Genomic DNA, 134,235 nt, shown 5'->3' with positions numbered 1-134,235 from the left:
GTATTTTCACGGACCGGCCTTTAAGGTGTCGCAGATAAATACAACAAAATAAAACTAGTACCGGTACCGAAAAAAGAAGATTTATTCATAACACACGTGAAAAGACCCAGGAAAACCGAGTTAACGATAAAAACGATAACAAAATAATGCTGAAAACCGATAAAAACCCCGAAAACCATACATTTCACACCTGAGCCTCAACTCTCGCGGCCTGGTACCAAACGACTCACGGACCGGTACTGGTCCGAGGCCCGGGGGTTGGGGACCGCTGCTGTACACTATGCCGGCCACTTGGTTATGGCGTTCCATGTATGCCCTGCCTGCTAGCATCTTGCACCCTGCTGTTATGTGCTGGATTGTCTCTGGAGCATCTTTACACATCCTGCACCTGGGGTCTTGCCTAGTGTGATAGACCCCAGCCTCAGTGGATCTTGTGCTTAGTGCTTGTTCCTGTGCTGCGTGCTTGTTCCTGTGCTGCCATGATTAGTGCCTCTGTGCTGTCTTTCAGTCCAGCTTTGTCCAGCCACTGGTAGGATTTCTGGTTATCAGCCACCTCCTCTATCTGCCGGTGGTACATACCGTGCAGGGACCTGTCCTTCCATGATGGTTCCTCGCCTTCCTCCACTTTCTTGGGTTTCTGCTGTCTGAGGTATTCACTGAGCACTCGGTCAGTTGGGGCCATCTTTGTGATGTATTCGTGGATGTTCCTTGTCTCATCCTGGACTGTGGTGCTGACACTCACCAGTCCCCGGCCCCCTTCCTTCCGCTTAGCATACAGCCTCAGGGTGCTGGACTTGGGGTGAAACCCTCCATGCATGGTAAGGAGCTTTCTTTTCTTGATGTCAGTGGCTTCTATCTCCTCCTTTGGCCAGCCTATTACCCCAGCAGGGGTAGCCCAGATCTTGTTCTTACCGTTCTGCTGACTCCTCAGGACTTGCCTGACCCTCTGCAGGTACTTGGTGGTTGCAGCTTTCCTAGCGGCCTCTTCATGGTTCCCATTCGCCTGCGGGATCCCCAGGTACTTGTGACTGTCCTCTATGTCTGCAATGTTGCCTTCTGGTAGCTCGATCCCCTCAGTTCTGACTACCTTCCCTCTCTTTGTTATCATCCGACTACACTTCTCCAGCCCGAATGACAGTTATTTTTGGACAGGTATTGAACAGGTATCATTGTTGTGTGTTCTAGTATTCATTAGCAAATGAATGAACTCAAACCTAAAGCTGAGGTATGACAAGTAGCAGCTGAAAGTAGCCAGTAGGAAAAGATCTTTTACAAAATACTAATTACAGAGGCTTTAAGGAATCAGTCATTCATGTGGCAGATTGAGCTACAGAGACTCCACGTTGCTTTTGATTGAGTATAGTAGTGTCTGTAATGTAACTATACATCAAAAATGAACAGATGATAGAACTTATCTTTTATTGATGTTGGCTGTTTATTTGAATTTTGTTATTTTAAACTTCTATCCTTCCTCTGTGGTACCAAAATGAAATCTCGGTGTATCTGCCTTTATAAGTCAATTACTGTAAGTGCAAATGGTGTTGGGTTCCAGTCTGTGGTGGGAAACAATAAAGCCAGCTCTTTTTTTTTCAATACTGACATCTCTGCCCATGCAGCTGTTAAGTCCAGAGTGCCGGTCTCACTGTGTGTAGAGACTCCATGGATACAAGCAGAAACAGTCCCCTGTTTATCCTTTTAAAAGACTCAAGCTTTGTGAGCGAGGAGAGGTGGATGCAAATGAGGGAACATGCGTGTGTGTGTGTGTGTTTAACTCTCTCAGGGCGGTGGATGTGTGAAAAAGTGCAGACCACAACACTAAAGTGCTTTTATTGTTCCACTTTGTGCCCAGTCCAGTCTTCTTCTACCTCTAGTATCACTGGAGCTTAACTGCTGTCAGGAGTCTGGACCTGAAAATGTTTGTGACTGTCTTGTTTGGAGGTTAGTAAAGTTGTTGGGCATGTTAATACTGTGCATGCAGGCTTAAAGGTTTGCAGGCATGCAGGTTTGGGTTTTTTTGCACTTTACAGCATTTGTTCCAATTTTTTTGTGAATGCATGTGCATGACTTCTTGGCAGAGGGCAGGATGGAAATGTTCAATCTCAACTGTAAGCTGATAAACTTCCTCCATCATTTGAAAGAGAGGGCCGGTGTGGACTCCAAAGGTACTGGGGACTGAAATGCTGGATCATTTTAAATTGTTCTTATACAAATTCTAAAAGCAAAAAAATTCTTCCTGCAGATTGTGTGGACCTGATGGACAGCAGTGGTAAAGTGATGAACCTGGCAGCCAAGGAGCACAGTTTGGCTCTGGCCAGCAGTGTGCTGGTAGCCAGACACTACTACGTCCTCCTGCGAGTCTGCCGTGAGTCTGTCTGGTCCATCCATCAGCAGGACTTCAGAGGAACAAACACCCAGATTATAAAAGCATTTTCAAAACCTAATCATGTTATCAGTGTCTGGTCTAAATAATTAGATTCCAAATATATTGATGTAATGATGATAAGTGGCAGGACGAACTAATTCTGGTGCTTTCAGGGGTATTGTGAATGAAATGCATGTTGCCATCCTAATTTTTTGAAAGCTGAATGTAAAGTATGATTTTACCTGTGTTTGAAAGCATGCCCGTGACTTCTTGTGCTCCCTCAGGAGACCATGAGGCTGGAGGTCAGAAATATGTCTCCCTTCAGAACAACAACAGTCAAAGTCATCCTGAATTAACAGGTAACAATAAAATAATATTAATGATAAGAATAACATTGGGGCTGTGGAAGTGGCTCTCTGAGGCCTCCTGCTGGACAAACCCATTCCTGCCATTGTGGAAATGCTACAAAACAAACATAAAGTTACCTCATGTGGTTTGTCATTGCTTGTGTTGTAGAACTGCTGAAGAGGCTGACTGACAAAGAGCCAGACAGAAAGACTAAAAAGAGACGGATGCCTCAGTCCAAAAACATTCCTGCAAACAGCAAGAGCCACTAAATTTAACACTGTCAATTTATATGTATAAATCTGAATACTTTGCTATATTTCTATTTTAACTGAGCTAAAGTGGATGATTTATTTTTAGTTAATAATAGTCAATATTGAAGAAGTTCAATAGAATAAGTTACATTTTGAGATTTTGTATTTCTGCATTAAATTGTTACTGTAACCAGAATGTCACAGAGAGGTAAATCAGAAGTATGAGCTGCTGTGTATCTTCCTAGTTTCTTGTGTTTCTAAGCATTTTCCTTTTCCTCATGCCTTTTGTGGCTTCCTGCCTGTCTGTGTGAGTTCCTTTTTGTCCGTCTTTCAGTGACTTTCTGATATATTTTGAGAGCTGTTTCCTTGTGTGGGTTGCTATTTTCTTGACTTCCTGCCTTTGTTCTCTTCCCGCCCTGCTTATTGTCAGATTTCGTTCACCTGCACCTTATATTCTCCATATTGTGTATTTAGTCTGAATCCTTTCCCACAGTTCTTCCTCCCTCTTTTTCTGCATTTTGCCTTTTGGATTTTTTGAAATTTGAACCACTTGGATTAAACTTTTGCTACTTTCTGCAAGTTGGTGTTAAACTTTTCTTTGCGCTAAATAAAATAAAAAAAATAATATAAAAATAAAAATGAAATCAAACAGAATAAACGCGCTTAATGAATTACTGATGGAAAAATTGTCTCAGGTTTTTCTTTACCAGAAATCTAACTGCGGTGTATTACAGTCTGCGCGCTCCCCGTTAATACTGCACTGCCAAAGAATTAATGATGATGTGATTGGATTTGCCTGCATTGAGGACTTGCTTGCTGTTTTCATTAGGAAAACTCAAGGGAACGAAAGAAATTGAACTACACTGATTTTCAGTCATGCACACAGCTGCGGGAACGTGTTAGATGGTGGGGTTGCTTCCACAGGATGTACGCTCTCAACATAAGTATAAAGATTGATATAAACATTTAAGCGTAAATCTACAATGCATGTTTTCATCTGTGATTATGGTCCTTAAAATAAGTATAGAACAATCTAATTAAAAACACATTTGTCCATGAAAGGAGGTCTTGCTAATTAAAAAACGTTGTACCCAGTTTTCCTGCTGTGCGTTCCCAGATAGCAAGGAAACATTGAAACAATGTTGAGTCAATATCAGGCAATGTCATTGAATCAACGTTGAGGTGTGACGTTGACCTAACGTCACTCTTGCACCCTTTAATGTTGAAACAACGTCAGGTTTTGATGTTGAATCGATGTTGAAACCTGACATTGATTCAACGTTATATTTTCTAATACTGTTGACAATGAAACAATGTCAGATTCTGATATTGAAACACTGTTGAGCTATGGTGTTGATTTTCCACCTCTTTCGCACAGTTGCTTTTTATTAAAACAACAGTTAAATCATGACTGGAAATCTACCTTTCTTTATAGGTATTTTAACCAATACTAAACTACTGCATGTTTCCATCAATACTTAAACCACCTAAACACATAATTGTACTTATTCCTCTAATTGGACACCCTTTATATATATAAAAAAAAATGTCTCACAATGTATCATGTCAATATTAATATCCTAAAATAAGAAAGCATTGCATGTGATGTAACAGAGAAAAAAAACTAAACAAAAAAAGGTCAATAGACATGTTTCGTTTGCTAAATACTTTATTAAAAGACAGTTTCCTATTTACATTTATATGTTTCACATAAGTTTGTAATTTTTACTCCGGGATGGGGATAGATGATGTGCGTCCTGCGCCACCCATACGATCTGGGGCGTATCGGAGCCATTTCTGCACTGCTTGTGCAAAGACAAACTCGGACATAGAGTTTGCCCCTAACTGCTGCGTCAGGCCATCTAGGACACACACACACACACACACACACACACACACACACACACACACACACACACACACACACACACACACACACACACACACACACAAAGTGAATTAGAGCACATAAATAAGCTCTTGTTAACTGTCTTCAGCGGGGAGAAAGTATGTAAACTCCTAGGCTGATAAACATGAAAGTCACCAGGCGTAAATCTGCAAACTGCCGCATTTGATTCCCAAAGAGCTATGAGCGGAAAAAGTGATAAGTCTTAGCATGGTGTGTCGTGTATCCTTTAAAACAAAAATAAACATGGGGTCCTCGGGCTGTACAAACTACAACCCGAGGACTAAACAAGCTGAAGACCAGACTCCATCTCCAGATTAACCCAACATGAAAGTCTTGTTATTAAGAAAGACAAAGTAATATAGCAAAAACCGGACATAGGAAATGTGAAACACACCCAGCAGATCAATTGATCCCTTTATTGTTCACTTTAGGCTCATAAAACTACAATAAACGGTAAAACTTACCAAATATGCATCTGCACAGCGCTGTATCTTTAAATGCCCTTTTTTGCTTTGTCTGGTCCTTGGTTTTTTTCCCTGCCCAGTTGAGTACCGAGGCCAGCTCGTTTGTAATGGCATAAGCCATTACATGGCGGACTCGCACCTCCAGTGTGGTCCCTCCAATCAAGGCAAAGCGTCTCACCTATAGACACATTTTAAGAGATGGAATTAGCGTGTCTCATGTCTTAAATGTGTATGCAAGTGCTTGTGTGTATAATCAACATGCCGTCGTTATGTATTTAAATCACATCTGACAGCTATTACACTTTATAGTTACAAAGTGTACATAACCTTTATATACTTACCATTGCCTTATTTGCCTCTTGTGATTGAAGAGCTGCCTCTGCATTGTTTAGCTCCTCAATGTTGCGCAAGGGCAAATCCAGAGGCAGTACCCCAGCATCTACCAATTCATTGCCACAGGGACGGCAGATGGCTCTGACCTCATCACGGAGTTCGTTAACTGCTCTGGTCAGGTCTGACAGCATCGTTAACATCTTTTGTGAGGTCGCATCTGTTTCAAAGAACAATTCTAGAAAGATTAATGGCTTAAGCAGTGAGAGGCGAAAAACTAATATATCCATAAGTGATGGTGTAACATTCTGCATTCAAGTATAAGTTGTTCTAACTGCTAAAAGTGTTTGCTAGTTTTTGCATGTCACATATATTTGATATTTGTATATGTAGCTTGCCATCACCAGTGTGTGAATTGTGTGTGAATGGGTGGATGACTGAATGTGTAAAGCGCTTTGGGGTCCTTAGGGACTAGTTAAAGCGCTGTACAAATATTTACACCATGTAAAATCTGAAATTCCAAGATTTTCGAACTTGCCTTGTAATAGTGGCCTCACAGAGTCTCTGGAATCTACAGGAAAAAAAAAAAAAAATCACAACAAGATGACATTCAGGAGTATAAACTAGTGTTTTGAAGATAAGAGCACAATGACATTGTGATTCAGCTTTAAAAGCATACCATCTACAGGGAAGTCCTCGACATCAGACTCTGCATGCTGGGGAGATCGCAAAGCTGTGTCGTTTTGTGTGTTCTGCCGGAGTGGCGAAAGGTGCCGGAAGCTGGGGGGGCATTATGATGCCTGCTGTCAGTGGGCTGGGGGGGGGAAGACTGCAGTCACAGTCATTATCCTTGTCGGGTGATACATAGGTCTCACATACTTCTGAAATCTGCTCATAGCAACTGGTAAATACTTGACTGTCTATACCTGGGTGACAACAGTGGGACACACCAGACTCTTCCGCAACCTGCGGTCACTTAACTTCAACTTGTGCATTGCCGTTTTGGTTATGTTTTTCAGCAACCATCTCTTTAAAGTGCCTGATTATATCTGACTCTGCTGCCTCAACCATTTTCCGTAATTTGCGCCTCCTTGACCAGCGTGATGTCATTGTCAGTGTATATCAGATTAAACAAATAGTGCTATATTTGGAAATAGCCAAATAAGCAAATTGTTTAACACTAGGAATTTATTTAAGGACGTGAGTTTCTTACTTATTGATGGTAGTTACCAAATCAGATCTGAAAAAAAGAGGAAAAATAGGGCACAATGTCAATAAAGAGGGAAAACTAGATACAAAGACGGCTCATAGAAGCTGAACCGAGTCCTATGTGTGAAGGAACAGTAACTGCGTGTGTATATGTAAGCATTTAAACACTGAAGATAATAAAATTAACAGTATTTTGTCTAAGTTTGCCATTGTAGGAATTCATGGCACCGAGACAAAAACGTGGGGCACAGTGTGACGTCAAAATAGGCGCACACCTTTGACGCTGCGTTTTCTCCGTTTTCCTCGTCCACACGTAAATGCTGAAACGGAGTTTTCGAAAATATCCACCCTGGCAGGCGTCTTTAAAAATCTCAGTTTTCAGTTAACGAAAACGCAGTTTACGTGTGGACAAAAGGTGCAAACGCAAGTTAGGTGAGCGTGCAACGTAAAGTTAGGTGAGCGTGCAACGTAAAGTTAGGTGAGCGTGCAACGTAAAGTTAGGTGAGCGTGCAACGTAAAGTTAGGTGAGCGTGCAACGTAAAGTTTGAATTGAGTGCGAATTGAAGCGGGTGCTCTCCAATCATTAAAAGTAACAAAGTCATTGAACACATTTATACAGTTACCTTTACGTTTATCAATCATATATCACAGATTTACAATTTTTTGTAGTACTATGCTAAAAAGCAACTACAGAGCGAAAGTCTGGGTCAAGCGCCGAGGCGACGGCAAGAACAAAGTCACCCTCGAAGCGTTAGAGCTAGCTGAATATAACGGAAAAGTATGAAACGAAATGTTTTCTTTGTTGATAGACTTTGTTCGCAGTGCAATTTATTTGTTGTCGGATTGTAAGATGAAAGTAGACACAATTTCGGGCTCCCACATTTTGTCCGAAACTGTACATTAACAAGTTTTTACTGTTATTCAAATGCAACCGTGGAAATAACGAATAGAAAAAAATTAATTCATTCTTACCTTATACTAATCGTGGTGCAGCCCAGTGCAGTGCATGAACTGATGCCTTCTCCGGTCAATTCCGCTGAGAGTAAATCTAATGTCCCGCTCTACTGTACAAGACAATGGTTACCTGGAGGGATGTACCACTGAGAGGGGTGCTGCGGAATAGTCCAAGTGATCGCTGCTCCCGGTCAACTATACATAAATTGCACGTCGACACGATTTTTTAAAGCTGGTGAACTAGACCAAAGTCATTGATAACAAAAGAACAATAAATCTACTTTCTCCGGTACTTTATACCCGCTCAGTTGCAATGCAATTTAACGCTCAACTACAAATCGATGGCTTTTTGATGGTGACCGGCGCCGAATGATGGTCAACTATAAATAGACGTTTTCTCGACGTTGTTGTTGTCACCTGGTCGACTACAAATAGATCAAATATCAATGACAAAAAAACAAAGGTAAATCAACATCATTACAACGTCCCCATAGTAAGACCGTCGGTTTACCACGGTATTTCAATGTTGTTACAACATTGGCATTTCAACCCTGACCATAACGACGGATCGGATGAAAAATCAACATCAATTCAATGTCGTCTTGCTATCTGGGTTGCCTTTACCATCCACCAGGGGGTGCTGTAGTTCTCTCAGCAGCCCTACTTCCCAAAGCCTTGCCCACATTACAACATGACTCTGATAAACCAGAAACATGTATTCTTTTCTTTGTTTTTAAATTTTTGTTACATTTAAAACAACTCATTCAATTTCAGTTTCCTTGAAATCTGTTGGCTATTGAGAACAAATGAACTAATGACAGCTATTACGATTTTTCTGAATTGCTAAAACACTAGACTCCATTCTCTAAAACAAATTCTTATAGTGGCCAAAACCTATTTTTCGTATCAAACACTTTTAGCCAAATCTTAAACACAGATTTCTTTCTTTGTCATAGAAGCTTTTTCTTTATTATGTAGAAAAACCGTTAACTATGTAACTTCTTTACACTGACAGCAAGGGGAGTTTCACTGGTCTGGCTCCACTTAAAGTCAAAGTGGACCGCAATGTTAAATGACTTTGACAGCTCTGGATTAGCACATGGATAGGACCAGTAGGAATGTAACTGAGTACCTTTAGCAGTTTACTTAAGTACGGGTTTAATATACTTGCACTTTAAGTATTTCAGTGTTATGCTACTTTTATAAATTTGGAGGTAAATATTTGTTCTTTAATATTCCAGTCCATTTATTTCGAATCTTTATTTTCTTATTATTTTCCAGATGATCTACATTAAAATCAGCAGACGCTGCAACATTAAAGAAACATATATATGTCAAAAGATCATTAGTCGCAATCTAAAATATATAATGTATATGATCCTGAAAAAAGCCATTTTACGATCAATATAATCTCTAGATATAATTTAGGTCCTTTGAATGTATTTTTTGATTATACGGATTGTGGACTGTTGAGCTATTTGGATGGGATTTTAACTTTTACTCACTCGTTTATTTAAACTCTTGTGCAGCATCAGCATCCAATAGAACACAGAGATGCACATGACAATCACGCCAAGTGTTTTAAAGCCATTTTCTACACCAATTTTTATTTGTGATTAATTATTTTGATTTGCTGTGCTGCAAGGAGAAAAATGAAAAAACTGATATTAAATATCAGTCAGCAAACTTAAATTTGTTCTCATTTTGCTGTTACAGAAGGATGTGGAAATATTGAAGAGTATAGCTACTGCTCAGCCTGCTCCTAAGTTTGGTAACACATTTATTATTCAAGCAAACTCTTCAGTTAATCTGCAGCTCAACACAAACGCCACAGCCAGCAGTGCCGTGTCTCAGGTCAATGACCGGCTTCCACAAACCACAGCTGGGGGCTCCTCTACTCTTTCGAAATCACTAAAGATTATATAACGAGAGTAACCCATTAAATACTGCTGCTTCTGCTGTCGAGCTGCAAAACCAACAGAAACCTGCAGAGATGTCCACATGTGAGTTTGAATCTCTGGAGAAATCTCTGGAGTCCCATCTGCCAGAGGCCGAGTTGGTGGAGGTGAAACGCATCTTATTTGGGAAGGAGACAAAGTGAGTTGTTGTACTTATACTGCATTTCTTTTAAATTTACTAAAGGAAGTATCGGGCTTTCCCGTTTCTCTTTCTTTATGTTTCCTTCTCTGTTGTTCTGGTTCCTGGTAAATTATTATTCTGCTCAGTGGACTTTGATCAAGCTGAAGGATAACTTACAGCCAGCACAGAGACAGGTTTGATAAATGTATAGACTAAAAAACCCTACAAACAGTTAGGTCCATAAATATTTGGACAGAGACAACTTTTTTCTAATTTTGGTTCGGTAAATTACCCACAATGAATTTTAAATGAAACAACTCAGACTTTCAGCTTTAATTCACTGGCTTGAATAAAACAATTGCATAAAAATGTGAGGAAGTAAAGCATTTTTTAAACACAAGCCCTTCATTTCAGGGGCTCAAAAGTAACTGGACAAATTCAATAACTGAAAATAAAATGCTCATTTCTAATACTTGGTTGATGGCAATGATGGCCTTAATTTCCGCTTTTTTTTTTAGTACACTTTAGATCAGGGGTGTCTAACTCCAATCCTCGAGAGCTACTGTCCTGCAGCTTTTAGACGCATCCTTGTTCTGACACATCTGAATCAAATGAATGACTTGTTATCAGGCCTTTCCCAAACTTGATGGCATGCTGAAGAGGTAATCCAACCATTTGATTCAGCTGTGGTGGAGTAGGGATGCATCTAAAAGCTGCAGGACAGCAGTGTTGTTCACTTGGTTGGCTGTTGTGAAGGGGTTTCTCATCACCATGAAAATGAATCTGCGATCATCCACCGCTGTTGTCTTCCATGGGTGTGCGGTGTTTTTGCATTGATGAGTTTACTGGTGCTTTCTTTCTTTCTCAGGATGGACCAAACTGTAGCTTTTTCTTCTCCTAATACTGTAGCAATTTCTCGGATGTTTTTTTTCCTGTTTTCACAGCTTAAGGTTGGCTTGTTTCATTTGCATGGAGAGCTACTTTGTCCACGTTGTCTGTTCACAGCAAAATCTTCCAAATGCAAGCACCACACCTCAAATCAACTCCTGGCCTTTTATCTGCTTTATTGATAATGATGTAGCCTTTGAGTCAAAAAAGGGTGGCACATGTTAAGGAGCTGAAACTCCTAAACCCTTCATTCAATTTATATCTGGCTACCCTAAAAATGAAAGCGGCGAGTCTACACATTATGCCCATGTCCATTATATAATATATATAACTATAAAAGTAAGATTTTTCAGTAAATGGGTAAAAAACAAAACTTGTGTCAGTGTCCAAATATATATGGACTTAACTGTATGTGCAGTTTCTGTGTCCAAGCAGGCCATGCAACTCTACAGTGTAAGTATGCTGATCTCTTCATCTTCTCCGCATTTGAAGACTTTATTGTGCATTTACAACATTAAATACTAAAAAACTAAACACGCGCATCAATAACTCCGAGTCTTCTTTTTCAGATCATCTAAAAGTATCATGTCATTTACATAAGAAGTACCTGATTTTTCACTAGTCTCCCTGTCACTGCCACTGAGAAACACCTAAAATGAGTCCAGACAGTTCAGTTTGTGATCTTGTCAGGCCAGAGAAGTACTCCCACTTGCTCTCAGAGTCCTCTCAAGCCTCTTTACCACGAATGCCTACTTGCTCAAGTGCCTGAAAAGATGGTTGCCCACATCTCTGCAGGGGACTTCAGGAGCTCTGTCATTGTGATCAAGGAGTTCTTGAAAAGCTGCCGCCAGCTAACGTACCCTTTCTTTCTCTGAATAAAAATACTTGATAATAATGTATTTATTCATTTATTTTGTTTCAAAGATTTATTTCATTTCTTTCTCAAAGCAAAGACCTGAAACACAAAAAGAACAATGCTTTATTTTCTGAACACTGTCTTACAGGAAGCTGGACCTCTCAGCCTGTGCTGTGGAAGCTGCTTCTGAGCGAGACTTTGAGCTTAAAGGATATAAGTTTGATGCGGCACAGGAACAACTCAGGCCACCCAGAAACATCCGAGTGGGACTCATTCAGCACCACATTGTTCTGCCCACTGATGCCCCCATCCTGGATCAGGTTACTAGTTACGCACTACAGTACTAACCAGAAGACCACATGTACCAAAACTGTTGAGGTACATTAGCAGAGAGATACAGACAGGAAGCTGTAAGGTGTTTGACTGAATGACTTTCTCTAAAACTCTTCATGTACATCATTGTTCAAGAGAAGTATTCAACATGTATCTGCTTAAATAATTTACCTGACCAAAAGCATCAATACCATGAATAAAACTGCTCCATTTCATTGGTAGAAGTGACTGGTGTTAATATTTTATCACTGCTCTCCCTTCACAGATCAGTGCCATGCACAGCCGAATTGGTGAAATGGTTGAGGTAGCAGCCATGTGTGGTGTAAACATTGTCTGCTTTCAGGAGACCTGGAGTGAGTGTCCATGTGCAAGAATTATAAACCTATCCAACAAACATACAGAATAGGTACCAACAGAGACTGGGGTTTTTGTTTCTTTCGTTATCAGCCATGCCCTTTGCGTTCTGCACCCGTGAGAAAGAACCATGGACAGAGTTTGCAGAGTCTGCTGAAGAAGGAAACACCACACGCTTCTGCCAAGAGGTGAGATTGTAGAGCTTTGCTGCAGCGCGGTTAACACGTTGGGGACTGCAAACCTAACAGTTCTGCAATTCTACAATTAGCTGGCCAAAAAGTACAACATGGTCATAGTTTCACCGATTCTGGAGAGAGAGGAGTTACACGGCACCCTGTGGAACACGGCGGTGGTCATCTCCAACTCTGGAAACGTGCTGGGAAAGAGCAGGAAGAACCACATTCCCAGGATCGGGGACTTTAATGAGGTGAGTGGGTGATCTAAACGATCCACTGTGGCTGTGCAGGAACTGAAAAACTGCTGTTGTCATTGTCTCGTGTTTTCTACTCAGTCTACATATTACATGGAGGGCAACACTGGCCACACAGTGTTCCAGACACAGTTTGGGAAGATTGCTGTGAATATTTGCTACGGCCGTCATCATCCACTCAATTGGTTCATGTACAGCATGAATGGAGCTGAGATCATCTTCAACCCCTCGGCTACCGTTGGAGCTCTGAGGTAAGGAAGCCCCCCCCCCATGTCCATGGTGTCCAGTATTGTTTTGCTGGCACATGGTACCAGTGGTAAGCTAAGAAAATGCAAAAATAATAGTGGAATAGTAAGCTTTCTATGGTGCAGACAGCCCTTGTGATCCAGGTATGGTGGTAACTGATAATGTGCTTTAGTCATCCATATTCCTACGTTCAGAAAAAGGTTAGATTAAATACTCAGATTGCCATACCTAGACCCTGAATTCAGGTTGAAGCAATGTTATCATTGAAATGCTGCTACCATTATTACATAGTATATCTAAATAATGTGATGATAATATTGTTTCTTCTCTGCAGTGAGCCCATGTGGCCTATAGAGGCCAGAAATGCAGCAATCGCTAACCACTGTTTTACATGTGCCATTAACCGTGTTGGGACAGTAAGTTTGCAGGAATCATTCCAACATATTTCTGATGAATGACAAAATATGAAATCATGCCAAAAATAATCTTTTCTACAGGAACATTTCAAAAGTGAATTCACGTCTGGTGATGGGAAAAAAGGTAATGTTTTATTTTTTAAGTCCCAAGATGTATTTACGTATCTCTTCATATGGTGTTATCAAAAAATGACTGTATGGTGAAGTGGATGAAGCTAATTCTGCCTGAGGGAGTTAATTCTTTAAGGTGTCCTTAATGAACAGAAGAGAAATGATTTGGTGTTCTTGCATGGAGCTAAATCAGGGTCAAAAATTTTATTGATTTGAAAAAGTGTTGGTTTTTTTTTGTGTGTGTGCAGTTTTTGGACTTGAATAAAAATATTTTTTTATGAAGAAATTTTTTTTTAATTTTTTAAATATCAAAACTTCAAATCACTTTTTCAAATAACTACATTTTGACTCTGATTTAGCTCAATTTTCTTGGCTTTTTCAGCTCACCACGACTTTGGACATTTTTATGGGTCCAGTTACGTGGCAGCTCCCGACGGCAGTCGCACGGCAGGCCTCTCTAGGACCCGGGATGGGCTACTTGTGGTAGAAATGGATCTCAACCTGAATAGACAAATCTGTGACAAGTGGAGTTTCAAGGTAAATTTAACAAATTGTAACCTTTTAAAATGTTAGAAATTTTGATTAGAAATAAAGTTTAATTTAAAATTTCTGATCGTATTATTCCAAAAACAAAGATGAGAAGAACAATATTCCCCTCAGAAATCCTTGAATGTAATGAATGAGTGGCACAAAAAGATTATATGTATGCAGAATTCAAACATGTCTGTATGTCCGCTGCTACCACACCTATATGTGCATCCTCCAATTCTCCAGGTAAATTATGCACAAGCTCTGAAGATGCTGTGTTTTTATTTATTCTTGCAATGACTAGATGGTTGTACATTCACTTCAGCTATTCTTTGCAACCTTGACTGACTTCTTCAGTGTCTTTTTCTTTGCAGATGACTGGACGGTATGCTGAGTACGCAGAACAACTTGCCAAAGCTGTTCAGCATGACTTCAAACCCAAAATAGTAAAAGAGTAGAACATATTCTACAAATAGTGCACATATATTATAGCCTATTTCAGCAGGAAACATGCTTAGTTCAGATTTAATTTGACACAAAGATCACGTCTGTCAGACTGACTGATTTCTATCATTTAATGTGATAAAAAACATTCAAGTCAAACCTTTGTCCTGTTCTCATTTGAACTGTTAAACTGAAACATTGCTGAATTAAAGATCACCTATGAACCTGGTGTTTCAAATCACCTTTTAAATCATTGGCTATAACAGACATTTTCCTACAGGCCACACTGGCTTTTGAACTGGTGTTGTAGCCCGCAGCTCTCCTGTGGCAGACAGCTAACAAGGGGAAAGGTACCACCAGGGTTGAAATGCAGCGGTACTAGAAGTATTAGAAGTACTTTTTAATGGTTTAGAAAAAGTGGTTCCCTGTTTCAAACTGATTCTTATCATTTCATTCAGAATGAACACATAAATCTTCTTAAGGAAGTTATCTGGGTGAGAAGTAGGCCTGAGATGGAAAATCACAGTAGACATAATTTATGGGGTTTATGGGTTGTGCACATTTTCACTTCCATATTTTTGCCATTGTACTCTACTGGAGCCACCAGTAGTATTTAATGGCTTGAAACAATACTTTTTTTTAGCTAATACTGGGTCTCAATTCAGTTCGTCCTCTGAAATAAATTGTTTTGGCCTCTGCCCTTTCAAGACCGCTACATTTAAAGCAGCCTTGAAAGGGGGTGGGGCTTCTGTTGTTTCAATTACCATATTGGGAATATATCCTCTTACTGACATCATACAAAGCAAAAGAGAAGTGACTGGAAATGGAGTGTGTAGACCTGTCTAGTTCAACTAGACATATGCTAACATCCTTATTTGAATACAATAAACATTCCTTTGAGATTTTGGTTCACATTGATTCAGTAGCCCCACTTGTTGTGAATCTCCAGTTCCACCACATCAAACAGGTGCTGTACTAGATTTAGGTCTGGTGATTGTGGAAGTGATCGGAATAAAGCAAACTGATGCTCAAGAAACCTGCTTGAGATGATCTGAGCTTTGTGAGCTGGCGCGTTATCTTGTTGGAAGCAGCTATCTGAAGATGGGTACACTGTGGTCACAGATGCCTGACCGTACTCATTTTTCTGTTTAGGTGTGGAGACGATGCTGGAGTGCAGGCAACAGCAAATCTTTTTAATTCCCTTTTAAACAGTGTCCCAACTACACAGCCCTTGATGTTGTTTATATAAGATTTGACCTATAACATGAGGTTTAAGGGATGAGTTCACTATTAAACCTATATAAAGCAGACGAAAATAACAAGGCTGTTCAAATGTTTTAATCACAACATATAATAAAAGTGCTATCTATACTGAATAAAAAAATAAAGCTTGTGGTTTTCACCCAGAAGCACAACCAGACAGAACCCACTTTTCCTTGATTCGGAAAAGCAATATAATTTAAATAACATAATCGTGTCTGGTATGAAAGTGTAGTGCAAAAACATGTAAGTTAAAAATAAAACTCCGTGACAATGAGGAAATGACCTCGTCTTCATTTGCAAACCAAAATGACTTATCCTAGTCCTAACGCATCCATGTATCCAGCACATTCCCCAAAGGCACAGGACACACGTGGAGCTGCTTTTCCAGTGAAGCAATTGAATCCGGTGAAGTCACGTTTCATCACGTCCGAGCTGAGTGTCCATGAGTTCCATACATCTATGGAGTATTGCATTGAACTTGCTTCATCATTTGAGTCACAATTTAGAGCATTAATTACCTGATACTCTCGTGACTTGCTTCCTGTATTTCCCTGTTTACAGAATCGTCTGATTAAAATGCGGTGAGTCGGGAGGATTTTTAAAAGGCAGGTAGAGGCGAGGCTGGAGGGGGGGGCGGATGAGCAGCTTCACATTAACACTGAGCAGAACAAAGAAATGAACACTCCAAGTATTATCAACATCGGCCCTGAATTATGTGCACACAATTTCCTGGTAAATTCTACTCTTGCTCATGTTTCCCGCAGTTCTGCCACAGTTGTGCAAGTCTGTACACTCAGTGTGAGATTCCAGTACAACTGCAGTCATTAAAAATTTCCACATTGACAATAACATGAATCTGAAATATCTGTTCATCACAAAAACAGAAATAAAAGGATCCATCCTGGATTCCTAATTCTTCCCAGGGTGAATCATTCAAAGGTTAAGTAGTGTTGGCATATACAGTACATGTATACATGTGAGCAGGCTTTTTGGCACCGGAGGAAAAAAGCCTGCAAAAGGGGGATCTGTGACAGCAGACAGGAGGAGGTGTCACTAGACAGGGGATCTGCAGCATTTTGATATTCCTATAATGACAAAAATCCAAATCCATCAACTCTCTTTTAACACGAACAGGATATCCTCGTCTGTCCCATAGCTGCGTCGAGCTTCCTCAAAGTTATTGACGCTGGTGCAGCACACCCCTAAAAATACACACACACACACACACACACACACACACACACACACACACACACCTGTCAGCTCCAAGTTAAATAAATAAAAACACATTTATAAATAAGCTGCTCAAAAAGTGTACTCTGGGTCTGCCTCCCACTGTTAGCTCTATAGATGGCAATGTTCATGGACTGCTATAAAACTCACTGGTGCCCATACAGTAAATACCACCAGCCATGGTGTTTATACGTAATGTCTCAACACCTGCTGGATTACCATGAAATTTGATCCACATCCTCGTGGCTCCCTCTGGATTCATTAGAATTACTTCGGATTAGTGCTGGGTCTGAATATATTATGTTGACTATGCTGAAGCAATACGAGAGTGGACCTTTAGTAAGTGTTCACCTTTCTCATGCATGACTCTGATCAACAGAGTCTTGCTTATGGAAAAAACAATGACTTGTGAAACATGAACCATTTCTAATTCCAGAAACTGCACAAATACACCACTGAACATCAAGCCAGGCAGCATAAACTTGTGCTACCAGCTTGAATTGACTCTGTCACTACTGAGGAGGAGAAAGAAACGAGAGCACAGCTGCCCCACAAATAAAGTCCGCCGTTTAGAGGTTTATCTGTTTGTTTGTTTTAAACATAGCTTTTTTTTCTGCATTTCTGTCATTCACCATGTGAGGGGTTCAGCTCATGCGGTGACATCGAAGCAAGCAAGGTTTGTTAATGTTAATGGAAACATTGACGTTCACGAATCACATGATGACTGAAAACAGCTGCAACAAAAAGTGGCATTACACCAAACCTGAAAGCAGAGCAGCTGCTGTTTGAGGGCCGACTCTATCGCTGTGTGCCAAAATTTAAGCTTTCCTAGTCTAAGCCTAACAGTAGGTTTTATTTTAATCTTATCATATATATTTTATTTCTGAGGATTCCTTAAAAAGAACAGCTCACAATTAAAACTCAAATTAAGAGGATTTTTCTTTAGTGCTATTCATCCATCCATCTATTTTCTTCTGCTTTCAAATTGGTCTCTTGACCATCTGCAACAGGGCAAAGTATACAGTAAACAGGTGGGGGTGGGGACCTTCTTGCTGTGGGGCAACAGCAGGATGATGGCCATCCTGATAATTCCAGTGTGACATGAAGACTTTTGGAGATACCGGCCTTTGAGATTTTTTCTTTTTAAGTGAATGGAATCAGGCAGCAGTTATTTGTGGTGCTCAAAACACCAGTGAGCACATTTTGTGCACCCAGTATGGATTTGTGTGGAATATTAAAATCTAGTTCAATCTAGAAGATCACCTGCAAACCTTGAGCCATCCACTTCTCTGGCAGCTTTTCTACAATAACTTCCACACAACGAGCAGTGTCATGACAGGTAAGGCTAAGAAGGAGGATTCACATTTACTAAGACGGTCTCTTACATACCACAGATTAATTTTACTTACAGTTATGGTAGAAGTAGAAATACAAGTATACTCACGGTCAGAATACGCTGGGTTATTGTAGAAGATTGAGCCAGTGGTTCTGTTGAAGCCACACACAACCACAAAGTGACCCTGATAGTCCGGCTTCCTGCAGAAACACTTCTGACCCACGGGCATGAAGCAGCAGTATTTGACAGGCTGGGAGCACAGTTCACATGTCAACACCACAGCATTGACCAGCACTATGGCAACGTGGCCCTGCTCCAGATGAGACTGGATTTCCTGAACTGACACAGAACTGTGAGAAGGCACACACAACTGAGGTCATATATTTATTTTAAGGTACTGAAAAAAGTAGGTGGGTAAATTAACATCAACAGGAAGCTCACCATTTCTTCACCACCACACCTTTGCTCTCCGCTTTAAGGAAGAGCTCATTCACTCTGTTTTCTTCAGTATCAAAATGCTTCTTGTAAAAGGACTGTAAACAACAACAAAACATCATCAAGACACAATCATAGGTAACTATCAAAATGTTCAAAACTGGTTAGAATTACACTGTTAGTTTGGACTACGTACCTGGTTTTTAAAGCCCTTATCTACACCCAGAGTCTGTGTACAAAAGCAGTGTTTGATTCCTAGATGGCACATGAGGTAGGCCAGGTCGATAGTCCACACACTTTCTGTCAGCTTCAGATCCCAGCAAGCCCTCTGAAACTCATCATCGCTGACAGGGTGGAGGTACCTACACATTCAGACAACCAGAGTGTGAATCCCTCACACAATGCCAAGGCACCTTTGATTTGCAATTCAGAAAAGAGCCTGCTGACAGGCAGTGCAGGAAGCACTGCAGTCTGTATGGCAGATACAGTACATAGTGCAATAAAAACATGACTTCTGAAGGTAAAAACCTTGATGTGCGCTTACTTGAGGACCATCCTGGAGCAGGCTAAGCCACAGTCCCAGTGGTACAGCTGCCGGATAACAGGAACATCCAGCAGGACATCATCTGAGTAAACCGAGGAGTTACTTTCACATTTCAACAAAACAAATACTAGCGCTGTCACAAGACTGCTTCACGGTTTCACTCACCTGTCATTCTGCTGGTTTCTTTCTCTCACAGACCGCCCGGTAACTAACTCAGTACCAGCTGGTCAGTCTTGTTTGCAGCACTAAGGGCGAGGCTGGGTGCCCTCATTGATGCTAACTAGTTAAAAAAAAACTAGCTCCCCGACTACAAGCGTCCAGGCTAGCACTATTTATCGCTCTGTTGCTGATAAAACGCGCACAGCTCTGTGACTCACGCCGCTGCGAGGCGCACACACATAACTAACAAGAAAAACAGTAACAAAAACTCATTTTCAGGACGGTTTTTCGTGCCGATACCTCGAAACGAGACGCTCCTCTACTCTATCCTGTGTTTACTCGCGTACCGAGACGCTTCTTGTGTTTGCTTGCGTTATACTGCCACCATGTGGTGTGGAGGAGACTTTAACGCTTCTTATGAGAACTGCATCCACGCACTTTTACTACTATCTATTTGAACCATAGATTTGAACTATTAGTAGACAAACTTTACTAAAGTATTTCAGGACTAATCCTACTATTCACTAACATTTTAAACGGACGATGTTTTTTTATGCATACTACTCACTATAAGTCATGTGATTAGAAGAATAGGGGGACAGGAAATTCAAGTGTTTGTCTGTTGTGTCTTCAAGTGTTAAAAAATGTATTCGTGGCAAAAGGAAAAAACAATTGGCTCATAAAATACACCATGCTCCGCAATCATTATTGCACATATGAATGATGATGATTCCATGTCCTAATACATTATACAAATAATCTGTAACGATACTTCCATTTATTTTCACATAACTACATGTTTTTGACTCAATTCATATTACTGAATACAATTACCTGGTAACTGATAATACATTATTTTAGGTGAAACTACTCAAAAGTGCAAATAAATCAAATCAAATAATTTTGCAAGCTGTAAAAGAACATATTAATGATCAGAAATTAGTAGCCCAGAACTGTATTTTATTCTGAAACCTTTCATTCTCCATCTTTGCTGCTGGTATTATAATTATATTTTGAAGATTACACATTTATACTTTTACTAGTGAGTGTTTTGTAGATGCTACTTAAATAAAAGCCAGAGTTCTTCCTCCATCACTGTTTATCCTCCTTTCTATTATCACATTTTAATGGTTTTAGTGAAATATTCAAATGATGTTTTAATATCTTGTTTCATGAGGGTTCCAATTTCTCTGTAGAAAAATGTTGTTCCTGCTACTGGGTTCCATAGGTGGTCCCCATTGACACCTGTGTTACAAAAAAACACAAACAAACAGACCGACATTTAAGATCTTAGTCAGTACTAACTAAGATCATCAGTGAAAGTGAAGGAGAAAAGTCAGTTACCGATGCACTGTCTGCATCTTCAGTGAGATGTGTTGTTTTGTGTCTGCTGTAAAGATCTCGTTTCCTTGAGCAAGTCACCAAAAACCAGTCAGCAACCACGGGCACCTGAACGAAAATAGTCAAAACATTTAAAATCTGGTGTTTCATCACTTATACGGATGCTAGTCTGAACATTTGTCTTCTCACCAAACTGAGGAACGACAAGGCTGCACCCAAGTTCACTATGGTTGGGACGATGGAAAATCTTCCTGCCTGTAAGAACCCCAAACTACCATAAGACTAAAGTAAAAACATGGACCGTTCTTAATAAAATCATTGCTGTTTCAAGATTTATTCAGGCCTCACAGTTCCAAACACAATGACGTCGAAGCGGATCCCGTAAGCTTTGATTAACGTTCTGGTTTCCTCTCCATCTGCTGTCTTGTAGTATTTAGCAAATCTAAAAGACAGAAGTTTTAGCAGTTCTTTTATTCAGCCTTATACATTCATCAGTACCTGTCTGTTTAAAAAAAAAAGTTTTTCACCTAAAGTTGTAACCAGGGGCCACATTGTTGACAGGATGTTTGTTGTCCAGCCTCCGGAAGCTGTATTTAGGTAAACACTCCCCTGCCCACCAGTCCAAATCACAGCTCCAGTCAATAAGAATACCAAGGACACCCCCCTGTAAAAACAATCACTCAGTTCAGGATTATTCAATTAGCACCTTTAAATTTAGGTTAGATCTGTACTGATGTAATTAAACACAACAATTAAAATATAATAGTCACTACAAAAAGTAGTGTTTGGACAAAAAACAATAACAAAGAATGGTATAAAACTAGTACACGCCTATGCCACAGTATTTTAATGACTGCTTGTGCTTTTGGCCATGAAACTGAAAAAGTAAAATGTGTTTTATTGTAGGAGCATAAATGCAAAAAAAAAAAAAAAAAGCTTCAATGGCCATTGCTAGGTGATTGCTAGGTAACCATGATCATAATATATATAAATAAGAACCTGTAAGGACCTAAAGTTTGGTTGAAAACACCAACTACAATTGAAAACAGTGTAAGACAATAATTATTAAGTTCAAATATGGCAATGCTGGATGAAATGTTAACTTATACCCGCTTTTCAGAATTTAAAGAGACAACCATGTAAAACAATGTATCCTACAATGAAGCCAATGAAGGTGAAACAGCTACATAAAATAAACCATAGTGCTCAACCACACTTAATGGAAAGCCAAAAAATGGCTTTAAGAGTTCAGCATTTCCAGCTGTTCTCAGCTCCCATGGTAGACTTTAACCGCAGCACAGAGCACAGAAGCTAGAAAGGTTTTTGCCTTGTGATCTGGAGTGACCACAGAGAACATAAAAAATGCATACATTACACTAACTGTGGGAGTGACTGTCAGACGGGAGCCAGGGAACCTGAGGGCTGTACTGGCTCACATCCTGCTTATGAGACATATATACTGGAGGAAGACCATACAGGAACTTGAACAATGAATTCCAGTACAGAAAGACAACGATCATTCGATTCACCTTCACAGCCATGTCTTGAAAATCCTCCCCAGCCTCTGAGACAATATGCTTGAGTCTGAATATGGGACAGTGTGGGTCTGTGAGACGGCTGAATTCACACCTCTTCAGGTATGAGGAGTTCACATGAGGCAGTATGTTTCTTCTGGAGGAAGGACAAGGCTCTGGTTTAATGGGGGAAACTGTGACTCTGTATGTTTGCTTAAGCATCTACAGATCTCCCTCTTACATTCAAATGCAGTTCACCGACCTGTGAAAGTTGAACTTTGGGTACGTGATGCTGTTTTTGATCAACACGGTGAAGTTTTCTGCTGCAACCAGCAGCGCATGCCTGCGGGACATGAAACAACACATCAAGCCTCCACAGTCCTGGAACTAGTAACAAATATTCTAACATGGTAAATATACTCTTACTCAGGCAGCTTAGTGTCTATTTCAAGTGGGCACCATGAGAGCACTTCACAGGTCCGTGCAGTGGTGGAGTAGTTCTCACACAGTCCCGTCTGTATACCTGGGTGGAAAATAAATTTCACGCTGAGTTTTTGCTGCGTGAGGCCACAAATATTAAAGGGGCTGTATCATCAGGGAGGAAGGCCTACCGTTGCCCCGGGGATCACTGCGTCCCTCGACACAGTTGCAGTCATCCACACAAGTAGTTGATGGGCTTGGAAGCTGCAGGAAAAATCTCAAGTGTTAATATGTATATTTGAAGGTGAAGTTAAAAATCCTAAATAAATTTCACAAAACATTTTTAAGCAATAATATGCAAAACAATTAAATAAATAAATACATTTTTAAATGCTGGATGTAGAAAATATGACACAAACGGATTAATTACATTTTTAAATTCATTAAAAATCTTTGTCAGAAGCTCCAAATTTTAAAAAAATTATCTAGAAACTGTTTCCTTTTTTCAGGCTTTAAAGGGTTAATGCAAGCATTAAAAAGTATTTAATACTTAACCCTTTAAAGCCTGAAGTTTCTTGAGTCTTCTAACAATTTTTAATTAGATAAGTATCCATTTGGCTATATGAGTTGTAATTTGTGCCATATTTCCTGCATCAGGTATTTTTGTGCAATTTACTTGCCGTGGGGGGAAAAAAATGACACAGAACACAAAACTCACAGAAAATATGATACACTTGACTTTAAAAGGGTTTATAATCATATTTACGGTTTCCCCGTAAACAATAGCCACAGAGAAATGTAGCTGTTAATACAGGACAATCACCATGTACTTGGCACTCTAATGGTCTTCATCAATGGTTGTGTGAGTTTGGCAAGACATGGCCGACCCTTGGCTCTGGTTATAGGATCTGTTTTGTAACAGCAGTGACTCACCTCGGGACAATGTGACTGCACTTGTTTTGGGGTCACAACCATATTCGTCAGCACAAAGAATGAATGATCACTCTGTCAGAAAGTAGAGCAGGGAAAAAGTTTCCAGGGAATGAAAAAAGCCAAAACCTGTTATGCTGTTCTCCCCCCTCACATATAAAATGACAGAAATGCTAAAATGCACGTTTGAGTACCTGAGGAGGGATAATGTAATCAGCCACATCCCAAAAACGAGGCTCCGTGTCAGATGTGTTGGTGAAAGCGAAACCTTTCACTTTCGTGGTGACGGTGCTGATGACAGTATCTGTATCCTGGTAGGCCTTCTGCACCACACACACATACCTACAGCAGGTTCGCAGAAATGTCTGAGTTTAACTGTGCAAGCAAAAACATCATTTCATAATCCACATATTACCACATCCCCAACCAATCAATCCCCTCCTCTGATTTTATTGGGTACTTACCCAACCACATACATCACCACCAAGAATTGGGTGAACCTGAACACAAATCCTACACCTAAGCTGGGAATAACCAGCGTTTTTGGTGTTTCGTAGTCAAAAGCATAGTGCAGGAATCTCTTGCAGCAGCCTGCTAACTTGCTCATGGCTACACCACGAAGATATGAGAAACAATGACGACTTGACAAAGCCGTCCTTATTCAAATTCAGTATATTCAAATCACATTTACTGCTTGGCAAATACAATTTTAAGCATAGTGTTTTTACACTAATTCCAGTTTAGACAACTTACATACTGTCATGGTAAACTTATTTTATGCTGACATTAGACTGTTGGACATGTTTAAGTACATTGCTGTAAATAAGATTATTTAACTAATTGTACTGGGTTATTTGATGTAGAAAGCCAAAACAAATATTGGGTCAAAACACAATGCACCAGCATAGGGCTGCCTCGAGTGCAATAACAGCCAGCCTTGGCTCAAGAAAACAGAAGGATTTATTCCTGCCACCTTTCTACTTCTGAAGAATAAATGTTGGGCCAACATCTAAGTAATATAAATACACATATACAAAGGCAGTAACTATAAGTAACTACACTGGAGAAAATATCAGTCCTGCTAAAGGTTTGCAAGCCTACCTAGTCTTGGGTACAGTAGGCCTATTCATTTTAACTGTAGTTGTGGAGGATGGCTGCCCATCCACGAGCCTGGTTCTGTCAGGAGAAGAAGTTTTCCTTCCCACTGTTGCCAATTGCTTGCTTATAAACGGTCAGCTTATGATTGGGGACTTCTCTCAGATGTTGAGGGGTCTTTCACCTTACCGTGCACCTTCACCTTTATGACGAATCATGTGGACCCATCTGTTAAATAAACCAGTTCCAAAGTGAGCAAGACGTGGCTGCAAACGAGGTCTAACAGGTTCTTACTGTCATCTCTGCTGTTCAACATCAGATACACACTGAAAGCATAGTATTAGACATAATATTTGATTTCATTTTGTGAAGAGGTGCGAAACCTCTCTTTAAAAGAGTACAGCACCTTCTTTCAAAATGTGGAAATACTGAAAGTGCAGGAAACACAGAACCCTTTGTTGAAACAACTCACCAGAAATTTCCATGCCACTTTCAGATACTGCCAACTCGATCTCATTAAAAATTGTAAAAACAAGCACACACTGAGAACGGCATTGGCTATTACTACAGACTGGACACTAACATGGGAATTTTCTGTTGTGCGTGAACGATGAAGCAATGAGTAACGGTAAGAAAACAAAAGCAACATTAGTTAAGAATATTTCTTTATTCGTAACTCACATTGACTTCCATGAACACAGGACAGATACAATGTCACTTTGGTCCAATAGTACCTCAGATATAAATTCTATTAAAAAAAGAAGACCCCTTAGGTTAACAGACACTTTGGCCACCAAGACAAAATGACATAGCTTGCCTTATGTAAAATATTGTTGCATCTCCACTCTTTCAAGTTTCTCCTAAGTCCACGTTGCCATAGTCATACAGTTTAAAAAGTAATCATACAGCAGATTGTGTACATAAACAACATAAAAATGGATACTGTTCATTGTGCAGTTTTTTAAAGGACAGGGTAGACACAAAGACATGGCAATGCATTAATAAAACTAATGATGTTCATGATGCGTTTCAGTGTTTTTCAGTTTTCAAGTATGAGATGAAGGCATCTACACTGTATTGTACAAAAGAAAGACAAATAGTCCACAGTAATGAAGCTACAGTGATGTGCCGATCAGAAAAACTTTGTTCATGTTTGTATCCTTTAGGTAACCCATCATCCATGTCAGTGAACGTCTCACTCACGTGGCCGCCTTTGTTACTGTGTTCTCAAACAGCACAGCCAGTAAGCCCAAAGTGATCTCATATTCGTCCGAATTCAAAGTCCACCCCGCCGTCGTGCAGGCTGCCTTCATTTGCATTATCGAAGCTGTTCTTCCCGTGGATCTGTTTGAGGTGCTTGCGGAGAACTGGCTTGTGAGCAAACACCATGTCACAGTAGTTACAGCGATGCGGCTTATCTCCGCTGTGCAGATTTAGATGATCCAACAACGAGCACTTCTGGGTGAAAGTCTTACCGCAGATCTTACACTGGAAGGGTTTGATGCCGGCGTGAACGCGCATGTGCCGGTGCAGGTTGCCCTTTTGCGTGAAGGTCTTGCCGCACAGCAGGCACATGAAGAGCTTGTGCATCTTGAGGTGGTTGGCGTAGTTCTCGAGTTGGCGGAAGACTCGGGCGCACTTGGGGCACTGGTGGTACCACTGGAGAGGCTTGTCGTAGTTCCTCTGGTGTCCGATGTGTTTCTCTGCAGGTGGAGATGAAGGAGGAGGGCTAAGTGGGTATCCCGCCACGCCAGGCGGAACCGCCATCTCACTGCTGCGGCTGTCAACGGTGGAATTAATGAGCGAGTGCTGGGGCTCAGGGGAGTGGAGCTCTGCAGGAGGGTTGGTGGAGAAGTGACCGGTGATGGAGTTCTCTGCAACATCAGACACAGACTCCACCTTTACTATAGTGATGTCACTCTCCACTATGCCTTGCCTTGGACGCCTGGTCAAGATCTGGACAGGGCTTTTGGGCTGTATAATCACATCATCATCTTCGCTTTCATCATCGTTATTATCCTGCTCCACCTGCTCCACTACCTCTTCCTCCTCCTCCTCCTCCTCCTCTTCCTCCTCCTCCTGATGGACAGTCTGCACCTGAGAGCGCTCTTGTTCTATCTTTGCCTGGGAGGATAAACTCTCCTCCCTCTTCTCCCTCCGCATTTTTACATCCACCTCCAGCTGGCGTGAAGCCTGTGGTTTGATGAACTTGCTGAGGGCCTGAGTGCACTGCTCTACAATGTGGCCCATCTGGAGGAAGCTGGCCACTGTCAGGTAATGCACCAGCTCCAGCTCAGGAAACTCCAGCTGGCCAGTGTAGCAGGACAGCAGTAGCTGTCGGCCAACTTCTGCCTCCTGGATCATAGAGATCTGGACCTCCCTGGAGTCCTGCTGAAGGATGAACTGGTCCCTTAAGAAAGAGGAGCCAGCAGCAAACACCACTTTGTGACCAGGGACCTCCAGCTGGTTGATGCGAACAGTAACATCGCAGAAGCGCCTCTGGTGTCGCAGAAGGTTCATCTTCTGTAGCATGGAGTCTCCAAATGTGGCGAAGCGGAACTGCAGAATCACTTGGTTCTGGGCCATAGTGAACCAGGGGACCACAGCAGCTGTAGTAGACCAACATGAAAATACAAAGACTGAATATCTCTCCTAGGAATAGGCTACTATAAATTTTGCGAATCAAGTCTAGTTCTAAGGCAGGGGTGGGGGACTCCAAGCCTCAAGGGCCAGTGTCCTGCAGGCCTTAGATATCACCCTGGGTCAACACACCTGAATCAAATGATTAGTTCATTTCCAGGCCTCTGGAGAAGGTGGAGGAGGTAATTCAGCCATTTAAATCAGCTGTGTTTGATGAAGGAAACATCAAAATCCTTCAGGACGCTGGCCCTTGAGGCCTGGAGTTCCCCCACCCTTGTTCTAAGGTCTCGCACTATCCGGACACCGATTAAAAACTTTTAACTTTAGGTGGCAGGTAGTTTAACCTGGATGTAAACATTTTAAAGATTTTGTTAAAAAATAAAAAAAAATAAAACAAATACACAGACACATGCATATATATATGTGTGTGTGTGTATGTACCCGCCCACTATATAGTTTATATAGTTAACATCACCTGTGTCAATTACAGCCATACCAATTATAACCACAACAATCAACCTTGCGTGTGCTGCCTGGATAGCGCGAGGCCAGACTCGATTCACAAACCGGTCAATTTAATCATTACAAGGCTATCGCTTTCAAAAGTTTCTTAGTTAGCGGTTATCTTTCAATGTCCTATTGAAAATGACTGTCCACGCTTTAATTCGGCGTTGACCAGTGTAACATAAGACAACAAAAAATGCTAATTTAAATCGACTGCTACTATAACTGCTTTTCACGGCGGTAACATCATTGACGAGCAATATTTAAATTAAATATGAAAGTGTTGAATAGCCATTACAGCCTTACTCAGAAACGCATTAAAGGGAAATGTGGGTGTATTAATGATACAATATTGCCAGAATGTACCGATAAACAAGACAATATGAAATTATCGGTCTGTTTTAAGCGAACACTGCAACTTGACTATCGTTGTCTGAGTATATTAGCGTAGCGCCCAGCTAACGCAAGGTTAAAGTCTGGCCTTTATTTAGAGTAAACCTGAGTAACCCCCCCCCCAAAAAAATACATTAATCTGGTATAACACGTCCATGGCTAACGTTAGCTGTACTGTTGCTAAATGGCATCAATCACACAGCTCTATGTGTCCCCTCGGCCTACTCCTTACTGTTCAGCCAGCCGCCCAGGCTGTCCTATAACATGCTTCACTGTTGCTTTATAACGAGCTCTAAAACGGCACTTTCACTTTTTCCTCGCAGTACTGAGTGTTGCGTACCTGCTTAAGCCCTTGTAAACAAACTGGTTTGTGATGCTGTAGGTGAGACGTTGGCCTGTCTGGGGGATATGAGGGAGCTGCTCCGGATGCAAAACACCTTTAAAGGCCCAGTACACACATCTTTCGGCTTGTCTCTGGAAACGCGTTCCACATTCAAATATGCCCCATAATACTGTTTAGTGGTAGTATTCCAGCCTCATCGTTAATACGCCATCTTTTTCTCCTTTCGAGATCATATAATTGGTGTGGACAGATTTTTTTAGCTTCCAGGCTCTATCAGATCTGTCATCAGGTTCAGTCTCTGCTGAAGGTCCCAAGTGTAACCTTTGTAAAATAACGTAATATTTCAGTATTTCTTGTGGCAGCATTTTTTTTAGGTCTCTGACAGATAATCGATTATTATCATAACTTAGTGGTTTGCAGGTGAACGATTTCAAGTGCTCACAGCCATAGAATAAGCTCAAGGTGGGAAGGTGATCTGAAAGGTTATACACTTCTTTTGCAAGTCTAGACTAAAGCGAGCTGGTAGTTGAATCTTGAATTGAAATCTATGGAAGAATTTTAACAGATTTGACTTGTGATCCTATACACACAAAGACCACTATGTCAAACAGGTGATTTATGGAGCCCTGTCAAATGATTTATGACTTGGGAAGTAATATGTGTCTATGACAGTCATAATTTTTCTGAATATCATAAAATTATGATACGTCATAACTCTTTAGTGATCAATAATGACATGCACAAAAAAATATGGACTAGGATGATGAATAGGATTTTTGAGATAGAAATGGACTATGGGATCATTCATAATGGTGTGCTGTTGTCATTTTAGTCCAAAAAGTAAACTTGTTAGACAAAAAGTTTCATAAATGGTAGTTTTGTTTTGGTTGATTTTTGATTGTATATGCGTTATATTCTAATAGTTTTATTTGTGATCCTCAGATTTGACTCTCCTGCAGCAACATCTGGAAGAGCCCTCCTCTCCAAGTCTAACAGATACATTGTCTGTGTCAACCACCAGCATTCAGAGCAGTGACACAAGCGATGCTGGATGTCAAATGGTTCAGCTTCTATTGGACAGCATACATGCAAGAAATGTAGATACATACATATTGCACTTACACTTACTGCAATAGCTACACCCTTTTTGCACATGCTCTTTCTTATTCAGCTATTTATCAATAAGTAACTTATATGTATATATATGCATGTATATATTGTATGTATTGTGCTATTCCTTACTTTTTGTATTGTCTGTCTTTGTTACTGTTTGAACTGGAGCACTGTAACCAAAATAATTTCCCCTAGGGATCAATAAAGTATTCTGATTCTGATACATTACTTAATAGGCTCACACTTGGCTCTTTAGTGGCCATTACTTGAAAAAGCTTGAACACGAAGATAAAACAGATTAGAGGAAAACAAATAGTTGTTTGGGTTAAAATTGTCTCCTTTTTTTGTCAGTTGTTTTGTGGTTTGTATCAAATTTATTTAGACAGTGGAGCAGATTCCAACTTCCAAACCAGCAGGGGTGACTGTCATCCATGAATGAATAAACTGGGAGTTTGAAAGATTCCACCAGGCGATTAATGGTGAAGATCATTGTAGCTCACATGCATGAAAAGGAAGGGTAAGAGGCATGATGTTTATTCCATTCATTTTTCAAACTGGTAAGAATCTCATCACAAACAACACTTCTGCTTTTGCAGGAGAACTCTAACTAAAGCGACAAAGGAGTTTCATGCACTTGGAATCGTGTCACTCTTCCCATCTTTGAAGGACCTATACATTCAGAGCAACAAAGGTTTTCTTGAGTGGTGTGTCAAAACCATGCAACGTTAATCCAAAACCACGACTGCATCACAGAACAGAGTAGAACTAAAAGGAGGGCCCACATCACCAAGGATGTTTGGTTTCACTGATGACCAGCAAACAACAGGTCAACGTGTGGAAGCCAAGTCTCTTCTTCATCACACCACTGACCAGGACATAGTCTTCCAGAAGTTGAGAGAGACATTCTGCTCACACAAATTTCCGTGTCCTGATGAGTGCTCTGACACATTTTAATGTGCTCTGCAGACAGGAAAGACTCGCTTCTTAAAGGACTTTAGTATCATAAACTGACCCTGAGATCCTGGAACAGAAGAGAGGACCTCTGCACACCCAATAATCACAATGTGAGTCTGTGTCAAAAAATGATTTTAATAAGTTTAATATGGTGATAATATTTAATATAAAATAATAACTATTTACAAAATGTACTGCTAGAAACTCAGGACAGTATTAGAGCACGTCAGCACTCAGGAGCATCATGTCTTCTTGAAACACCTGGAAACAAGGACAGAGGGACGTTACGCTCAAGTCCAATGCGGTGTTTAACTGAACTTGCTGTAAGCATGAAGTGGACACTGCTGACAACATTACTATTTAGTTTTCAGACTTTAATTATAATTGCTGTCTTTTGTAGTTTAATACAACGTAACTAAGACTGAAAGAGAAACATCAGGCGATAATATGTATGATAACTGAAAATCTAAAAGCACTGTAATAACTATAGATCATTATACTAATATACTGATGGATCAGTGTGTTTACTTACACATGAAATTATGTTAATAGTGTGAAAATGAAATGTAATGAAGTGTGTGCCATCTTCCATACCAGGGGATACTGTAGCCTCCCCAAATAACCACGGCAACCAGCCCTATAGTAGCTACAGCAGACAGCGATGAAACCCTCAGAGCGTACGATGTAGCTGGAATGAAGAAAGTCTCTGTGAGTAAGTGACACTTTGGAAACTGGGGTAAATTGAGAGTGTCATAATGGTGGATAAAATGATCTTGCTGACTGCTTCATAGTGCATTACCTGTTACTTTAGCCCACAGGACACAGGAACTTTTTAAGGCCTAGGAGAGAAGACATGCAGCTAAAGTCCGTCGAACATATTCAGTCATTACTTTTTAACCATAGAATAGCTGCACTCACCGATTTCCACTGACTGACAGCCCGTAAAATGATATAATAGTTCTTGCCACTCTCCAGTGGTGCATTATAAAAGCCACCATAGAGCAGCCCATCTCCTATAGTAAGATTCATCTCTGTTCCAACACGATGGACTTCAAACTGAGCAGTGATGTACTCCGCTGGTGACTTAAGTGTGCTCAAAGGCGGCGCGATTGCAGGAGAGGAACAGTTAAACATCATAAACCCCTCTACAGGAAGCACAAACACTTGGTACAAACTGGGAGAAAAAAAGACAAAAAAATTAACTCTAACATGCAACATTTCATGATTTTGTTTGGAAAGGATTCAGAGATATCAGATATCTTTCCCCTTGCCATGCTGATACCTTATTAAGTCCAGTGTGTTGGGTGATCTGCGTAGACTCAACGTTGGTAGAGGAGTGTCAAATTCCCTGTAGTAGACAACTGGTCCTGGAGGTACTATTGATTAAGATCATATTATAAAGTATTTTGCTTAGTTTAAAGGGAACAAAGGGAATAAAATGCACAATACTTTTATTTATTTATGAAATATATTTGGTACATTGATTGGAAATAATTTTATCAGACTACAGCAGAGTTTAGGTTAAATTGCTACCTGGTAGACTGGTGTTTGTGGTGACAGAGGCTGTGAACCTGACAGATGTTGCAGTGATGGTGATGCTATAGTTTGTGACTGGAAGCAAGCCAAGGCAGAGCTTCAGCTGGTCTGCTTTGGAGCTCAGAAATCTCTTCCTTTTGTCATAAAAGGATCTCTGGTAGTCCCTGGATCCAGTGTAAGTCACCTAGAAAGTTTAAACCAAATGTGTCATGGAGAAAAGTCCTGGTTGCTAAAGAAGGTAGGTGATGTTTTATCTGACCTTGTAAACCTCTGTGTCCTCCTCGTACTTTTCTGCTTTCCACTGCAGGCAACTTTCATTAAAAATAAGCAGGTGATTGATAGGTGGTTTGATTTCTGTGGATGAAAAAAAGAGCATTTTGTGGGATATAATGAACATGTCAACCACAGTATTTACCCACTACAGGCTGGTCATGGACAGTCATGCAGTTGTTGTACTGTATTATTATCGTTATGGTCCTGGGTTTCAGAACCAGTGTTTAATTTGTGGATGTAATTCTTGTTTATTATTTAATGTTCCATTTGGTTCTTAGTTGATTGTGGTTGATGATCACATTTCTTAGTATCCTGAGCCTCAATTATTTGTTTTGGTTAATGATTATTTCATTAATATTCTGCTTTAGGGTTATTTGGCACAGTCACTTATTTTCTTATTCTTTCTATTGTGTCGTATTATGTTAGTCTTTTGTCTCTGAGTAATTACTTCCTGTTTTATTTTACTTCCCTTTTCTCATCTTCCATCATTATTTTCAGCTGTGTTTCCTTTCCCCCATCAACTCTTGTATTTATTGTTTCAGACATTGTTTTTGTCAAGTCATCCCTCTAACTGTGGATCATCTAGTGCTGAGTTTGCTTGTGTTTGGAATTCTTAGTATTTCCTGATCTATGGATTCCTAGTTTTCTGTAAACTGCTCTGTGGACTCTGAACTTTGTTTATCACCTGGGAAATCAAAATCAAAGCTTACACTGAGTTTTCTCTCTGCCTCCTGTCTTTGATTCTGTAAATAACAACAATCCACAAAGCTTATGACAATTATACTGCACTCTTCCATCAGTTCTGTCTTCAGTTAATAAAAACCATGCTCCATTGGACTGAGATCAGCTGATTTACTTGGCCACTGAAGAATATCCCATTTCTTTGCAACATAAAGCTACGCTTTAGGTCATTATCCACGTGTACTGTGAAGCACGATCCAGTCTGTTGTGCAGCATGTGGCTGAATCTGAGTAGAGAGTAGCGCCTTGTACACTTTAGAATTCATCCTGCTACTTTTATCAACAGTCACGTCATCAATCATACACTAAAGACCTGATTCCACTGGCAGCCATCCCATGCTAAAGCATTGGCTCTGTCGTGTTTAACAGATGGTGTGCTGTGCTTTGGAACATGAGCAGTTCCTTTCATTCTCTTCCCTTCTTTTCTCTTGCCATCATTATGGTACAATTTAATCTATCGCTTTCTTGTATCAAAAGAATCTTTGCCAGAACCGATCAACCTCTAGTTTGTTTTTTCAGACAAGGACTAATCTGGCCTTCTTGTTCTTGAGTGTAACCAGTGGTTTGCACCTTGTTGTAAACACACTATATTTCCATCCATGAAGAAATTTCTTGGTTGCAGACTTTAACAATCATTCACCTACCTCATCAAGAATGTTCTTATGTTGGCTAGATGTAATGAAAATTATGCAGTCAGCCACTTTAGTTGTCTTCTGCAGTCTTTCAGGCCTTTTGGCCAGCACAGTCCTTCCTTTTAAGAATACTGAGTATTCTGAAGGCCAGTAATCTGTTTTACCAATACCGGTTGTTGATCTGGCTATTCTGAAAGGTTTTCCTTTTTGGGGGCTTTTCAGCCTTGTTAACTTGCATCAGAATCTCTTTGGGCCATAATGAAAGATGCACTGAAAAGCTACTAAATACAAGTTAAACATTTGGAATCTCCTCCAGATGCCTGTAATGAAACAATGAGAACTGTGGCTTTAACTGTATGCTGACACTTACCTATGCATCTCAGAGTAGCTTTCTGCCACTCCCCGGAGCTCCCGCACACAGAGACATTGCTTCCCCTCCAGCTGTGATATCCTGCCACGCAGCGGTGGATCACAACACTTCTATTATGCCACACGACCTCTGAGTTGGCAAGAAAAGGAGCTGGGCCACATTTAGCTGGAAAATAGCAAGAGTGAATTGTTTAATGACTCAGAAATAGTGCTATTCATTGTTTTTTCAGCATGCACCTAAAGGAAACCAAAATCCTAGAAATAAAGAAAAATATTAAGACCCACAGAGCATGCAGGGACAAACAAATTAATAAGCATGCAAACACATAAACAGCACGCTAATAATCAGAAATAATCATGCTCCCACTGCTGAACAGATACAGAGAGATCGTTACTCTACCTTTGCACTTTATAGATACTTCCCCCCACTCTCCTGATAGTGAACATGTTGACATATTATTCCCACTCTCCTGGTAAAATCCTTCCATACACTCATACAGCACAGTGCTGCCCGGTGTGCTGTTGTGGCCCCACAGGAAGTTAGCGTGGGGGAGGGCTACTGGGGGACCACAGCTTATTTCTGTCTGACACACAGACATGAATGAGCGAGACTGTGGGCTATAAAGAAATGCAACAAGACAGACACACTGTCCAATCCTCCATTAAACATGCCTTTTTTTTCCATAACAACGACAACAACAGCCCCTGAACATGCATTACGTAATAATCTGCACCTTCACACCACAGATCAATATCTTCCCATAGTCCGTTTTCTCCACATACTGAGTAGTTTCTCAGGCTCCTGGTGTAATATCCCTCTGTACACTGGTAATAAACCACACTACCAATGCGTGATGTGCCATCCCATAACATTTTAGCATTGGGTTTTAAAACAGGCTCCCAACAGTTGATTTCTACAACAAAAAGAAAGCTGGTCATTGTGGGTGATAATAGCTAGATGTATGTTGTCAGCAATGCTTCAATGAGTTTTGAATTGTGTATGGTTAAACTGGACAGTGGTTTAAAATGACTTTACAGTAATTAACACACAAGTTTATAGTTAATTGTCACCTTGACAAAGGATAGGTGCTCCATCCCATTTTCCACTGGCACTACAAACAGATACATTCCCTATTCCAGCATTGAGATATCCAGGTTTACACTGATAAATAACCTTTGAGCCCACAGTGGAAATTTTATCCCAGTGCATGACTGAATTAGGGATGAGTGGGGGCTTGCCACAGTCAACTTCTACAGATGAAAAAAAATCTATCATTTAACAGAAGAAAATAAACAGTTATTTGTGTCTCGAGAGCGCCAGAAGAAAGATGTTACCTTTGCATGAGATATCTGGTTTTGTCCAGTAACCATTAATTGTGCACACTGAAACATTGTTTCCGTCACTGTGATAAAATTCTTTTTTACAGTAGTAAATTACAGTGCTTCCTGGGGTGGAGCTACCTTTCCACACTTGTCCAGTGTGAGGCAGATTTGGGGGATTCCCACATAATATCTCTATGACGGGAAATGATACACAAGGGGAGTTATGGAGGATTATAAAAACAACTGAAAGCACAAGACATTTTAATTTACTTCGCAATAAGATATTGAACAATATAGTTTAGTTTGTCATAGCAAGAGAAACAGGTATAATCAAAGGGGACCAACCGGGTCTTAAAATCAAGTGACTTTTTAAAATTGGCAATTTACTGAGTGCCACCTTTAAAAAATCTCTTTAATCTTGAATTATCTCATTAAATCTCTACATTAAACCTTTATTTATTTATTTGTTTTTTTTTTTCAAAAGTCCTTATGATGTTTTCCCGTCTTCCTCCTCTTAGCCTGGTTCCATCAGAGGCTTCTACCTGTTGAAAGAGGGTTTTTCTTTCCCACTATCGCCAAGTGGTTAATATAAAGTGCCTTGAGGTGACAGTTGTTTTTTCGGCGCTATATAAAATTGAATTGAATTTAATAATTTAATGCTGTTTTTTTCATTAGAAAACAATCCATTGTTTGATTACCTTGGCATGACAAAGTTGGGGATGTCCACTGACCATTTTCCTGACAGGTGGATACATTATTTCCTCCTTTGTTATAAAAGCCATGTTTACAGAAATAGAGCACAGTGCTGCCAGGGGTGGAGTTATAACTCCACACCTGCCCAGTGAATTCAATTACAGGAGGATTTCCACACAAGATCTCTACAAGGAACGACAATCACCACAACAACGTAACACAAAGGATTCAGATTAATTCGGTCAGTCAATCATTTTCGATTAGAAATAGTCCTCATGAGCATGAAAGTACAGTGACAGTACCTCGGCAGAGCACAGATGGACCCGCCCACTGTCCAGCTGCAGTGCAGATAGAGACATTTCCCTTTCCAACATTATGATATCCAGAGTTACACTGATAAACCACCTCAGTGCCCATCCTTGTGCTTTTATTCCACAGCAAGCGTGAGTGAGGGACGGCAGGTGGAGAACCACAGTCAACCTCTGGGAGCCAAAGTAGTGACATGCTGCGTGAAAATGTTTTCACCTGAAAATCTCCAACAACTCAAACTGATCCATTTCATAAACAATCCTGTCACTGGCTAAAACTCTCTGGATGTTGGAAAAAAACATGCAAATATGTTATTATTATCATTATTATTAAGCAAGTTTTTACATTAGTAAAAATAATGCATTAATACTCATAACAAGTATTAGAGTAACTTGTTTCAGCAAAAAAAAACTAAACATTTTTTAGGTTTATAAGCATATCAGGAAGAAAATCAGCATTAATACACTCTCCATTCTGTCTATTATCTTCTTGCTGGTGTGACTGAACTGATGATAACAAATACTGCAGTATGTGAGTTTCATGTAAATACAAGCACAAAAATGTGACGCATGACTTTAAGGTTTTAGTCATTTCTGTTTATGGAATTTAACAAAACTTTCAGCACCAGGGGGCAGCATTTCACCAGTGGATGTGTTCAGATATTTTCTGATATGTGCTGCTGTTTCTAATCTCTCTATTTCCTCATCAGGCTTTGCTTTTGTGTCCCTTGAATGACTAGCCTGGAAAATAAAGGTTACATTCAAATGTATCTTGTGGTACCGATTGGTATCACGTGCGGCTCTCGTTCAGCTTCAGTTCATATCTCGCACATTTCATAGATGCTGTGGAAATAAAGTTATAGCGCTTGTTTCTTCACATCTGTTAAAAGTCATTGTTAATTTTGAGAGGGTTAACATATTTTTTAACACACAAATGTACAATAAGGACCTTTAATGATGAATTTTTAAATGGGTACCTCATCAAAAGTGACCCAAACAAAAGAGTAATGAGCTTAATGATCCTGAAATCCTCTGAATAAGTAAAAACTTGGCAGATAATCACCTTGAGATTCACAGTGTTGTCTCCAGTGTTAGCATGAAAATATCAGTGAATGCATTTTAAAACACATAATGTTAAGCAGAGCTGCACATCACAACAGCTACAAGAACCAAAGAGTTTCATTACCTTCACAGACCATGTTAGGTTTGCTCCACAGCCCCTCAGGACCACACACAGAGCTGTTGTCTCCCCTCCTCCACAAAAAGCCTTCATCGCAGATGAATGTGGCCACGCTGCTGTACGTAGTTCCTGTGACTCTCACTAGCACCGTGTCCTCCAGTAGTGCAGGTGGGCCACAGTTAACAACTGAGCAGGACAGGATTATACACAATTTAGGTTTACATCCAGCTTTTCTTTACAGCAACTGGTTGCATGGATTTAATTCAAGATTGACTGTCATTGTCTAAGGAGCTTGGTAAGAAAAGCGTCTGGACTTCTTTAAGTGTCCTGACGATGTTTCATCTCTCATCTGAGAGGCTTCTTCAGTTCTAAGAGCAATTGTTCTCCATCTTACCTCACAACACCTACAACATTTCCAAACACCTTGGGCCAGCAACTTCATAAACGCATGGCACAACATAGAGCAACCTCGACAGGTCAAGACTCAGCTGTACGTTTGCATCTAAAGGTCAAAGGTCACTCTTTCGAGGATGTCAGTGTTCACATTTTGGACAGAGAAGACAGATGGTTTGAAAGAGGAGTGAAAGAAGCCATCTATGTCCACTGTGAACAACCATCTTTGACAGAGGGCGGGGCTTACAACACCAACTGTCTGCCATCTATAATCCAGTTTTGAGATCCCTTCTCAGACGCCTTAACGCCCACTCACATCCTGAGTCATTTGTTCTCAATAAATCACATGACAGGGTGGGGTTAGGTTTCACAATGGGTTCACCGGAAACCTTGGCTGATTGTGACCCACACCCATTTTCACACCTTGGCTTGTGTGATTAGGGGCCCTGGGCCCTCTTTGGGACACTCCCAAAAGGGCTTAAAAATCTGGGAGTCTCCACCAATTGCTCTTAGAACTGAAGAAGCTTCTTGGATGAGATGTGAAATGTCTTCAAGAAACTTAAAGAAGTCCAGACACTTTTCTGTCCAAGCACCTTAGACTACCATGACCTGGATGACTGAGAACCTTCACATTGGCCTTCATTATAATATTAACCAGATAGTAGTGTGGCAGAGCCAAACCGAGAGCCATATATTTTTGACATTACACCAGAACTCTAGATGAGTGACAAAATGTCATATAAATAAATATGAGCGCACCTTTGCAGGAAGCTTTGTCTCTCAGTGGGTTAAAGGGTTCTACTCCATTGTGGATTTTGTATCCAACCTGGCAGCTGCAGTCAAAGCTGCCCTCAAGATTCCTGCATTGAGCTCCCTCTCCACACTGCCCTGTGATCCCGCACTCATCAATGTCTGCACAGCCAAAGAGAGATGATGAACATGTGGCTTAAAATTTGCTCATTTAATAATGTATTTCTAATATCATAGGTGTTGCTTAAAAAGCCCTGGGTACAGCGCAAACTCACCCTGGCAGTGGGTGCCATCATTTGGGATGAAAACAGCCATGTTGTTAGAAGGGCTGTAGCCGGCCAGACAAGTACAGTAGTAGCTGCCAAAAGTGTTGTGACAAGTGGTGTGCTGGCCACAAATCTTACTGGATCCTATCTGACACTCATCTTTGTCTGGAGAAACAAAGAAAACGATCAATAAGAATTTTTTTTCTGCAAGTCAAAGGTGTGGAAAAGGTCCATGGGAATAATTACCATTAGAGTTTATAGACATTTTCATAAACCCAAATAATGTGAGATAAGTAACTGCATGATAGAGTATTATGGTTAAACTATATACTTTTTAAAAGAATAAACTAAAAATACTTTTTTAAGAATTATTTTTAAAGTATTTTAATAAATAAGTTGTTGTTTCAAATCTCACTAATGAAATTAGTATTGACCCTCTACAAAATACTTCTGTCGAGGATTTTTAAGAGATGGTGCAGAAAACTACATCTGTTCAGAAGGAAAAACAATCTTGGCATCTTACTGCATCTGTGCAAAATGAAATAGCTGCAATGGACAGATGTGAGGATATCAGTGGTTACACCTCTGTGGAGCAAAGAGGATGCAGGCTGTATCAGAAGATCAGGTTGTCTGATACAACATAAATCCTCTTTATTGCATGAGGGTGTAACCATCAGTTTCCTTGTATCTGTCCACTGCCAGCCAGTTTATTTTTTGTACAAAATCCGGCCAACTCTTCCTAGTTTATATGACTCCACATTTCGACTTTTTTCTCAAAATAGTATTTGGACTTTAATCTATTTTTTTTTTAAAAAATGTTTTTTTTTTTAATCTGGCCCAAATACTCATTCCTTTTAGTGGTATGTATTAATACAACTCTGTAATTATTTTTTTATACTTCTTACTTATTTCACGGCTTTATTAAACTTGTTAAGCCATTTCCATACCCCTCAGCATTAGTTGCATTTTGTGTTTTTGCTAATTATTAAATGTAATATGATGCTAACATGCTAAATTAACATCACTGCGAGTATTAGTCAGTTCTAATTAGCATTTAGCTCAAATCACCTTTACCCAAGAACAACCCATATAGGTACAACCTCGTAGAGCTGTGGGTATGGATTTAGACTGTGTCTAGTTTTGGCCTCTTGGATAGTAACTAAACCATTTCCATACCCCTCAGCATTAGCAGCATTTTGTGTTTTTTTGCTAATAATCAAATGTAATATGATGCTAACATGCTAAATTAGGATCACTGCGAGTATTAGCCAGTTCAGATTAGCATTTAGCTCAAATCACCATTACCCAAGAATAACCCATAGAGGTACAACCTCATAAAGCTGTGAGTATGGATTAGACTCTGTCTAGTTTTGGCCTCTTGGATAGAAACTATAATAAGATATACCTTCAAGTGCCAGGAAGCAAGGGGTTGTTAACATACTGAGTAAAGCAACATGAGCATCATTTGGAGCTATATTTGTAGCTTGTGAGCTGCTAAATACTCCATCATGCTCACCAGCTTATTAACCTCGCCTGTGGCATAGCCAGCATAAAACATGGTTATAACTTCAGGCTAGGAAAATAAAGCCAATGAAACTTTGCCTTAACTCATGTTGACCTCTATAAACACGTTAAACTCTGTAAATACTAGTTTGGGGTCATATGGAATAAAAATGACATCTACTTTGTTAATTGTGGTCATACTCTGTTTTAAAATGATTGCCTGTGATATAAAACTTTGGCTAACACTTTGTCAATCAGACCGCCTCTTCTCCTCACATCCCTCATTTTACTGACAAGATGCTGACAGTGGAGATGCTCATGTTAAAACTGTACAACAGGTAGCTACGTGTAATGTTTTAGTCTATGGTCTGTGGGCTGTTTGGTTACATACTGTTTGATTGCTGTGCAGCAGCAGAGTGCTAACAGATCACTGCTGTTGCTAGAAATGATCCTGATGTTGGTGGTAAAAAACGATAAATTTGATGAAACCAAAATAGTTAGCATAAAGTCGTTAAAGAGCTGTTTGGAGTCTTGGAAAACTGTACAAGTGGATGCTGATTCGCTGTGGGTTTATCCCTATGAGCAGCCTCTTTACATTACATAAAGTTACTTGATTAATTTTTAATATATTAACTGGAGCAGCAGTACAGAATTTATTTCTTTCCTACCTTGACAGAAGGTTCTTCCATTTCCAACAAAGCCGTACTTGCAATTACAAACTTTGCCCGAACCATCTGACTTGTCGTCACACGTGGCATTAGCATGGCAGGTTGAGCACACATCCAACAGACTCTGACCCTCTGCTGGCTTACCTGAGAGGATAGAGAGGACTCTTCTCCAATTATCATGTTGATACTTAAAGTTGTTCATTATGTCATATAAATCATACGTTGTAATTATAAAATCAGAATTGTGGGGAAAAAAACGTCACCAGGATTCTCACCTGAAAAAACGAAGAGCAGAAAGAACACAATCATGCTTTTGGTTCCTTCAACCATCCTTCCAGTCTCCCCGTGGACTTCACACGACACAAAACCTCTTCGTCCTCATCTTCGTTTTTTCTATTATTTTTTTTATTTATGTACTTCCTTCTTGTGCACCATTATTAAGCTGAGCGCATTTGATAACCAGAATTGTGAGTGGGTGAGCTGAGGTCACCCTGGCAAAGAAACTCCTTTTCTCAATGGTCCTCTAGCAGTTTTGTGGTTTTAGCTGTCATCGTCTGGCATGTTCAGTTACTACTCGCATCTGCAGATGATACGTTCACTACTCACAGTGGACTGCCCACTCAGCTGTGGGAGCTGATAACAGCTATATTTGGCCCCATAAACCTGCTGAATTTCCTCTTAAAAAACATGGTGTCACTTTGTAACAGTTAGTTTTGTGCATATTAAACTCCTCATTACACCAGTTTGGTGTTAACCACTGACACAGCTCTTATGGATTCATGAAGGTTAAGTGCAGTTTACCCGATGCTAAGTGACGGCTCACTTAGATTAGACTCCATAAATATATAAGTGGTGTTTTAAGTTTTTGTATTTATGTTGAAACTAGGGGTCTGCAGTGGGTGATGTGGGAGGGGGAGATAAGTCTGATGAGCTCCTATCTCTCTGCCCAGCAGGGTCCTAACTGGGGTTTTCTGTCACTCAAATTAGTAAGCTAAACTCTTCACAGCGGTGGCTCTGTGTGTGTGTGTGTTTATATATTCACGGGCCAGTTTTAGACATTTTTGTCCAAACTAAAGATCAAAGTGAAAACTGTGCGTTTGTGTGAGCGCACATCAGGTCTGGGTAATCACAAAACCATTAGTTTAGTCAAACATCAAGGAAGTGACCCCTTTGAACAAATGAGTAACATCACGTGGAAAAGAGAGAAAATAAAAAATAAATGAATAAAAAACTGAATAAACTTACAATCCAATAGTACATGATTGTTTAAATACACAGTTTATATAATTTTCTCCTCAAACATTTCACATTTTTCCCAAAAGGTTGATTCTGTTCATCTGGACGTAGAGTTTTCAGTGGGAGAAACGTTTCGTCACTCATCCAAGTGACTTCTTCAGTCTCAGCTGACTGCAGGTTTCCCCAAACTTATAAACAGTAGATTTCTACAGTGACTGAAACCAGCCCACTGAATGAACAATGGGCTGTGAGGTCAGTTCCTTGATCATTAATATGCAAATTCTCATGACGAATGATCAACAACCATTGATCAGTGGCCAGATGTACCATTCACAGAGAGTTGGGGGATGGCTTTAATCACAGCATTGTAAGATGGTAAAAGATGTACCTTTAGGCCCCCTCCTCGATTCAGAGATGGTCTTTCCCTTTTCACGTAAATGGCCTCATGACTCCGCGCTCAAACCAGCTTTCCTCCCCATTCAGGATGTGTACATCCTCATCATTGAAAGAGTGTCCACTGGCTGGTAAGTGTAAATAGGAAACTTTTTGGGATTTGCTTACCTGGATGATTGAGCATGCATCAAGACATTTCACATTTTTACTACTCAAAACAATACTGAATTTATACTTCTTTATACTTGGTCCTTAGAATTATATTGCATGAAATAAATGCAAAATGTCCAACCATTATGAATAAATAACAATTATATTTATGTAAGTCTATGGGACATACAATATATGTAAAACATGAACAAGTGTTTTTCCTTTCTTTTCCATAAGTTCCCTCAATTCTGAGGGGAAAAAGAGTATTTAGTAAGGTTTCAAATGATGTAAACATCCAAATAGTTCCTTTTAAAACTGAGCTTCCTCAATAAAACATGCACAAACGAACAATAAACCATGTAAAGAAGCAGACTAAAAGTTCAAGCTTGTCTCACCCTCAAACTCATCATGTGACAAGCATGACCCCTGAACTGAAGACAGGCCTCTTACACATGAAAATGTGCATAAACATGCTAATTTATTCCTGATATTGGTAATTCCTTATCATCAGCAGATTAGACTTGAAACTCTCAAGTCTCCAGACAGCTGATAACAAGCTGGCTAAACAACAACAGCTGGTTAAAAACTAACATTATAAGCTAACCAGCTAATGTTAGGGCAAGTGCCCTAAAAACACAGTTTCCCTCTGATAAACAGTTTGATTACATTCTCACATTGTATGAGAGAGCAGACCCTAACAGAGGCTTCAAAGCAGTGCTTTCTGACAGAAAAGTTAAAGATATCCTCAAGAACTCACCTCAGAAATACTGCCATAGGACAGAATTTAGCATTGCTGTCTCGTCGACTCTTTTTGGACTCCTTTCACAAAGGTCTTCAGCCTCTTCCAAAGCAAATAGACGTGGATACATATTGACAGCTGAAATAAACAGGGGCTTGACAGCCTAGACTCACTACAGATAAACAGTGGCCAGAGCTGATTGTTCTACAGCAGCTACTGTAGCTAGGATTATGCACTTGAATTGAAAGGGGTAACAAAATATAATCCAGTTGACTGCAATTTACTGACATCTAGTGGTGAGATTTTACACACTGTACCTTTTAAAATAATCCCAAAGGTGAACTCCAGACAGTCTCAAAGAATCAAGTCTGTCTGAATTTGTCCTTCTTTAGAGATCGTTTAAGTTTGTGTCAGTCAGGCTCTCACTATAAATCACATCAAGAGCAGAAAATAACCACTCACTAGCTCCGTTCTGGTGTGAGAGTAGCACAACTGGACATCATGCATACCTTGTGCTTTCAGGTAGCTGCTGAATAAAAACAGCAGATCAGAATGCACTGGCTCCTGCATTATCACACACACAAAAAAACCGTAGTGTAATAGCCAGAGAAGTTCATGGACACAGTGCATGTAAGGAAAAAAGGGTTGTATCTTAAAGAAACACACAGTTTGTATCTTTGAGTTCTGACAAATGTGTTTCACATATTCCTTCCAAATAAAAATAACACTCAGGTGGCACTCAGTTATTTTTGCCTACGCCAGCTGTTGATGAGCACTGAACCATTGTGCCAACATATTTTATGGCGAGGGAACAATGCAGTTAAAAAGAGGATCTATTTGTAAAAACAACACAGGATCCAGGGCAACCTAAACCTAAGACTCTCTCTGCATGATCAGTCATTGTGATCTTTGTGCACTGCTGTTACAATTATTAAAGGTGGAGTTATCTCAAATGGACAAAATGAAACTGGGACATTAGTAATATAAGTAGGCGGGACATTTTAATACTGAAATGTCTTATATTTTTTGTTAGCACCTGATATTTCAAGAATCGGCCATTTATTGCAGAAACATGCATGTATCAAATCGTTCTTACTGTAACTTTTATCAAATGCACCATACTGTTTCCTACATGTCATATTTATAATGAAAAAGCAGTTTGACTGAAACACATTAGTGGTTGATGTTTGAACATGAACATGTTTTGCTGGTTGCTAAAAAAGCATGTCAGGAATGTAATCTTCTTCTGCTTCCCATACCACGAGTGACTGCTCAGGTTTCTATCACAGACAGTGTCACAGTTCATATGATGGACACAAAGCTGTGAGATCCTGAAGGGTCATAAAAGTGTGCACAAACAGCAGCTTTTCTTTTCATGTGCAGCTTCAGGCTCCTCAGGAGGAGGCGCGTCAGGAGCAGATGTTTCCTTGTACTCTGACACTGAACCACTGGAGGTGGACAAAAGCCTGCTGCACACCAGGTCTGCAGCTTTTCCATCCATCAAGGACACGTCTGTCACTGTTTTCTCTCTTAGCGACATGTCCCCGTCTTCATCATCATCTATGAGCACAAACTCCTTGAGATAAACCATCCCCACTCCGTGGAGACTGCGGCTCTCTGCTGACTCCTCCGTACTAGGTCCATCCACAAAAGTCAGAGTTGAAGTCTCTGTCAGGGTCTCATGTGGGTCTGTTGAGTTGTCTTCTGGCCCCGAGTAGCCCTGGCTGCTTGACTCCATCGTCCTTATGAAGCTCCTGTGGCCAATCTCGTCTTTCGTGCTGCGCTTTTCTTCGTGGCTGATGGAGTTGATGTCTGGAACGTTGGCACTAGCTCGGCTGGAGAGCTGGTCTCTCCTGGGATGAGAACTGTTTTCTGCAGCATAACCATTTCCAGAATGCATCTTGAAGGCCACCTTCTCATAGTCATGGTAGACCTGCACACTGCTGCTCCCTGTTGGGGAAGAAATGGGGGTGCTGGCAGTGTTTCCTTTTCCTTGCTTCTTCATGTAAATCTGCCTTTCACACTGAGACCAAACAAAAAAACTGGAGGTTAGTCTCTGACCTTAGAAACTGTAGTCTGTTCACTAAGGACGACTGCAAGACTCAGTTCAATATTATTTATGTAACACCAGCTCACAACAACAGACACCTGGGGCTGGTTTATTTTGTGAGCCCAAAACAATATAGAATAATCCAGTAAATAGGCCTTCCTTTTTCTTTAACAATAAGAGAATATTTAGCAAACAATAAATACTAATATAATCATTTTAAGATTACTACTACATAGTAAACAAAATGGTCTAAATGATTAAATTATGACATCCCTGCTTTTGGAGGGAAGCTTATTGATTTTATGAGTCTGCATTGTATATAACGGGAAAATTGTTTTTTCTTTGCAGATTCTAGAAAAAGCAATACAGTTCACTTCAGGAGGCCAAATACCTTTGACCCAGAAAACTAGGGTTTGTGCCCTGAATTGTATCATTATTTTATGTATATTGTGTTCATTCTTTTCTAGTCTTTTAAGACTTATGAAATCTGTAAAAAAACAAAAAAAAAAGTCTTTGTTCACCTGGACGGGTATTTTATCTTTTAACTGTAATACAACTGTATGAATCTGATGAATTTCCACCAAAGAAATTAAATGATGCCAATGTCAAGAAAGTGTCAAGAACATGGCACTACAAAATTACTGGCCCTCTGACGTCTGAGGGTCTGTGAAGATCCATCACAGGAAACAGTGATGTGCAGCCCATCACCTGACTTGAACTGCTTCCCACAGAAATGATCCAAACTCCTCAAACAAACAAACTGGCATCATGACCAACATGGACACTGATGGTGCAAAATAAGCATATGTTTGCATGATGTATATTAAAATGCTTGATAGTATAATTAAACCCTGTGACAGGAAACAGTTTTTTTCTCTTGAAGGGAAGGAGTATGTAATCGTTTCCATTTGTTTGTCTGTCTGTCTGTCTGTTCGTTATCGGTCCAGTGACCACAGTTTTAAAGATATCATTTTTAATGTTGTCTATCTAGACTGGCTAAACATTTGACCTTGACCTTCACTGTTAGTGCCCATGGTCAAAGTTGACCTTGAAAAAAATAGTCAAGAAACCATGGCTGGTGTCACATATCGAGTTATTACTAAGGTCTGAATAAAGGTGCTGTGACATGATTTGAGGTCAACAAAATTTACCCCTACTTTATTTATTTAATCTTTGAATTATTAATGCACAATTACAAATGACTACATCGTGCAGTTACATTATAGTACAGTGTTTCGCTAACAGTGTAACTGGGGCAACAAATAGTGGACTTGTTTTATGCACTGGCCTCTCTGAATAAATAAAAGAAGCCGTTACTTTTAAAGGAAGCAAAAAATAACCTGAATTCCCGAAGGACCGGCTCTGTGAAGGTGGAGACAGATGAAGGCCTCAAAAGTGCTTTAACAAACCAAGGAAAGTGAGTGTTTGATCTCTTTTAAACACACCTTCCTCCTCCCCTGCTGCCACACAGAAACATTTCAGATGAAGTGATAAAGGCACTGCTCATCAGAACATCCTGGAAATCTGCCATCCTACTTATGGGTGTGGAATGCTGACAGATTCATGTCAGTGGGCAAATCTTCAAGCTTTAGTCCCGTTTTAAAGAAAGGACAAGCGCAAACAAATGCAAATGGGAATATGCAATAAATATGCACACTGGAAACTGTATTGAAATACTTTTCTAGAGGATTTATAGCTCTGTGTTCTAAATGCACTGCACTCTGCACAGGAGCTTTACAAACTGACCCTCTTACACTTGACTGACTCCTGCAAGACAGAATTGGGACTCTATAAATGAATAATATCTGCAGTGTACATGTTGGAGTGGGAATGCTCCAGTTTGTAGAGGTGACTGAGCAAGAACAAGAACAGATGAAAAATAGATAATGTTTTAAACACGTTCATTGGTTTATGGCTTTAGCTTCACATGGCTGGCGACTCCTTTTGTCTCAGCAGTGAGTACGAGCAGCCTGGGAGAAGCTTTATCTCTGGGAGGAGGAACGATGTGGCACAGCCAGGAGAAAAGAGACAATAATTTAATATCACAGAGTTGACTTTTTAAAAATGTTGGGCAGTATAGAGTACACTTAATGTATGATGATGGCTATCCGAATGCTAACATTACTTAAAACTGTCCTTTACACATCAAACACACAACTGATGCAACAATGAACATCCACATTTCTGTAAAAATACACATCAATTTAATAAAAACATGCCTTTACCTTAAGCTTTTTAAGCCTGAACTCTTCCCCGGGTCGATGTAAGGAAAATCACATGGCATAGATGGGATGATCAAGCGGGCTTCCTCCTGCTCTGCTGTGCCGCTGGCAAAACTGATGTCTCCTGCTTGCAGAGTATTCCTTGTGGTCTACAAACAAGAAATCCTTCACACACGCCCTCCCCTCATCGTATCCACTACAACTGCTCACAGCTGTAGCTGCACAGAGGCAGGCACAGACTCGACGCACTCACACCAGAAATTGTGTGTGCGTCTCTTATTTTAAACTTTGTGATTTTCTAATGGATTGACCTTTATATTGATTCTGCTTCACATGTTAACCACCCAGAGTTGACTTTTGAGTTTTCATTAAATTAGAAATAGCAAAACGGCAAACACCACCCAAAACAAGGAAATGAAGAAAGGTTAATTTATTGCACATTATTTGCCATTTTGGAGAATATGCTAACGTGCTTATGCGCAGACAGTTAATAATAACAATATTAAAATAGACACCGCTTATACAGTGAATACAGGCTCTTTTCAGCTAGTTTTTAATTAAAATCAAAATGTCAATCTAAAGTTAAACATTTACAAAAGGATTAAAAAAAAATATCATTTTCTTTAGTCCCGTCTGTAACTTTGCTCTCAAATCTATTTCCTGACTGCAAACCGATTTTTTTGCCCTGATTGCAAAACAGACAAACGAGCTAAAAATGTGCAACTCAATAACTTACTTCTTATATTGTCTAATCTACCCCGATCCCTTAATAGCTCTAAAAACATTTTTTATATTTTAGTTTTATTTACCAAAATGATAATAGTGCTAATAATTTGGATGAAGTCAAACTAGTCCTTTTGATCAGTGACTGCATAAATATTGTTTTCTCATTCATATGTGTTAACTATCCAACCTGCGATAAGATAAAACCAGCAGAGCGCTAACTTTTACTGGACCTGGCAGTGAAGTCAGATTATACCTGCAGTCCCTTCCTGAATTCTTGTTTACGCAGAACTACAACAGACACTTGTCCTGATTTTGTCCTTTTAAAACGCCACTTTTTTCAATCCCATGCACTGAACGTTATCTAATATATAATACAGGCTCTAAGTCTCAGTGTTAAATATCGTGACAAATCTTTGAATTTAAACTTTTCAGCTATTCAACAAATATTGTGAAGTAAAACAAACAAACAAACAAACAAACAAGCAAATATCACACCCCTTTCAAAAAAATCTTTAAAATTAAGACTGTGACCTCACAATAATGACTAAACTGGGGATTACTTTATTTTTTTCAGCGAAAGAGAAGGCTCAAAGGAGATGCCACATGTCAGAAAATGTATTTCTTATGTTGAAGGAAAAACAGTCTTTAAGATTATGTTTGACAAGAATTTGGTGTAAACTAAATAAAGCTCAAACAAGGAATGCAAGAATATTTACAGCAAACCCTGAGGAATGCACCAGAGTCATGTGTTAAAGCACCAGGTGCACTGATGCAGAGGACACTTAATGTTGAAACTGCGTCTGATCTTTCACAAGTGATTTCTTATTTTCCAGCAGGTTTTTAGGTCAGAGGCGGTTGTGCACGGGAACTGTGCACCTCAGCTCTAAATTAGAAAACCAGTGCTTTCTACTCTCTGTTCTTACTCTTATTGTTTGAGAGAGCAGCTGCTCTTTAGCTTTTTGAGACATTTTGACTTGTTACAAAGGGAAAAGCACATGAATAAATAATAAATCAAGCGATGCCTGAATACCATTTAGCTGCTTTAGCCTCAGGGTCCTGACATTGTGCATGCTGCCATGGTTTAATGGGACACTTTAACTCAGTGGTTCCCAAATTTTTTTTGCTAGGCCCCCCTTTGTTTTACAAGAAAAATGTTCGCGCACACGCACGCACGCACAAACACATCCTTCAACCACACACACCCATATTTTGCTCCATTGCGGTTTATTTCACACCTCAAAAATTTAGTAAACAATTAAGCAAATACAAGTAATCTGCAATAAATTACAGGTAGTAAGGAAATAATCTACTAACTCTTTAACGCTACGTCCGCACCTATGCGGGTATTTTTGAAAACGCAGCTGTTTCGTCCACACGTAAAACTGAGATTTTTTGAAACTCCTTTTTTGCGTTTACGTGTGGACGAGGAATACAGAGTTCCTCATGCAACGTCAAAGGTATCTGCCTTTATTCACGTCACGCTGTGCGCCACATTATTGTTTACATGAGATGAATTGCAGAATAGCAGATAGTCAGATTAACAGTATTTTGTCTCTATCTTCAGGTTTTACACGCTTACACACACGCAGTTACTGTCCCTCTATTTAGAAAGGCAGAGGCGTCACGGTGTAATTATTTTACATGTAGTTGTTTTTTTCCTGTGTAATAATATTCAACATTGTTATCAATACATTTTTCAAAAATGCCTCTCTGTGCAAAATAGGTTTAAAAACATAAACAACTGTGGGATACTGTTTGTCCGTGATTTGAACAGCCCAGCGCTGCTCCCGATGAAGGGAAAACCAATTCTGCAGGGGAGACCTACCTTGGCATTTGTGCAGGTGAAGCCAAAGGGAAGATATGCTTCACCATATTTTCTAGTCTTTGGCTTAGAATGAAGTTGGTTTGGAAACATATTCAGTGATGCTTCATCTCCTGCTTTGCATTTGTGTGGGCGCCCCGTGCTAGCAGTGTCCAAGCATTCCCCTCCCCTGCAATGACGCTGCGCCCCCCCCCCCCCAGGGCGCGGGCCCCACACTTTGGGAAGGTCTGCTTTAACTGATCGGAGATACAATTAATGATATTATTACTCACAAGGAAATACCTGGAAACACCTTATCTGCTTACTGGTAAGCACTGAATGGTAATATAGTATATAAGTAATATTTAGTCAGAACAGAATGAAAACATCCACAAGCCTGCTCATTTATTCCTCATTTATTAGACACACAACTCTCCTCTGAACAGCCGACAATGAGCCGACTAAACGAAAACAGCTGGTTATGAGCTAACTCGATACCAGCTAACGATAGGATCAAGTATCCTTGAAACCAGCATTCCCTCTGATAAACAGCTTGATTATATTCTCACATCATATGAGAGTTAATTCGCCAAGTGTCTGAATCTACTTCAAAGCAGCTAACAAGAGCAGCTGGCAGACTAACAGCAGCAAAAAACAGCAGCGCTTATGACAGAAAAGTTCAGAAAAGTTTGACATTATTCAACATATTCAAAAATACTGTGTACAAAAATATATTTGTTTTACACAAACAGTGGTAGAAACACGCCAGCCAGCAGCAGCTGGCTAAATGTAATGGTTTTGATCTCTCTTAGGTGACTAAAACTTTTTGTTCTATAACAGCCACCGTAGCTGAGATTATGCACTTGAATTGGGAGGTGTAAGAAAACAGAATTCAGTTGACTGTAACCTGCCAATCTACTGACAGTCAAACTGTTAACAGTGAAAATCTGAACAACAAATAACAACATTCTTTGTTAATCATCAACAACTAGAAATCAGTCCCACCAGGTGAGCTTTGCCCCCTCTGTGTTGCTGCATCTGAAAGTAGAGGCTTTGGGACTGATGCTTATTTTCCGGTGCCTCCCAAAAACTGACCGTCACCTTTCCTGGAACCAGCAGAGGCTCCTTAAACTGGGCAGTGACGGTGACGGGAGCTGTGATCACTTTAACCCCTGTTGGCAAAACAGAGCAGCTAGCTGACACCCTAGAACAGGACAGAGCCATCCTTCATAGTGACAATTAATACTGTTATCGTCTGATAAATCGCATTACCTTTGTGCTTTTCAATTTCAGCCAAGCAGACAGAGAACATCCAGAGACTCGGTACTCTGTGAGGTGTGAATCTAAAGAGCCTGGCCGGCAGAGAGAGGAGCTTACATGGAAAACTCCATGTACACTTCAGGTCAGGAGTCCAGGGAACTTTGAGCTCCACCTGCTTCAGAGTGTCCGGTGCTGGCTCATCTTTCTCACCTGCCAGAACAAAGATCAAAGTCATGGTGATCAGGTGAGTTAAAGCTCTAAGTGTGCCGTCGCTTTAAAAACACAAATATTCTGAAGGGAAACCACCGTGACACTACTCACTCTCATTTTCATTCTTAGGTGAACATCTGATGGCTTTGTGAAGCTTGTTTTCGGAAAGCAGTGTCAGGATGCTCTCCCACACTATGCATCTGGAGCGGGAAGTAGCAGACAGACAGATGTCCACCTCCACCCCTAGATCAGTCGGCTGGTACCCCAGGACTTGCACCCGCAGGGTGAATGGACCCTTCTTCAGCTCATCGATTGGCTGAAAGGTTTTTAAACTCTGACGCACATGGACAAGACCTAAAAAAACATTTAAAACACTCAAAGTTGGATAATTTTCTTTTAAACCTGTAGTACACATAAAATGATGAATCATTTAAAAAAGTAAATATATAATTTCAAATGATGGACTAAAAACATTTAAATATTTAAGTGTTTTTTTACTGGGAAAAACACCTTTTTTGGTAAACAATGTAGTCAGTGCACTAAGTCAAGCTTTTTAAAAAATGGTTAGTTTTCATTCCTGTCCTTGTGTTTTCCAGTAAATTTGAATTTTCTTTTAGTTGTGACTGACTGCTTTTGTGAGCAAAGTGAAATAAATGGATAAATAGATACTTTTTGTGGTTTTCCAAGGTGAGTATGTCTTCAGCAAATTAAAATGCCACTTGTGGGGTTCTTGCATTAGCTGGTTTGTTTTCTAGTGAAACTCATTTGAGCCTGCAATACTGGTGCCTTCGCTATTTGTTTGAAATCCATCTGTCCATACATTTTCTACCACCTGAAGAAAGAGTCAACTCTTCACGGGACAAAAGACCAGGAAGGCACCAAGTCCAGATTGTGTGCCACCTTCTGCACTGATCACCTGGCCCCATCTTGACACTGATCTTCAGCAGATCCCTGGAGCAATTCATTAGTCATCACTGTAGGGACACTCTCCAGCACCCCAAGAAGGCTGGGTACTCTGAACTGTAGTTCAACTGGGTAGTGAATCGGGGTTGAATACCCACCTCTGCCTGCTGCCTCTCACCGAGGGCAACTCCGGATTGGTACAAACTCCAGCCCCTGTCCAGCAGACTGCGGTGAGGTGAGACTGACTAGATCTAGGAAAGATCTTCCAACCGCTCTCACCTAAGCTCAGCATCCTTCCCCACCAGAGAGGTGATGTTATATGCCCCAATAGCCAGCCTCAGCAACCAGGGATCAGACATCGCACACGACCATTACAACTTCTCTTGTGGGTGATGAGCCCACAGTATGGCCCACTTGGGATCACTACTTTTAAATGTAGCCACAGAGTTTTGATGTAGTATTTTGTACAACAATCAAATATTGAAATCAAAGCAATTTTGGCAATAAAATGTACCCATCAAGTTTCCACTGAGTTGAGATATCAGCAAAAGAATCAGTCTGGTTAAAGACGCTGTGTCATAGAATCATAATACTTTATCATTCCCCGAAGAAGCTCTATAAATGTGTGTCTTATGTTATCTATGTCTTACCTGCTGGGCTGAGCCTGAAGTTTTCATGAGTTAACAACATAAGGAGAGGTCTGCCGCAGAGAAACTCCGGGAAGCACAGCGGGATGTCTCTGTATTCACTGTCTGGATAATCCCAACCATAACCTGCAGCACTGCAGAACCTCCGCAACAGAGCATCTTCCACCCTTAGAGACACATACACCAACTCAGAGGACCTGCTCCCAGCTATTTTACAGTTCAAATGCATGCGTAAAACGTTAGGCCGCACTCACCTGCAGCTGACCACTGTATAACCAGCTTCTTGTTTCTCTGTACCGTATAAGCAGCCTGCTCTCCGGGTCACTCTTCTGCTCAGGTATTTCATGTAAACATACGCATCACTCGGAAGTTTGTCGCTATGCAGTTCGGTTGTTTTCAGCAGCTTGTGAGCGCAGTAAACGTGAACGTAAACTAAATACACGGAACATACAGACAGTGAGGCCACAATGTAACTCTGCGCATTCCCCATTATCGATTATAATATCCATGTAGGCTCACAGATACCGCTTAGCAAGGTGAGCTCCAAGTGCATGCAACAGTACGGCAAGCGCCCTAGGACAAACAGTGCGCTTTCGGCTCATCAGCAATGAAACTCGTACTCGGTGACGTTTTTAAAAAATCTTTACTGTCGATGCACAATCACTTATTCCACAATTATTTTACATATTTTTCAGAGTATAAATTACAGCTGTTTCATAGTCGGCTCCTCTCACCAATTTACTAGTACAGTGTAAAAATATTTATTTTTGCTTACTGTCTGAAAAGTTCAAACTATTCAGCAATTCGTTATTTATTTATTTTTTTCCAAAACGAAGGGGAGATGTCACTCTTATTGGCTGCAAAGAGAGCTTAACAAAAAAACAAAACAAAACCATCCAACAACTCATGTATAGAAATATACAAAGAGAACATTCATATCCAGGCTGAAGGGGACATTGTGTCTTCTTCAGTGGTTCCTGAGGTGACGGAGATGTCCTGACTCATCTGTCCCGTCCCCGCTTTTAAACTTCTTCACCCAAATAGAAGCAGCAGCACAATGCAGACTGAATTCACTGCGATCAGTGGCACTGCAGGGGAAAATAAAACATGACATGGTCTGAGCCAAGAGAAGTTAAAATGATCTAAGTCACTCTGTCTGAAGAATACCGAGTGTGTGATAAAGTGGAAACCCACCTCTCATGACTGTCCTGACGGAGCGGATAAGATTCATTAGCTGGACTTTGATGCCTGGTTCATCACCAAATCCCCCGACACTTTGATCCACTCCCCAGCCAACTGAAGATGGTTAAAACGAACGGATTTGTATTAAGTAGAGTGGGAATTAAAAGTACAAAATGTAAACATAGACGAACAACATAAAGTCTTCCTGTCAAATGGATAGAAGGTGGTGTAGCAACTTTAAATAAAGCGAAATCACAAACTTTTGCCATTTAAATTGTTCTATTTGACTAGCCCTTTAGCATTAGCCAGTTTAAATGCTGGGCCAATTCTATACATGACCTCTTGAGAGCCTAATATCTGAATTACAGACACTTACTTTTACTTAGAAATCTTTCTTCGTGTAGTACAGCGACAGCATTGATGCACAGAATAGCTGCTTGTATAAGAGAGTATAAGGTAAATGCCATCTTGTCTCGACAAGTAGCTAGCTAGCTATATGTTAGCTGTAGCTGGCACTATTTACATCCGGAGGCCGCTCTGCTTTGATTGGTCGTCGGGCTTAGGGAGTGGGCGGGGCGCGTCCAATCCAGAACCCTCCCGCAAGAACTGCTACGGAAGGACTCCATCTGTCTTCAAGCAACAACTTCTGACGTGCCCCACAACTACTGGTAGATATTTGCCTCTTGGGCATTTGTGAGAAATTTTTCTTTTATATTTTTGTAGCGTTTACTCACAGTTTGGTTAGGGTCAGGAGAAGACTATTTCTGTTAAATTTATTTTTAGAAGCTTGTCTGACAGAAAGCCATAAAGCCAAACTCCCTCAATATACAGGCAGCTGAGAACAAGGCCTCTTTCTGAAATCTGGCTTTTCAAGTACAAAAAGTGAATTGCAGTTAGCTTTTCACAATCTGCCCCTCACTCATATGAAACTTGACCAAAACAAGATGCAAATGTATAACCAAGAGCTAAACGTTTAATAATTGTTGTTTGACAGAGCCATGGGAAATGTCTTGATATTGAGGATGCCCCTGAAAAACAAACAAAAAACCGTGGCAGTTGGCAGGTAAGGGCTGCTGCAGTATCCCTACTTCCCACGGCCTTGTTTGACAAGCATTATGTGCAACATAGCATCAAAACACCACTTTATGCAGGATGTTTCCTCCTGTAATATCTCATGATGTTATTATGGTGTCATTATTGATGGTCATGCCATTGCTGGCATGGTGGATAACTTCGTAAGGCATGTAATGTGTTTAAAAAAAATACATATTTAATGGTGGAATTTATTTTTCCCCCCCCATGTATAACCTGAACATGCAAACTTAGCTCTATATGCTCCACAGCTCCAATTTGTATTTGAGTGTTACTTACGGAAATGTACCACTTTCCACAAGCTGCCTTTGATGAAAATGTCATCAGCTGCCTTTAGTAATCTCTACTTGAATTTGACGATTCAAATAGCAGGACCTTGGAGATAAAAATCAGTGTTGTACAAATTCTCTCAACTCCTCGATTTAAGAAACACAAGAGGCTGAATCATGAGAATAAAAATCTTTATTAGTGTTTTATGAAGTCTGCATAATATGCGCACGCCTGAGAAGCTTATGGTCAGAGAAAAAAAAAAAAAAAGGAAAAACAAAAGAGAAAAAGAACTGCTCTATCAATACCGCCCTCTACTGGTAAAACAACTGCCACATCTACTGTACTGACTGCTTTGCAAAAAGATTACTGTTAAATACACACATACTGTACTACTGTTATGTATATATGTATATGCATGTCTGGTCCACGTCAGTTTTTGTAATGCAATTTTTTTTTTTCACATTCATATGTTGTAGGCCAAAGTCAAAACAATGTAACACCGGACCCTAACACTTGGTTCAGTTCCCCAAATCCAAACTTCACTAGGTGCACTTAAAGTACAATCACTACTGCCATATGGTAAACATATTTTGGGGGCGGGGACATGTTAAACTCGCAACAGCCACAAAATGAGTTGAAGCCATAAAGTCTTGTTGTACATACTGTATTTTATAGACAGAACAAGTACGATACAAACACTAACACAGAATGTCCCAGTGTGCAGGCACATTCGCTCCTCTCACAGGAGAAAATAAACACTCTCCTTCCGACGTTCCTGTAACATTTTGAAAGCCAATTATATCTGGTCCATCTTAACCTGCCTGCCGTAAGCACCAGAAGGCTACAAGAGGTCATGTGTGTTTTTTCCAAAAATGAAAGGGGGCGGGAAAAAAATAAAATAAAATTGAATGAACTGAATGGCCGAGCTGAATGAACAAATGGCCATTACAAAGTTTTACATGCCACTGGAATCATTCAAACCATTACAGAAAAGTTGATTTCAGGCAAATCTGTTGCTGTTTTAGTGTACTTTAAATGCACCAGATTTTTTTCAGAAGAGAAAAAAGGGTAGATACAGGCTGCACATCATGTGTGGCAGTGATGTTTTTTTTCCTTAAACCAAGACAAAGAGCTGCTTAGAAAGTTTTGAGGGAGAGAAAAAAAAATATATGAAGGAATGATCCATGCCCTCCATGTCACTTTGGAAACAACTGTGGTCTTTATAATATTATTTTAATAAAAAGTGGACGACAGAAATTTTAAGTATATTTATATATAAAAATACATGAGAATACAAAAGTAGCAAAACAATGGGGATATAGGCTAAAAACAGAATGAATTCATTCATTGAAACCTTCAAATTCTCCCAGTGAACCGCTCTCTACTTCACCTTGGAGAGTCCCAGGACTCCCAGTGTCTGTCAAAAAAACAAGAAGCTTTTTGATTAACAGCTGATATTCTCTGGTCCCTGCCCAGTGCACCCTGCAAAGCCTGGCCCACCACCTCTTCAGCTTCCATACCAGGCTGTTCAAGTGGGGGATGTAACTAGACTAAGCCAAGGACACATAAGAGTGCCATATAATGACAAAAATCATAAACTCTTGTCAGACTGAGTTAGCACTTCGTTTTTGAAATATTTATTCAACCAACACTCTTTTCTCCATTACGAGGAATGTCTTATAACGACACCCATCAAGACTTAAAATAAAACTAAAATAAAATAAAAAACCAAAAACTGAGGTGTATGTGTGTGCGTGTGTGTGTGAGGAAGGGGTGTTCTGGCAAAGACAATCAAATCACTTTTTAACAAAAACAAAACAAAACAAAAACACCGTGGCGTTTCCTTGAGGGGAACGGCCACCAAGGCCATCATTTCTTCACTAAGTCACCTCCCCCTGGCAAGAGACGGGGCAGAGTTTCCCAGAGAAAAGTAAACTTATGTTAACAATGTTTGGGGTAGGCTTTAAAAAAAAAAAAAAATCATGTTACTTATACAAGCAATCTTCAAATACTGAGAAACTATTCACAGATATTTTTGGTATCTCCTCTACCTCCCAGACTAAAAACCAATATACATTTTATTTGTACCACAAATAGATCTAATATTAAGGTTTTGGGAAAACAGTTTTAACAAGGTGCATGACATAGAGGGGTAACAAAGTGCCAATTTTTTTTGTTGTTGTTTTACTCAAAAGTCTGTATCTGTGTGTGTATGTGAAGTTAAAAGAGGGATGTGGAACTGGGCCACAAATACTATGAAGTATGTCACAGAAAAATCAATCTGTGGGATTTCCTTTTTTTAAATGAAAGGACTCACATGTTTAGAATTTAATGAGCTTTATAATGGGCTTTTTTGAGGGGGAGGGGCTATTTTAGGACATACTGGAGCAGCGTGCGGATGGGGAACCCATCTGGGTCAGAACTTTGTCCAGCCACTGCAAGGGCCCGTTCAAATGCAGCTCGATCCAGCAAGGAGTGCTTGTGACAGTCTGCCGCCTGGAAAATAAAGATAATTTCATGAGCTGACGTAGCCTTTTCATGTTTCACGACATGTGACTTATGATGCTTTATGATGAGCTTTGTTAAGTGAAGCACCCATTTCTACAACTTCTCTTCAGGAAGAGGATGTTGCGGTTTGCAGCTCTCTACTTGAAATTCTTAAAAACTACTTAAATCTGATCACACATCCCTGGAATAACCTGAACCATTTGCATCCCATGTGATGGAAATAGTTCAGGTCATTATTAGCTGATGTCACTAATAATGGCTCAAACTGTATGCATCAAAACAAACAAACAAAAAAATATTTGCCACTAGGGCTGTGCGATATGACCAAAATCTCATATCCCGATATAAGACATCTATCGTCCCGATAACGATATAAATCACAAAATTTTAACATTTTCTGTAAATTCTTGCGTGACGTGTTTCCAGCTGCGCGTCATGTACCCGGAGTCGAGTGTTTTAACCGATGCATGAAACGATACATTTTTAGACATAAGTTGTAACGGCCGCCGTCTTCTTTGTGAGTATTTATTACACGGCGTGCTGCGGGGAAAAGCCTGTTCTAACGTTTGAGTCTAAGGTTTATTTTTTAGCACCTGACGGCTCTTTGTTGCTTTTCATCCGTTAATACTCTGCATCCTCTTTCACGTGATTCAGTTTATTTTGAAAACAACAGGATCTTGAGCTTTATTGTGAAAGGTTTATGTGGAAAAATAAACAAGCGGACACGCGATGGTTTTACCGTCGTTGTTGCTAATGACAACGCATAAAAACAGGCGCTTGTCCGTCCGTAGTGTGGTTATATTAAATATAAGAGAAAGAGAGAACTTTAAGAAATTAATATAGCCACTACAGTGACCATCAAAATGATGAAAAAATATTGCCGTAAACAGTTTATTTTGCGACACCACGAAACAAACGATAGCGTAAAATGAAACGATAGACGTTTTTATATCGTCATCCGATACATATCGTTATATCGAACAGCCCTCTTTGCCGCCTTTGTTAATCAGCAACAGAAATAACTGGTTAAACTTTTCATCACTAATTAGTCGTACAATGCCTGTTAGCGGCCGGTCCACATCCTGTATGTGATTGGCTCTAAGCTGTTAAAAAGCTGCCCTCCTGCCCCGTGAACCAGCTCAGTCCTGCAGTTATTTTGTTATAGAAGAATCATTTCTTGCATCCAGTGTGTGTTGAAGCTGTAAAGCAATGCATAAAATCCCTCAGTAGTTTAAGTGCTGCTGAATTGTGTAGCTCTTTGCAGTATAAAGGATATTAATGAGTTTGAAATGATTCTTTAACACACAATATTTGTACACAAATAACTTAACCCTTATTTTATGGAGCTTACCATTATTACTTTTTGTTTACTATGTGGTTTTATATTTTATTGCTCTTGAATTAGAAAGCACTTTGGGCAACTATGCTGTTTTCTAAAGTGCTCTGTGAATAAACTCAGATTGGACTCTTTTTAACTTGGGCTCATTGTCGGCTGTTCTATGAACGCTCTGTTTGGTCTTTGTTATTTGTCCCCTCAAGCTTGACTAATAAATTAATCAATTAGTCAAGTCATTAAGTTCACTAGGAACAAAACTGATAGCGAGGAAGAAAAACTTTACTTTTACTCCATGACTCTGCAGTAATAAGGCCCACAAAGGACCATAGGGTGCAACTAAAGTTCGGCGTACAAGGCTCCACTAAGATTAACTGTTAACGTTTCAAATCAAATTTCCACATATTAAGTATGACTACATCCCATGATTTCCACAGTTTCTGGACCAGTGTTCACCTGTACTCAGCTCCCCAGCCTTTGACAAAGCTCATGCGGATAGTGCACATCCTGGTGAGTTGGTAGACGGCCTCAAAGCCCTGGTTGACTGACTGAGCCAGCAGAGCTGCAAATTCCTGGTTGTTAAATATTTTTAGGTTACAACCTGAAAGGACAGAGAAAAAACAGGGCCGTCGGTTTTCACTGGTGGTAAAAGATGAATCACAATGAGACTTTGGTTGGAAGTGGTCTGTTATTGTTTTTGCTGTGGATAATTATTAATTACACAGACCTTATGTGATGATTCTGCTGGCCTTCACCAGTTAGTGATTTGATTAATTTAGCAAGTTTTTAAATTCCTCTTTTCCCACAGAACTCCTTTAAAAACTTTTTATTCTGATATACTGTGAATTAGCATTCTGAGTGCATGGCAGAGAAGTGGACTTTCAGAGGTGATATGAAAGGTTGCTATGGAAGCAGAGACACTGGGAGTGTAATTTCCATTTTCACCTTAAAGCAGGATGCTACACAATTTTAAGAGAGAGAGAGAAACTTTTATCATCGTATTTCTTCTTAAGCATCTCACCTGGAGGAATTTTACACACTGTTGCTGGATGCCAACCATACCGCTGGTTGCAGTTTGGACTCTGGACAAAGATGGCGCTATCACTCAGGCACTCAGCAAATACTTCCCCCCCAATATAGTAGAGTCTAACTCCTCTTCCTGTAAACACAGATAGAACCCAGTTATTCAGACATACTGAATCGTGTGAATGTAAAGAAAGTAATTTTGAAGGCTGAAAGTGCAACAGGTTTCCTACACACAGTTATACACTCCTAACACATACTGAGCTGTGCCATACCTATGTGCCTTCGGGTCATCTCTACAGTGGCATTCCTGTTAACATTAGACAGTAGGCCGAGGCAGAAGCGTTCAGAGTTTGATGGATCTGTGAATCCATCCACTGTCAGTGAGGGCTGAGAGGCGTGAAACGTCTCCCCGACGCGCTGGTTCAGCTCATAGTACGCTATAGAGCACCAGAAGGCCGGCTCCGAGTAAGTCACTGGTTGCAGGTCTGCAGGAGAGGCAAAACTACACATCAGTTACGAAAGAATCACAGAGCATTTCTGCACTGAAAGAAGAGCAAAGACCAGCACTGAAAAGTTTTCTCTGTGTATGCACAGATGTGTCTACTTTCCTACTGACAGGCAACCACAAGACCCATCCAAAACCACCACCTCACTAATTTATTACCATTATTGTGATTACCAGCAAAATCCCCGCCCTATGTGTAGGTTTTGCCAAGTCTGCGGCACTTGTTCGCTTCACTCATGTATGCAAACACAGACTTGTTAATTCATCATGCTGTTTTTTTTTTAATCTTCATTATCAGTTGTACATAGAGAGATGCCAAAAAACACCAAATAACTGAATAAAAATGTATCCTGTTCTTTATAAGCTAAACACTTGTGTTTTTTTAAATAACAAATTTAATTTAATTTTTTTCACATGGTTCCCTTCCATTCTGTCAGATTTAACATATTCAGTTACACAATTTGTTTGAGTAGAGTTAAAAACAACACTTACCCATGCTGTGATTGACAGGAGACAGAGTGCTGGGGGAGAGCTCTGCTGGAGAACCTAACCAGAAAACAAGAAGTCATGGGTGTGGATGCATTAAAATGCAAAAAGGTGGATTGTATCTTATAATGAACCTCGTGGCTGTCTTGCAAAGAAAAGCCAAAAGGATACCATGAAACTCATCTGCTTGCTTTACAGTGAACAGAAGAGATGCTGTCTACTGTTGTCATAACACTCGATCTGTACATCTTCTAGATGAGAAGATAAAGTTTGAGCTACAGCTTCTTTCACTGCACTAAGGGTGAAATGGATTAGTTATAAAACAGTAAGTAGCTCGCTGCTGCAGTTGAGGTTATCATTAACAGCACAACAAGCTACTTTATTCTTACATCCATTTCCAGAACAAGACACCGAGCGCTGCTATAGAATCTTACAAAATAAAACATTTAACTTCTGTGACTTTAAACTTTAAATGCTTTTCTCATGTTTGCTCACGTTTCTGTGGGAAAAAAAAATCTAAAAAGATTCAATCTGGATTTTGTCCCTGCCACCCTCTTTAAGAAATTGAAGGATACGACACATTTAACCCTCTGAGGTAAAACAGAGGGGGAAGCGCAACAGGTAGAATCAAGGTGGAGGACTGAATCAAGACGCTTTCAATAAAGAACAAGCACTGACAGATTGATGCAAGGTGCTACAGTGTGTCTGACAATAACAGCAGCTTTAAAACTGTTCTTATTCATGCCTTCCTGTGTTGTATATACATACCCATGTCTGAATGACACCAAGCTCTCACTTTAGTGGCCTGATAAGGCCAGCGCGTGGTACAGTCAAAAACTCACCTTTGAACCAGTAAGTGAATAAGACTGTAATCTCTTGACGCAACAATCTAAAACTCTGTGTTACTATGAGCATACTTGATCTAGGATGAGCTTTGATGGATAGATTTCATTGGTACTAATCCATGATGACAAATAATCACCAGGTAGATCAGGTGACTACGTGACACATGGAAGTGCAGCAGCACAGGTAGAGTCTGACCTATTGCCCTTTACTGCATGTCTTCTTCTTCTCTCGCTCTCCCTACTTTCTTGTCCATCTTCACTGTTCTACCATCCAATAGAGGCAAAAATGCCCAAAAATGATCTTAAGAAAATATTATAATCATCAATCAAAACTCAGTACCTTCAGTTATCAACTTAAATCACTCAAACAAGTTATATATGGTAACTGAACTGGTGACTGGTCCTTATATAGAACCTTTCCACTCTACCTGAACATTCAAAGCACACTATACAACACATCCTGGGCCATCTGACCTCAGGAATTCGCATGATAAGGTGGGGCCAGGTTTCACAATGAACACACCCGAAACTCTGGCTGATTGGGACCCACACCCAGTTTCACACCTTGGCTCAGGCGATTAGAGGATCATCAGGGGGTCCTTTTGTCCCTCTGTGGGGGGATACTCCCACTAGGTTTATATCTGGGACTCTCCACCATTTGACCTTAGAACTGAAGAAGCTTCTCGGATGAGAGGTGAAACGTCTTCAAGTAACTTAAAGAAGTCCAGACGCTTTTCTTTTCAAGCTCCTTTGACTACGATGACCTGGATGACTGAGAACCTTCACAGACACTATACAACATGCCTCATTCATTTACCCATACATAGAAGCAAGCTTTTTCAATCTAACATTCACACTCCAATGAACGCATCGGAGTTCAGTATCTTATCCAAGGATACTCTGACATGCAAACTGGAGCAGGCGGGGATCGAAGCACCAACCTTCCAACCTGCATTCAGGTATAACCTGCAGCTATTGCGACTCATCTGACTAGTGATGTGAGAGACAGGAAAAGAAGGAGGACCACTAGTCTAGGGTACCTGTGTCCATACTTTGATTCATCTGCTGATCACTGGCCTCTCCATCCTCACTGATGTAGCCTGGTGGAGGTGTTTCTGTTGAAACACACAAAAAAAAGTGATCTTGAACAAATCTTGAAAGCATGTCTTCTCTCAAATCACATTTTCTTTCCCGATATGATGTAAATACAAGAAGCAAACTCACCTGGTATATAGTTGTTTGGAGGTTCGATTCCTGTTGGAAAATTTGTGTTCTCAGGTATGGAATGGGTGTAGTCATCTAGAGGTGGCAGCTCTGGCAGGATTTCTGAGTGTCTTGGCACGAGAACAGGAGGCAGCACTGAAGTGTTGGGGAAAAGTTACCAGAAGAGATTTACATATTTAGAAAAATGGCTTTAAAATGTTGCCGCTCACCATTCATTACAACTTCTCACATTCAAACGGCATGATTTGGCTCACCTGGGGTCTCCACCCTCTGGTAGTGGTAAGGGTTGATGCAGACTTCGTCCTTCTTGAGGTGAAAGGCATACTCACAGGCCTCAATGGCACGCAGCTCGTGGTGGCTGTGAAGGTCTGGCCATCGCCACAAACGGCAGTAGATAACATGGGGAAGGCCCTTCCTGTGGGAGACCTGGAGACGGCCGTCCAAGGATCTGATTGAACAGCAAACAGGAGACGGTGGTGAGAGGGGCAGAACACAGGGGAGGTAGAGGGGGAGGAGTGATACATAATATGCCCAGGTAGGAGAGGTAATAGAGATGGATTGACGAGAAACAAGGATGTTCTCAGCAACCGTCACCTCCAACACTATGATGACAACTCTCCCACATCAAAGTTGTATACACAATAGTTGAGATAGTCACCTGGTTTGGTCAGGGTAGTTGTAAAGGCCTGATGTATCCCACTGTTCTATCGTATTTGGTGTACTCAGTCCCCATATTTCAGAGCAATTGCTGCACACAGAGAAAACAACAAAAACAAAAACAAAAAACAAATGATAAACATGAGACATGACTCATTCAGAAATATCAGTATGGGTATGTAAACACTAAAAGGCCTCTTTTATTGGAGTCTCATGGCAAAAGAAAGACATCAAATTTCAGCTATGAAAATGAAAGATGGGAACTTCAAATAAGAGAAGCCTTTTTCAACCGAATCAAGGGAAAGAAAAAAAAAGCAAAACCCAAACATGGAATTTGCTAGCACGCACAATGAGTGAGACAAAGGGCATTCTTCACATTGTGGCATTGTATCAAACACTGAAAATAACTCTTTCACTATGATTGTTTATGTCAGAACTTATCTGGAGACATTCAAACAAACACTGAAGACACACAATGGCACAAGAGAAGGGGTGGGGGTGGCAACCTTGGCAAAAAAGAAAAAGAAGAAAAAACCTTTCCATTCTCAAAACACTGACAAGAAAATGGACAGAAAAATGTGAAATTAAGACAAATGGAGAGTAGTTGCTTCTGAATAACAGGACAATAACAGATGCTACGCATTATAAGCTAAAAATACACAACAACATGCATTAGACTTTGTGATTGCAGTGGGATCTCTAAACTGACATTTAAAGTTGGAGTCGTCTGGCTCAAGACAAAGCTGGAAATCCATTTTAGTCCACTTACCCCAGAAACTTTTAGCTCATAATATCAAGTTGTGTTATTAGCAATTTCTACTGCAGGAAACTGCATGATTGCAACCTAATGTCAACGTGACACCTATCAAAGTCACTAAACGCTATAAAACAAACCAGTATAAGTACAGCTGCTTGAATGACATTACTTTTAGCTGACGTAGATACCATTTCATTCACACTGAGCCAGTCACTCTATCACTAAAACCTAAATGTCCTAGAACAACTCTCAGGAGATAAAAAAACCCAGTTATCTATAGACATCCAAACATTTGATGTGGTACTTGGTGGAACATCATTGAAAGATGTCTGTTAACACGGTGTTCCCACTGAATGCAAGTCTGGGTCATGAAGGCTGGCTGACAAAGATCCACATCAGTTGAGCTTTCAGAGTTTCTCTCCCATGGGACTAATACAAACTGTCTAACAGAAAATATAATATAAGCTTTTAGTCACAGAAACATGAAAAAGCAGAATCACCAACAATCAGCAGTATTATTGTACCTGGGGATGGTAACACACTTTGTGTTACAGTTCTGTGTGGTGATGGCCTTCTCAAGCTCATCTAGCTGACCGGTCTTCTTCAGCTTCTTCACTAAGCTCTTCACGGCCTTCTCGCACCATTTCTCCTCTTGTCCGTTCTGCTCTGCGCCGCCCGCTCCTCCCGGGCTGCTAGTTGATTTCTTCCAGCCCAAAAGCCTCTTCACCACAGGAGGGGTGAATGGCAATATGGAGGACATCTTAAGCTGGACAAGCCAGGAGTCTCCACAGGACTTAATACAAGTTTTCTCTCACACACAGACAAGAGGGGACTGGGAGCTACAGTTTTGGGCCCTTGCTCTCAGGAGCCCCTCTACTGACCACTGAGTCACAGGATGAACTCCACCGCTAGCAGTGTAAACTCAGAAGAGACGGACACCTTGGGAGAGAGGCATACACAAAGTACACCATTACAAAAAAAAACTACAGAAAAACAACAGCATTTAAGCTTATAAAAATAACAGGCAGGCATATACAGTGAAACGCTAAAGTCTTGAGCTACCCTTCATGTCTTTATACTTTTTCTAGGAAACTGGGAAATAAGTGTAGCGATTAACTAAAATGTCTGCAAACATAAACAGAAATGAAATACAGTTTATAAGGCAAAAACCTTTAGGGTCTTTAAGTATTTTTCGGGAATAATTCTCTAGGATTCCCGAAGGACATTTGATGGTATTCTTTGGATTTTGTCTGCCTTTTGTTCTGTTCTCTCTCAAGATGATCCTATGCTTGTTCAATAATGCTGAAGTCAAGGATCTGTGGAAGCCAGTCCATGACTGACTTTGCTCCACTGTGTGTTTTTATAACGAGAAATGGTTTTACTGCACTGGCAGTTTGTTTGGGATCACTGTCGTGTTGTAAAATTAAGCAGCAACCAGTCAGATTTGCTCTTGATGGTACTTTTTAATGCCTGTCATTTCACCGGTTTTGACAAGATACCAAACACTGCTACTGGAAATGTAGCCCCAAGCCATGACAGAGCCTCCACCATGTTTTACAAATTGCTGTAGGTGCTCACCAATATGCCATATCTGTATTTATTGATATAAACAAAAAAAAAATTCGAATTTGAATTCACCACTCCATAAAACCTGTTGCCACTGATTTCCAGTCCAGTTCTTGTGTAATGTGGCACACCACAGCTATTTCTACTTAGTACTAGTTTATGCTGGCAAGTCATCTTTTGCATTTCTCAAATATTTAACTAAAGGAATGGGAACAAGTTGTGTTATGAGGCTGCCTAAAGATACACTTTAGGCATCACTTAAGATACAAATATGTATGAATGAGTCATGGGTCAGTGAGAATGGTTTAACAAACAACGGGACAGGGTCTAGGCTAAAAATGAGTGAAAAGGGAGCCAATATCCAAAGAAAACCTTTGAAACACCTTCAGAAAGCTCGGAGAACTACTGTTCAAAACCACTTAAAAAACAAAAGCAAAATGTTAAGAAATGAGGGCGGGCTCAAGCCTTTTGCACACTATTGTACTAGACACCGTTACTTCAAAAAGAAATAAGCAGGACTGTTTTGTCAGCAGCACTGACTCTTGTGTGAAGTAAAGAAATGCCCACCTGATGTTAGCTAGTCACAAACACTGCCTGGCACCTCAACTATTTAGCTTGCAAAACAATGAAGTTAGCAGACCGGGTGTGTCTCTTCCGTGGCCAGAAACTAGCACGACAAACTGTTAAAGAGCGCTGTGAATCATATCAAATCAATGTGAGAGCATTTTGTGACAGCCAGTTAGTGCTAACACTAACTGGCTTTGGAAGGCCGGCTGCTAGCTGCCTGATAGGGGCCCTGCCTGGATCAAGTCACCACCAAATCAGTTTATCAGAGCTAGCTTGTGAATTTCTGTAATAAATCAAGCAAAGAGCGAAATGCAAATAAAAGCCACAGATAATGAAATTCAATAAACCATAGGTAGTTTACGGAGAATTCATAATCTAGCTAAGGCAGCTAACGTTAGCTTAAGCAAGCTAGCTGCCAGCTTGTTATCAAAAATCCTTTTGTTGTGATCCACGAAACAGCCTCCTATGCGCAACGCAACAGTCAAGTCGCGCTACTTTTCTACCTACCATCAGGCAGTCAAATACAGATAAGACACAATTTATCCAATCTCACAAAATGTCACCATAAGGGTATACACAATGTAGTCTATCAGTTGAATAAAGCTACCCGTTCTCTGTGTCTTTTACTCAAACACAGTAAAATGAGCTAGCATCTTGGACGAACTCTTCCAAACTGAGCCCTGTCTCCCGCTGGCTAACGGAGCTACATCTCCCACACAAAACAACATGCTTCAAAGTCAAGAAAGCCGCTCTAAACGTTCCAATAATTACCCCAGTCTGAAAATTCCAGCTTCCAGTTTCCGAGGAAGAGATGTGCGCCTCTCTAAACGCCTTGGTGACATAAAAATACATGAACGCTGCTGTACTGCAGCTAATTTTGACAAGGCTCTTCTCAACTTGCCACCAATGCTACACAAGCTAGTTAGCTAGGTTAGCTAGACCGGAACAACACAACAAACCTGTTGGCTACGGGCAGGCGATTAGGCCCACCTATCAAAAACGTGATTGGAGGATCGGACGAAGACGTAACTGAATACTGGCTCTTGTCCTTGACAATCTTCTTTGTTTATTTGACAGCATGTGTTTATATCTGTCATCGTTTACGGAGGATTGGAAGAAAAACCAGTTCATAGCAGCCTTTTTTTTTTATTACTTGGGTTATCATTATTTACATTTTCCCAACAAAATTAAATAGTAAATTGAAAAATAGGATAAGTTTTATTTTTCACTCCGGCTTATTTATGAAAATGTATCTTTAGAGATATCAGGTTTGCTGAAAATTTAGTCAGAAGCAATAGCTCCTCCCCTCAGGCAGGTGTTCAATTAGGTTATATTGGCTTCACCTGGTGTCATTATAAAACGCTACATCTATCCACCTCTTTTGGCCTGTTTTTGTTTTTTGTGGAAATGGGTGGATGTTTGTTTCTCTGTCTGGTGTTATTATCGGGCTCCTTACAGGGTGAGTGTGGGGCTACCAAAACTGCTTTTCTAGACCTTCTAATTTTGCAGTGACTACATTTTTTTTTTTTTTTGTCCTTTTTCTCTCAACTTAATTCAAGTAGTTATTTCTGCTGGAAGTGGTCTCAGAAGTTGCACCCGGGACTCTAAACTGTGCAGAGATGGTTCAGAGTGTGTGCTCTACAGCTATCTGTGTGATGGAGAGCAGGACTGTACGGATGGTTCAGATGAAGAGGATTGTGAAACATCATGCAGCAAAGGTATGAGACAGTGTGTATGTTAGATTAGACAAATTGAGTAGCAGAAGTAGTTGAAGATCACAACGGCAGTCACCTGAAAGCACAAATAAAGACCATACAATAATCGAGGGGAAGCCAGATTACCCCCTAGGAGTAACCACCTGGTGACAGCTGGAAGGAAAAACTCCTATTTGACAGGAAGAAACCACTGGCAGAACCAGGCTCAGGAAGGGACAGCCATCTGCCACAAACAGTTCAGGGTGAGGGGATATAGAGCCAGAGATTAATAACTAATGATTAAATGCATGGTGAGTGAAGTAGAAACACTCAATGAAGCCTAGACCTAGTGCAGCATAACTAAGGGAGGATTCAGGGTCACTCTATCCAGCCTTAACTTTAAGCTTTATCAAAAAGGAAACTTTTAAGCCTAATCTTAAAAGTAGAAAGGGTGTCTATCTCCTGAATTCAAGCTGGGAGCTGGTTCCACAGATAAGGGACCTAAAGGCTGAAGGCTTTGCCTCCTATTATACTTTTAAATACCACAAGTAAACCAGAATTCTGGAGACAAGGTGCTCTATTGGGGTTATTATGGTCCTATGTTTTATGAAGAACTACGATTGTGCATGTGACTGTAACACCTGTAATGCCTGCACACAAGCAGATCAGTTCCAGTGTGCCCATGGGAAGATGTGCATCGAGAAGAGCCAGGTGTGTGACGGTGTACCTCAGTGTCAGGACCGCTCTGATGAGCTTCAGTGCGTGACGCTAATGAGGGGCTGTGTTCATCACTGTGACAACAAGACCCGCTGCCTGCCTGCAAACTTCCTGTGTGACGGCGAGGAGGACTGTTCAGATGGCACAGATGAAGCCACTTGTGGTACCTTCTGATGTATTTATAGTACTGAATTGACACTCGTTTTTATGTTGGACTTGTGCATTTGTTTATTTTTTTGGTTTTGAATTATAATGCTTTCCCCGCTGTATTTTATTTTATTTTTATTATGTATCCAGGAGAAGACAAAAAGGAAGAAGAGACCATTACAACCTCTGTGCCTACAGTCTTGGTTGGCCCTTCTAAACAGTCCACCTCTTCTCACCCCATTAAGTGTTCTTTCGGCTTCATACCATGCAGTGACAACTCGGAGTGTATCCAGAACCACTATTTCTGTGATGGTGAAGCAGACTGCAGAGATGGTTCAGATGAGGCAAAATGCTCATCGTCTTGTGAAAAGGGTAACCTGTTTGTCATCTCGCTTGTTATTAATATGGCTTTACTGCCATCTAGTGAGCAACGCTAGTTTCACATCAGTATTGGTGCATGGCCAGCTGACACTTTGGCTTTTTACTATCAGAGCACCCCTAAAAATTACTATAGCAATAGTATTTTCTTAAAAAGTTATATTTTTCTAACTTTTCTATAGATGACAGGATGGAATGAAAACAGGCTAGATATCCAGTGTTGATGATGTCATGATGTTACAGTGTACTCACAGAGCCAGGTTTGTCATTAACAGTCTAATAACTCTTGTTCCTGCGCCAGAAAGACGATGCTGAGGTAATTTCATGACACAGATCAGTGATGCAAATTTAAAACGCACTAACTGCAATATAGCAACAGTTCAAACTGTTCTGATAATGCAGCTTATAAAGTGTCTGCTTAATTCTATTTGTTCTCTAAATGGCATCAAAAACGTTAGTTAATTTAGCTTAAATCACTAGAGATTATTAGCCAGTTTTAACCTTCTGATCCACTAGTCTGCTGGGAAAATTGGGAATCTAATCCACCCTGAAATCTCTGGTCACCCATCTTATTAGGTTGCTTTTGAATGTAAAATTGTAGTGTTTATCTAGTTTATTTGAGATGTGCAAATGTGAAAAGGGTTGCTTTCATTTGCAAACAGCATATCCAACTAATATTAATTACAAGGCACTGCATATGACATCATGATTGGGAGCTGAGCCCCCCAGCATTGCCACTGCAAACTCTGACATTACATGGAGCCAGGGCACTATATGCAGATCAATAAATGTAGACCTAACTGTGGAATTTAGGATTTAAAATCTCTTATTGTAACTGAAGCTCAAACTGCCAGATGATATTTGTATCAGCAGATAAGCTGGACAGTTACAATCTAATGTGTATGCAGTAGGATGGTCTATGCGTTTGCAGATTTACAGATGTATGCACTACAAGCCTGAGCCCAAGTGAGACATTAATGTGAACATAATAAAAAATCATTATACAATCTGTCCTTTGTAGACCAGTTCCAGTGTGCCCATGGAAGGATGTGCATTGAGAAGAGCCAGGTGTGTGATGGTGTGCCTCACTGTCAGGACCGCTCGGATGAAGCGGAATGCACAAAGTACATGGAGGGCTGTTCTCATCAATGCGACAACAAAAGCCGCTGCATTCCCAGTAGCTTCCTTTGTGATGGGGAAAGTGACTGCTCTGATGGCAGTGATGAGGCGAAGTGTGGTATGTGGGCATACTAATGTCCTACCTGGTTTCAGCTTTTCTTGCATATGAGTAATCCTTAATGCTTTGTTTGCCTCCCTCTTGTCAATATAGACAAGGAGGACTGCAGTGACACAGAGTTCAAGTGTACCAGTGGCCAGTGTGTGTTGGCCACAATGCGTTGCGACGGTCACCCAGACTGCCGGGACCGTTCGGATGAGGAAGACTGCACCAAAGTGCCAGCCTGCAACACCAAACTTCGCTGTCCCCAGAGCAAGGAGTGTCTAGTGCAGGAGTGGATCTGTGATGGAGACCAGGACTGTAGAGATGGCACTGATGAGAAGGTGGATGCTAAAAAGCAGCTTCATGCATGCTAAACTTTGAGGAGCAACCATAAAAATCTTTTAAAAATGATTTGGGGAGTGATTTTTTTTTTTAGGAACTAGTGATTTAGTTCAGGTCCTGTTTGTGGATAAATGAAGGGGAAATCATTGTAAATAAAACCAGACATTAGATGTTAGCTGCAGTGTACATCGATGTTGGTGTATTACTGTCATGCCCCTCTTCCTCTGACAGTTTAGATGTCAGGTTCAGAAGGCATGAAGCAGGGTTTCTGCATGTTGTTGAATAGTACTTTACTCTCCTTTAAAACTGCTGCATGTCCTCTGATGGGCTAAATGTTCAGCTGGCCTCCTGCAGTTTTTTTTTTTGTTTTGTTTTTTTTTTTTTCTCCTTTCTCCCTCCATGATCAGGAGTGAAATGGTAAAGTGCATGTTTAGATGATGATTAAAATTTAATTGGGCTTTCAGGATTGTCCTGTGGCTCCAGTGAACTGTGGAGAGTTCCAGTGGTTGTGCAAATCCAAGACCAAGTGCATCCCTACAGCCTGGATGTGCGATGGCATGAAGGACTGCAATGATGGCAGTGACGAGACTGAATGTGAGTAAATTTGGAATTATTCACAGAATTAAACATCAATGTGAAAACTTGTAGCAGTAAGGGTCTTTATCTTATTCCAGTTTTACCACCTGCTATATCTGTTTAGCACATAGTATAAAAGAGGACATAAAATGTCGATGCTTGTCTGAGAATATTCCATTTGCAGAATGAGACTGTCACAATTCTTTAATTCAAATTGGGATGTTTAGTTATGTGAACTGTAAAATGCCTGTAATGTGTAAATTCTAGCTGAAGAGTAGTAAATGGATATTCATGTACTTTAAACTGCTGCTGAAACCTGTGTACATGAATGCTGTTCATGTTTACAGGTCAGGCTGTAACATGTGCCCCTCACCAGTTCCAGTGTGGCAGTCAGGAGTGCCTGGATCCAAACCTGGTGTGCAACGGCATTACAAACTGTGCAGATGGCTCAGATGAGGGAGGAAGCTGCCATACAGACTGTGCAGAGGAAGATAATATGCACTGCTCCCAGGGCTGCTACAACACACCTCAGGGACCGGTGAGAAGTCTGTCTTTAAAATTCTGTGTGCTCGATCAAATTTACCCAGCAGAGACGGTGCCTGAAAATGGACTGAAGGGTGTATGTAGCAATATTGCCATGTAAAGTCTGATTGTTCTGGATAAACAATCCCTTTTGTTGATCCAGTAAAGATGTATATGAAGGCTATGAGCCTGCAGTGACTCAAAGTGAGTAATCTAAATGTTAGATTTGCATTTGGTGTCTCTAGCGCTGTCGCTGTGCAGCAGGTTTCAGGCTCATGGAGGATGGGCTGGCCTGTGCTGATGTTGATGAGTGTGAAGTTCAGACTCCAGGTGTGTGCAGTCAGCTATGCATCAACACTCCAGGCTCGTACAGATGTGACTGTCAGCCGGGCTTTATAATGGAAGCAGATGGACACCACTGCAAAATCACTGGTAAAGCTCCCTTTAATAAACACAGCATGGCGTTGTCACTCTTGAAGTGGAACTGGACAAAGTTGAAAATGTCAGCACGCTGCAGCCACACCAAAATCAAATGGGTTTGACTTTTGCCCATGCCCCATTTCAAGATTAATAACATTTTTGCTACATTCTGTTAAATATGACAAAAGCAGATGTATTGCAACAGCATACCCATATGGAAAAGATATATATAAATCTTATAAAGTTTGTATCTGTCTTGTGTGAAACTTGTATGAAAAGCACACGAGTGAAAACAAATAAGATCCCTTGAAAAATTATATAAATGAAACTTGTATGTTTTGGATACTTACTAAAACAACATATGAAAGTAATGAGAAAGTGGCCACTTTCATGAGTAAATCATATAAGCCTTATATGATTCACTATATGAAGTAGGCCACGTCTTATGCAAGTCTTTTATAAGTTTTTTTTTTTTTTTTTTTCTATTTCTTTTCCATATGGGTAGCGGGACATTTTGGGAATTGCACCCATTTTATTTTCATTTTTAACGAGTACGCATGCATGTCTGTTGAAAAACTAAGCCACATGCAGGAGACCACAAACTGGAAGCGGGGGTAAATACAGGGTGAGGAACACTCATTCTTCTGGTGTGTGACACATTTTCACTTCATTCTCACGCTCACAAGCTGCCCAAAGAAATCTCGTGCCAAATAAGGGCAAGGATCAGAGGGAGGAGAAGCAGTGGGCTCACAGTTGGTGAAATATTTTTATTTTTGTAATGTCCTTAAACAAAAGCTTCTTTCAGCTGCTTCCTTATTGAGAAGAGGTGACTACAGCAGATGGATCTGCATATTTGATTTTTATCTGGAGGACTTTCCTGATACAACCCTCTGAGGGATTCACTTCCTGCTCTCCTCAAACTGGCATCTTTTGTGTGTCAGGCAAATATGTAAACCACAAAATCATGTGTTTAATAGCATTACAAAAATCTAGCCATTCTGCTGAAAGACTCTCCCCTGCCTTTTCACAAGACTTTGCTCACATTTATTGAGTCTTATATATATTTTTTTTTAAATCAACATTAAAAAGGTGAAATGGAGCGAAACACCTCAGTGTCGAATAACTTATGCATTATGATCATTTTCTTATCCCTCAGGTGAGCCCCTCCTGTTGTCCTCAATCCAAACAGATATCTACTTGTATGGCTTGCGTAGTCACAGCTTGGTTACATTGCCCTCTTCTGCAAAGAAGGCAGTCTTGTCTCTAGACTATGACTGGAAAGGTCAGAAGGTCTTCTGGGTCAGTCTGGAGATGGATGCTATAATGTGGTCTTCTCTAGATCAGAAGATGACAGGAAGTCTGATTAAAGGTTCGTACAACTCGAATGTGGCTGGAGCATTCAGAGGAATGGCAGTTTACTGTCATGTCTGAAAGTTGTATCAAGGAACACCTGTGGAAACAATATGCCACTTGTTTCCACAGGTGTTCGGGCTGATTCTATAGCTGTGGACTGGGTCGGGAGGAATCTGTACTGGATCAATGGGGTGAAGAGTTGTATTGCTGCCATCAGATTGGCAGCAGCCTCTGCAAGCTCACTGGACCAAAGCATCATCTTGGATGAAGACTTGGATCAGCCCCGCTCTCTTGCCCTGCTACCACAAAAAGGGTTGATATGAATTTAAAAAAAAAAAAAGAAAGGAAAAAAGACAGAACTGTTTCAGTTTTTACAGTAAGCGGCATTCGTGGTCTCTTATTTCATCAGGCTGATGTTCTGGACAGAGATTGGTAATGTAGTGAAGATTGAGCGTGCTGGGATGGATGGGTCAGAGAGGAGGGCACTGGTGAACTCGAGTTTGGGCTGGCCGGGTGGTGTGGCTGTAGATGCAGTCTCTGAGAGGGTCTACTGGACAGATGAAAGACTGAGGGCGATTGGATCTGCAACTCTGGATGGCGACGACATTAGGGTAAAATGTATCTATTTAACCTATCCCAAATCTGCTGTTCTAGTGAAAAGGTTATCAAGCTCTGTCTGTGAAGGCTCTCAGTCATCCAGGTCATCGTAGTCTAAGGAGCTTGAAGAGAAAAGCCTCTGAAGAAGCTTCTTCAGAAGCTTCTCGGATGAGAGGTGAAACGTCTTCAATCGACTTAAAGAAGTCCAGATGCTTTTCTTTCCAAACCTCTTAGTTATCACGCTCTCCTTCCATAACTAAAAATATCACTTTGGATAAGATACCTCTTTATTGTCATTGCACAGTCATACATAGTACAATGAAATTGGAAAACTGTCTCATGTCAGCACTAAATACGACACAACACAGTAACTTGGTAATGAAATGAATTTAGGGAAGTCTTTTCCCTAAATGACTCAAGAATATAGAGATGATGATTTTTGTGTAACAATGGAAAAATGTCTAACCTAACTGGTGACTAATACCCTTTTATATATAAATGCCGTTTTCAGATTCTACAGATAAAGGAGACCACAAACCCCTTTTCTGTGGCAGTGTTCAATGACATGCTCTACTGGTCTGATGCCAAGAAACGAGTGGTGCAGGCTGCTCATAAAATCTCTGGTAAAAACCATCAAGTTGTGCTGAAAAGGCCCAGACAGCCTTTTGCTGTGAAGGTAAGGAGTGATGTTGAATTAAAACATGTTAGGAAATGGGGCGGCATAATTGTACAATTTTTGGATCCTTTCATGTGTTAAGTGCTCATACAAAGCTATTCCATTATGTTTGAAGATTTTCTTTTCTTTTTCTTTTCCTTTTTTTTTTTTTTTTTTTTTTGTTGGAAGCAATTAAGAAGTTTTTTTTGGCACACCCTAATGGTTAGTCCTGGAAAGCTTGCTGAAGAGGTTTTAATTTAAAATGTTACAAACAGGCTTAGAAGTTTGGTTTTTTTCTTCTTTTAGATCATCCACCCAATGCTCCAGATGGGCACTGAGAACCCCTGCAAGAAGATGGGTTGTTCCCACGTGTGTGTGCTTGCTCCTGGGCCCAGGGCTGTGTGCAAGTGTCCCCCTGGTCTCTTGCTGGCAGAGGATGACCTCACTTGCTCAAACCTGGTCAATTCGGCATTTCTGCTGTTGCTGTCTCTGTCCAGTGTCACTCAGGTTTTGCTAAACGCCTTAATTTTACTCAGTGTAACCTGCATTGGCAGAATATGCTGTATATGGATATGCAACTCAAATGTCTGATAAATTGGAACAATCTGTTCTGGGTACAAACTTTCAAAATGGGAATTGGGTTCTGAAAGAGGACAAAATCAAACTGACCCCACCCACCCCCCCACAAGTATAAAATGCATCCTTCTTTTTTTTTTTGCTTTAGAAATGGTGTATAAATAACTGATGCAGCTTTCCTTTGTGTATCCTTGGTTTTGGGCTCTTGAGCATTCTGTTTTGCGTCTGCACACCACCACAGTAAAATTAGAATTTTGACTTTGAAGACTTCTTGAATCACAGCTGAAAGTATGCACTTCATTCACATCTTCTTTGTTTGATTCTAAAGTCAACCGTGGTGATGAACAGAAGCAAACTTTAGATTGTCATTGGACAAATACTTACAACAAATACTAACTGGATTTAGATGCATTTATTAGGAAATGCTATTAAGGTTACTTGGCAAATTGCTCTGCTCTAAACTGTAATTGTTAAAACAGAATTTCACTCAAAAGTGAAGCAAACTCCCCCCCCCCTGCCCTTCTGGACAGGCTGTATCACACAGCAAGCTACATCACTAATCGAGTAATGCCATTAAAAATGGAAAGACTTTTATATAAATGCTTAATTATTATATAAATACTCTAATCCCAGTAATCTCTGTAGATCTACTTGCAGTCCCAACACACAGCAGCCGAGCTGAAGGGCTGGCCCGAGCATCTGGCCCTGCAGATACCGAGCGTGAACAAAGCCAATCTCATGGACTACAGCCTCAAGGAACACACTCTATTTGTGACAGATGATGCCACTTCTTCACTCAGCTCTTTCAGGCTGAAGGACTCACTCCTGATGTCTCGGGGCCAGCTTCTTGAGCTGCTGGATGACGCCATCACTGCCATGGCAGTCGACTGGATAACACTCAACATTTATTGGAGCAGTTACAAACAGCCCCACCTGCAGGTCACTGCTGTCACAGGCACACACACAGCCATTCTCATAAAGGAGGGGATCAACAGAGTGGGTTCGATTGCTCTTCACCCGCCCAGTGGAAGAGTTTGTTTCACGAATATGGATCTGGAGGCTACGGGCAGCACTGCTACAATAGTGTGCGCCAGCATGGATGGTGGTGAGCAAAGAGTGGTGTGGAAGGATGCTGTCCAACCAACATCTTTGGTCTTCTCTAATAATGGGGATAACATTTTCTGGGCTGACACGAGTAAGCTGACACTAGTTTACTTTAGTTTCATTGTTCCAATAGGTTGCTCTCTAAATGACTTGAGTCAAATATTCTCAGGTTTGGGGACCATTGGCTCTGTCCTGATTGATGGATCTGGATATACAGAGCTGAAGGTTGATGATGGCCTGGCTGCTGTGGCTGTAAGTGACAACATCCTCCTCTGGATTACAGTCACTGGTAAGAGTCCAAGCATGTACTGTAATAACTGACTATAATTCCTAAAAATTCAAATGACATCTTGGCCCGAGCAGTTTTGGTAAATGACTACTTCATAACATGGATAATGGCTCCACAGGAATCAACATCTTTGAGTATAATTTAATGGTACAACTATGACCTTTTGTTCCTTCAGACAAGACCCGACTCTGGTACAAAGAAGCTCAGCAGGATAAGAAATTATGGTTTGAGGTTGGCACACAAGTGGTCGGCTTAAAGGCATTCAGCAAACAGAGTCAGATGGGTATGTAAGAACCACAAACGGAACACCTGGAAAGGCTAACCTGCCCTTTTTAAAGATGTTTCTACATGTCATGTACAAAAAACCAAACTACCTCATACCTAATTATCTGCTTGATTTCACCAGGCTCTAACTCATGCACAGAAAACAATGGGAACTGTGAGCACTTGTGCCTCGCCACCCCAACAGGTCGCACATGCAAGTGCTCTTATGACCACATCCTTCTGAATGCCACTCAGTGCAGCCCAGAGCAACACTGCCCAGCTGGCAGCAGGCCCTGCCTCGATCACCTCTCATGCCTGCCTGTGGAGAAGTTTTGCGATGGACATGCAGACTGCACGGACCACTCCGATGAGAACTGTGGGACACAAAATTAAAGACTAAAACTGGTCCTGTAGATGACACCTTATTGCACCATGGCTAAAACTTTTTTTTTTTTTTTTTTTCCTTTCATAAAGGTGTTGGCATCCAGCGGCGCCCAGGCGCTGAGGTCTTGGCTCCCACTCAACCTCACAGCTCTCCTCCTCCTCCCAGTGTCTCACAAGTCACAGGTCTGAGCACAACACTGAATGTCAGCATTCAGCGTGTGAACCTGGATGCCCAGCAGTGCAGCCAGAGGCGCTGCAGTGGTAACGGACACTGTGTAGAGACGAAGGGAGTTACTACATGTGTGTGTTCACTGGGCTACAGCGGTGATTCCTGTGAAAACCGGCTCGTAAAAACCATGCAGGGTCCCATTGTCTACGCTGCCGTGGGTCTCTGTGCAGCAGTTGTGATCATTGTTGCAATAGTGCTGGTGAAGAGGAAGAAGAGTGCCAACTTAAGGTTTTTTTTTTTTTTTTTTCTTCTTCTTTATTTCAATCTCAAATTTTACCTTTTCCTTGCGCTCTCTCTCTCCGGGGGTTTTGGTGTGGCTGGGCTACAAGACTTGGCAACACTTGTCCCTTTGCAATAGGAGATGGTGTCCTTGGTTTGCAGCAATGTTTAGTTTTGTACACCTTACTGGGAAGCATTTGCACACATTAACCTACTGGTGGTTTGATGTGATAACTATTTTACAGCTCTTCTAATAGCAGCTCTAAGACTTGGGCACAGTGGCTATATGGTGTGAAATGCTAGCAACAGAATGCTAACGCTCAGGATGGTATTTATATCAACGTTATTAGATGTGGGTTAAAATATTATTACTATATTGATTTTATGACTTGGAATCTGTTTAATTGGAGCTTAGTTCTGTTGGCTCTCAATTAAGCATATACAGCAAACAAGGATAGTGGTGATCTGCAGGAACAGATGTCCATTTGTGAATAATCCTTTTGGATTTGGAATAATCTCAAGCGTGTGGTTTTTAAAATTCCATATCAATCCCTTAGTCGGCACATCTGGTTTCAAAATGGAATAGAATAAGCCTTTATTTTCATTGTACAGTGGTCCCTCGTTTATCGCGGGAGTTGTGTTCTAAAAATAGCCCGCGATAGGTGAAATCCGTGAAGTAGCCAACTTTATTTTTATTTGTTTTAAGGCTATAAAACCCCCTCACTACACACTTTATACACTTTTCTCAGACAGGCATGAACATTTTCACACTTTGAGAGTATTTAAACGAGAGAAAAGTTCATACATTCGTAGAACAATAAGTCCAGTATTATAGAATGAAACCAAAGGCACCCATGGTTGTCTTTGACGGTGCAAAACGTTTTGTCAGAAAACTTACAAACATACAGTACAGCACTTCCAAGATTTATGCGAATTTGACAAGCTGAATGCATTCTGAACTGTGCAGGAGACGCGGCACGGAGGAGATTGATTGAGAATGGCCTACAGCCGATCAGGACGCAGAACACATCGCGCTGTTAAAAAAATTAAATAAAAAAAAAACCATGCAAAATTGCAAAAAATCACTGAAGCTGGGAAAGGTGGACCACTGTACAATGAAAATGCCAAGATGGTCAAAACAAAAATGCACATCTTAGGTTTCATATGAGACTTCATAAACCAAGTGGTGATTTCATGATAGCAGGCTCCATTTCTTATATGGTCTGTCCATCTTCCATATACAGTATCTTTGCATTAGGATATTTTCCTGTGACTACAAAGCTAAAACTGGGCGTAACCACTTGGAATGATGTCAACGGGAGTAAAAATGTTTGTCCTGTCCATTTGTCTGCCACTGAACCAATGCAATGTAGTGTTGCTACCATAATATTTGAGAGAAAAAAAATCCAACATGGTTGATAAGTGAGCAGGCTTCACCGTCTCTGGGCCATGAATCTCAGCACAGATTTGCATAGTAATTCACTGATTCAATTATCCAGTCTAGACTATGCTGTTATGTTTGGATAATCTAATTTTTACCAAATTAGAAGTGTGGTTATAGATGGTGCATCATTTTCATTTAAAAACAAAGTCAGGAACTTGATTCTTATTCAGACTTTTAGCAAAAATAACATTAGAGCTTTGCTGCATCACAGAATTAAACATGTTCTTGCTGCAGGGGAACTGGACCATCAGCAGGCAAGGAGATGAGCATGACTGACCTGGAGAGCAAAGCGGAGACCATTCCCACATCCCATACTGCCTCAGCAGAAAAGCCAGAGGTGGACCTCCCTTAAACCAGCAGCTTCCCGTTTTGTTTTGTCGCTTTGTTGGAAGCCGTATCCTCTGTGGAATCGAGCTGATTTATGAACAAGTGATGTTTTAAATAAACAGTCTGCATTTTCCACAGTGTCCTGTCATGTTATTTCAGGTTGTTTACTGTTAGACCATCATTGTGAAGTTTGACATGAATAAGCATGAACACTTGGATTATAATAGACGGTAAAATGTGAGTGCAAGTCTGACTTTAATGCCTTGTTTTGACTAAAAGACCTTTACAGTTGTGTAAAGGGGGGACTATTACTTAAACTGAAATAACTACTGTGCAAAAGTCTTGAGCCAGCCCTAATTTCACAAGATTTTCCTAGGAACATGGGAAATGGGTGCTGTGACATAATGAAACTTGTGAATGCACAGGAAAAATGATACGAGGCAAAGACATCGTTTGTAGAATTCTAACAAACTTAAACGTCAGTATTTGGTGTGACACAGGATCATTGTCAAAATCTGACTGTACTTTCCTCATAATTCTTTTTTTTTTTTTTTTTCTTCTGACAAGCTCTCAAACAACACTGGCTGAAATGCAGCACGAAACCAAGACAGAGCCTCTGTTTTACAAACACTGTTGTACTCTTCTCCTTACTACCTGCATACACATTGACAGCAGTTTGATTTGTCACTCATTGAATCCCAAATATTGTCAGATTTTTCCTGTCCACTTCTTGTATAATTTGGCATACCTCAGACTTTTCTTCTTTAAAGAATGGCTTCTTGACAGCCACCCTTCCACTGAGGCTGTTTCCCGTGAAACTTAGGATCAGCCAGATCGTCAGGTCTCTGCTGGATCTTTTCCTACAAAGAACACTACTTCCAGCTACTGTTCATTTGTTGTAGAGGTTTGTTTGTTTAGGTCTTTCACTTTTTTCTCCTCCGGTTTCTTCCATTTTTCATCGTCACACACCATGTTGATTTATGTCCAGTTTCTGGCTAGCAGCTTTTTGTTGCAAAATTACAATGTACGCCTCTCAAACTTTTGTCCTTAGCATTTTATTTTTGTAGATTCAACTAAAGAAATTACTTTTTTTTGGGGGGGGGGGGAGAAACAAGCTGTTAGTAACAATGTGCCTTACAATACAACATAAACCTGGTGTTTTGCTATGTTTTCTGTTGTGTAGGTGTTTTCAACTCTTGAATGGCTCGTAGCTCAGCACCCAGTGGCTAAGGAAACAAAAAATCCTCTAAAAATGGACAGATACTGAACTAAAATTGAGTGGGGAAAAGCAGCAAATGGAACACCTTCAGAAAACCTCGAACTTTTGCTAAAGATCACATTTTAAAAATTACTAGTCTGGCTCACTGTATGCAAAACAAAGAAATGAGTGGTGGCTTAAGACTACAGAGGACTGTAAATGATCAGAAATGTCACTTTTAAGTGTCATGGCACACAGTTGAAGCTATTATTATTGTTATGATTAATGTTTTATTTAGGTATTTAGGAGACATATGGTTTGTAACACTTGTGGACAGACACTCTGCAAGGCTTCGTAGTCTTCATGGTGATGTCACAATCAGCTAGGAAACAATGAATTGCAGTGATCCTTACTTTCCTGAATTGTCTTATTTGACTGTTCTGTAAAACAGGGAGACAAAACGGTGTCCATATAGAATGTTGTTTCAGTGTCTACGGAGACACTGGGTATTTAATTAATACTATGGAACATCAAAACAATCCAAATCACGTTAGTACTTTTGCACTCAGTGCAAACACTATGCATGAAACTTTGTCTAAAATTCCTTAGGTATTTTACATCTATTTAAATTCTAAACCATTGTTTAAACCAATACCACAAAACACATGTTTACTGTGCTTATGAATAGGCACTTCTGGTGGACTTATTCTTCTACAACCATTGTCCTAGAATTTTTAGCGATCTGTCATTTCAGTTTAGCTGGGGGTGTTTAGTGATTTAGCTTTCATGGTTTTAGGAATCAGCGCTACAGTGCATAATATATTGCCAGGAACAGGAACCCAATGATGGCCCGGTACCCACACATTTCCACGGCTATATAAAAAGAAGGCCAACCCAGATGTTCTATTGTTTGCTGAGGACTGAGCAGAAGTGAGAATTTACTGTAATCAGTCTGGAGCGTTTCTATGGTGAGGACACTCGACCATTAAGGTAGGTTCTCAATCATAACTTAGCATTTCACTTTACTGAACTTGTTGTAGTCCAAGATGTAGAACAACTTTACTAACATTCAATAATGCATTTAAATTGAATTCTAAAATGTTTACTTGTGTTACTCTTTAATTCCTTCAAATAGTAATAGATTAGTGGATGCAGCAATACCCTCATTTAAAACTTAATGAATTTTATGCTTGAGACAGTTAAAGGCAATATTAGCAAAGGGTTGACAAATTTAAATGTAAATCAACCCCCCCAAAAAAAAGATCTGTGCCACTACAAACATGAAAAACATGATTCCAGAAATGTCTTTTTTAACAATATTTGAGGTGGAAATCCTTTTTAACTGAACCAAGAAGAAAGTACTCTGTTTGTCTCTCGATGTACACACTACCAGTTTACCAATATGGTTCTTTTAGTTTGTTTCAGCAAATACAGGAAGGACAGCAATGGCAGTCCTGGGGGCCACCCTTTGCGTTGTCCTCATGGTGACTCTAGTGACAACTAAACCAGTGAGTAGATATACTACTTTACTGCTACATTTTCCCACTGTATAGCAAAGATTGGTGGATTTGTGACAGTTTCATTATAAAACAGGTCCATCTGAAAGAAAGTGAGGATTCACCCAAGTCATCAGAGTCAAGTGAATCCAGTTCATCAGAAGAGACCACCACTAATGATAGGTCTTCACAGGAAACCCTGCAGTCAAACACGCCGGATGCTACAGAGAACCCCCTGGATGCAGCACCGCTTCCCTCTGCAGATGCAGGACCTTCTCTGGCCACTTCTCCTGAAGACCCACAAACCTCTGCTGACCCAGATGCTTTACAGCTTGTGCCAGATCCGTCTCATACTGCGATGAGCGTTGATGTTTCTTTAGATGTGCCCAATTCTGGTCCCACAAAGGACTCTGTTAACGCTGTTAACCCTACCCACATTCTACCAAACACAGACGCCCCGCATCCTTCAGGGCTTTCAGAGACTGGTGTAGTCATAGGTACAATTCAACCACAAGTCATTACCACATACCAAGGATCCACCCAGGGTGTCACTCCACCCTTTCCTACATGTGTCATCCAACCAACACCTACAGCATTCTCCACAGCCCCACCACTGGTACTCCCTATTGGAACAACACTAGATGGTGGTCCTGTCTGTTTCACTTTCCAGGTCACAACTGCTGAGCCAGATCCACCTAGAGGAGACAGCATTTGATCCCCAACAGAACACAGAAATTGTTGTTCATTTAAGTTTTAGTTCAGCCTACGTGACCAGGACAGACCACATTATGGCTGTACATATACACAACCTTGACTTGATACTTATATAGATGGCTTTTACTTTGCCACTTTTCCCTCAACCTTGGCAAATGGGAAAAAAAATGGTGCTAATGTATATGCTGTATATATACAATAAACACATCTAAAGCTGTTGCAATAACAAAAGTACAGTCACAATAAATTAATTAATAAACAGCTGAAAATTAAACTGATTAAATGTTTGTCTCAAATCCGGTGAACTGTTTAGTAAAATGAGTGTTTAATGTGAGTGTGTATTACAGTCAGAGTACAGTTCAGCAAACCTGATACCTGCAAGGGGCAAACATGCAAAAATAATTAAGGGCCATTTATCACAGTAGCCACAACCACAGACTGTATATAAAAGACCGAAGTCTCATCCTCAGCATTTTGGCAGCCGCTGTCTTGATGTTTTCAAACTGAACGTAATTCGGTGAGAAACAGATGCTACATGCTCGTGCGTTAGCAGCTGTCAAACACACTAAACAGCATACTCTCCTTTCCTCTAAAATGGGCACCATAATTTACAAAATGAATTGAACAATTAATCATCGCAGAGTTTTTTGCAGTCTGACTTCTTTTTGCAAACAGACGTCGCCCCCTGCTGGTCAGTAGAAAGAAAGCAAATTCAAGGCACTTCCTCACAGACTCCGCTTTTGAAATCTTTGAGGTTACATGCATCTTTCTTTAATATACAGTCTGTGGGCACAACAGAAATTATACAGGATGTTGGCTAGCTGTGGAGCATTACAAAGCCATCTAAATTTAATTCACATATATTTCCATTTGTATGTAATTTAGATTTTTAAATTTCAGATTGCACATATAGTATTTTACAATTATAAGTGGGGTTTGATGACAGCTTTAAAGACAAATAGATCATCAAGTTTATATATAATGAGCCTTTTTTTAAGATATGCATGAATGTTTGATTTGAACTAGAATTTTGATACAATAAAACATTTTCAACCCTTGTAGCAAGTTCCAACTAAAAATCATAGAGAGAGGGATCCACAATGACAAACTAAAATATGTATTTAGAACTGTAATGAAGAAACAATGCCATCTGTTAAATATTTGACTAACAGGGAGACTATGCAAGTAACAGCACAGGCTGACCAATGCCAATGACAAACACACATTAGTTAACACTTTCTCTTACTCAGATCATTTAAATAAGATTTATGGCACATACACCAGATGTATCAGGCTAACTAACCACAACTGCACACCACTGACACCATCACCTGCGTGGCTTTGAATGATTCAATCGTGCCGCCTCCTATAAACATGCAGGTCATATGGACTATGCTTCTAAATTGTCTTTCTTTGTAAGTATGGTGATCCTGTCCAGTGATTCCCACCGAGTGGATCCTGGAAAAAATTCCATCCACGATGAATGTTAGCAGGTAGGGAAAATAGATAAATACATTTTTGTATGTACAAACTGGAGAAACCAGCTCAGTCTAGTTTTACCCTAGATGCTCGTTACTACATCACATGCCTTCGGTTTTGGTCAAGCATGTACTCTTAATGTTGTGTGGAAACTACTGTTGATCGTGCTGCTGTGGCTCCATGTTCTGCTCGGGCTGCTGCAGCTGGATGAGTCCTCCATCCTGCGCTGTGTTATACGAGCCGCAGCTGGTGCACTTCATTCCCAGCACATGGAAAGGCACCATACAGTGAGCTTGGCAGTCATTACACATAATCTGCAGTAAGGACATTAAAAAAAAAAAAAATCATCAAACAGAACAAATATCGGTTTCATATTCACATTTAGATAAATGCACCAGCATTTTATTGTGTTATCGAAGGCCTACTTTGACCATTGCTCCTTGGTACTCAGTGGGCATTGGTGACTGAGCGATCTCTTTATCTATCTCCTTCCAGTGGTTCTGCATGTCACAAGCACTGTGCATGCACAGTGGGCAGCGATAAGCTCTGAAACAAACACAGGGGAGGGAAAAAAGCAATCATATGGAAGGCCACCAGCAATCAAATAAGAGGACACACAAAAATCCCTACATTGCCACAATGTAGCCTTTAAAAAGCTGATCAGAAACCGTTTTTGCTCTGTACCAGGTAGATTGGACAAGCTTTTACAAATTACAGAAGCCTGTACAAAAACCTGACCTCTGACCTTGACGTCAAGGTCACTGAGATTCAAACTTATCTGAGATTTTTTAGTAGATGGACCTACTGTATCAATTTCAAAATCTTACATGGTCTCGTTTACAAACTTGTGTCGACACATCCTGCATGCTTAGCAGGGCGACAACAATACTCCGTCAGCCTTTTACGGCTGAGGGGTAAAAAGCAGACTATAACCCGGTCCCTTAATTACAACAACATCTTATTTTACCAGAAAAAGGAGTTCATTAAACATACCCTGTTCTGATCATGTCATCAAAGCAGGTCCTGTAGAAGAGGGTGAACAAACGCATTGTTACTATTATGTCACAATAGATCGTGAAGATATTTTAATCTGAAGTCAGTTTGTCAGTGCTGAGTCTGTGTTTTGTCATTACTGCAAAATTGTGTTCTTGGAGACTGTGGTAGCAGGATATACTACAAAGGTAGTTTTGAGTACTATGTGTTTGTCTGTGAACAGATACTGTCAAACTGACAGTGTTGCAATCAGGCACCTATTTGACATTTTGGTCAGATAGGTGCCTGATCCTACTCAAATATCTGTGATTCATTTCCCTACACATGCATTAAACATTCATATTATTAAAAGAGTCATAATAATAAATGGAGTGTGCTTCACTATAGTTTTCTGTCACAAATTTTGCACAGACTTCTGGATGCTTTCAAGTTAATTTGTGCGTGTGTGCTGCTGATAGTTCAGCAACACTGAACTATCAGCAGCAGCAAATAGGAGAAACAGGAGTGTTGACCTGATTTTGATATTAGACTGTAACTATTTTTCCACCAGCATAGTCGTGTAGGTGAGATATTTCACACAGAAAAAAACCGGATAAGTCACCAAATCAGTCTAACAGGACTAATTCCAGTAAAGTAAAATCAGTCATTATTAAAGATTAAGATGTGAAAGACTTTTTGTGTTGGAAGTGGGAAAAATGCCCGGTGTGTTTTTTTAAATATCATTTTGTGCCACTGGTAGAAATTAAAAAATACACTATTAAACCCCATAACCCTGAACTGACAGTATCCAGAGAGTAAGGAATCCTACTTGTGTAAAAGATGGCCACATGGAAGAACATGAGCTCCAATCCTGGATGTGTGAATATCCTGCATTAAAAAACATTAAAAAAAAGAAAGAAATATATATTAAACTCTGGAGAAAATAGATTAAAAAAAGAGTCACCCTTCTCCTCGCCTTCTATCCCATTAATGCTGTTACCTCCATGCAGACAGGACAGTTCTGCCTTGAAACATTTTCAACACACTGAAACATAGAAAATAAAGGGAAATTAAAACTGTGAGGGCTCAACATACAGATAGATGTAGGCAAGTCAGGAACACAGCGATAGTCACCTTGTGGTTTCCTTGCAGATCCTGAGCTAAACACAAATTGCACTTCTCGCAGTGAAAGTACTTCTCTCTGGGCCCAATCCTGTAGAGGCACATTTGAAAACTCACTAAATGACAAATTTTGCCATCACGTGTTTCGGGAACAGTGAAATATCAGCATGATAACACAACACTGTGATTTTTATCTCTGACAGTTTCTTAATGAATTAAGAAAAATGGGAAAATTTTGTGGGGAACATTAAGAAGACATTTCCCCAGTACCCGTATCATTATTACTACTAAAGTTACACATAGAAATATTTAGACACTATAAACATGAAATATATTGAATCAGTTTCTCACCTGCAGATTCCACAGGGCTGACAGTGGTACTGCTTCTTGTCTTTGTCGAACAAGTGGCAAATGTCGCAGTAATACTCCCCAAACAGCAAATGACATTGCTGACAAGTCTGCTGTGTCTACAAAAGTATAACATTTGTACAGCTTTTTCCCTTCATCCGAGCTAACCATAATCAAAAGTACAACTCAAGCACTAAGGTGATATCGAGACGTCCTGCTGTAACCGACGGTGGAGCTCAAACACGTTAACTAGCTTTTCCTCAGTTACCTGCTGCACCGTCAGACACGCTGAGCACTGCACCTCTCTGACTTTGAATCGATCCATCTGGTGGTTCTCCTCTGCATCGTGGCACAGCCGACACACGTACAGTTTACCGCAGCAAGGTGCCTGCAGTACAGCAGAAACGCGATTACACAGGGCACAGACAGGGATGGGTATAGTAGTATGGGCTCAAATTGTGGTCATAAATATTTTGTACTTGTAAATCAGGATTTGTATGTGTAAAAAGAATTTGTGTGTGTGTAAAAAAGATTTGTATGTGTAAAAAGAATTTGTGTGTGCATAAAAAAGATTTGTGTGTGGACTTAGCCAAAAAAATATGTGTGAAACTCTGCACTCAAGTTTCAAGTTACAAGTACGAATTTTGTACCGTATTTCTTTCTTTCATCTGATTGGCCAATGTCATGTCAATCACAAATTTAACTATCCAATCAGAGAACAGGTGGGTTTGGCTGTCGGAGGGGCGCTTTTTTGAACTGCAGGTCCTTGAAGGGTAATACAGTTTGAAGCTGGAGGATCTCTATATAAATATCCTATACAAGCTAGGTCCCCAAACGTTCAGTAGCTGTTGAAAGGATAAAGTTGTGGTATATCAGTGGTTAGAAATACCATTATTACTTTAGGATTAGTTTAACACAAAGTCAGGGCTGACCCGGAACCATGGCTGTGAGTCACAGTGCGCAGCATAAAGGTCCTTTCACATCGGACGCAGGATGTGCTGCTAATGCTAACTGCTAACTAAAAGCCAAGGATCCAGAATTTGTTGCGCTGGCTGCTGAGCTCTGTGTTTTTGCAGCAGCTCTACCTGTACTAGATGCACCTGCTCCTTGTCGTTTCTATCTCTGACTTTATGTCCTCTACAAGAGTTTCTGGTTTTTTTGCTGGTTCTTCAAATATTCAATAAAAGGGCATTTATTCCCTTCAAGGACCTGAAGCTCCATAAAGCACCCCTCCAATAGCCAAACCCACCTGTTCTCTGATTGGATAGTTAAATTTGTGATTGACATGACATTGGCCAATCAGATGAAAGGAAGAAAAAACGGGTCAAAATTCATACTTGTAACTTGAAACTTGAGTGCAGAGTTTCACACGTATTTTTTGGCTAAGTCCACACACAAATCTTTTTTACGCACACACAAATTCTTTTTACACACACAAATCTGTTTTACACACACACAAATTCTTTTTACACATACAAATCCTGATTTACAAGTACAAAATATTTATGACCACAATTTGAGCCCATATAGTAGTCCTATCACAGTTTGTGTAGCTGTAGCAATAAGTCACTAAGCGTGTGTGTGTGTGTGTGTGTGTGTGTGTGTGTGCGCGCGCCTAAATGTAATCCTTATTCTGAAAATTCTTTATTAAACAGTGCTGACAAAGTTCAAGAGGGAGCTTGGCACTGTCATGGAAATTATGTGTGTGTCTGAAAATATGATATGCATGTGTATATATGAATAAACTTTAAATTTCTCCCGAACAGCAGTAAGTCAAGAAGCCCCTCTCTCTTAAACAACTGAAAAAATGCTCTGCTACTGGAAAGAAGTACAAATAATTAAATAACAATTTGCTGCAGTACACCCACCTTTATTTGACATATTTGACCTTATCAAACAAAAGCCGGTGATATATAACAAAACAACATTTATAAATTCCCCTGATAACTGGAGCTGTTTGGATTCTCATACCCAGGCTGCTGGCTGACTGAACTCTGAACAGCTTTAGCCAACATGTCCATGTTCAGCTACTAATCAAGTGTCTGATTAGGCGTGCTGTTATAAACGTCTTGGCTCACAGTGAAGAGCTTCCATACTAATGACACGGCCTGACCACCCCTTAAGTAATTAATTAAAAATTGGCAATGAGGACAAGAGGATAAAATATATTTGTCACGTCACGTGTTAGGTAAAACAGGACATGATATCGTGTGGCATCAGACGTTTTGGCTCCAAGACCTAAAAAAAAGTACATTCTCCCTGCTGTTTGAAAATATAAAGATGAGTCATCAACTTATCAAACGTCAGATAGGCTGTTTACACACTTTTAATAGATCTGTACATCAAATTTGGACACAATGTAAAAGATTTAAATATAAACAGTGTGTAAAGGTTACGTAATTAAAGTGTATATAAAATAAATGATAAATTCCCCACGCCTTTCCTTGACCCCCTCTGACGTTTTCTGTCAAGGCCAAGTACAACCGATTAGGAAGGCAACAATTTTAAATTCTTTTCAGTTTTGTGCTCTTTTGCGCTAAATACATAAACTCTCATTTTTCCTATTTGTCAAATGTGAGAGGGAGCAGGCTTCCTTGTCTCCTCCGCGCGTAATTATGATGGGAAGGACTAAGACCGGAGGGAAGGAGGCGAGAAAAGCTCCAGAAACTCTCAAGCCCCTCGCTTCAACAACGCCGTGCAGATATTATGCAAGATCATGCCGTCTGAAACATTTATTATTATTTAACCCTGTTACAGCGACGTTTGCTGAAGACTAAATAACTAGCTAGCTAGCTAACTATGACAGTCTCTAGCAGAGATATACCGACGACATAATCGTTATAGCACAGTTATAACTTGGCATATTCAAAGCCTATTTGCCTCCACCGTATATTTAAGACAAATGTATGAACATTTTTTTAAAGCATTTTACTCACTTTCAATAAGCAGCTTCGAATGTAATGATCACAACCAGCAGAAGCAGCCATGTTTACCCCGAAATGGAATGCTTCTTCTTCTCCCTCCGCTCTAGAGCGTTGCACTGTTGGCTCCTGTGCTGTTGATTATGTCATCGTTGAGGTTGCATTAGCGCCACCTCTGCTTCGGAATGTGGATCGCAGTCTGTACAAATCCTACCCAATGACTCAAAACACAAAAAAGGAAAAACAAACAGACACAAAATTAATACAAAACAAAAGAAACTATTTTATACAGTATTTTATTGCGCCCATAAATACTGTCTCTTAAAGAACATTAAACATGTACACACAACTTTAACCTCCTAGGACCTGGCGTCCACATATGTGGACATCACATTTTGGGTTATTTAGACCAAAATACTCAATTTTGCTCTACAAGGGCCTGATATCCACTTATGAGGACATTATACTGCTACTGTTCTATCAAAATTTTAAACGAATATCCTCATATCCTCATATTCAATTCAATTCAATTCAATTCAATTCAATTCAATTCAATTTTATTTATATAGCGCCAAATCACAACAAAAGTCGCCTCAAGGCGCTTCATAGATACAGAGAAAAACCCAACAATCATATGACCCCCTATGAGCAAGCACTTTGGCGACAGTGGGAAGGAAAAACTCCCTTTTAACAGAAAGAAACCTCCGGCAGAACCAGGCTCAGGGAGGGGCGGCCATCTGCTGCGACCGGTTGGGGTGAGAGAAGGAAGACAGGATAAAAGACATGCTGTGGAAGAGAGACAGAGGTTAATAACAGATATGATTCAATGCAGAGAGGTCTATTAATACATAGTGAGTGAGAAAGGTGACTGGAAAGGAAAAACTCAATGCATCATGGGAATCCCCCGGCAGCCTACGTCTATTGCAGCATAACTAAGGGAGGATTCAGGGTCACCTGGTCCAGCCCTAACTATATGCTTTAGCAAAAAGGAAAGTTTTAAGCCTAATCTTAAAAGTAGAGATTGTGTCTGTCTCCCGAATCCAAACTGGAAGCTGGTTCCACAGAAGAGGGGCCTGAAAACTGAAGGCTCTGCCTCCCATTCTACTTTTAAATACTCTAGGAACAACAAGTAGGCCTGCAGAGCGAGAGCGAAGTGCTCTAATAGGGTGATATGGTACTACAAGGTCATTAAGATAAGATGGGGCCTGATTATTTAAGACCTCGTATGTGAGGAGCAGGATTTTGAATTCAATTCTGGATTTAACAGGAAGCCAATGAAGGGAAGCCAAAACAGGAGAAATATGCTCTCTCCTTCTAGTCCCTGTCAGTACTCTTGCTGCAGCATTTTGGATTAGCTGAAGGCTTTTCAGTGAGTTTTTTGGACATCCTGATAATAATGAATTACAGTAGTCCAGCCTGGAAGTAATAAATGCATGAACTAGTTTTTCAGCGTCACTCTGAGACAGGATATTTCTAATTTTAGAGATGTTGCGCAAATGGAAGAAAGCAGTCTTACATATTTGTTTAATATGTGCGTTGAAGGACATGTCCTGGTTAAAAATGACTCCAAGGTTCCTCACAGCGTTACTGGAGGCCAAGGTAATGCCATCCAGAGTATGAATCTGGTTAGATACCATATTTCTAAGATTTTCAGGGCCGAGTACAATAACCTCAGTTTTATCTGAATTAAGAAGCAGAAAGTTAGCGGCCATCCAGGTCTTTATGTCTTTAAGACATTCCTGCAGTTTAACTAATTGGTGTGTGTTATCTGGCTTCATAGACAGATAGAGCTGGGTGTCATCTGCATAGCAGTGAAAATGTATGCTATGTCTTCTAATGATGCTGCCTAAGGGAAGCATGTATAATGTAAACAGAATTGGTCCTAGCACTGAACCCTGTGGAACTCCATAATTAACCTCAGTGTGTGAAGAGGACTCTCCATTTACATGCACAAATTGGAGTCTATTAGATAGATATGATACAAACCACTGCAGCACAGTACCTGTAATACCTACAGCATGTTCTAATCGCTCTAATAGGATATTATGGTCGACAGTATCGAACGCTGCACTGAGGTCTAGCAGGACAAGCACAGAGATGAGTCCACTGTCAGAGGCCATAAGAAGATCATTTGTAACCTTCACTAAAGCTGTTTCTGTGCTGTGATGAGCTCTGAAACCTGACTGAAACTCTTCAAATAAACCATTCCTCTGCAGATGATCTGTTAGCTGTTTGACAACTACTCTTTCAAGGATTTTTGATATGAAAGGAAGGTTGGAGATTGGCCTATAATTAGCTAAGACTGCTGGGTCTAGAGATGGCTTTTTGAGTAAAGGTTTAACCACAGCCAGCTTGAAGGCCTGTGGTACATAGCCGACCATTAGAGATAGGTTGATCATATTTAAGATCGAAGAATTAATCAATGGCAGGACTTCTTTGAGCAGTTTTGTAGGAATGGGGTCTAAAAGACACGTTGATGGTTTGGAGGAAGTAATTATTGAAGTTAACTCAGAAAGATCAATTGGAGAAAAAGAGTCTAACTTAACATCAATGGTACTAAGAGTAGCTGTAGATAATATTACATCTGTGGGATGATTACTGGTAATTTTTTCTCTAATGATAAAAATTTTATTTGTGAAGAAGTTCATGAAGTCATTACTAGTTAACGTTAAAGGGATGGTTGGCTCAACAGAGCTCTGACTCTTTGTCAGCCTGGCTACAGTGCTGAAGAGAAACCTGGGGTTGTTCTTATTTTCTTCAATCAGTGATGAATAGTAAGATGTTCTGGCTTTGCGGAGGGCTTTCTTATAAAGCAGCAAACTATTTCTCCAGGCTAAATGATGATCCTCTAAATTTGTGACACGCCATTTCCTCTCCAGATTACGAGTCATCTGCTTTAGGGTACGTGTTTGAGAATTATACCACGGAGTCAGGTACTTCTGATTAGAGACCTTAGTTTTCACTGGAGCTACAGTATCCAGAGTCGTACGTAGTGAGGAGGTGAAATTATTAACAAGATAATCAACCTCTGTTGGGGTAGCGTTCAGATAGCTGCTCTGCTCTGTGTTGGTACAGGGCATTGAAGATGATAACAGTGGGTGGATTATATTCTTAAACTTAGTTACAGCGCTTTCAGAAAGACATCTACTTTGATAAAATCTACTCTCCACCGCTGTGTAATCAATTATTGTAAATGTAAATGTTATCAGGAAATGATCAGACAGGAGAGGGTTTTCAGGAAACACTGTTAAATGTTCAGTTTCTATGCCATATGTTAAAACAAGATCTAGAGTGTGATTAAAGTGGTGGGTGGGTTCTTTTACATTTTGAGAGAAGCCAATTGAGTCTAATAACAGACTAAATGCCATGTTGAGGCTGTCATTTTTAGCATCTACATGGATGTTAAAATCACCCACAATAATTATTTTATTTGAGCTCAGAACTAAATTAGATATAAAGTCTGAGAAATCAGACAGAAACTCTGTGTAAGGCCCAGGTGGACGATAGATGATAACAAGTAAGACTGGTTTCTGAGTTTCACAGCTGGGGTGGACAATGTTAAGCATCAGGCTTTCAAATGAATTAAAAGTCTGTCTTGGTCTTTCATTAATTAATAGGCTGGTGTGAAAAATTGCTGCCACACCGCCCCCTCGGCCTGTGCTTCGAGGTTTCTGGTAGTTAGAATGACTCGGGGGTGTTGATTCATTTAAACTAACATAATCATCCTGCTGCAACCATATGTGGCTCTCATTTTTCTTAGAAACAAAAATTAGGAAAAAAAAACAAAAAACGCTGATAATTCTTTGTTTTTACATTCATCAGGTCCCAATCAGCCCAAATATCAAAGAGAAATTAAAAATGCATGCTGTGGAAGAGTTCAGGTCTTTGGAGGTTAAGGTTCATTTTAGCCTAAATAGCGATCTCATTTTCAGCCTAACAGTGTTCACACAGACCAGCAAGATTCATTCTAAGTTAAAATATTCTTTTTTTGTATTGTTTCCCTGCTTTATCTACATTTCTTATTTCTGAAATAATCTTGTTGTTTATAATATAGAATCCCGCCCTTTGCTTTAGTGTTCCATTTCCCTCACCACATTGCTGTGCACCAGACTTTTTCTGTGGCCTTTGATTTGCTTATGAGTGTCTAAGCCTAATTTCCAAGCCTCTTCATTCTTCTTTAGACCCATGACCACATAAACCCAATAAGCATGCCATGGTAAATGAGCTGGGACTGTGCTTGTAAATAAGATGCGAGGATTTTAGACTTTATGAACAGAAACAGAGCAGATTTAGAGGGTTTCTGGTTTATTCTACCTGACCTCTATATGGATACAGCCTAGAATACCACACAATTTGGAATTTGCTTTATTCTGACACCTTTTTTCAGGCATTTTTAAAGTATTAATTTAAAGGTTTTGGACTCACGTAGTAAATATTTCATTTCAAGAAGGCCTACCATCAGTATTTACTATTTTCATCCATAAATGTAGTATCTTAGTATTGAAAAGAAGAAGGCTACCTGAAGGGTAACTGAACTGATTTTAGGTGGGATCAGCTGAATGTGTTTTCTTCAATAAGATTTCAAGTGGCAGTCATGGAATCTGGCTTGTTAGTGTATATAACTCCCATCACTTTCACACCATTTACACTCTCACTCATCTTTACCCCACCTACCTCTATGGAATCCACGTTTGTATGGACTAAGTAGTCACATAAACTGTTAAAAAAAATAAAAAAATAAAAAAAATCTGTTAGTCTGAATCAACTGGTTTAATAATGGTTCGAAATTATTGAAGCATCCAGAAGAAAACTTTGTTCTTAGATATTATGGAACAAATAAGAAAATAATTTGCATGCAATTTTTAAGAGCTAAAATAGCGTACACATATGATTCATTTGTAGCTCCTGAAGATTTATAATGAAAATCGCCAGTTTTAGGAGTATTGACATATAGTATTGCATCACTACAAGTAAGACAATAACCCAAAACCAGTGATTCTCATTATACATGTTCAACAGCTGTGCATGAATTATACTCAATACATGGATCCTGACCAATATACTTATTATCCAATATACTCAGCTGATAATGATCTATCATAGGTGTACACTTAGATTAATATGTTTTTGGACAATGACACATTTCATATAATTTTGGAATGAAGACAAGGATTAAAGCAGAGAAACCCACAAACAAGCAGTGGCTGTAATACCTGGCACAGCATTTAGTGATGCCCATGACTTATAGACTCAAGGTAATTATTGTATGGGAATCATTGTCATCCACTCATTAATGACAATTCTTACATTTAAGTTTATGTTAGTGTGTTCAATTATGTTTTGTACCTTAAAATGGGGGACTGACATTAAGATAAAACGTCTGAGTAATGAATGGTTAATACAACACTTTCGTAAAACCCTTTAAATTAAAGCCTGTACATGAGTCGCTGGTCCACTGGTGTTCAGAGGCAAAGTTACAAAAGACTGTGCAATTGTTGAACTACTTATCAACCTAATTCTGACTGTATTGGTGAATATTTTGCAATATTTTTCTCAATATGATTTTTTTTTTAACATAGCATAATTTCAAAAGAGCAAGGGTGAACTCAGGTAAATTAGGGCACTTTGGTAAATCTCCCGAGATACTGTGAAAAAAACAACTATGTATGACATTTAACTGTTGTTATATATCCCCTCTCGCCCCTGCAGGGTCCTCTACCAGAGGCCTGGGAGCTTGACGGTATCGCAGTATCTTAGCTGTTCCTAGGACTGCGCTCTTCTGGACAGGGATCTTGGATGTTGTTCCTGGGATCTGCTGGAGCCACTCGCCTAGCTTGGGAGTCACCGCACCTAGTGCTCCGATTACCACTGGGACCACTGTTACCTTCACCCTCCACACGTTCTCCAGCTCCTCTCTGAGCCCTTGGTACTTCTCAAGCTTCTCATGTTCCTTCTTCCTGATGTTGTTGTCATTTGGTATCACTACATCGATCACTACGGCCGTCTTCTTCTGTTTGTCCACCACCACTATGTCCGGTTGGTTAGCCACCACCATTTTGTCTGTTTGTATCTGGAAGTCCCACAGGATCTTAGCTCGGTCATTCTCCACCACCCTTGGGGGCGTCTCCCATTTTGACCTCGGGACTTCCAGGCCATATTTGGCAATCGGCACAGATGTCAGCCACTTGGTTATGGCGTTCCATGTATGCCCTGCCTGCTAGCATCTTTCACCCTGCTTCTATGTGCTGGATTGTCTCAGGGGCATCTTTACACCACAGCCTGCACCTGGGGTCTTGCCTGGTGTGATAGACCCCAGCCTCTATGGATCTTGTGCTCAGAGCTTGTTCCTGTGCTGCCGTGATTAGTGCCTCTGTGCTGTCTTTCAGTCCAGCTTTGTCCAGCCACTGGTAGGATTTCTGGATGTCAGCCACCTTCTCTATCTGCCGGTGGTACACACTGTGCAGGGGCCTGTCCTTCCATGATGTTTCCTCCTCTTTGTCCTCTTTCTTGGGTTTCTGCTGTCTGCACGCGGTCAGTTGGGGCCATCTTCCGGATGTATTCATGGATGTTCATTGTCTCTCCTGGACCGTGGTGCTGACACTCACTAGTCCCCGGCCTCCTTCCTTCCGCTTGGCGTACAACCTCAGGGTGCTGGACTTGGGGTGAAACCCTCCATGCATGGTAAGGAGTTTCCTTGTCTTGATGTCAGTGGCTTCTATCTCCTCTTTTGGCCAACTTATTATCCCAGCAGAGTACCTGATCATGGGTAGGGCGTAGGTGTTGATAGACCAGATCTTGTTCTTACTGTTCAGCTGACTCCTCAGGACTTGCCTGACCCTCTGCAGGTACTTGGTGGTTGCAGCTTTCCTAGCGGCCTCTTCATGGTTTCTATTTGCCTGTGGGATCCCCAGGTACTTGTAACTGTCCTCAGTGTCTGCAATGTTGCCTTCTGGTAGTTCGATCCCCTCAGTTCTATACCTTCCCTCTATTTGTTATCATCGGACTACACTTCTCCAGTCCGAACAACATTCTGATGTCGTTGGTGTATATCTTGGTGGTGTGTATCAGTGAATCGATGTCTTGTTCACTCTTGGCATACACCTTGATGTCATCTTTGTAGAGGAGGTGACTTATTATTTTCTATTTTTATTAAAGTTACAGCATGTAAAATCTCACCATTAGATGTCAGTAGATTGCAGATTGCAGTCAATTGCTGTCACTTTTCTTATCCCTCCTAATTCAAGTCCATAAACCGAGCTACGGTAGCTCTGCTCACTCTGCTAATTCTGACTGTTGTTCAATCTTGGTTTAATCTCTTTTTTTGCTTTTTGGACAAGCAAACTTACCGAAACGTCTTCAATCATATTGACGGCATTTACCTCTCCCTTCAATAAACATCAACTGATTCAGCAGCCTTCATATATCCCGTTCCCGGACTTCTCGTCAGCAGCGCCGCTGGTGTAGTGGTATCATGCAAGATTCCCATTCTTGCGACCCGGGTTCGATTCCCGGGCGGCGCACGCTTCTTTTACAACGGCGATTAAATCTCAAGACATTTGTAATTTTGATCAAAATGTTTGACAGTCAAATGTACCCTTTAAAATATTTAGACGTTTCATCGTGACTACTACTCACATAATATGATTTCCAGATGGCTCTATTTATTTTAGCGGATTGAGCAATGATCAGGAACTGAGAAATAAAAATGTGTTCCTCAAAGCCTGTATTAACTATGCCTGTGTGACACGTATAGAATAAAAATGTGGGGGCGCATCTTTGTGTGTGGGAGCAGGAGCGCTTGATTTTGGCTTAATTTCAGCGCGCAGGTTTACGCTGCTGACGCCGCTCCTCCGCCATCTTCAACTTCCTATTGTTTGCATCAGACTGAGGCTGTCTGCGGTGTGTGCCAGAGAGAGCAGAGTCGACCGCAGATATATTATTAAATAGTAGATTTAGTCTTTACGTTCGGGTCGCTAAGTTCAGCACAAACCATTTGTATGTCACTGGATTAAAGCTATCTCAGGACGAAACCACTGAACCTTGATGATGGAGGACGATCAACCCAGAACCTTGTGAGTATCAGCGGCCTTGTCTATGCCCTGGAACGGGAAGGCTTCGTCTAACTGCTGCGCGTCCGAAATATTTCCACGTTGTTGTTTCAATTAAAAGCTTTTAAACCTCGTCATTAAGGGTGTTTCATTTCTATTATTATATACTACAATTCATGGATGTAATACAACACACGTAGCTCCTTGTTTGTTGGGTTTATTTGGATAAATAGACGGGACCTTAATTTTCTTGCAAACGAAAGTGAATTGTTAGCTAATGCTAGCTAGCACCTCCTAAACATTCGAACACATCTAGCAAGTCAGTTCTTCGAAAGTACTCCCTTTTGCGTGCAATGATAGCTAAAATAAAATAAAACGCTTTGTTTTATTGATAGTGTAAACACTTTAGCGAAAATGTAACAACAAGGATAGTATTTTATAAAGTGTCTAGCTGCCAAGACACTTAGCTCGAGGCCCGTAAACCGGTTAGCGGTATCTTTAGCTAGCTGGCGGACAAGCCACGTCAACGCTCGTGGAGACGGCGTGGGACATCTCCAGTGAGGGGGTGAAATCACTCTGACTGTTTTTGTAAAGCACACACTGTCCCCGACAATGTTTTGTTCCAGTTCATTTATGGCTTTTATGTTGCTATAATTCATTGTTGTGGGTTGTAAGCTAGCCTGGTTAACTAGCCTTTGTTTGCATGCTACTTCCTGTTTGACTAAAGCTCAACTCCCCCATCTCTCTCCTTTTGCAGGTATGTGGGGAATCTGTCCAGGGATGTCACCGAGCCCCTCATTCTGCAGGTCTTCACACAGATAGGCCCCTGCAAGAGCTGTAAAATGATAGTCGATGTGAGTGCTATTGTCTCTGCTGTATACAGTGTGGTGTGGCTGTCTTTCAGCAGTGGCGTGAGCGGTTATGGCGCTGCTTGTGGAAGTCTCGGCCAATGTGTCATTTTTTCTTCTTCTTGTAATTCATTATATCGGACCTTTCACATCCATCTATACTAGGTGATTTTTATTTTCTCTAGTGGTTAAATATTTGACTTAAAATCAGTCTTGATTTCCCATTAACAGACAGCTGGAAATGATCCGTACTGCTTCGTGGAGTTCTATGACCACAGGCATGCTGCTGCCTCATTGGCAGCTATGAATGGAAGGAAAATAATGGGTAAGGTAAGCTATCGTATCTACAGGGTGAGTGGGGATGGGTGGGCTTTGGGTGTGGAAAATGTGAGAAAAAAAAAGTTATTTTTAACATGAAAGAAAAACTAGTGGGTTTCTGCATTCCATATAATATTGATTAGATATTCTAAATGACGAGGGGCGGCTGCTTGAGCAAGTGATGACAGTTTCTTTATATGACGAAAACTGGTTCCACCAGGCCACTCAGTCTTTATGTTGAGGAAATCTACATAGTTCTTTTGTTAAGTATGAGCTCTCTGCTTTCAATATTTTAAGCTGAGTGCAGTAATTTAATACAGTGTTCTAAAACAGAGGAACTTGATAAAGCCCTACAATCTAGAACAATAGAGGAAATAATTAACATTGTAAGCTGCAACATTTAAGAGACCCCAGGGGCTGATAAAAGAATATTAAAGTGGTGCAGGAATGGTGTAGTAATGAGTTCAGTGCTGGGACTTTAACCTAGAAGTCAAATAGATGTGCTGAGCGACCAGTCTGCTTAGATGAGATGTATGTATTATATTCTATTTGAATTTTTATTTATATTTAACATATTATATTAAATCATTCATTTAATCATTCATTGTTATATTGCAGGCTTTATAAAAATGCATAGCTTTCCTTAAGGTTATTGAAAGCCTATTTGGAGTCAAGATCAGCTTTAAAATAAAAAAAAAAACCCAATTAATTTAAAATTGGCTTTTAATTAACTTGTGTATTGGAGATTACCGGGTTTTACTGTATATTGTAAACATACTCCACCTGCCTTCTTTTTTCTCCGCTCTTCTCACAGGAAGTCAAAGTCAACTGGGCCACGACACCAACCAGCCAGAAAAAAGACACAAGTAGTAAGTAAAACTATTTGTATATGAAGAAGTGAAGTTTTGAACTTTAACACACTAAAAGAGTCCCTGTGATAATATTGCTGAATAAGTATTGCAGAACTTAAGCATTTGATTTTTGGTTGATTTTATGCTTATTTTGTCCTTCCTCTGTTAACAAACTGATAGCAATCAGCGGTCTCTAATAGGAACTAAGGTTCTTGGAAAGTATAAAGCTTGAAACAGAGTGTGTACTCTAATGCAGCGGTCTCCAACCTTTTTTGCGCCACGGACCGGTTTATGCCCGACAATATTTTCACGGACCGGCCTTTAAGGTGTCGCGGATAAATGCAACAAAATAAAACTAGTACCGGTACCGAAAAAAAGAAGATTTATTCATAACACACGTGAAAAGACCCAGGAAAACAGAGTTAACAATCAAAACGATAACAAAATAACGCTGAAAACTGATAAAAACCCTGAAAACTATACATTTCACACCTGAGCCTCAACTCTCGCGGCCCGGTACCAAACGACTCATGGACCGGTACCGGTCCAAGGCCCGGGGGTTGGGGACCGCTGCTCTAATGCACAGCGGGTCTAAACCACATTTTTCCTCCAAATAGATCATTTTCATGTTTTTGTTGGCGACCTCAGCCCAGAAATAACCACAGAAGACGTCAAAGCTGCCTTTGGTCCATTTGGCAGGATATCGTAAGTTTCAAACTAATGTTTACTATCAAAGATCAAGTCTGGGTTAACACACATGACCACATATTCCCATTTAGATATATTGAGAAAAGAATGAAATAAATCTCAGGCAGAGGAGGAGAGGGCCCATTGTCTTATTTAGAGACCTGCTAGTCCTCTTACAGCAGAGACTTCTGGTTGTGCTGAATGTTTGTGACAAGCTGCTGTTTGGTGATTTTTGTCTGCAGAGATGCTCGTGTTGTGAAAGACATGGCTACAGGGAAATCTAAAGGCTATGGCTTCGTGTCTTTCTTTAACAAATGGGTAAGTAGGCTTCATGTGAGTTTAATATTGCTGTTAATGAGGCTCGGAAGCACTTTGTGTCTATGAATTCTCTCTCTCTCTGTATATTAACATTTTCACATAGATTGCTTGTTGGTTTGTTTGCAGTGCTTCTGAAGAGGTGCACTTTAGATTTCATGTTAAGACTCCCAGTGGATGAAATAAGATTATTTTTCTTCATTCCAGGATGCAGAGAATGCCATTCAGCACATGGGGGGGCAGTGGTTAGGAGGCAGACAGATTCGAACTAACTGGGCCACAAGAAAGCCTCCTGCCCCAAAGACCACCCATGAAAGTATGTTAAACAGGATTTGTAAGATATGCAGATTTACAGGTGTCCTTATATGTACGGATGGATGGATTCATTAACAGAAGCTTGTCTTTTCTCACCAGATAACTCCAAGCATCTCTCTTTTGATGAGGTAGTGAATCAGTCCAGCCCCAGTAACTGCACTGTGTATTGTGGTGGAGTCAGCACAGGACTGACGGGTAATGAAATATATGAGTACCATTGACAACATAACTATAATAATTACAGCAGATCTGTTGCTATTCAGATGGATATGACTGCTCATATTTAAGCTTTTCGTTATTAGTCAATGATCTTTCAAACAAAGCAGGAAAAAAAACAAAACGGCTCACCCCTATACGAGTTTAACGATATACAAATGTCACTGCTCGGTATGAACTTTGGTTTTACATCATGTTCAGTACTGCAAGAAGATTGAAAAAGGGCATATTTTTACCTTATCCAAAACCGAATGAGCCATTAAATTAGTTAGTAGTTATGATCAGTGTGATTTCCTCAGTGTCAGGCTAATTAAACCCATCACTGTGTGAGCAAAGGAGACACTGGTTGTGGAGGAAGGCAATTTTAAAACTGAACATTTATTTGGAGCCAACATGTAAAATAAAGCTTGCATAATGTCTGCCCAGCTTTCAAGCTAACGCTGCTAGCATCATGTAGGTGATAGACAAGAACTGGTCTGCTGCCAAAGTGAGCTCTTGAGCTCTTCAATTATTTCTTTCTTTCTTTATTTTCCCAATCCTATAGTGCAAATATGTTGACATAAATAGACCTCAGAGTTTAACTGTTTGGCTCAGGAGGCCTACTGATTTGTGGAAATTTTTAAGCATAATTTAGTTTATGAATTAATACATAAATGTCTTTACCCATGGTAGCCAAAGCTTTTTGCTGTTGGTGGTCAAATCTTTATTATTAAAATGAGTATATATTAGTAAGCGCAGAGAGATTCAAAGAAGCTGCTCAAGCATCAGTGCATCTGCTTGAGTTCATAGTGAGTTTAACAGTCATACATGCTTCATTTTAAATGCAGAGATTTAACAAAAAAAGAAAAGCATCAGAGTTTGTCCCAAAATAAACTTTTCAGATCGTGTTTACCTCAAAGAAAGAGTCATGTTCTGCTACTAGCAGAACTGAGGAAAAGGTAAAGTATAGCTACATAGCCCAGTCTGTTTATTAGTTTCTGCTTGTTGATTATAAATGTGCTGACCACCTGTATGTGGCATATCCACATGTATCCTGGGTAGCAGTTACTTTATCAGGACACAGCCCTTACAGAAACGGTCTCTAATAGTCTCATTATTTATGTCTTTTAGAGCAACTAATGAGACAGACCTTCTCCCCCTTTGGACAAATCATGGAAGTCAGAGTTTTTCCTGACAAAGGATATTCATTTGTCAGGTATGTGGATGTTTTCTTCTTCATTTCTTTGCTTGATCGAACGGTGATGCTAAAGTTTACAGCTGAAAGAAAAGGTTAATGAACTCTTTGGAATGAGCTTGATCCCCCGGCCCTGGTCATAATGATAGACAAGTGTAATTGTGATTACTTTTTGCAGCCTGGAGTACAGAGTTTTGCTTTGTTCTGTTCACTTTATTGCCCTGAACAGGGGAACTTGATGTGCACCAGTTAGCATGATTAAGAAGGAAAACACCAAAACACTTAACATAAAGAGAAAATATAAAATGGTTGTTCCAGTGGGTTCATAAACTGTACTGCAAGAGCAGTAGCACTAAATGGAAGCAAAAAGCAGCAATGCTGTGGACACTGAGTATGTCTTAATGGTGTGACGTATATGCATCACATACACCTACAGATTTTGTTTACAGGTCTGTGCTGCAACACATTTGTATCAGTTCTAGTCCATGATGAATGTTAGATGTCTACTGTACTATTAGTAGTTTAGCCATTAATAGCCAAGGAATCTAATGGTTTATCCCCCTCTCAGTTTGCTAACAAACACATGCATTGTGGTCATCATTGCTGAGTGGATATTTATGAAATGATGTTCAGCGTTTCCTTAGTCTCTCTCTCTCTCCCTCTGTTTGTCCAGGTTTAACTCCCATGAGTCAGCAGCCCATGCCATTGTGTCTGTGAATGGCTCGTCTATAGAGGGGCACATAGTCAAATGTTACTGGGGTAAAGAGACCCCAGACATGATGAACTCCATGCAGCAGATGCCTGTGCCACAAGTAAGGGTCCTATGAACTGTAGTAAGAGGGACAGCATTACATAATGACTTGGTATGGCAAAGAACACCAAACAAATAGTGTTGCAGTATGTCTTGATCTAGTTCAGCTCAAGTATCAGCTTTTTTGCTATATGAGGGTATGTGAGTGTTGTATGGGGATAATTGAGTATCCTGTACATGAAATTGATATATTTAAGATACTGTGATGTACTCGGGCAAGTGACCCATTGGCTTGTGTTATTGCAACATGGTCACCTGCAGGAGTCCCTAGCAGGAAGAAAAAGTCACCAGTAATGACCTCACAGCTTTATCTAATATTGTACCTGATATGCAAATAAGTGGTTAATTTAACAAATAAAAAGCCATGCCAGCTATGCCACTGTTAAATAGATTCTGCAAGGTTCTTTGTGGGATCTGCTGCTGTTAAACCATTCTGAAGTTATCCTTTTTTGTGCTATACCCTGCAGCAGAACAAGATGGGCTTTGCTGCAGCCCAGCCTTATGGCCAGTGGGGACAGTGGTACGGCAACGGGCCCCAGATTGGCCAGTATGTCCCCAATGGGTGGCAGGTCCCCACCTACGGTGTCTACGGGCAGGCTTGGAACCAGCAGGGCTTCAAGTAAGTAGCACAGGGCTCCTCTTCTCTGCCTCCTCCTACTCCAACACCATCAGTTCAAGACCAGGCCAGTGAGATCCAGCTCTGGCCACAGGAGGGAGCTATGACCTCCCTCTGCCTTCCAATGCCCCCCACCTCTTCCCTCCTTCCCTCACGAGCCTGCCAACTTCAGAAGATTGAGAAATAAACAGACCCCCACCACCAAAAAAAAAAAAGAATCTGAACTCAAGATTTGAGGGTAATCATGTTTCAGTGTATAGTTACTGTGCACATAGTTCATCGTAAAACCTGAAAGCTTTTGTTCCAAAATGTGTTGTCACTTGATTTATAGCCCATAATGGCTCAGAGCATCGGATATACGAAAAACTGCTTGAACAAGCTAAAGTAAAATTTTTGAGTTTTTTAAAAATGTAATTGACTAAATGCAAAAAAAACCCACATGCTCAGAGCTGAGGGTTTTTTCTTATTCTTTACTTGCCATCCTCTTCTTGGGATAGCTCGCCGATGATGAATCCATTTCACTTTCTGTGTACGGACATCTTCAAGACTCTTCACTTGTTCCTTTTTTTTTTTTTTTTTGTTGTTGCATGTTTGTTTTGTTTTTGTTTTGATCTTTTGTTGTAGCTTTTTACATGTTTCTTTTTGATTTCACTGAATTTTTTTTTTCCCCCCTCACTGATGTTGTTTGTTATGTTGGAAATGTCGAATATGATGTGCAGGTTACCTTCTTTTGCTTTTATCTGGACAGTTTATGTGCAGTGATGTTTTGTGCACCCAAGATTAATAAAGGACGGGCCTCAAGTTGCTGATAATCTAACATGTGTGGTGAACAGCTCTCTAAATACTCTGCACTAAAGTGTCAGGCAGATGTGGGCTCAGTGTGTTTTGACTGTTCAGGGCAGTTTGTTCAGACAGAGGTTACACCTCTTGACTTGAAATTTGAAGATGAACTTTAACCTGCGTCTCCACGCTGAATCTCCACTCTGAACTTACCTTTAGTTTTATTGCCTGAACCACAGAAGCAGTAAAAAGAAAGCCTGTGAAAACCGGGTGAGAACTTGCTACTTTGTTATACTTTGTGGCCAAATTTAGAGAAATTAATGTGCTTGTACTGTCATTAGTCTGTAGGCTGCTTACAGCAGGGTTTGTAGTTACCAGCAGTTGGGAGGGGGGTGGGGGGTTTAGCAAGGAATCTTTAGCTTGCTGGACTAAGCCTGTATGCTCTCTGTCTGCTTATCCACCCATGTATAATCAAATTCCTTTTGATACCCCCCACCCCAACCAAAAGCCCTCCACTTTCAGTTTTTTTTTCTTTTGTTTTGTTTTTGTTTTCATCTAGCTTGAATCCCCACCCCCGCCCTTATAACCTCTGATAACTCTGTTTGCCTTCTTGTTCTCATTCTAGCCTGTCCAGATTCCAGTAGCTTTAATACAGACTATTCTTTTGGCTCCCTTTCGCCTTGTCTCTTCTAACCTGCTGGCATTTTGTCTTCTCTCTCTCTCTCTGTCTTTCTTTACCTCGTTTTTTTGTTTTGCAGTCACTTACCGGCCAGTGCTGGGTGGACTGGCATGAGCGCCATCAGTAACGGTGGGGTTATGGAGCCTACACAGGGATTGAATGGGAGTATGCTAGCCAACCAGCCCGGTATGGGAGCCGCAGGATACCCCACACACTGATAAGTGGGCAGGGTGGGAGATTTGTCAACCATCAGCCTCTTGCTGGCTGTACGGTGCCCTGCGGGGCTGTGTAACACTGCCTCCATTTTGTGGCAGGACTGAGACTTTACTGGGATGTGGAATCTAATGAGAAGGGTGACGTCTGTGGAGATGTAAATGGGATTTCTTGGGGTGGGCTGAGGTAACGGGAGCCAGGGAGCAGCAGTTTGACCCACACAGGTATTTACACCATTTGTGGTAGGAAAGACTGTCCATGAACCAGGGCTCTTACCATTTTTAAGTTAACTGTAAATGAATTATAAAACTGTAAAGGAGAATCTCTTTTTTTCCCGGGTTTTACAGATTGCCTCCATTTTCACTTCTTTCCTCTCGACCACTGAGAGGTTTCTTTTTCTTTTTTTTGGAACTGAGTCATGCTAAGTTATGATCCTTAATTATCTGAGGAATGGAAATTTGTTCTAATTTTCTCTTGGATTAAAAACAATTGCAGGGATTGTTGCCACTGCTGTTTCTCTGTAAGGGCAGATTAATATTGCACAGTTCTTTCCTCTCTTGGATTTCCCAGAAAAATTTGACTACCAAGAGCATTTTTCTTTTTTCTTTTCTTTTTTGCATTCCATTTCTCCTTCATATCTTTCTGACAGCCTCAAAACTTTTTTCGCCACGTGTAAATAGCCATCCATTCATTTGAAACGATGTAAGTAAAATGCTACTGTTAACTGTGGGTGCTTGCTTTTCATTTTTTGTTTTGATAACTCGACAGTTAACTCGAACATTGTACGTAGCAGAGTGGCACTATCAAAGGTGACACTGGCACAGTGCAACACGCGACTCTTCCATGCAGGGATAAGACAGCATTGCTATGCAGTGCATACTTTAAAATTTAACACGATTCAAACGTTAAAGTGTGAACATGTTTGACACTTCTGATGTTTCTTTTCTTTTCTTTTCTTTTTTTTTTTAAATATCTATTGAAACGCCAGTATTTTATATCAGACAAATCTGAGTGTATTCAGCTTTACACTTGCTCTTTTTGCCAGAGAGATGGAGAGGCCTACATTGTGTAACTGTTGCCTTATAGAGCTGGTTTCTTTTAGCTGACAAGATACTCTTTTTAATTAGGCAGTGCCTACAGACCTTTTCAGACCTTTTTGTTTCGAAAGGTGTTAGTCCTGAGAACTGATGACTCTGCTACTGTAATCAATGTTTTCTTGCTTTGTCCAATTAAAATGCTAATGCACATAAACCACACTTTGTGTTTGTTTCCCCCCTTTGTTTCTTTTTGGTCATATTAGAGCATCAAATGGAAATACTGCATCTTGGCAACTGTGTCCAAAACTCTAAGAACATCACACGAAACATCTGGAAAAGTCTTGCTGATTATAGCCTGCCAGTACTTGACCATATTTGTTATGAAGAAAACCTGCTGATCTGTATCATGGCGCAGTTCAGCCAAATCCCTTTTTTTTTTTTTTTTTTTTTTTAAGCCACCGGTCGCTTTAATCTTCTAACATCTGCAGCCTTGTGTGTGTTTAAGACATTAGATTCTGTCCGGCTGAACCAGAGGACCTTTATTTGGTGCCAAAGCGCACAGATAACAGATATCTCACCAAAATGTAGAAACGTGGTCAAACATAAATCAGGTCATGTGATCGCAAAACTCTTAATGGCTTCAAAGGTGAAAATGAAGCACATACGTGTTTTTTAGAATCATATTACAGTAAGTCAGTCACACTGCAGCTAAAACTAGAGCTTAAAAAAAAGAACTTAAAGCTTTATTTTTATTGTACTTCGTGCATAAAATGTTACAGTTCATAAAGAAAATGAACTTTACATGTATAACGCTCAGTTACTACAATCCTCATTTACCTCAGCACTTTTTTTTTTTTTAAACACACACTGATGGATGTATCAGGAGCAACTTGGAGTTGCAGTTGTCTTGCTTAACAATAACTTCCACATTGAGACTGGAACAGCCAGGGATCAAACCAGAGATGTTCCAGTTGGTATACAACCTGCTCTACCTTCAGAGCCGCAGCCGAGATGGCTTCAGCACAAAAAAAGTTGAAGATGCATGTGAATTTTAATTAAAAAACAAACTGTGCCTTCAGGTTGTCTGTTAGACTTTTAATATTCGGTTCATTAAAGCATCTCATTTATTCCAGTTCATAAAACAAAAAGGATTTCCCACAGTTCTACCACCACCTTCTGGCTGGAGCTTTTTACAGTTTGTCAGAGGACATTTGACTTGTAAGTGATTTTTTTTATTTTTTAAAGCACAACCATGTGTTTTCTCAAAGTGATGTTTGTTCGAAACCCTGAAAACACAATGCAAAGACTTGCTGGGGATTTATGTTTCAATGGGAAATCTACTCTGTCGCCACACTGTAACTGTCAGGTTACACACCTTAGTAATGTTTCATCAACACAACCAACAGTTTATACCAGTGAAACCTGATTGTTCGTTAGGAAGGGAAATGCTGTATAAGCTGCCTGTTGATGCTTCTTAGCTGGTATTTTAAAACCTGATGTTTTATTGCTATGAGGCTACAGCACTGTTCACTCCACCACGATGCTGAGCGAGTCGACTGTTTACCAAAAAAACAACAAAATCACAGAAAAATACACATTTAGAAACTCATGCTACATTTAATACTGTAAGTTGCACTCGTCACAACAGTGATCTGGCTACACTTTTAAGCTAATACTGCATAAACAGTGCCGCCTGTCTGGTTAAAGCTCCTTATATCCAAGTTTAGACACCAAATGGACCACAGGTCCTGAAGGGTCTGTTGAAGCTGTTTATACAGCTTATTGTAGGGTCTTTACCTTAGAATATAAACCACCTTGGGGCAACTGTTGTGATTTGGTGCTATATGAATATAATTGAACTGAATTTGGACTTTGGTACCAGTGACTTCATATGCATTCTTAACTGGCAGAACGGTGTGATATGGCAGCTAGATTATCAGAAAACAAAATGGGTCACAGACCTGTAGTAGCAGGCTCAACTAGCCCCAGCTCCACTGTGCAGTAAGCAATTCGCAGGCCTTTAATTCTGAGATGCTCATTATGTATTGGCACTCACGTGATCTATATTCCTAAAACAGTATAGTTAAAATGAGTTAACTGGAATTCTTGCAGGCTCTCTGCTTGAGGCCTGTGAATGAAGGCCTGGGCACTAGATGGCGCCCTCAGTCCACGTTTCCTACAGGTTGCTGTGGAGCAGCTGGCTTGCTTTGCTGTTATTTAGCACAGTGTGACTAGAACCATCAGTTAGTCTGTCAGCATGTCAAATGGCTGTCTGTCACATCAGAGTGAGTGAGTGAGAGCTTGTTAACGCTCTCGCTCTCTCACACACACTCACACACACACAGAAAGTTTATCTCTTTTTTCTTAATAAAAAACTCCAAACGTTACAGGTGTCCTTTAGATTTCAGTAAGTGCTGTACATATACTAATGTGTATGTTCGTATGGGTGTTGTCAGGTATCGGTGCCAGCTCTCCTCAGTCTGAGTTATTGGGTCTTGGACTGCCATGCAGTCTGGCTGGCTGGAATAACAGGCAGCAAGAGCTGACAGGCTGATAAATGGTTTGTCTCTTCACAGCTGCTCAGCCAGGACCCGACTGGGCTTTAATGGACGGAGAGTCTGTTAGAGATGGAGGGGGAGAGAGAGATGTCACAAGATGACTTAGTGAGCAGATTACAGCTGAAATCAATCAAAGCAGCCATGCTCGGTTTCTCTTTTTGTCTGTCCCGCTTCCTTTCTCTCAGCTTTTTCGGCCGCTGTTATTGCGGCACTTGAACAAAACAAAACCAAAAAAATTCATAAAGGCTCACTCTTTGCTCTGAAATATACTCACATACTGGTTAAAGAAAGCTGAAGAATGTGTGGGAGCGAGGATACAGACCTAATTAAACATTTAAAAACACTTCTGCTGTTGTGATCTAACAGCTTATAGCTATCTTTGTTTCAGCCCTTTTATCAAGTATTACATCAGGTCTGAAATACATCCACTCCCTGACAGAGTAAATGTTCTTTTATCACGTTCAGGCCTTCTAACCTTTAGTGTCTCAGCTCTAGTTACATCAGTTAAATGTTCATTTTTTAAAACGCTAACATAATATAGTATATATACACATTTCTTTTAGTTTAAAGGCTACTTTTAATCATTAGCTTAAGAGCCAAAACTGGGCCATCATTAGAATATGATGTCCTTGAGATGCAAAACACAACAATATTTAAAAACTTGGTGACGATAATGTTTTTCATGACTCATATGGGATTATTTTAACACAAGACATCCATATGATGCATTTTTTTATGATGACCTCAATATATTGTGATATTAAAATGTTTCTTCCAAACCCCAAAAGCAGACTTACTGGGGATTTAGGCTTCAGCGGGAAATCCATGGCAAAATCTATGCTGTAGCTGCAAACCCCTCCCAAACCCTACACCATAACCTACGGCACAACCCTTTCTCTGCCTGAGTTCTGCTTCTGCAGGGAATCTGCATCACAACTTACAATGTGACCAGAAATCCCTTTCACCTTACGTCATAATTTGTCATCTAGGGTGCACCTCCTGAGAAAGGCAACTACACGTCAGGTCAACGCAGCCCACGGCGATTGTCACTGATCTGTTCAATAGCATCGATTTTCCACTGCGGTTTTTGAGTGTGTCAGTTAAAGAATAATAATCAGGGTATCAAATTATATATTTAAAAATATAATAATAGCATCAATTTAAGTACTCACAAAAGCCAGAAATTCCTGGAGGAAGATTGGTGAAACTGTTGGATCTGATGTGAGGCAACACCCAAAGTGGGAAAAAAGTCCCAGCATTTTATTTGTTTTAACAACACATAAAACCCAGTCACACAACCACGTTGTAATTAACACACAACGCACCAGCACAAGCATAAATGTCGGCAGCAATGTTAGCCACTTACATAGGTTAAGCACTGCAAAGACTACCTGCAGGAGTCTATCAGGCCTTAGGATTGAAAGGAGAGCAGTACTCCAGTTTATAAAATACTGTTGTGTTATTTTAATGGACTTAGTCTGTGCTGTAACAACACCTTCTGTCTAACTTCTATCTCTTACAAAGACCAAAACACATTATTGTTTATTTCAGCACAGTTAACAGTACATATACTGTAGAAAAGTATAATAGTTGATGGTTTTATGTGCAATCCATGTTGCCAAGTATACCCTTCTATTTTTCGAAGGGGCTGGCGAACACACTGGACAAAGGCAGGCTAAGAGGTGAACTGCCCATCTGCATGTCAGCTTAACTTTACTGTTTACTGACATTAAACTTGGTGAGTGTGCAAAGTGTGTGAATAATGAAAATAAACTGACTGTGGAAATGTCACCAGCACTGCTTAAACGTATACTGGACTGTATCTGCCCTCATAGTAAAACCTGGTGCACCTGGTGTAGAAGGACTGCTGTTTTCTGGCATTTTCATTTATAGCCTGTTTTTCCTGATAGTTTGGGCTTATCATTGTTTGTGGTCTATACTGAATTCAAAGTTTGACCTTCGCTGGATAATGGGGGATGTTTTACATAGTCCTTATTTCCTGCAGATATAAGCCTCGGTCCGGTCAGAGTTGCCTGGCAACTCTGTGATGCTGTTGCCATTACTAGCAAGGTGTGCCTACTTCAGGTGATGATGAGTGTATATCTTGTAAGAAAAAATATAAGTCAGTCACCACAAATTCGGCCCATCTTGCCAAAATTCAACTGCCTGCAGATGAATATGTTCTTTCAGTATAAGATTCACAGATTCGCTAACATCGCAGGCTTTCTGTAGGTCACCTGCAGCATTAAGTAGAGGATGGGGCAACCCTGCACTGGAAACAAACGCTTTGAACACAGAGCCGTGTGTTCAAAAAGGATGGTGCCTTCATCTCATTTTTAAAAATGCATATCTCTTCTTTCCCAGGTGTTTGGCACTTCATGTCAGCTCATGTGTTTCACGCATTTGTTTGTATCAGTGTTACACATGAGATCACAGAGAACAACCAATCTTGCTAAGGATATGACAGATTCAGTTGTCATTTAAAAAATATTTAACCTCTTCAGTTCACCTGCTGCTGCTGTCTGTCCCTCCTCTTCTGGTGACGCCAGTTTCTTTTGGATGGAGTCAAAGCGCCGGGCGACTGCGTGTTTGTATTTCAGGTGGCTGATTGAGCACTGTACAAAGTGTGCCGAGTCAGAAAAGAAATCGCAGAGGAAAGTGGCAAGGGCTTGTGGGACAAGAGGTGCCCTGTGAATTGTTTGAGTGAACAGGGTCCGTGTGTGTTTGTCTGTGTTTCCATGCAAGTGACAGCTTGCTGCAGTGGCTGACAGCAAATAAACATGTTCCAGTAATTAACCTTGACAGGCCCAATGTGGTGCCAACAGCAGAAACCTGCTAATGACACAATTAATCCATAATTAAGGCATTCTGTCACACCACAGTCACACACGCAGTCAGTGATGATCGTGTGTGTGTGTTGGAAGGACTGGTAGGGAAATACAGTATATGCTAGAATGGGAGCAACGCTCCTCTTGTGCTAACGCAACTTGTATTTGTTGCTTTTGCTTAAACCTTAATGTAAGAAAAAATCAAAATAAAAGGACTCAAAGGTTTAGAAATGTAATCAGTGTGTAATCAGTACATATGTGCAGCCTTTGAAAAGGTCCCACAGTGAATGCTGAAGATAATAAACTTCTGCAGGTACATATATGTGCAGTCAAATGATGACCTTTCTCTTATGAAGGTTTTATTGAATTTGCTTGAACACCTCCAACGATTTTATCGCAGCCTGTGTGGGTTCTAATATATGCAGAACAAACTGGCAGCAGAGAGGTGTTCCTCAGAGGTTTCTCAAAAATCTAAAAAGGCAGCACATCAAAAACTAACCGCTCACATCTGAATTCCTCATTGCCTCACATCCCTGAGCCTTCAAGTTTAATTCAGTTATATACGCAACAGCAGACTTACTGCATAGCTGAGGGTTGGACCCCACCCAGCCCAAAGCTACTGCGAAATAATTGCTTTTCTTGTCCCCTGAATTTTTTGCACAGGGGGTTCATAACAAGTTTATAACTGCATCATACATACAATTGAGTTCATAAGTATTTGGGCAGTGCCAACATTTTTTTTTACACCGTCGCAGTCAAGATGCTTTTGGAGTGCAGATGTTCAGCTTTAATTCACGTGGTTAAAAAAAAGAAACATTGCATTAACCGTTTACAGCAAATTTTGGCTCGTCCCGCCAAATAACCAACGAGCTCAAGCCATCGCAAGGCATCTGTTGTCTGTCCACAAGTCACAGGAATTGCTACTCCTCCTACAGCAGCAAGGGTGTCAAACTTAAGGCCTGGGGGCCAGAATCAGCCCAGGAAAGACTCTAATCTGGGCCACTGGATAGCTTTGGAAAATGTGATGGAGAACAGAAATGTTTGACTTTTAATTGTATTTGTATTTATAAGTTTTACACCTTTTCCTATTGATGAAGCCCTCCCACATGGCTATTCATAATACACCAAAATATTTAAGTTCTATAATTTTACTCATTTACTTCGTATAATTTAAACCCAAAGATACCTTTTATTTACTGCAGCAGCATTTCTTTATCATGTGGAAGATCTGTGATGTATTGTCCTGGGCTACATGAATGTTTGTGTGATTGTGCGAATGACATTTTTTGGTAGAAAGTACTTTCAGGGCTCACTTGAGTAGAAAAAAACATAACATTAATACCACTTAATCATATGGTCTTCATGTGAGAGTAATGCAGGGGTCCAGACTGGTAAAACCACTGCTGTGAAACTATTTTCCCCGCTATTTGTCACACTTATAAGTTTCATCAAATCAAATGTCATCAAACAAAATTTAATATTACAAAAATATAACCTTAGTAAATATAAAACATAATTTTTAAATGATGATTTCATTTAATAAGAGAAAAAAGTTGTCCAAACCTACACAGTGTGAAAAAGCAGCTGCCGCCTAAACCTAATAACTGGCTGTGCCACTCTTGGCAGCAAGAATTGTAATCAAGTGTTTGTGATAATCAGTGTTGGGTAAGTTACTTTAAATTAGTAACTTAGTTACATTACTAGTTACTTCTATCAAAAGTAACTCAGTTACTTCAAGTTACTCGTTACTTTCAGAGTAACTAGTTACTAGGGAAAGTAACTTTGGTTTTACTCAGAATTGTCTTGTTAATGTGTTGCTTCCGTAACTGGATACCCAGCAAGATTGCCAGTCTTCTAGCTTGCTTACTTGCCACAAGTGCACAGTGCCACCTACCAATAGAAAGGAAAAAATAATGTGCACATTTCCACGAGAGAAATCCCACACCTGATTCTATCCTAGCCTGCTTTTTACATCCAACACAAAAACTGCAGTCGTGGTGCTTTCGATTGTACTCAGAACTCGGAAATTCTGCCTTCTGAATAGGAAGATGTAGGTAACACCAGACTGAAGATGAGCTGCATACAGAGCTGGACTGGGACAAAAAAATCGTCCCGGGCATTTTGACTAGAGACCGGCCCACCATTATAGGAAAAATCATAAAGCCTTCGAATGAAAATAAACACTGTTGTGACAGTGATGTACACTGTTCTGATGGTATATATGTATCAATCTATCAATTGTTTGTTGCAAGACTCAGATAATTATTTTTTTAAAAGTGAGACATTTTAAATGAGAATAAGAAAGAAAAGTATTTCCTTGTGCCCCCCTTTCCCTTTTAATGCCCTACATGGACCCCTGGCAACACTTTGCTAGACCCGCCCCTGCACAGTTACCAGCTGTCAGCTACTTAGAAAAGGATCCTGGTGTTATTTGTCTCTCAGAAACAGTTCATAACTTCCCTTCAACTCATTCATGTCACCTAAAAGGTAAACCTGTTTCTCCATCACAGCTCTGATGATTCAGTAAGGACATCTCCTGGTTTCATCTGCATGTTTCCCTCTCATCACATAACCAAACCGATATCATGACCAGCAGGTTTACAGCTGTGGCTCCAGCCAACATCAGCTGATACTAGAAATTAATATTAAATAAATTCTAACAACAGCTGATCAAGCTTAAAAGTGCTGCTGTTGTTTACCGCGACATCCGCTGGTTTCCTCTTTCTGGCGCAAAGTGGGCGATACATAAACAAGAGAGAAAAGCCGATCAGCTGATCATTGATCAGTTTCATGATTGAAGTAGAAACAGGAGAGGGAGGGGAGAGAATGAGAGAAGAAGAGGCAGCTGTGCAGCGTAAACACAGAATAACTCCAGCTTTGTGTCTTTTTCATTGTAGCTTAAGTCCAGGACAAACTGTGTTCCTTTTCACCTCAATACGAAACGCGTAATATTTTCTCTGAATACGAGACGATTACGGGACGGTTGGCAACTCTAATAATTAACCTTGTGAACAAAATAAAGTTCAACATCAGTAACATAGCACCCACCCAGCTGTATAGAAACTCCGTCATGCTAGCTAGCACGCAGTACGAAAAAGTCAGCATAACGAAAATAAACTCCACCTAAACTTGGTTCATATCTGACCCAGATGGACTGCAGGTTATAACTTCTTACCTGAAGTTCAGTTCACCTGACACTCTCGGACCAGCGGCCGCTTCGGGTCTCTCCTCTTGCCTCCCTTTTCCTGCATCCACCTGCTGGCCTCCACCACTTGCTAATGTTATTGAATCTGTGGAAGCTCCGCGATAGCCACCACACGAAGTAACGAATAACGAGCCTATCTAAATCCCAGTAACGAGTAACGCGTTCCCGGTTTTGGCATAATAACTAGTTACCGTGCTCGTTACCACAATAATAACGTAGTTACTGTAACGCGTTACATAATAACGCGTTAGTCCCAACACTGGTGATAATGCTCAATGAGTCTTTCTGTCACTATGAAGTAACTGTGGTTCACTCTTCTTTGTAGATCTTCCATGTAGATTTTTTATAATTAACATTGGTCAGCAGCCGCTTTCTCCTCAGAACTCTTCCACGGATGCCATTTTTGCCCAGTCTCTTTCTTATTGTTGAATCATGAACTCTGTCATTAACTGAGGCAAGTGAGGCCTGCAGTTCTTTGGATATTGTTCTGGATTCTATTGCAACCTCCTGGATGAGTTGTTGATGTGCTCTTGGAGTAATTTTGGTAGGCCGGCTGCTCCTGAGAAGGTTCGTCATTGTTCAAAATTTCCAACATTTGTGGATAATGGTTGTCTCTGTGGTTCCAAAGCCCTAGAAATGAATTTGTAACCCTGTCCAGACATACATGTCACTAACTTAGTTCTCATGTTCTCATATTATCATATTATCGTATGCAAACATGCATTCGTCTTACTAACTCTGATTTGATAAGGTCTCTGGCTTGGATGAATTAACTCTCATTCACTCACTCTCATGCAAGTTGCTTCATGGTGCTAAAAAACAGTAAAAGACAAAAAAGATATCAGTTCACCTAGCTTCTACTGCGAGGACAATTTTCACACCTGAGTGAATGAGACGGGGAAATGGTTGAATGAAACTGGTTGGACTGATGAAGCCAGTTGTTCTGCAGTCATGCAGAAAAAAGTCATGCACCATGCCTCAATGTTTTGCTTCAATGTAATGTTGCTTAAGAAGACCAGTTTGAGCTAGTATGTGCAAGCCAAGCTAAACCAGAAAATAAGAAGCTGCAGAAATGTGAAAAAGACACGTATTTTTGTAGTGAATTTTCTGTTTATCTGTTTCTCTGGCTCCATTGTTTACTTATCAGATTCTGGATTTTCTCTCCCTGTGCTGGTGCAGCGAGTCTGCTGAGTAACCAGCAGATCTCAATTTCATGGGAGCCTAAGGGTATAGCAAGATCTGAACACAGACCACAGCCCACTGAGACTATTTTTATACAAATTACATATGCTAGAAGCATCTACTGGGAAATTATTGCTGAAGACATTCACATCATGTCAGCATTCATGTCCAGTGCTTCCTTGAAGCTGTTGTTGCCTTGTTTAATACCAGAGAACATCTAAAAGGCTTAAGATAAACAGAAGTGGAGTGGCAATAACTGGGCCCTCGTTGAGTTTTTACCATTAAAAAAAATATTGTTTAATGTTCTAGCACAATTTGTTCAACACAACAAGATTTACCTTTGATGGTAAGGGCTACTAGCTTTAAATAAACTAAGGAGATGACACGCGTGCCACAAAACACGCTTCATTTCTTAAAAAAAGAAAAAGGAAAAGTAGGTTTGCAAGTAAATTTCCAAGTTTTCCTGTTACAGACATTCAGCCGAAGAGCATTACAATTTCTCATATGTTTTTTTAGAGGTACCCTGAATTCAAGATTGTAGTAACTCATGTTTAATAAAATGTACACTGGCTGTGAGATTTCAAATGCACTACAACTACAAAGAAATGCTGCAAAAGCACACACACACACACACACGCACGCACGCACGCACGCACGCACACACACACACACACACAAAACATACCAGTAGCTGAATTAAATCCAACAGAAATAGAAAAAACCCACAATGGAAGTAAAAAAAAGAACTAACTCACAAAACACAATGGAAGAGTTTTTGGGAGGATGTTAACGTGACTGAACTACGGAAATGACCAAAACGTGAAGGATTGCACTGATCCATGCTCAAAACAAGCAGATGATTCATCAGTGCTATGAGAGATAAAACGCTGCACGCAATATGTGTTTTAATCGCATGATTCATATGACACTGTAGAAACATGCACGTTATTAGCGTTTACTGTAAGCGTCACTTCTGTAGCTCCGCTGTCATGTTATTGTCTCCCCCAAAACAGTTGCTTTTTGAACTTTTTTTTCTATTTCTATTGTGTTTGCACTTTTGTCGTGTGCTTTTGCAGCACATAGTTATATATATATATATCTAAAAACAAAATTCCCATCTCGCCCCTGCAGGCGGTTTATCCTTCAAGCTCGGGTCCTCTACCAGAGGCCCGGGAGCTTGAGGGTCCTGCTCAGTATCTTAGATGTTCCTAGGACTGCGCTCTTCTGGACAGAGATCTCGGATGTTGTTCCTGGGATCTGCTGGAGCCACTGGCCTAGCTTGGGAGTCGCTGCACCTAGTGCTCCGATTACCACTGATACCTTCACCCTCCACATCTTCTCGAGCTCTTCTCTGAGCCCTTGGTACTTCTCCAGCTTCTCGTGTTCCTTCTTCCTGATGCTGCTGTCATTGGGAACCGCTACATCTATCACTACGGCCGTCTTCCTCTGCTTGTCCACCACCAGTATGTCCGGTTGGTTAGCCATCACCATTTTGTCCATCTGTACCTGGAAGTCCCACAGAATCTTAGCTCGGTCATAGCATTATTAGGCAAGTTGTATTTTTGAGGAATAATTTTATTATTGAACAACAACCATGTTCTCAATGAACCCAAAAAACTCATTAATATCAAAGCTGAATGTTTTTGGAAGTAGTTTTTAGTTTGTTTTTAGTTTTAGCTATTTTAGGGGGATATCTGTGTGTGCAGGTGACTATTACTGTGCATAATTATTAGGCAACTTAACAAAAAACAAATATATACCCATTTCAATTATTTATTTTTACCAGTGAAACCAATATAACATCTCCACATTCACAAATATACATTTCTGACATTCAAAAACAAAACAAAAACAAATCAGCGACCAATATAGCCACCTTTCTTTGCAAGGACACTCAAAAGCCTGCCATCCATGGATTCTGTCAGTGTTTTGATCTGTTCACCATCAACATTGCGTGCAGCAGCAACCACAGCCTCCCAGACACTGTTCAGAGAGGTGTACTGTTTTCCCTCCTTGTAAATCTCACATTTGATGATGGACCACAGGTTCTCAATGGGGTTCAGATCAGGTGAACAAGGAGGCCATGTCATTAGTTTTTCTTCTTTTATACCCTTTCTTGCCAGCCACGCTGTGGAGTACTTGGACGCGTGTGATGGAGCATTGTCCTGCATGAAAATCGTGTTTTTCTTGAAGGATGCAGACTTCTTCCTGTACCACTGCTTGAAGAAGGTGTCTTCCAGAAACTGGCAGTAGGACTGGGAGTTGAGCTTGACTCCATCCTCAACCCGAAAAGGCCCCACAAGCTCATCTTTGATGATACCAGCCCAAACCAGTACTCCACCTCCACCTTGCTGGTGTCTGAGTCGGACTGGAGCTCTCTGCCCTTTACCAATCCAGCCACGGGCCCATCCATCTGGCCCATCAAGACTCACTCTCATTTCATCAGTCCATAAAACCTTAGAAAAATCAGTCTTGAGATATTTCTTGGCCCAGTCTTGACGTTTCAGCTTGTGTGTCTTGTTCAGTGGTGGTCGTCTTTCAGCCTTTCTTACCTTGGCCATGTCTCTGAGTATTGCACACCTTGTGCTTTTGGGCACTCCAGTGATATTGCAGCTCTGAAATATGGCCAAACTGGTGGCAAGTGGCATCTTGGCAGCTGCACGCTTGACTTTTCTCAGTTCATGGGCAGTTATTTTGCGCCTTGGTTTTTCCACACGCTTCTTGCGACCCTGTTGACTATTTTGAATGAAACGCTTGATTGTTCGATGATCACGCTTCAGAAGCTTTGCAATTTTGAGACTGCTGCATCCCTCTGCAAGATATCTCACTATTTTTGACTTTTCTGAGCCTGTCAAGTCCTTCTTTTGACCCATTTTGCCAAAGGAAAGGACGTTGCCTAATAATTATGCACACCTGATATAGGGTGTTAATGTCATTAGACCACACCCCTTCTCATTACAGAGATGCACATCACCTAATATGCTTAATTGGTAGTAGGCTTTCGAGCCTATACAGCTTGGAGTAAGACAACATGCATGAAGAGGATGATGTGGACAAAATACTAATTTGCCTAATAATTCTGCACTCCCTGTATATATATATATATATATATATATATATATATATATATATTGTATATATGGTATTTTCCCAGAGTCCAGAATGCTCCTCCACACCATAGACTATATGGGTGGATGTAGCCGTCCTGATTTCATCCCCCACTGGTTTGTGGAGTTGCTAGGTGATTTAACCATTACCACCTTAGCCACAAATCAAGGGAGCGTAGGGCCAATACTTCAATACCACAATCGCCCCCTGCAGGTCACTACAAAGAATCACAGTTTAACTTTTGCACTGACTTTACAGACCTTTTAGTAAGAAGTACTACACTAGATATTTTAAAATGTAATTTTAGAGGGTCACTTAATTCAAACAATCTGAATTTCTCTCACAAAGTGAAAAGGGATGTTAAGATTTCATGCAAAGATTATAATAAAATGAATGGAAAACATAGCAGTTTTTGCCTCTCCACGATACTGAGCCGCACTGAGCTGAATGGAGACTGTTGAAAGTAGGCCAGATAAAACAAAAGAACATTTACAGCATCAGACCAGCTGACATCCAATTGCACAAAGTGACAACACTTGCCTGACATTTGAGCTAACCATTATATCAATGCTACACAAACTTTACAGGGCCAAGTCTTGTTCAGAGCCCTGCCACACTGTTTATAACTTTGACAGCTTTATTGTGCACTTTGTGTACAGCTTCAACAGCAAGTCACATTCCTGGCATTCGCAAATAGACTTACAGGTGATTTTGTAGCTGTCAGGGTGTTAACCAGACAGTCATGACTGATTTATAGTCAGAGTGACAAACACAACCTGAGTAATTCTGCAGGAAAATGAAGATGAAACTGTGCTCTCAGGTATGCCACAGCTGCCTCCTGTGTAAATACAGGTCAGGGCAGTTGTGTTCTTAAATTCTGGTTCACACACACACACACACACACACACACACACACACACACACACACACACACACACACACACACACCACCACCACACACACGCACACACACACACACACACACACACACACACTCTGATGTTTGTGTATTTCTGTCAGGGTGTGTCAGGCTCACAGTTGACAGGTGTGTGTCACCTCATCATTTAAGCTGTCAGCAGGCAGGAGGACACGATGAAGGAAGCGGGTTGGTTGAGGCTCAGGCCGAGCCACTTCCTGTACGCACACAATTTGGTTGGAGTCTTGGAGAAGTCCTATGTAGGACAAAGGCAGCCTGCGGCTAACTCCCCCTCCCTATTACCACCGTCTGTAACGCTCCAAATGAAAAAAAAAAAAAATCCCCCATCTGACTTGACTCATCGCTCATCACTAGCATAGCGAGACTACACGAGCTGCATGGATCAAAGACTAGATGTCTTGTCCCCCTCCCCTTTCTTAAATTCATCCAAAAAAAAAAAAAATGGTGAGGGCTGTATGGATGTATGCGTGTGTGTGTGTCTGCATGAGTGTGTGCGCTGGAAGGGAGCAGCTTGCCAAGCTCCTCAACTTGAAGCGTGTGTTTATGTACTTTGTCACTCAAGAAAATGAGATGTGTAAATCCAAATGTCAGCGAAGAAGAGATTTCTGACAGCGCCGAGCATCATGTTCCAGATTTTTTTCCTCCTCCTTCTTCTCTCCACTTTTGGCTGGCTGGACGCGCTGCTGACTGCTTCACGGCTGACAGAGAGAGAAGATCTGAGCGCTGATAGGAGGGAACGAGAAGAAGTGGTGGGGTGATGGTAGATAATGTTTCATGAACGAATACACGCAAGCACGCACAGAAACGGGGGCCTTATAACAACCAAGGTCAGCTCTGTGTTTGCGATTGTCTGCACATGACACCACGTGCTTACTTCTTATGGATGGTTTGGGTTAGTGTGTGTGCGCAGATGCTATCTGAGTACAAATTGGACTGAGGCCTCTCTGAAGTATTCCAGTGACAGTAAAGGGGGGGGGGGTTATGTATGTATGGATTGTAAAATTAAGTGTATGTGTATGCGTATATCTGTCACTGGCGTTCAATGGCCCTGCCATTCAGTGGTACATGCACAGGGCTGACAGTTCCGGCTTAAAACGTGTCACTCGACATTACCCAGAAAGCACCCGAGAGAGAGAGGAAGGGTGAGTAGAGTGGAGGATAGAGCTGTAGATATGTGTGCGAGTGTGTGTGGCACTTGCAAGTGTGGCAGCATGAGGTGAGAATAAAATAAATACTCTTCACAGTTTAAGACAACACCACTCTGGGAATTTCACCCAGAGAATACTGGAAGTAACACTAATCACCAAGAAGGCAGTTAGGTTTGTTATACTCAGTACAGAGACAAGGTTCAATGATAAAAACAAGTTAACAATTTATTAATAATTATTTAAAACACCGTATAAAAGCACAATCATAAATATCCATGTACAAATATGCTTAAAAAGGTATTCAGAGCTGAGGCTTACCAGTGGAGGGGCAGGGATGCCACGCACAAACTCCAAAAAAAGAAAACACACCAAGACACAAGTGCAACACAAAATCACACACACTAATAAACTAAACAAGGCAGGTGTGTACACTCAAGGATCCCACCACCAAGGCACCCTAGTCTCCTCCACGTCGGCACTCCGCATCTGAATAAAAGAACAAAGAAAATTTTAATATATTACAACAAAACTAATGTAGCGCTGGGGGATAACCCAACTGCAGGACCACACTGGTGATCTGCAGCTAGAAAAAGGGCCTCCCACCAGTGGCGTAACAAAAATCAAAACTACAAATCAAAACAGAAAACATACAATCGGGATAAAACTTTAAAATCTGGAGCAAACGGAATCGCCGTGTTGCTCCAACTTGCCGTCTGCCCGACTATAAGTTAATCATCCGGTCCATTAATATGTACGCCAGCCGATTCCCATAACCGGCATGCATATGGCCGCTGTCCACGCCGACGTCCACTTTAAAAAGCTGGCAGCAGCAGGAAAAGAAACCTCACAACGGGGACAGACGGTAAAAGCAAGGCAAAGTAAAGCAGCAGCACTTCTGTTAGCGTGGCGTTGCGTAAAACTAAGGCCCACACTTCCTGCAAAGCATAATAAGTAATTACTATAAACGAACAGTAAAAGGCAGCGATCGTAACAAAATTGAATTACGTACCGAGTAGAGCGCGTCATGAAACATGAGCAGAGTGGCTCAAAGGAGGCTTCTACAGCTATGACCTAAAAACAATATCTGTTTACCACCAAGTAAGGTAATGTACACACTACAATGAGTAAACACCTACCAGCTGCGATGGAGGCTTCAGAATGATCTCTGCAACACCAAAGGAAGTCAGGTGACCAAAAAGGAGATCATAGGTAAGAGATCCAGGAATGCTCAAATGGCCACTATTTATACTAGCGCCCCTAATGCGCCAGGCTGAAAGTGGGTTGAACCAAAGAATAACATTCATCCTGCCACAATCTACCCCTCCTTTTTGCATCGTCGCCCCGACGATGGATTACAAGGACACCCAGGTTAATCCCAAGGCCTAAAAAATGCAGAGACAGCATGCACCCTAAGCTCAGAAATAGAGTTTGCAGCCCCTGGTGCCACCTCCCCTGTTGGTCTTGGGAGATGATGGATGTTTGAATACTGGCCAGCCGTGGGCCGTGTTGTTCTTCGCACCACCATATTTCTTGTATCAGAGCTCATAGTGGGAACAGGAAGAGAGCAAGATGGAACTGGTGCTGCCCTCGGGGTCACTGTACAAGTGGCTGGAACGGCGGAAAGCCGGTCTTCTGGTGAGAGCAACAACTCAGAGCTACTTGGAATCACTGCCACTGGGCTATAAGATGGTAAAACATTTACTTGAGGAGCTCCTACGCTCAGGAATAGCAGGTCACTGTCACTTGATGAGTCATGTTCTGAGGATGGTATTTCTGGGCCATGTGGGCTACTGCTCGGAGCAGGCCCTTCTGATGGTGTAGCTGCTATTACCACAGCCTTCAACAATGTACGATGAACATGCTTCACACTGCTAGGATCATCTGCAGGTGCAATGATATATACTGCCCCACCTCCTTTAGGTGCCTTCAGGATCCTATATACCGCTGGTTTCCATCGATCTTGGATTTTACATCTCCCTCTTCCACTCAAATCACGCAGGAACACCAACTGCCCGTCATTCAATGGTGCCTCTTTCACCTTTTTATCATGGTGCCTCTTCCTGCGGTCGGCAGCCAGTTGCAGTCGTTCCTTGGCTCCTTCATGTACAACCTGTAGCCGAGCTTTATGCTCCTGAATCCACTCGTGCACATCTCCACTGATGGGATCCGGTACTCTGCCCAACAGAAAGTCCACTGGCAACCTGGGTTCTTGCCCAAACATCAATAAAAATGGAGTTTCCCCAGTAGCCTGATGGGGAGTGGTGTTGTAGCAATAGAGTAACTGGGGCAAACATACATTCCAGTCCCTTTTCCTGGATACTGGCAGGGTCCGCAACAAATTGTGCAAAGTCCTATTAAAGCATTCGCACTGACCATTTCCAGCCGGATGATAAGGAGTAGTATGGGACTTCTCAATACCATAAAACTTGCAGAGCTGCTGGATCAGGGAGCTTTCAAAGTTACGACCCTGATCAGAATGAATACGCGCAGGTACACCAAACTTCGAGAACCACTCTGTTACGAGAACCTGGGCCACTGTAGCAGCACATTGGTCACGAGTGGGGACAGCCAATGTATACTTGCTGAAAACATCAGTCATTACCAAGACGTTCTCCAGCCCATTCCGGGAAGGTTCAAGCAGGGTGTAATCAATAGCCAAGATTTCATTTGGTCGAGAAGCCAACAAATGTCCCATGAAACTTTGAGCTGCTGGTTGGGTGTCTTTTGCAACTTGGCAACGTTCACATCTCTGACACCAGCGAGCTACCTCAGCAGACATACCTGGCCAGTAGCACCGTAAGCGGAGAAGCGCTAGGGTCCTTTCCACACCTTGATGGCCGTGCTCCTGATGAACATGAGTCAGCACCTGCTCCATTAGTGTACTAGGCAGCAAAAGCTGAAGTACCACCTCGGCACCGTCAGGGCGATGAACCTGACGATACAGAACTCCATCCCTTTCAATCAGACGATCCCATTGTCGTAGCAGCACCAGAACAGGTGGGGCAAGTTGCTGCCGCTCCTCGAAGCTAGGTTGCTGCTTCCGTCTCCAGAACACCAGGATCTCTTTTATCACTGGATCGACCTGTTGGAGGGCATGAAGATCAGGAGTAGTGAGATGGGGCAAAACTGTAATGGCAGCTTGGGATACCTCAGCTGGTCCCAGCTGCAAGGCTTGTTGAAGAGGTTCAGGCAAGGCTGTACCAGGAACCATGGCTTTAATTTCCTGAGGATCGGGTGGATGCTGGCGAGATAAAGCGTCTGCATTCTTATTACTCCTTCCTGACCTGTACTTTAAGTCGAAGTCAAACGAAGCAAGCTGAGCTGCCCAGCGCTGTTCAGTAGCCCCAAGTTTAGCAGAAGACAAATGACTAAGAGGATTGTTGTCAGTGTAAACAATACACTTGTGGCCCAACAAGTACTCTCTAAACTTCTCAGTCATGGCCCACTTAAGTGCCAAAAACTCCAGCTTCATTGAGCTATAATTTAGCATATTGCGCTCAGTAGGTCTCAAACCCCGACTGGCATAGGCTATTGGCCTCACCTTACCTCCCTGCTCCTGGGAGAGCACTGCCCCTAGGCCGCCATGACTGGCATCCACTTCTAAAATAAAAGGCAAAGAGAAATCTGCATAAGCGAGCACTGGTGCTGTGGTCAGTTTAGTCTTTAATGCCTCAAAACTTTGAGCACATTCTGTAGTCCAGTTCTCCATTACACCATGCTCTGACCTCTTCTTTGATTTTCTGCCTCCCCACTCTGCCACCAGTCTATGCAGAGGTTCCGCCAACTTGGCAAAACCCTCTACAAAACGGCGATAATAGCTGGCAAACCCAAGAAAGGACCGCAGTTCTGAAACAGTTTTAGGAGGCTGCCAGTTAGCCACCACTTCAACCTTGCTAGGGTCTGTGGAGACACCCTGATCGGAGATGACGTGGCCCAAGTAGCGAACCTCCCGCTGGAAAAAGGCACATTTGGCAAGCTTTGCTTTCAAACCCTCCTGCTGAAGCCGACCTAGCACCACATCCAAGATGTTGCTGTACTGTTGATGAGAAGATTACAATGTCATCAAGATAGAGAAGCAGAGACTGGCACTGTTGATCACCGAAAAGGCGTTGCATTAGTCTCTGGAAGGTGCTAGGGGCATTACAGAGCCCAAATGGCATTCGGTTCCACTCAAATAGGCCAAAAGGAGTACAGAAGGCAGTCTTGGGCCTATCCTCTTCTGTAACTGGGACCTGATTGTAGCCACTGGCTAAATCCATGGTGGAAAACCAACGGGCACCAGTCAGCACATCTAGGGATTCCTCAATGCGCGGCAGGGGGAATGCATCTTTCCTTGTCTTGTTGTTCAATTGCCGATAATCAACACACATGCGCGGGCTGCCATCCTTTTTCTTAACGAGCACAATGGGAGAAGCATAGGGGCTGCTACTCTCTCTAATCACCTTAGCCCCTAGTAACTGGTTAATATGCTCTTTCACAACCTCATACTCTGAAGGGGGGATGCGCCTATAACGCTGCCGCACGGGGATATCATCTAAGAGCGGGATGTCATGGGAGATCAAGTTAGTGCAACCCAAATCAGTGTCATGAGCAGAAAAGACCGCGCTGTATTTCTTAAGGAGAGACCTCACCTGTCCCTGTTCCTCGGCTGACAGTTTAGACAAATCAATTCCTTCCATCTGATCCTGCACAGTAGGAGTAGCGGTGTGAGATGCCATTGTTGCCATGTTATGGGGTATTTCTGTCACACCAGCAGGCAAACTGACAACGTGAACATCCTCCAGGGTCCCCATAATGGTCCTGGGATGAAGCAAAACCGCTGTGGTCCCTACATTAACAACTGGTATGTATGCAGTACCTCTAACCACTCGAACCAATGCACGGGACGCTAAAAGTCCAGCAGGCAAATTAACATCATTGGGTTCAAATAACACGGTGGCACCTGAATATTGCTCAGAACAGGTGGCGGCCACTATTTTCATTACACCACCCGGAATGCAACATGCTCGCTTACCTCTCACTCTCACATGGCCAGACAAATCCGGTGGGGCTCTTGTACTAACATCATGACACTTTTGCAGCGCATGCACAAGGGGTTTAGGGGCCTCTGTGACAGAGCCTAAACTAAACAATGCTTCACCATGTTGCCCAAAAAGCTCGTGGTAACACTTCCGAATCACATTCATCCCCAATACACCTGGAACCGTAGAAGGTCCTGCACCTGGCGGATCATTAACGATCAACACGCCACACTGTGGAATAAACTTACCAAAGAGCTCTACACCTAGCTCTATATAGCCAAGGTAGGGAACAGACAAACCATTAGCCGCTTTAAGCTGCAACCAATGACAAGCTTGGAGATGTTCTTGACCCCAGGACTCAAAATGCTGGCGGAAAAAGCTTTCAGTAATGGTAGACACCATGGACCCTGTATCAACCAAACAAGGTACTTTTATACCGCCCATGTCCACATCTATATGCAGACAGGATGAAACTAATTTGGAGACTGCCTCTGGACCATTGGAAACAACCCTTGAGCCAATAGACACCCCACCCGAACTGTGGCTCGGCAGTACGGAGGGTGCTAGTTTTCCGAGGCTGTATTTAAAGGAGAGTGCCTGTGATTATGCGGAGGGGCCCGCGAAGGAGGCCGGGAACGAGGAACACGTTCCCCATCACACTCCCGAGCAAAATGTCCAGGTTGCTGACAACGCCTGCATATAATGGAATCGCTCCGTCCTGAGCGAGACATTCGATGGGGGCCCTGCAATTGAGCAATGCTCTGAGTGAGCTGATTAAGTTGCTCCTGCTGGCGCTTTAACAAGTCCTTCATCTCACTCATCTCAGACAGATGGGTGGACTGGGCTATTCCTGAAGGACCGCTATGGACCCCATACTGAATGCCATAGACAGAAGGGACAGAACTACTTCTATGTCTAACACCACTAGGCAACCCTTCACGTTCCCACCTAATAGCTTCCCCTCTAATTTCTAGCAATGTCAGGGTTGGCTGCCTCCTTACTAGCTGCTTTAACTCCCGCCGCAACGTACTATCTAAGACCTGTTCAACAAATTGATCTCTTAGTAAAACATCAGCATTGGGCATGCCATTAGGGGCACTCGATTTAACTTTTTCCATAAGACCCAAGAGGGCAAGGGAAAACTCTTGCAGTGTCTCACCTTCCTGCTGTTTTCTAGAGAAGAAAGCTTCCTGCAATGCTACATAGGAGTCTGAACAGCCATAAAGTTCTTGCAATATAGTGATGATCTTAGCGGGATCAGTCCTCTCAACACTAGAACGATATTTGATCTCCTCACGTGCTTCCCCTTCCAGGTGGTCAAACAGGAAAAATGCTTTATCAGCCAAAGACAAATGACGTGCCCTAGCACAAACTTCTATTTCCTCCAACCATTCATTCAACCCTATACCTGATTTTCCTCTAAACATAGGGCATTTTCTGTCACGGGGCACAAAAACTAGTCTCTCTGCTACAGGGACACTAGCAGTTGGGGGGTTAACAGATGATGCAGTTGAAGTAGAAGGTGTAGCACTTGTACCTGACCCAACAGCCCTCTCCTGACGCAGCCTCTCATTGTCTGCTTTTAGCTGCGCAATCAAGTCCCTGAGTTCCTGTAACTCTTCCTCCATCTCTGTAACACAGCTGTGGAATCCAACACCAAAGTAGCTGCGATGGAGGCTTCAGAATGATCTCTGCAACACCAAAGGAAGTCAGGTGACCAAAAAGGAGATCATAGGTAAGAGATCCAGGAATGCTCAAATGGCCACTATTTATACTAGCGCCCCCTAATGCGCCAGGCTAAAAGTGGGTTGAACCAAAGAATAACATTCATCCTGCCACACAAGTAAACAGTGGCACAATGGTTTGTCACCTTGTTACTTTTCCATGTGTATTCTTAGCCATTAACCACATGCTCCTGCTCAGATCTGATTCGTAAGGTGCACTGGTTCTTAGCTCTGGGGGCTAGAGGCACCCAAGGACACTTGACAGAAGCTGGTTCCTTTCGTGGGGTAAAGAAACCCTACTAATAATGTCACTTACACTGAAAAGCCACCAAATATGTGACACAGTGTTTGCAGGCCATAAAATCAAGTCCAGCTCCAATGGAAGCCAAAATCAGCCAAAGCCCTCGTATACATCTAATTGGCAAATGTCATTACGGGCCCCCCTAAATAAATTGCTCTCGTCTGCACAGCTGCAAGCTGCTTTGGAACCAACCATCTCCTCCTTTCATACTGTTTTCAAATTAGTCAACATCACATCAGATGTTTCCTCAGCAGAGATGGGCAGTCCCATTACCTTTTTCAAGTAACGAGTAAAGTAATGGATTACTATTGCAAAAACGTAATTAGATTACTGTTACTTTCCCGTAAGCACGCTGTGTTACTGCGTTACTAAACCGTGATTTTGTTTGTGAGAATATCTAATAACAATGATGTATGAGCGTGCGACGCCCGTGGCAGCAACCGATGTGTGTAGATCAAAAAAGGATAATATGGAGAGCGGGAGAGAGTACGACCATGCAGCGTTTAAAGCTTGAAGTACTGACATTACTTAGAGTTGACCACAGTTAAAAATCATGCAGTTATTAGAGTTAGGTTAGGTTAATTCAGTGGTTCCCAAACTTTTTTGCTAGTTTTACAAGAAAAATGTTCGCGCCCCCCCGCCCCCCTTCTCACGCAAACACATCCTCCAACCACACACACCCATATTTTGCTCCATTGCGGTTTCTTTCACACCTCAAACATTTAGTAAACAATTAAGCAAATACAAGTAATCTGCAATAAATTACAGGTAGTAATAAAATAAACTACTAACTCTTTTACGCTACGTCCACACCTACACGGGTATTTTTGAAAATGCAGCTGTTTCGTCCACACGTAAACGGCATTTCAAATCACTGAAAACGGAGATTTTTTAAAACTCCTTTTTTCTGTGTAATAATTTTCAACATTGCTATCAATACATTTTTCAAAAAATGCCTCTCTGTGCAAAATGGGTTCAAAAACATAAACAACTGTGGGATACTGTTTGTCCGTGATTTGAACAGCCCAGCGCTGCTCCCGACACAGGGAAAACCAATTATGCAGGGGAGAACTACCTCGGCACTTGTTCAGGTGAAGCCAAAGGGAAGATTTGCTTCACCATATTTTCTAGTCTTTGGCTTAGAATGAAGTTGGGTTGGAAACATATTCAGCGATGCTTCATCTCCTGCTTTGCGTTTCTGTGGGCGCCCCGTGCTAGCAGTGTCCAAGCGTTTTGTTTTTTCTCCCCCCCCTTCTCATACCACGCCCCCCCTGCACCCCCCCTAGGGGGCGGGCCCCACACTTTGGGAAGGTCTGGGTTAATTGGTGATTCCAAATTTCCCATGAATGTGAATGCAAATGGTTGTTTGTCTCTATGTTATAGACTGGTGAGCTGTCCAGGGCTCTTAAATCTATCACTTCAGTGTTATGCCCCAGCCCCCCCCTGCAACTCGGATAAAGATAGGAGGATGGTAGTTGGTAATCCATTTAATTTTTTATGTTAACCAGACTTAACCAGACTTTGTTGAACATTATGTAATATGAAGATAACATGTAGTATTTAAGTGACCAAGTAGTATCGGGGTAAAAGCTATTGAATAGTTTTGGAATAAAATGACAAAATCGTCAATGATTACAATATGCCAAGAGTTCAACTTACTTCATCTAACCATGTTTCAGTCACGTTTAATCAACACAAAATGCACAGGTTTATTGAATATGAATAAGTTGTGCTGATTTAACTAAGTTGTTTAAGTTTCTGCCAAAGCAAAACAGTTGTGTGCAACCAATGTCCATTACTGAATTAAGAAAATACAACATGGTCTTTTTTTCAGTGTATGAGCAAGCACTTTGCCAACAGTGGGAAGGAAAAACTCCCTTTTAACAGGAAGAAACCTCCGGCAGAACCAGGGAGGGAGGGGCGGGGCCATCTGCCCTGATCGGTTGGGGTGAGAGAAGGAAGACAGGATGAAAGACATGCTGCGGAAGAGAGCCAGAGATTAATAAAAAGTACACTGCGTGGGAAGAAAATGTCTTTCCACAGCAAAAAATTAAACTTCAAATCTGAGCAAGCACCTAGCAAGCCACCACGTGAATGTGAAATTCACAGAGAAACCCCCAGATCCCTTCACTGACATGACCGCGGCACCGGGCAAACCTCCACTCTTGCTAAACAGGTGAAAATAGACTTAAGAGCGACAGGAAAGTTAAGATTCAAACTAATAAAAAAAAGTTTTAAAAAGTGACTTTTTCATTTGATTAATTTTATATATATTATATATTTTATATATTCAAGATATACATTGCACAACACAAGTGGTTACACAGAGCAATGTAATTCTTAATTTGCAGGTTCCCTTCACACAATTAAATAACAGCTAACTAAAATAAAGAGTGTGACGACCCACTAGAGGGCTCCACTCACACCCAAGCTGGGAGGAAGGGTTCTGCTGTGTTTGGGCGCAATATGCTCAGTTCATGTTTGGAGGTGAATAAAGTTGGAGTATAAAATTAGAGCTCCTGTGTCGTGTGTCACATGTGTCCATATTGGTGACCCTACCTTCAACATGCAGCGAACCATGGAGTTCGCCCTGGACGTGCCAGCTACCGCCGGCCCTCCTGCTGCGGCTACGTTTGCCATGGCGCTCCAGTTGCCGGACTTCTGGCTCCACGACCCCTCGTTTTGGTTCGTCCACGTGGAGGCTCAGTTTGTTCTCCACAGCATCTCGGCTGATGACACGAAATTTCATCATGTGGTGGCATCGCTCGACCCGCTGGCCACCTGCCGTGCGATGGCACTCCTCCGAGACCCGCCCGTGCAAGGGAAATACGTCGCCCTTAAGGACCTACTACTGCGGCAATACACCCTCTCCAGTATGGAGTGAGCCGAGAAGCTTCTCTCCCTCTCCGGGCTGGGCGGAGGCACAGCTCTTGAACTCATGGAAAGCATGTTGTCCTTGCTCAGTTCGGACGACGGGAGATTTTTTTTTGTCCATCTCTTTCTCAGACAACTGCCTATCGCTGTGAGAACCGGCCTCGCCAACTCCCCGTTTCTAGCGGCACAGGAGTACCACTCCCTGGCTGAAGAGGCGGATCGCATCCTGCTGGTCTCTCGCATGTTCGGAGTGCACGCCCCGGCTGTGGATCCGCCGGCGACACCACCATCAACCTTCTCCGGAGCGGACGAGCTGGTGCTGATGGCAGGAATCACTACGCAGCGGCACCGCGGGGAAGATTTTTGTTTCTACCATCAGCGTTTTGGCGCCGGAGCGCGTTGCTGCCTGCCACCCTGCTCTTTTTCCGGCTCAGGGAAATGAGGCTGCCACCGCGCTGTGGTGGCCGCAGTCGCTGACGATATGGAAAGGCTGCTCTTCACTGAAGACTCACACTCCGGGCACTGTTTTCTGGTGGACTGTGGCTCCCAGAAGAGCCTCATCCCGCCCACCGCCACGGACCGTTTAGCGGCAGGCCACGGCCCGCGGCTGATTGCGGCTAACGGTTCTCCTATTGCAACTTATGGAGAAAGGTTAGTGACTGTTAGTTTCCACGGCAGGGAATTCTAGTGGAACTTTGTTGTTGCTACCAGCTCTGTGCCTATCTTAGGTGCCGATTTCCTTTGTGCCCATGGGCTGTTAGTCGATGTTGCCCACAGACGTTTGATCGACGCTCTGTCGTTCTTTTCAATACTCTGTTTTACCCAGGCCGCCGACCCCCTCATCCAGGCCAATTTAGTGGCCTCCGGAGATGTGTTTCAGCATTTGCTGTTAGAGTTTCCGTTGCTGTCAACTCCTAATTTCTCCAGCGCGGCAGCAAAACACGGAGTTGAGCATTATATCCCCACGGTCAGACCCCCGGTGTTCGACCCCGCAAAATTGTCCGTCACTCGGGAGAA

General features: G+C 41.1%; 15 protein-coding genes, 2 long non-coding RNA genes and 1 other non-coding gene across 21 annotated transcripts; 7 read left to right on the top strand and 11 right to left on the bottom strand.

Moving 5' to 3' along the window:
- Positions 1 to 1,632: 1,632 nt before the first annotated feature.
- On the top strand, positions 1,633 to 3,647 carry c8h22orf15 (chromosome 8 C22orf15 homolog). The gene is made up of 5 exons (XM_084945188.1): positions 1,633 to 1,938; positions 2,076 to 2,162; positions 2,240 to 2,362; positions 2,647 to 2,721; positions 2,879 to 3,647. Exons 1-5 carry the CDS (start codon positions 1,914 to 1,916, stop codon positions 2,977 to 2,979), a joined length of 411 nt encoding a protein of 136 aa, XP_084801314.1. The 5' UTR covers positions 1,633 to 1,913; the 3' UTR covers positions 2,980 to 3,647.
- A 6,146-nt stretch (positions 3,648 to 9,793) lies between these two features.
- Positions 9,794 to 14,683, top strand: upb1 (ureidopropionase, beta). Its single transcript, XM_084946129.1, has 10 exons — positions 9,794 to 9,924; positions 11,799 to 11,970; positions 12,249 to 12,336; positions 12,431 to 12,525; positions 12,606 to 12,764; positions 12,849 to 13,018; positions 13,348 to 13,429; positions 13,511 to 13,553; positions 13,923 to 14,077; positions 14,443 to 14,683. The coding sequence occupies exons 1-10, from the start codon at positions 9,821 to 9,823 to the stop codon at positions 14,524 to 14,526; spliced, it is 1,152 nt and encodes a 383-aa protein (XP_084802255.1). The 5' UTR covers positions 9,794 to 9,820; the 3' UTR covers positions 14,527 to 14,683.
- Positions 14,684 to 15,835: 1,152 nt separating this feature from the next.
- Positions 15,836 to 19,852, bottom strand: gucd1 (guanylyl cyclase domain containing 1). The gene is made up of 6 exons (XM_084946133.1): positions 19,489 to 19,852; positions 19,324 to 19,405; positions 18,976 to 19,141; positions 18,786 to 18,877; positions 18,453 to 18,694; positions 15,836 to 16,977 (listed from the first exon to the last, which is right to left on the bottom strand). The coding sequence occupies exons 1-6, from the start codon at positions 19,493 to 19,495 to the stop codon at positions 16,886 to 16,888; spliced, it is 681 nt and encodes a 226-aa protein (XP_084802259.1). The 5' UTR covers positions 19,496 to 19,852; the 3' UTR covers positions 15,836 to 16,885.
- Positions 19,853 to 20,026: 174 nt separating this feature from the next.
- On the bottom strand, positions 20,027 to 28,748 carry p2rx4b (purinergic receptor P2X, ligand-gated ion channel, 4b). The gene is made up of 13 exons (XM_084946139.1): positions 28,660 to 28,748; positions 24,152 to 25,010; positions 23,882 to 24,029; positions 23,691 to 23,762; positions 22,949 to 23,021; positions 22,764 to 22,860; positions 22,600 to 22,680; positions 22,353 to 22,494; positions 21,351 to 21,487; positions 21,172 to 21,265; positions 21,013 to 21,078; positions 20,827 to 20,931; positions 20,027 to 20,727 (listed from the first exon to the last, which is right to left on the bottom strand). Exons 2-13 carry the CDS (start codon positions 24,292 to 24,294, stop codon positions 20,695 to 20,697), a joined length of 1,191 nt encoding a protein of 396 aa, XP_084802265.1. The 5' UTR covers positions 24,295 to 25,010; positions 28,660 to 28,748; the 3' UTR covers positions 20,027 to 20,694.
- zbtb26 (zinc finger and BTB domain containing 26) lies at positions 25,431 to 28,750 on the bottom strand. 2 transcript variants are annotated; one of them, XM_084946126.1, is made up of 2 exons: positions 28,660 to 28,750; positions 25,431 to 27,391 (listed from the first exon to the last, which is right to left on the bottom strand). In XM_084946126.1, exon 2 carries the CDS (start codon positions 27,366 to 27,368, stop codon positions 26,043 to 26,045), a length of 1,326 nt encoding a protein of 441 aa, XP_084802252.1. In that variant the 5' UTR covers positions 27,369 to 27,391; positions 28,660 to 28,750; the 3' UTR covers positions 25,431 to 26,042. The 2 variants fall into 2 exon arrangements, with proteins under 2 accessions (XP_084802252.1, XP_084802253.1); XM_084946127.1 differs by lacking the exon at positions 28,660 to 28,750 and adding an exon at positions 27,555 to 27,976.
- Positions 28,751 to 29,189: 439 nt separating this feature from the next.
- On the top strand, positions 29,190 to 30,755 carry LOC146375689 (uncharacterized). The gene is made up of 3 exons (XR_014801808.1): positions 29,190 to 29,273; positions 29,605 to 30,292; positions 30,372 to 30,755. It is a non-coding gene; the product is annotated as an uncharacterized LOC146375689 (long non-coding RNA).
- An 89-nt stretch (positions 30,756 to 30,844) lies between these two features.
- Positions 30,845 to 44,773, bottom strand: susd1 (sushi domain containing 1). The gene is made up of 20 exons (XM_084946138.1): positions 43,900 to 44,773; positions 41,639 to 43,120; positions 41,364 to 41,507; positions 39,202 to 39,357; positions 38,936 to 39,088; positions 37,790 to 37,969; positions 36,598 to 36,777; positions 36,301 to 36,480; positions 35,615 to 35,794; positions 35,351 to 35,530; positions 35,014 to 35,193; positions 34,680 to 34,859; positions 34,281 to 34,445; positions 32,525 to 32,619; positions 32,263 to 32,449; positions 32,012 to 32,105; positions 31,648 to 31,903; positions 31,529 to 31,568; positions 31,324 to 31,417; positions 30,845 to 30,990 (listed from the first exon to the last, which is right to left on the bottom strand). The coding sequence occupies exons 2-20, from the start codon at positions 41,691 to 41,693 to the stop codon at positions 30,972 to 30,974; spliced, it is 2,718 nt and encodes a 905-aa protein (XP_084802264.1). The 5' UTR covers positions 41,694 to 43,120; positions 43,900 to 44,773; the 3' UTR covers positions 30,845 to 30,971.
- A 90-nt stretch (positions 44,774 to 44,863) lies between these two features.
- Positions 44,864 to 50,982, bottom strand: LOC146375687 (uncharacterized). Its single transcript, XM_084946134.1, has 2 exons — positions 48,157 to 50,982; positions 44,864 to 45,904 (listed from the first exon to the last, which is right to left on the bottom strand). Exon 2 carries the CDS (start codon positions 45,884 to 45,886, stop codon positions 45,221 to 45,223), a length of 666 nt encoding a protein of 221 aa, XP_084802260.1. The 5' UTR covers positions 45,887 to 45,904; positions 48,157 to 50,982; the 3' UTR covers positions 44,864 to 45,220.
- Positions 50,983 to 51,080: 98 nt separating this feature from the next.
- LOC146375686 (uncharacterized) lies at positions 51,081 to 54,220 on the bottom strand. The gene is made up of 5 exons (XM_084946130.1): positions 53,955 to 54,220; positions 53,704 to 53,867; positions 52,262 to 52,504; positions 51,953 to 52,150; positions 51,081 to 51,852 (listed from the first exon to the last, which is right to left on the bottom strand). The coding sequence occupies exons 1-5, from the start codon at positions 54,188 to 54,190 to the stop codon at positions 51,662 to 51,664; spliced, it is 1,032 nt and encodes a 343-aa protein (XP_084802256.1). The 5' UTR covers positions 54,191 to 54,220; the 3' UTR covers positions 51,081 to 51,661.
- Positions 54,221 to 54,326: 106 nt separating this feature from the next.
- On the bottom strand, positions 54,327 to 55,438 carry LOC146375685 (immediate early response 3-interacting protein 1-like). The gene is made up of 3 exons (XM_084946137.1): positions 55,259 to 55,438; positions 54,895 to 54,996; positions 54,327 to 54,788 (listed from the first exon to the last, which is right to left on the bottom strand). The coding sequence occupies exons 1-3, from the start codon at positions 55,347 to 55,349 to the stop codon at positions 54,733 to 54,735; spliced, it is 249 nt and encodes an 82-aa protein (XP_084802263.1). The 5' UTR covers positions 55,350 to 55,438; the 3' UTR covers positions 54,327 to 54,732.
- A 980-nt stretch (positions 55,439 to 56,418) lies between these two features.
- LOC146375684 (SMAD family member 2) lies at positions 56,419 to 68,666 on the bottom strand. 2 transcript variants are annotated; one of them, XM_084946124.1, is made up of 11 exons: positions 68,490 to 68,666; positions 66,110 to 66,524; positions 64,830 to 64,919; positions 64,426 to 64,619; positions 64,172 to 64,306; positions 63,988 to 64,062; positions 62,109 to 62,162; positions 61,384 to 61,596; positions 61,107 to 61,244; positions 60,542 to 60,686; positions 56,419 to 58,740 (listed from the first exon to the last, which is right to left on the bottom strand). In XM_084946124.1, exons 2-11 carry the CDS (start codon positions 66,343 to 66,345, stop codon positions 58,617 to 58,619), a joined length of 1,404 nt encoding a protein of 467 aa, XP_084802250.1. In that variant the 5' UTR covers positions 66,346 to 66,524; positions 68,490 to 68,666; the 3' UTR covers positions 56,419 to 58,616. The 2 variants fall into 2 exon arrangements, with proteins under 2 accessions (XP_084802250.1, XP_084802251.1); XM_084946125.1 differs by having other exon boundaries at positions 64,000 to 64,062.
- A 203-nt stretch (positions 68,667 to 68,869) lies between these two features.
- lrp13a (low-density lipoprotein receptor related-protein 13 a) lies at positions 68,870 to 81,329 on the top strand. The gene is made up of 20 exons (XM_084946123.1): positions 68,870 to 69,177; positions 69,281 to 69,436; positions 70,077 to 70,292; positions 70,427 to 70,648; positions 71,676 to 71,891; positions 71,985 to 72,214; positions 72,680 to 72,809; positions 73,139 to 73,329; positions 73,559 to 73,745; positions 74,890 to 75,102; positions 75,216 to 75,399; positions 75,496 to 75,697; positions 76,195 to 76,359; positions 76,645 to 76,845; positions 77,560 to 78,109; positions 78,188 to 78,307; positions 78,483 to 78,590; positions 78,714 to 78,947; positions 79,046 to 79,412; positions 81,082 to 81,329. The coding sequence occupies exons 1-20, from the start codon at positions 69,126 to 69,128 to the stop codon at positions 81,197 to 81,199; spliced, it is 4,062 nt and encodes a 1,353-aa protein (XP_084802249.1). The 5' UTR covers positions 68,870 to 69,125; the 3' UTR covers positions 81,200 to 81,329.
- Positions 81,330 to 83,817: 2,488 nt separating this feature from the next.
- LOC146375682 (uncharacterized) lies at positions 83,818 to 84,875 on the top strand. Its single transcript, XM_084946140.1, has 2 exons — positions 83,818 to 83,880; positions 83,966 to 84,875. Exons 1-2 carry the CDS (start codon positions 83,818 to 83,820, stop codon positions 84,581 to 84,583), a joined length of 681 nt encoding a protein of 226 aa, XP_084802266.1. The 3' UTR covers positions 84,584 to 84,875.
- A 10-nt stretch (positions 84,876 to 84,885) lies between these two features.
- rchy1 (ring finger and CHY zinc finger domain containing 1) lies at positions 84,886 to 91,622 on the bottom strand. Its single transcript, XM_084946132.1, has 9 exons — positions 91,440 to 91,622; positions 88,772 to 88,891; positions 88,507 to 88,622; positions 88,168 to 88,246; positions 88,034 to 88,078; positions 87,863 to 87,921; positions 87,055 to 87,084; positions 86,487 to 86,607; positions 84,886 to 86,375 (listed from the first exon to the last, which is right to left on the bottom strand). The coding sequence occupies exons 1-9, from the start codon at positions 91,488 to 91,490 to the stop codon at positions 86,214 to 86,216; spliced, it is 783 nt and encodes a 260-aa protein (XP_084802258.1). The 5' UTR covers positions 91,491 to 91,622; the 3' UTR covers positions 84,886 to 86,213.
- A 142-nt stretch (positions 91,623 to 91,764) lies between these two features.
- LOC146375679 (uncharacterized) lies at positions 91,765 to 99,202 on the bottom strand. 2 transcript variants are annotated; one of them, XM_084946136.1, is made up of 3 exons: positions 97,144 to 99,202; positions 96,099 to 96,141; positions 91,765 to 92,210 (listed from the first exon to the last, which is right to left on the bottom strand). In XM_084946136.1, the coding sequence occupies exons 1-2, from the start codon at positions 97,477 to 97,479 to the stop codon at positions 96,133 to 96,135; spliced, it is 345 nt and encodes a 114-aa protein (XP_084802262.1). In that variant the 5' UTR covers positions 97,480 to 99,202; the 3' UTR covers positions 91,765 to 92,210; positions 96,099 to 96,132. The 2 variants fall into 2 exon arrangements, with proteins under 2 accessions (XP_084802262.1, XP_084802261.1); XM_084946135.1 differs by lacking the exon at positions 91,765 to 92,210 and having other exon boundaries at positions 92,460 to 96,141.
- Positions 98,874 to 98,944, top strand: trnag-ccc (transfer RNA glycine (anticodon CCC)). Its single transcript has one exon. It is a non-coding gene; the product is annotated as a tRNA-Gly (tRNA).
- A 78-nt stretch (positions 99,203 to 99,280) lies between the features above and the next one.
- Positions 99,281 to 108,551, top strand: LOC146375678 (cytotoxic granule associated RNA binding protein TIA1-like). The gene is made up of 12 exons (XM_084946128.1): positions 99,281 to 99,496; positions 100,230 to 100,326; positions 100,552 to 100,650; positions 101,453 to 101,507; positions 102,107 to 102,194; positions 102,419 to 102,494; positions 102,699 to 102,807; positions 102,906 to 103,001; positions 104,133 to 104,217; positions 104,870 to 105,008; positions 105,475 to 105,626; positions 107,162 to 108,551. The coding sequence occupies exons 1-12, from the start codon at positions 99,468 to 99,470 to the stop codon at positions 107,298 to 107,300; spliced, it is 1,164 nt and encodes a 387-aa protein (XP_084802254.1). The 5' UTR covers positions 99,281 to 99,467; the 3' UTR covers positions 107,301 to 108,551.
- Positions 108,552 to 123,497: 14,946 nt separating this feature from the next.
- On the bottom strand, positions 123,498 to 124,432 carry LOC146375677 (uncharacterized). The gene is made up of 2 exons (XR_014801831.1): positions 124,308 to 124,432; positions 123,498 to 124,233 (listed from the first exon to the last, which is right to left on the bottom strand). It is a non-coding gene; the product is annotated as an uncharacterized LOC146375677 (long non-coding RNA).
- Positions 124,433 to 134,235: the final 9,803 nt, after the last annotated feature.

This window comes from Perissodus microlepis, chromosome 12 (assembly GCF_051167445.1).
Source record: "Perissodus microlepis isolate ML-2025 ecotype Zambia chromosome 12, ASM5116744v1, whole genome shotgun sequence".
Taxonomy (NCBI): domain Eukaryota; kingdom Metazoa; phylum Chordata; class Actinopteri; order Cichliformes; family Cichlidae; genus Perissodus; species Perissodus microlepis.
This window is presented reverse-complemented; position numbering and strand designations above follow the sequence as displayed.

Coding starts and splice junctions, on each gene's coding strand:
- c8h22orf15 (XM_084945188.1), top strand. CDS start 1,914: ATGTTTGTGACTGTCTTGTTTGGAG. Junction 1,939..2,075: donor TGTGACTGTCTTGTTTGGAG/GTTAGTAAAGTT, acceptor ACTTCTTGGCAG/AGGGCAGGATGGAAATGTTC. Junction 2,163..2,239: donor GGCCGGTGTGGACTCCAAAG/GTACTGGGGACT, acceptor TTCTTCCTGCAG/ATTGTGTGGACCTGATGGAC.
- upb1 (XM_084946129.1), top strand. CDS start 9,821: ATGTCCACATGTGAGTTTGAATCTCTGGAGAAATCTCTGGAGTCCCAT. Junction 12,526..12,605: donor CCACACGCTTCTGCCAAGAG/GTGAGATTGTAG, acceptor TTCTACAATTAG/CTGGCCAAAAAGTACAACAT. Junction 13,019..13,347: donor GCTACCGTTGGAGCTCTGAG/GTAAGGAAGCCC, acceptor TCTTCTCTGCAG/TGAGCCCATGTGGCCTATAG.
- gucd1 (XM_084946133.1), bottom strand. Junction 19,142..19,323: donor TGCTCCAGGATGGTCCTCAA/GTAAGCGCACAT, acceptor CTGAATGTGTAG/GTACCTCCACCCTGTCAGCG. Junction 18,695..18,785: donor GGTGTGGTGGTGAAGAAATG/GTGAGCTTCCTG, acceptor GCCTTCTCACAG/TTCTGTGTCAGTTCAGGAAA.
- p2rx4b (XM_084946139.1), bottom strand. CDS start 24,294: ATGAGCAAGTTAGCAGGCTGCTGCAAGAGATTCCTGCACTATGCTTTT. Junction 24,030..24,151: donor GTGGTGATGTATGTGGTTGG/GTAAGTACCCAA, acceptor AACCTGCTGTAG/GTATGTGTGTGTGGTGCAGA. Junction 22,681..22,763: donor ATAGACACTAAGCTGCCTGA/GTAAGAGTATAT, acceptor CATGTCCCGCAG/GCATGCGCTGCTGGTTGCAG.
- zbtb26 (XM_084946126.1), bottom strand. CDS start 27,368: ATGGCCCAGAACCAAGTGATTCTGCAGTTCCGCTTCGCCACATTTGGA.
- susd1 (XM_084946138.1), bottom strand. CDS start 41,693: ATGGTTGAAGGAACCAAAAGCATGATTGTGTTCTTTCTGCTCTTCGTT. Junction 35,194..35,350: donor AGCACCTATCCTTTGTCAAG/GTGACAATTAAC, acceptor TTTTTGTTGTAG/AAATCAACTGTTGGGAGCCT. Junction 31,904..32,011: donor AACACACTGGACTTAATAAG/GTATCAGCATGG, acceptor TTTTTCTCCCAG/TTTGTACCAAGTGTTTGTGC.
- LOC146375687 (XM_084946134.1), bottom strand. CDS start 45,886: ATGAAGAAGCAAGGAAAAGGAAACACTGCCAGCACCCCCATTTCTTCC.
- LOC146375686 (XM_084946130.1), bottom strand. CDS start 54,190: ATGGGGAATGCGCAGAGTTACATTGTGGCCTCACTGTCTGTATGTTCC. Junction 53,868..53,954: donor TATACAGTGGTCAGCTGCAG/GTGAGTGCGGCC, acceptor TGTGTCTCTAAG/GGTGGAAGATGCTCTGTTGC. Junction 52,505..53,703: donor CTTCAGGCTCAGCCCAGCAG/GTAAGACATAGA, acceptor ATGTTTTTTTAG/GTCTTGTCCATGTGCGTCAG.
- LOC146375685 (XM_084946137.1), bottom strand. CDS start 55,349: ATGGCATTTACCTTATACTCTCTTATACAAGCAGCTATTCTGTGCATC. Junction 54,997..55,258: donor AGAAAGATTTCTAAGTAAAA/GTAAGTGTCTGT, acceptor AACCATCTTCAG/TTGGCTGGGGAGTGGATCAA. Junction 54,789..54,894: donor CGTCAGGACAGTCATGAGAG/GTGGGTTTCCAC, acceptor TTTCCCCTGCAG/TGCCACTGATCGCAGTGAAT.
- LOC146375684 (XM_084946124.1), bottom strand. CDS start 66,345: ATGTCCTCCATATTGCCATTCACCCCTCCTGTGGTGAAGAGGCTTTTG. Junction 64,063..64,171: donor TCCAAACAACTATATACCAG/GTGAGTTTGCTT, acceptor GTGTTTCAACAG/AAACACCTCCACCAGGCTAC. Junction 61,245..61,383: donor GATGACCCGAAGGCACATAG/GTATGGCACAGC, acceptor CTGTGTTTACAG/GAAGAGGAGTTAGACTCTAC.
- lrp13a (XM_084946123.1), top strand. CDS start 69,126: ATGGGTGGATGTTTGTTTCTCTGTCTGGTGTTATTATCGGGCTCCTTA. Junction 72,215..72,679: donor GAGATGGCACTGATGAGAAG/GTGGATGCTAAA, acceptor TTGGGCTTTCAG/GATTGTCCTGTGGCTCCAGT. Junction 76,360..76,644: donor GACAGCCTTTTGCTGTGAAG/GTAAGGAGTGAT, acceptor TTCTTCTTTTAG/ATCATCCACCCAATGCTCCA.
- LOC146375682 (XM_084946140.1), top strand. CDS start 83,818: ATGGCAGTCCTGGGGGCCACCCTTTGCGTTGTCCTCATGGTGACTCTA. Junction 83,881..83,965: donor CTCTAGTGACAACTAAACCA/GTGAGTAGATAT, acceptor ATTATAAAACAG/GTCCATCTGAAAGAAAGTGA.
- rchy1 (XM_084946132.1), bottom strand. CDS start 91,490: ATGGCTGCTTCTGCTGGTTGTGATCATTACATTCGAAGCTGCTTATTG. Junction 88,892..91,439: donor TTCGAAGCTGCTTATTGAAA/GTGAGTAAAATG, acceptor GCTGTACTGCAG/GCACCTTGCTGCGGTAAACT. Junction 88,623..88,771: donor CGTGTCTGACGGTGCAGCAG/GTAACTGAGGAA, acceptor ATACTTTTGTAG/ACACAGCAGACTTGTCAGCA.
- LOC146375679 (XM_084946136.1), bottom strand. CDS start 97,479: ATGGTGGTGGCTAACCAACCGGACATAGTGGTGGTGGACAAACAGAAG.
- LOC146375678 (XM_084946128.1), top strand. CDS start 99,468: ATGATGGAGGACGATCAACCCAGAACCTT. Junction 100,651..101,452: donor GAAGGAAAATAATGGGTAAG/GTAAGCTATCGT, acceptor CTCTTCTCACAG/GAAGTCAAAGTCAACTGGGC. Junction 105,627..107,161: donor TGGAACCAGCAGGGCTTCAA/GTAAGTAGCACA, acceptor TTTGTTTTGCAG/TCACTTACCGGCCAGTGCTG.